Source organism: Lepidochelys olivacea (genome assembly GCF_965140295.1).
Source record: "Lepidochelys olivacea isolate rLepOli2 genome assembly, chromosome: 1".
NCBI classification, from domain to species: domain Eukaryota; kingdom Metazoa; phylum Chordata; order Testudines; family Cheloniidae; genus Lepidochelys; species Lepidochelys olivacea.
Window position 1 is genome coordinate 192,182,670 of NC_140411.1, and position 122,707 is coordinate 192,305,376.

The 122,707-nt window shown below is 42.1% G+C and overlaps 3 protein-coding genes across 10 annotated transcripts; 1 reads left to right on the top strand and 2 right to left on the bottom strand.

Annotated features, from left to right (window-relative positions):
- Positions 1–3,173: 3,173 nt before the first annotated feature.
- NSUN3 (NOP2/Sun RNA methyltransferase 3) lies at positions 3,174–31,739 on the bottom strand. Of its 2 annotated transcripts, XM_084628579.1 has the most exons (7): positions 31,594–31,739; positions 24,368–24,471; positions 21,552–21,895; positions 20,111–20,265; positions 19,351–19,472; positions 5,036–5,124; positions 3,174–4,499 (listed from the first exon to the last, which is right to left on the bottom strand). In XM_084628579.1, exons 1-7 carry the CDS (start codon positions 31,687–31,689, stop codon positions 4,300–4,302), a joined length of 1,110 nt encoding a protein of 369 aa, XP_084484705.1. In that variant the 5' UTR covers positions 31,690–31,739; the 3' UTR covers positions 3,174–4,299. The 2 variants fall into 2 exon arrangements, with proteins under 2 accessions (XP_084484705.1, XP_084484706.1); XM_084628580.1 differs by having other exon boundaries at positions 4,361–5,124.
- Positions 31,740–39,656: 7,917 nt separating this feature from the next.
- Positions 39,657–119,378, bottom strand: ARL13B (ARF like GTPase 13B). Of its 7 annotated transcripts, none has more exons than XM_084641945.1 (12): positions 119,055–119,376; positions 115,446–115,631; positions 113,289–113,359; positions 107,764–108,013; positions 71,447–71,552; positions 61,465–61,667; positions 59,602–59,716; positions 52,960–53,191; positions 52,299–52,416; positions 51,017–51,081; positions 49,914–49,954; positions 39,657–41,545 (listed from the first exon to the last, which is right to left on the bottom strand). In XM_084641945.1, exons 2-11 carry the CDS (start codon positions 115,502–115,504, stop codon positions 49,947–49,949), a joined length of 1,227 nt encoding a protein of 408 aa, XP_084498071.1. In that variant the 5' UTR covers positions 115,505–115,631; positions 119,055–119,376; the 3' UTR covers positions 39,657–41,545; positions 49,914–49,946. The 7 variants fall into 7 exon arrangements, with proteins under 7 accessions (XP_084498071.1, XP_084498069.1, XP_084498067.1 ...); XM_084641943.1 differs by having other exon boundaries at positions 51,017–51,085; positions 52,300–52,416; positions 119,055–119,375; XM_084641941.1 differs by lacking the exon at positions 49,914–49,954 and having other exon boundaries at positions 119,055–119,377.
- STX19 (syntaxin 19) lies at positions 81,758–96,133 on the top strand. The gene is made up of 2 exons (XM_084642026.1): positions 81,758–81,997; positions 94,607–96,133. The coding sequence occupies exon 2, from the start codon at positions 94,675–94,677 to the stop codon at positions 95,554–95,556; it is 882 nt and encodes a 293-aa protein (XP_084498152.1). The 5' UTR covers positions 81,758–81,997; positions 94,607–94,674; the 3' UTR covers positions 95,557–96,133.
- Positions 119,379–122,707: the final 3,329 nt, after the last annotated feature.

A 122,707-nucleotide genomic window follows, 5' to 3' on the forward strand; every position in this document is an offset into this window, starting at 1 on the left:
TCTAGAGAGTCTCTACAAAGAGGTCCAATGGTCAAGGAGACTGAACAGCAGTTTCTAGATGGTTGCCCTCAAGGCTAAGCTTAGAGGGTGTTGGCTTGGCAATGCAGGAGAAGTTTTTTTCTCTTAGTCTCCAATGGGGTGAGTTGATGTGCAGGAATGTGATTTCCCTCTAAAACGATAACTGAGAGCCCTGTGATTTAACACTTTCAAGGCATCTACAGTGCCACTGGGCGGGAACTGAACAGTATGCCTCGCATCATACTGCAATACTCCCATTCGCATCATGGCATCCCAGCTTACCTTCTTGGGGACCATGCTGGCACTGGAATGTTTTCCTTTATTGTGGTTTCCTCTATTTATTTTATTCCTCTCCCAAATCAGGGTGAAACTTGCCTTTTCCTATTCTCAGATGTTCCAGTAGGTTGCATTATAAGAATTGCACAGGTTTCTAGGTCTTGGAGTTCCAGTCCTTTTCTCTTCAAACTTCTCTTGCAAGACTTTCCCCATTGTATCCTTGGTCTTTTCCAGACCTTCTTGCAGTCCTCTTCCTCCTAGGCTTTCTTTGCTGGTGGTTCTTCTCTCATTCTTAACACATCTCCAGCCCACCTCAAATGTGGACTCCAACCTATCACGGAGAGTCCCAAGTTCATCTGCCCCTTAATTTCTTCCATATACATTGTGTACCCCCACTTGCCTGCCATTCTGCTTAGTCTATTTTCTACTACCTGTATCTTCTTTTCTTCCATCTCTGTCAGACACAATGTTTTTAAACCACAGAGCCTGCAGACACAAACACAAGCAGTGTACACTATTCCTTTCAGTCTGTTACTTAATGGCCAGTCTCACAGTACTCCCGCCGCCTTTTTCATGTCTGCCCATGCACGCTGGGTTCTACTTTTCAATGTTTCAGATCTCCCTCCAGTGGCACTAAGTGTATATCACAAATTCATTCTTCTGCGTCAGCTTCTCTGTTGGAACAACTCAGGTCAAACAACTCTTCTTCCATATTCCCGACTTCTATAACTTTTTTTTGTATCTAACTTCAATCCATGGTCTTCAAACACAGATGCCCACTGATACCATATTTACCAAATTCTTCTTTGCTGTCAGCCAAAAGTGCCAGATCAACTGCATACATTCACTTTCTCTGTCTCCCCACAGGCATGATTCTTCTACTACTAACTTCATAACTACTATGAAGAGAGACGGACTCAGCACCCTGCCTTGTCTCAATCCCACTGTCATCTGAAAACTCTCCAAAATTCCGTGTTTTGTTATCACCTTAGTTTAACAGGTGTCCTCTAATCAGTCTTTCTTAAAGTGTTATCAGTTCTTACTGAATGTTTGTAATGCTTGCATAATCCACTACCATAGAGGTACTTACAGCACTTGTCTGTGGGGGTGAAATGACATGTAGCGTGCAGGGAAGACAGGCGGTATGTTACTGAAGAACATAGGGACTTGGGATTTTGTTGGGGGTGGAGGCAATGATGTGTTTGATCACTGACTCTTCTTGTTCCGTGCTTGTTTGCTGTCTTGCTGGAGGTCATTCTTGTAGACTGTGCTGACTAGTAATTGGCACTAGCGTGCTGGAGATCTGTGCTCAATGCATCCTATGCATGCCTGTCTAGTGCGAAGACATTTTCACGCTCACATTACCTGCTCTTGATTCCACAATGTGCCAAGAATGTGCTGATACAAGACTTGATAACGGTAATATAATTAATGCAAATCAACATGGATTTATGGAAAATAGATCTTGACAAACTAACTTGTAATATCATAAAAAAGGTTATCCAGTTTGGTTGATAAAGGTAATAGGGTTGATGCAATATACTTAGACTTCGGTAAGGTGTTTGACTTGGTACCTCATGACATTCTGATTAAAAAACGAGAGAGAGATGTAAAATTAACATGGCACACATTAAATGGATTTAAAATTGGCTAATGGATAGATCTCAAAATGGGAATTGTCATTGAGCAGATGTATTTCCAGTGGGATCTGTTCTTTTCCCTACACTATTTCACATATTTATTGATCTTTTCCCCCAAACTATTTAACATATTTATTCATGACCTGGAAGTAAACATAAAATTATCACTGATAAAGTTTGCAGATGACACAAAACCTGGGGGGATGGTAAATAATGAAGAGCACAGCTGACTGATTCAGAGTGATCTGGATCGCTTTGTAAGCTGGGCGCAAGCAAACCATATGCATTTGACTATGGCTAAATGTAATTGTATACATCTAGGAACAAAGACTGCAGGCCATACTTACTGCATGGGGGACTCTATCCTGGCAAGCTGTGACTCTGAAAAAGATTTGGGAAGTGTGGTAGATAATCAAATGATCATGAACTCCCAATGTGACATTGTGGCCAAAACAGCTAATGTGATCCTTGGATGCATAAATTCTCGAGCAAGGGCAGAGAGGTTATTTTACCTCTTATATTTGGTGTGACAGCTGCTGGAATACTGTGTCCAGTTCTGGTGCCCAGAAGGTTATTGATAAAATTGGATAGAGTTCAGGAAGATCCATGAGAATAATTAAAGGATTAGAAAACATGCCTTATAGTAATAGACTCAAGCAGCTCAACCTAAAGGTTAAAGGGTGATTTGATTAGAGTCTGGAAGTATCTACCTGGGAAACAAATATTTAATAATGGGCTCTCCAATCTAGCAGAGAAAGGTATCAAATGATCCAATGGCTGGAAGTTGAAGGTAGCCAAATTCAGACTGGAAATAAGCTGCACATTTTTAACAGAGAGTAATTAGTCATTGGAAAAATTTACCAAGGGTCATTGTGGAGTCTCCATCACTGTCAAGGTTCCTTCCCCACTCTGAACGCTAGGGTACAGATGCGGGGACTTGCATGAAAACCTCCTAAGCTTACTTTTACCAGCTTAGGTTAAAACTTCCCCAAGGTACAAATTAATTTTACCCTTTGCCCTTGGATTTCCACTGCCACCACCAAACTTTATCTGGGTTCCTGAAAAAAAAAACGGAGTTTGGACACGTCTTTCCCCCCAAAATCCTCCCAACCCTTGCACCCCACTTCCTGGGGAAGGTTTGATAAAAATCCTCACCAATTTGCATAGGTGTCCATGGACCCAAACCCTTGGATCTTAAGAACAATGAAAAAGCATTCAGTTTTCTTACAAGACGACTTTTAATAGAAGTAAAGGAATCACCTCTGTAAAATCAGGATGGTAGATACCTTACAGGGTAATTAGATTCAAAACACAGAGAATCCCTCTAGGCAAAACCTTAAGTTACAAAAAAGACACACAGATAGGAATATTCATTCTATTCAGCACAGCAATTTTCTCAGCCATTTAAAGAAATCATAATCTAACACATACCTAGCTAGATTACTTACTAAGTTCTAAGACTCCAATTCCTGTTCTGTCTCCGGCAAAAGCATCACACAGACAGACCCAAACACTTTGTTTTTCTCCCTCCTCCCAGCTTTTGAAAGTATCTCGTCTCCTCATTGGTCATTTTGGTCAGGTGCCAGCAAGGTTACCTTTAGCTTCTTAACCCTTTACAGGTGAGAGGATTTTTCCTCTGGCCAGGAGGGATTTTAAAGGTGTTTACCCTTCCCTTTATATTTATGACAATCACTGACCAATTTTAAATCAGGATTGGATGCTGTTCAAAAAGTTATGCTCTAGGAATTATCTTGGGGAAGTTCTATGGCCTGCGTTATACAGGAGGTCAGACTTGATGAGCACAATGGCCCCTTCTGGCCTTGGAATCTATGAATAAGCATCTACTGGACCAGGGTCTCTCATCCTGTCCTATGGAGTGTAACATGTGACACCCTCATCTGCTTCCTTCATGCCCCAAGAGATCCAGTTTACCCTTGTTTACTCTCCATCATATTCTAGTGCAAGAAAACACTGGGGATAATTTTTCCTTTCTTCAGGGTTCTCTGACCCCTGAAACAGTTATTCATAAGCAAAAGGTTAAAGTTTCCTTTATAGAAAACAATATAAAATGTGTGCATTGTACTTCGACTGCTTCCCTGATGTACAAAATGTCTCTGTAGACTAAATCCTTACATTGTATATCTGTCTTCCTGTCAACAAATTTTCATTATGAAAGTATTCTAGGATTTTTTTTCTTTTTTTTAACAAAACAACTTGTGTTTCTTTTTTCATTAGCAGGAATGCAAGAGCATCAGGTTTGACATACTGACTCCCTGGGACCACTTCAAAGCCAGCAGAGGTGAAAGAACTCTGCATCCTCTTGTGAAAGAGTAGTTAAGTTCTGTGCAGGTTTATTTTGTGCAGGTCAGTCACATGAGACCATGGCGAAGGTCCTGTCCACCTCAGGCAGGCACCGAAGATCCTCAGGCATTACTTTGTGAGGATAGGGAATGTTGTGTCTGATGGCCTCTAGCCAAAATTTCCTCTCTTCTTCACCGTACAGCAAGGTCTGTGCGAGTTGGCTGCTGCCCTTCACCCCAAAAGCAGATGCATTTCTGCCATGTCGTTATATAGAAGGTTAAGTCCTTTTGGAATATTCAAGATGAAACAATATATAAATAAGATATTATGGAAGCTTCATGATCTGGAATACATTTGCCTCTGTAGACTTATACGTTAATGGGCTCCACATGGGTCCAGATGCCAGAGGTTTGTGCAAGCAGATATAACTGCAGGCTTGGGCCATACTGGATATTGTCCTAGTCACAAATTAAACCTCAAATTTAATGATCGTTTGACAGCGTCTGGTATACCAGTTCACAACTCTAAATCCAGGCTACTTGGACAAATATTTGGCACAGATGCATGAGTACAGTGTATTAAAAATAAATAAGAATTTGTCAATATGGCTTACAAATGCCACCTAGACTACGTTTTTTTTAATTTAGCTACATACATAGGCCCCCATGCTTTCCCCCTTGCTGGAAGTACTAAAAGTTCATGTGGCTGGACACCAGCAACCAGAGTGAACTCATCGGAAATGACATTGGCCAGTTCACTTATATCTACAGGCAGAACATTACTGCAGGAGTTTAGGATATGACTGATTACATCACTGTTTTCTGCCTTCGAGAGAGTGCACGTAGAATAGACCACAGATCCTCCAGGACACAAGGCTTTAATGGCAGACCTGTAAGTAACCAAAAAAACCCAAATTTAGATCTCTCAGAGTTATTAAACATAACCAAATGGGGGAGGAGGGGACCACCAAAAAAACCCCCAAAAACACCACACCTACAGGAAATAAACCTTCATCAAATTGTCATAACTGAGCATTTCATTGATAATCAGATAATTACCTGTGTTATGTTCTGCTCTCTCATTTAAGTGTGTATTTTCAAAGTACCCTATGATATTCTTAAAGGCATATAATAATTTACAAGTAGCATTTTAATATATGATTCCAAGCGTACTTCAGAATGATCATCTTACCAACGCTTAACCAGTACTCTTTGGACCTGATTTTCTAATGGGCATGCACAACTGCAAGTGTTGTGATTGTGCATACAAACTGGGTGACAGAACATACAAATGGCCAGCTAAATACCTAGCTGGCCATTTGCACATGCAGACACCAAAATGAACATGTAACTGGAGTAACAGCACAGAATTATTAGGCTTGCAGTTTGGCATGCATTTCTGCAAATCAGACTTCCTGCTTTACTTGAAAGGTACCCTACTACTGTATCATCTTACAATCTCCCTATGATGGGTCAATAACTCTGTTTAGTAACATATTTTGGGGCTGATCCAGAAGCTTTTCCATGTATTTAACAGCTGCAGGATTGGGTCCTTAATCAGCAAATGCTTTGTCTAATCAAATGTCTCTAATTGCATGAAAGCTAAACGTTAAAATGCACAATCGCTCTGTTGACAAAAATAAAACCATAGCAATTACATACAATCTCAATGTTACAAATGACATCTGTTATTTTTCTTCAACCTCCAAACACAAGAAAAAGAAACAGGGACCCTGTTTGCTTTCAATTAAAGCAGACATCTTATTAAGGGGGAGGAAAATACAACACAATAATTTCTTAAAACGCTGAAAGGAGATCTGTGAGGCACATTCAACTACCACAGAGTAAATGTTATGGGAGCAAGGGGAAAAAAGCCATGCTACAATACAACCTATTTTTTCCAATCCTGTAGCATTCTTCATACCTAGCATCCTTAAATGTTTAAGAGAGTGACTTTTGTTGGTAAAGCTGTTGTCCTACAACCATCTCTCTTCTAGCAATTTTCACCCGAAAGGATCCTAAGAATGATTTAGAAACGGATATGTAAACAGATCACTTCAGTCACTACTGGAATATGGCCACCTCTGGGTGAAAAGTGCCCACTTCAGTAGTTGGCAATACTAAACGCAAGTTTACTGAAGCATACCCTTCTCATTTGAAAAGGCAGCTGAATGCAATTACTCAACGTGGAACAAATCAACGTGGAACAAAGTCCTCAACATTTCCAGAGGGCTATGCAAATATTAATGCATTTGAGTGGTCAGGACGCAGTTTTATAGCTCCTCTGGAAGACTGCACCTGCAGAGACAGCACTTTCTAGGACCACGCTGGCCTACTGACTCAGTCGTGATCCAGTAGGAAGAACGCTGCCGCCGCCGCCGCCGCCACCACCTAATCCTGTGTAACACCATGGAGTTCCTTCCAGAGATCTTCTGCAAAACAGGCTTAACCAGACCGTGCTTCACTTTTGAGATCTGATGGGATAGGTCATATTAGAATATATATTTAATCCGCAGAAGATATTTTGAAAAAGTGGGAGTAAGCGATGTATGATGTCTCTAAGAAACAGTTATAACAACGTGGGGAAAAAGGGTTTCAACCATTTCTCTTTTAAAATACTGCTCTTGTAGTGTCATGGAAGAATAGAGTCATATTTTTGGTTTCCTGGCTTTTCATACAAAACATAATGATATTTATATCCTAGGAGCATACTTAAAACATTATTCAGCTAGATGCTTTGTTTGAAGAGGAAGTTAAAATGAGAGGTATAATTTCACTCTAGACCAATGGGGGGAGCTGTTCAGGGCAGCTCCTACTTGGCAGAAAAGTAATGCCACTTCGGAATGAGAACAGGTGGAGAAAGGAAACCGGACCTTGAAGAAAAGAACGGGCTTTCAACTTGATTGGGGGAGTTTCCCCCTTTATTGGTGAAACCTCAGTAAAGAGAAGCCCAATCCAAACCGGGTTCAGGATAAGTCAAGGGTTAGAGGAGCTCTGCAAGGAAAGGAAAGCCCTGCTCAAGGAAGCGAAGGAGGCACCAGAGAGAGCAACTCTTTCAGTGATTGTTATTACAGTAAAGTTCTGTTCAGCTTCCCAAGTGAGTGGGTGTTGCTGAGTATTCCTGCCAATCCTCCTTTCTGTTCAGAGTGCAATATTCACTCCCTTCCTCCCACAAATCCTATTTAGATTTGTTGCCAGAACAAACACATGGCTTCCTGTAGTTTAATCTAATGCAGTGCTAGCAAACCTGCCATTTCTGCACATCATTCTTAGCAGGAAAATAGGGACGTGAAGCGCCCGTGCTGGCGCCAAACACATTGCGACTTCTCTGTCCTTTCTCTCTCACCCCACCCATTTGCCTCTTCACCCTCCTCTTCTCTCTGCATCTGTCTCCATTCTCTCACCATCCTATTGTCTGTAAAAGAAATGGGGCAATGTTTAGGCCAGCCAAGCCACCAGAGTGCACCTGGACGAGTGGAGCACAGCTCACTGGAAAGCAGGGCAGGTAGCCAGCAACACACATTTGACTCCACAAATAAGCACGTTGAGGGGAGTGCTGTAAATTAAGTAATATTCTTTCCTGCTTAAGGACAAGTTAGACCAGGTGCTTTAGTGCCTCTGTTGGCTGCCTGTTCTGCTTTGTTTTCATTCTAGCATTTGCAATTTATCTTTCTGAAAGGAGTTAGTTAAGGCTCAGTTGGTAGGACTGTCTTCTAATCCAAAAGACTTTGTGGTAAAGTCTCTCCTCAGAATTCAGGCTAATGTCTGACACTACAGCACAGTATTTTGAGAGGAGGTAGCACTGCTCACAGAGAACTCAGTCACTAAAAATCAAGTCCTGTCAGATGCTCAGTGCCCTCATCTACTGATACAATCAATGGCTGATCAAAAATAAAAATAAAAAAAGATAAGGCAGCGAAGGCACTTGTCACCTGTCATGAGGTGCTCTGCACCTTTAAGAAACGGGCTCCAAATCTACAGACGTAATAGCATAGTTCACTTATACATCTACTACTTATTTCTAAAAATGTATGATTAAAATGGAAGCAATGTCTGGAGGGCCCTAAAAATACTTTGGTGAAAATGAAATTAAAGTACATTGCTTTAAAACAATCAGACTGCGATCATATTTGCTCCCAGCAATGCAGTTTCCTTTAATTATATTTCTTAAAACATCATAAGTCAACCTTTAGTAAAAACTTAACTATTAAAATATAAAACTAGTTACACTAATTGTGTTTTCAAAAATTTAAATCCAAGTTCATGTATTCACCATACCAGATTAAAAGTAGTATAAATTTGCACATAATTGAAATGGCTTGGAATTGAAGCTTTACTTCTTTATATTGAAGCCCTAGTTCAGTACAGGAGCAACTGCTACTTTAAGCCTTATTTTGACCTAAACTTTAAAGTAATCCAATATACATTCCTGTAAGACTATTTGTTTAAAAAGTCGTAAGACAGACACCTGTGACTGCTTATTAACAAGGACGGGCAATTGTTAACAGGAGACTCTGTAGTACTTTTGTTGCACGTAATATCCCCATTTTTGTTCTATAGACAAGAGAAACTGTTAATAGCACTAACATTTAAATGCCTACTAACAAATCACTGCTATCAAAAGATGACCTGCACAGCAGCCTGCAAAGGCAGCTTCCTAGTTTGCCAAGTAGGTGCCTAAAATAATTACACTACTTCGGAAGAGCCAGCTTTTTGGGGCTTCAGAGGCTAACAAGCCGTTGAGCATGGAAATGTACCTATATTTAGGATACTAAAGAAAGTAGCATGGTAAGTTGCTGAGGCTCAATTTTATCCTTTAACACGCTTCATTCACAATTTCCAGGCCTACTCAGAGATATCCTCTTCCAGGTAGCTACCACTTTCAGGTGAATAATGCACATCTGTAGGTGTATAGGAAGAGAAGCTGCAAAAGATGCCATTAGGTTTTATAACAGGAGGAGAACAAGCCGAGAAGGAAGGGAAGAGAGGCACTGAGGAAGAAAATAAAATGTTTAGAGGCAAAAATAAATCCTTCCCTGGGTGTCATATGTTACTTTACAAGATATCGGAATAGTACAATTTATGGGACCCACTGTGATATCAAATACTCACAACCATTTAATCATGTTTTCAATCACTAAAGGACTGGGACATGGCAAATTAGATTTGAGGGAGACTGGCAGATATGTCTGTGGAAGTTTGTGTGATGCTTGCCCACACTATGCATGGCTTAAATAGTGATATCAACATTGCTGGATAAATAAATTACAATATTTCCAAGACAGACATATGTAATAGTCAGGGCATAGCTGTATACCATTTTTCAGATGGATGTTTAGCAAACCCAGGTACAACTCTCATGCAATTAAGAGGAGTGTAAATTCCTCTATGGTAGAAATTATGCATTTACAAAGAATTCATTGTCACTCATTTTTTACTGAATATCTCTTTCGAGACAGATTTACTAACATGCATATTGAATTACAGCAGCCAGAGGTGGAAAAGACCTATTAAGGTCATCTAATCTGACCCCCTGCCAGTGCAGGGTTGATGGATGTGATTTTGAAAAACTACATCATATTCTAACACATACTTAATGTTTTCTTTGGTCGAAGTCTCAAGATTCACATTAAATGTAACAGGAGAGGAAACTGACACTTAAAAATTAAATTAGAAATAAAGAAAAACAGAGCAATAAGATTACTTCAGTATCTCAAAAAATAAAAAGATCTGTTGTAGAGACATGCGTTCAATGACTCTAATACTTAAATGTCACAAAAACTTTGGCGTTATCTAATGCCAAAAGGTGGGCATTTCACACTAAAAGTAAATTAAACAATGTGATAGGCTGCCATTTTATCCCTTTTTTTAAAAAATGGCATTACAAACCCAGCCTTTTATAAAACAGACATATAAGTGGATATCAAAACAATATAATATTTCGTATTACCAATCCCACGTCCCCAGATGGCTCTTTCTGTGCATGATTATATGTTCTACATCTTTTTGGAAGGGTCAGTATTAATATCACTAATTTAACCATTTTCAGTGTTAAAAGAAAGATTATATGGGTTTCAGGGCAAGTCACAAAAAATGTAACATTTCAACAGTGCCATCTTTTGGTCACTAAGCAGAAAATTGATTTTTCTGGTTTTGATCAGGAAAAAAAAAAGCAAGGAATCGCTTCTAAACCATTCATGCAGCAAAGAATCTGAAGTCACATTTAATTCATCCACACCCCTTCTCATTTGAGATAATCAGACCATGCATTCCCTTCCCCCATTTCTTTAAAAATCAAACTGAGCCCAGTCCTCCCCAGAGTCATGTCAGTTATATCCCATAGTTTTTCCAAAATCAAGCTGTCAAGGCCAGGGAAATTCCGTGTGTCTACAATACCTAATTCACAATATATTGTGATGACAGCAAGGCATGGGGATGGCGTGACATCAGTACAAGTATTCTCTCTGTGTCCCAAACATGATGCTTTCCTCTCTCCTCATTACAGTGAGCTTTGCTGCCATATAGAGACAATGCTGTTCCAAACAATAATTAAGATAAAAAAAGAAGTTATATCAAGTAATTTTTTTTAAAAAGGAAAATCTCACCTGTTTTGTTTTCCCCAGCAGCCTGAACACTTTGAAAGACAACAGGCCCCTATTATTCTGAGGCAAGCCTGGAGATGATCCTCTTGCTAACAGAGAGCTACTGTATGTCATTTATAACACCAGAAATACAGAAGCCCTGTAATAGAGGCCGACTACCTGTTTCCTTCTTGCTCGCATGCCGGTTTAACCATCAGAATTGTAACAATCAGCTGTGTAACATTCAGATATTTTATTTCCATATTAAATGTCACACCTGGTTTGCAAGTTCCCACTCTGGGTTTCCATGCTGCCATCATTACAAGTGGCAGTGCTATTTTTAGCAAGACAGCCCCTACCAGCAAGAGGCATTCCACATATGCCGCAGTCACAAAACTTAAATACTCTAGTCATGTAATCGTAATGGAAATGGCTTCTTCTCTTGCAAACTTTCAAATGCCTGAGCTGAATGAATGTTCTTTTTTATGCCAACAACTTAGTTCCCTAATTAAAAAACACCATGTTCGTTTACAGCCCAAGCAGCACTTCCTCAACAAGGGAAGGGAGAACAAAAGACTCACAAAATCTCCTAGGGACTTCATCCTGCAGCCCTAATTATTCCAGGCAGCACTACAGGTGGGATATTAAAAAGCCCCAAAGGGAGTTAGAGCTGGTCAGGAATTTTCTGACAAACAGATTTTCCTCAGAAAATGCCAATGTGTCAAACACAAAATGTTCAGTTTCAACAAAATTCCAATGAAACACATGCAGGGCTCTGTCACAAACTTGTCTGATTTCCTGCCAGCTTGCTCGGGGACCCTGGGCTTCCAGGGTCCACAGCTCTAAAGGAAATGGGTGACATGATGCATTACTGCAATAAGACACTCATATTTATGCTTCTAAGTCACATAGGGGCTTTTGAAAATCCCTCTCTATAATGATCAATGTCAGGATTTTCTATAAGAAAAATTCATATGTATCCACTTAGCTATGCAGTCAGTTTTCAAGTACAGTGAAACTTACAGTTTATAAGGATAAACTAGATTTTTCAGTCTTTTCATACTGAAAAACAAAGACGCTAACCTTCCATTCTTTTCTCTTTTTCTACTAAACTTAGGACAAGTGAAAAGCAGCAAACTGACACCCCAGGAGACTGAAAACTCCACGGTACAATCCTGCCCACGTGCTCTATCCATGCACTGAAACACCACCGCTGACACCCATGGGTATATCAACACAGCAATTAAAACCCCGCGGCTGGCACGTGCCGGCTGACTCAGGCTCCTGGGGCTCAAGCTCAGGGGCTGTTTAACTGTGGTGTAGATATTCAGACTTGAGCTGGAGCCCAGGCTCTAGAACCCCGCAAGGTGGGAGGGTTCCCAAGCTTTTAATTGCTGTGTAGATGTACCCCATACATTTTGTTCACCCTCCAGATGCGTTCAGTTCTTGGCCTCTCTGCTGAGACTAACAGTAGTGCCAAATTAATGCCAATTATGATATTTTTGTGACAAACACACACTTGTTCATTAGGAAATTAACCAATTCCTATTTAAACACATCACTGAACGGCCTTTAGACAGTAATACAGTAGCTTTGATGTCACTCCTGACTTCAGCTGGACTTGAATGGAAGGGCTAAAGGTGAAGAGCCCTGTATCCAACTGCTACTCTCTTGAGCTACTCAAACGACTGAGATACAGACCTTGTGAAATATATTTATTTTCTGGAGTAAATTCACTGCTGTTAATTGTCACTTATAGTAGTTTTACCCTGGCTACACTGGGGTTTGTGCTGGTGCAGATACACTGATGACAGTTCGCTGATGGCTAAAATAAGAGCAAATCCCCACTGGAGATAAGACCTTATCTTGTTAACTGAGTGAAAGATGACTTCAAGAGGACTACTCATTTGCTTAAAATTAAGGACATGCTTAAGTGGTTTACTGCATGAGGACCATAGCCATCATCTGATCAAAGAGGGACAACTAACTGTAAGGAAAGGCTGGTGTGAAACGGATACAGTAGAACCGCAGAGTTAATGAACACCAGAGCTACAAACTGACTGGTCAATCACACACCTAAAATGGAACCAGAAGTACATAATCAGGCAGCAGCAGAGACAAAAAAAAAAAAAGAGCAAATACAGTACAGTACTGTGTAAAACAAACTACTAAAAAAATAAAGGGAAAGTTTAAAAAAATATTTGACAAGCATATTTCTGTGCTTGTTTCATTTAAATTAAGATGGTTAAAAGCAGCATTTTTCTTTTGCGTGGTAAAGTTTCAAACCTGTATTAAGTGAATGTTCAGTTGTAAACTTTGGAAAGAACCATGTTTTGTTCAGAGTTATCAATATTTCAGAGTTACGAAGAGCCTCCATTCCCAAGGTGTTCGTAATTCTGAAGTTCTACTGTACATGTAATCAGAGAAATCGTGTGACCCTCTTTAGCAACATATGAAAGAAGAGTTCAATCTCTGTACAAAACACTAGAAGGCAGCAACAAATAGCAAGACTTTTTTTAAAAAACAAGAGGCTTACAAAAAATGTGAAAGTGAAAAAAAAACAGTTTTTCTCTTAAGTTTAAATAAAGCATCAGGTGAAATACTCACCTTAGTTAGGACCGGGTTTAGTGATCTGTGTACCTTGTACTGCCCAATGCAATTAAATGAGTGAGTTATAACTCCCAGAAAAAAAGATCAGAAATTAAAACAGTCAACCTTTTCTGCATTACTGGATGCTGCTCTAGTAAAATAAAGTATTTTACCTATTCACATAGAGACAGAAAATCCATCTCCCCTCTGTCTGAACAGAAAGCATGATAAAAAATGACAATGAGTGGAAAGCAGCACTGTAGTTTATTTCCAATCTTGTTAAGAAAATTCACCACCTCAATGGAAACGTGGAAATAACCTAGAAATTTTGAGGGGGGAAATATATCTGGTAATGTACAACATTTACTACATATTAAATGCCCTTTTTCATTAAAAATGAGTAAATTCTTCAGTGAGACCACATCACTATTTTTCAACTGCTGGAGAAAGCAGATAAACATATAATAGCTGTGTTTTGAAAAGCAGTAGTCTGCTCATTCTCTTTCAGAGGAAAGAACATTTTCAAAAGGCTGGACTCAAGGGGACAGTGCAGGTTAGGTGGTATATTAGGTTACCGTACTAGAGATTCACCTGGAGAACGGTGCTGAAAATCCTATCTTATGGCACATGGGCAAATGATGAACTCATCCTAGTCCACCCATTTGTGTAGATCTCTAAGCCATTATTTAGCAATCTCTGCTCAGGAGAAGCCTAAGACTGAAGCAGCAAGAGTAACACAGACCAGAAGCTTTGTGAGGAAGCTTGTGCAGCATTTACCTATTTGTACCTGCATTTACCTAATGCTATTAATTCCCTATTTTTCTGAATTCACTCTTTTAAGTGAAAGCATGTGTATGCAAACTTACAGAAACAAGAAGTACAAGTGGTTTTGGTAACCTCCTGGCTTCCAAAAAGAGAGGCTAACCGAAACCATTTAAAATACCATATGATTACCAACATTCCTACTAACATTGAAGTTATACACACACACAGGCACATACACAATACTGCACTACAGCACTTCCGTTGCACAACAGTAATACTAAAAATACATATTATGGAGTAGCTGTCACAGTTCCAGAGTTAAGGTTGAATAGTGCACTGCAATTCAAACACTTCATTACATACAAAGAATACAGCGTGTCCTCTCCAAAATTTCAGCTCTTATCCTGAATACAAGATGAATTTTCCAGAAGTTTACAAATAAATCAATGAGTGACTTAAAATTAAAATAAGACCTTTAAGAAATTTAGCATTCTCTGTCAAAACATTTTTCGAACAATCTGAATAAGACAGACTCTTCAAACTTCCAATATAGTTAAAATGCACTGAAATCCTGATCATTGGCTACATTTTTAAAAGGATTACCAATCAATTTTGGCCCAAACAACCTTAGCTCTGCTGTGCAATGACATCATAAAGCAAAAAGGGGTGGGGGGGGGGAGAAAATCATATTTGCCTTTAAAAATCAGTTCTCTCATCTGGGCCTGCAAACACTACTATACAGTAATCATAATTGTATGGTCATTACAAGTTGTTACTACAAGGAGGAGTTACAATTGTTTGGCTCTGCATTTCTATACCTTAATTTGAAAGTTGATTTAAAAAAAAATCACAAATTTTGGGCCAAATTTGATCTCACAGTATTAATTTATTTCATTTGCATTTCATCCATTTTATTATTATTCTCTTTCCTTCTATAGTTCATAATTACCGCTAAACAATGTAAATGCTCAGCCTTTACATAGAACTAATTAATCCTAATAAAATCTCTGAAGCAGGTAGGTATTTATCCCTGTTTTACAATTCGGGAAACTGAGGCAGACACTTTAAACAACTTGCTCAAGATCAATGGAAAAGTCTCTATGGAGACAGGATTTGAACTCAGTTCCACAATCTTAGTCACACACAAGCTGTCAGAACAAGTAATTGACAATGAGTAGACCAGTATTCTCTTATTATTGCTGCCACTGAATTGCTGACCCACCTTGCACAAGTCACTTAGCTTCTCCCTGACACTGTTTCATCCTTTTTCTTGATGGGGTGTTGTGAGAATTCATTAGTGTTTGTAAAGCATCCTGAGATAAAAGATACTATAGAAATCCAAAACATTATTAAACCATTTACTGAACTCACTGAGACTATGCACACGCTTAACTACCTTGCTGAATTAGGCTCTTAATCCTTGACATGCCCCTGACAACAGGAGCCTAATAAAAATGATTTACTCTCTAAATTCCAAAATCTAGACAAGTGAAAAATTACAGTGCATATGTTGTTGAATTTACAGTCTGATTGAGCCCATTGGAAGGAAAGATATATTAATATTTTTCTACTGGAAGTTACAGATCAAAAATATATTGTCCTCACAAATCCAAATGTTTGTTGCTGCTACTGTTTGAAGCTAGTTCACTGCACATTCAGCAGATGTGATGATTTTCTCTTCTGGATTTAGGGATAACTGTATTCAATATAATTGGGGGTGACAGGCACTTTTTTGGCTTGCTTTTAAAAACCAGGTTCCTGCTGTCAAGAGTTTTCTTCATCAGGATTATAATCCAGAATGATTTATACAAATTTGGAAAATTTCAGTGAATGATGTATGCTTCCTTTTGCTAGAAGTTCACAAATTAGATTTTACATGTCAAATATTGAAAAGAGAAAACCGAAGGAGGTCAGTGTTTCAAATGTGATTGATTTCTTCAAAGGAAATGGGTGACATGATGCATTACTGCAATAAGACACTCATATTTCTGTTATCAATCATAGGTTTCTGGAAGGCCTTTTTTCTCTGGAAGTCATGCAAAAGTATCTTACACTGTTCCTATGGAGCCTTCCATAAAAAAACACTCTTTAAAAAAAAAACGTTACTTTATTCCTCTCTCAATTTGCCTTGACAGCTGGATACTTCTGAAGTGAATCATTGTGCGCATTTAAAAGTTTAGTGTTTGATCAATAGCTATAAAACAATACACAGCTGCAGAAACTATTTTTTGGAAAGAAAAATAATTCTTCTTTAACCCAGCTCCAAAACATGTTCATTTTATTATACTGTATTGCATTATTTAATTGTTCGTTTAATCTTTTAAAAATTATTTTCTAACACACATATACAAGGACAACAGTTGTATTAATAGTAAACCAATAGGAAAAAATATTAATTTTCATGTGGTTAGAGGCAAAAACTAAATTGCTGCTAAAATAATGAACTTTCAGGACTATTCCTTTTTCAACAAAATATAGTCAAACCAAATCTGAAAGGTATTGTTAAGGCTGAATCCCCACTCTGTCACTCCGAGTGCAGAAAGTGGGGGCCCGCAAGGATTCTAAAAATTAACACTTGCCACTCCGGGTTTGTATTAAACTCCCAAGGTTACAGCTTTTCTCTGGCCTGGGCTTGGTAAACGCTGTCACCACCCAAATGCAAAAAAATCCCTTGGACTTAGGAAGGAGCATTTGGGAATTCCTCCCTGTGGGGTACCTTCAAGCCCTTTCACACACACACACACCTCTGGGGAAGAGCTGAGAAAGACAACAAAGGAAATTAGCTGTTACCACCAGCTAATCAAACAGCATATGCACAAATCTCTTAGGACACCAAAAATCCAATCCTGTTCCTAAAAAGGGTGAATTTTATTAAAAACAGAAAGAAAGAAAATACATCTGGAACTTTGGCTTTTGCTAGATTTTAAAAGAGCAATTCCAAAAGTCAAGCACCCAAAATAGCTTTCTTGGGGGTTCAGTTTAAAGGTTACAACCAAACAAAAGCATCTGGGGTTAGCACAGAGGAATCCACAAGCCAATAAGAAATAACCCTAATCGCATCTTTTTAGACATTTCCTAATTTTCCTTACATATCGGAGGCTCCAGCTAAGTAGGTTCCAGGTATAAATTGATAACCTATAACAGGGGCGGGCAAACTTTTTGGCCTGTGGGCCACATCAGGTTTCTGAAATTGTATGGAGGGCTGGTTAGGGGAGGCTGTGCCTCCCCAAACAGACAGGCATGGCCCAGCCCCTGCCCCCTACCCGACCCCCACGCTTCTCGCCCCCTGACAGCCCCCGGACTCCCCGCCTTAACTGCCCCCCACCACCCCATTCAACCCCCCCCTCCTTCCTGACTGCCCCCTCCTGGACCCCTGCCCCATACACACCCTCCACTCCCTGTCCCCTGACGGCCCCCCGCTGCCCCATCCAACCCCTCCTCTCCTTCTTGACTGCCTCCCCGGGACCCCTGCCCCCATTCAACTCCCGTTCCCCACCCTCTGAGTGCCCCAACCCCTATCCACGCCCCTGACCACCCCCTGCCCTCTATCCAACCCCCCCCCGTGCTGCTCCCTGCCCCCTTGCCACGCTGCCTGGAGCACCAGGACAGGCAGCCGCGCCATGCAGCACAGCGCATCGGTCAGGCTGGGCTCGGCAGCCCCCCTGCCCAGAGCATTGCACCGCAGGGCGGCATGGCTGCAGGGGAGGGGGGACAGTGGGGGAGAGGCTGGGGGCAAGCCTCCCAGGCCAGGAGTTCAGGGGCCGGGCAGGATGGTCCCGCAGGCCACATGTGACCCGCGGGCCGTAGTTTGCCCACCTCTGATCTATAATCATAACTGGCTTAAAGCTGCTTACAGCATTACTGCTCCATGTCCCTGAAGCCCAGAGAACAGCAAAGGGGAAGTTTCTTTCCCAATTTTAAAAAGTTCTACCTTCCCATTGGCTCTTTTGGTCAGGTGCCCACTACTTTTCTTTTACCTGTGGGCTTGTTAACCCTTTACAAGTAAAGCAAGCAGAGAACAGACCAAGAGGGATTTTACAGCTAACTGGCTGGCTGCGTGTCCATCAAAGGGAGCTACTCTCCACCCCATGTATCACAGGTATTGTGGGGAAGCTTGCATTGCTGTTTCTCATGCTCTGGATAAAGAAAGGGCTTCAGTTTTCTATACTGCTGGCCTATATAACCTTGTAGAGGAATGAAATTCCTTTTCAAGTAAAATGTATAGCAAGCCTGATTTCGATTAAATTGCAAATTTTTACATAAACACTACAATTTGTATTGCTGTTTAACCTCTTATTTATAGGCATGTGCCTCAAACCCTGCAAAGCTATAACAATTCCACAGCAGCAGCAGACAAGCTAAAAACTTATGGTTCAAGCCTACAAACACATGCGCTCACACGGGGTAAACCTACTGAGTTCGTGTATGTAAGCGTGGACAACACTGTGCCCTTATGCTCCTCCTGGAAACCGTCCAAACAACACAAACAGAGAGGCAGAACAATCAGAGATCTAGTGTGACAACTCTAGTGGTAACCATCACTGACTGGCATGTTCGTCATCAAATTAGCCTAAAAGTGAACTTCAAGTGATAATTCTGCTGAAAAGTAACAGAGAAAAATGCCTGATCAGAATTTCCACGATTGGACATGGATTCAGACCACTTCACTGAAAGTGGACATGGATTCTTGCCGGGTAAGCAGGCATTATAAAATGGTTTTTAAAAACAATTATAAACCATACTTAAACCTCTGCTTAAAACGGGGAATACGGCCAGAATCAAAAATACCTCTAAAGCCACAATGAACTTTTTAGGTGCTCCCTCTGTCTTTGTTTCTGTATCATAGCAGGGTGTTTTGAATCATTCTGCAAATGAGGCAAGTATTAAATGAAGATGCACTCTTAATGAAGTCAATAGAATGGCACGGACTGTACGTCAGTTGATAATTTGGACCCTGGTGTTTGTATTGCAGTTCTACATTTAAATGATTCTACATTAACTCTTATTGAACTTTAAAATTTAACAATATTACAGACTGTTGCACATTCTGCACTTACAGAGTAGGAGGAGTACTGTACATGAAACTTGGATTTGGTTGCTCCACATACCGAATCTTGCCACAATATTATTTAATTTAATCACAAGAAAGCTTCTTTAACAGCTTTTCTTTCCACTTCTCACCTTAATAGCTGAACCTGTAGAGCAGACAACTCCTTCCTTTGGATAAGTCTAAGTGTAGCCTGCTGAATATCAGAAGAGAATAACCAACTTCTGTCATTTGAACACGGAGCATCCAGCAGTACCTGTACAGCCAATGAGTAAAAGAATGAACAAAAGTATTACCTGTAAAGAAGTTAACTATCTGTGCAATGCATCCTATTCGAAAGTATTGGAATATAATTTCTGTAGAAAATTTACAGCATCATTTTTTGCATTTTAGAAGCGTGAAAAAACAACCAGTTTAAAACATTTTACTGTTTTTGTGCATTTCTGAGACCAACCACACCCTATTTACTGCACCATGAATATTATTATAATTATCACCTGAATAGCTCCCACCCTTGATCTCCCTTGCTTATTCACCTATTTAAATGTTACAGAGTACTAACTGCTGTGCATTATTCATAATTCAATGTGATGAGTCAATAAGCAACATCATGTAACATATGCTCACACACACATGCACGAAGTCTCAACAGTTCAAAGTTTAAGGTATGCAGAAAACATCTGGTCAACTCAGTAGACTCCTCCCAGACAAATCAGAAGGACCATCAAATGGAGAATAAGTTTTAACATTAAAATAAAAAGTTTCATCTTCCCTTCATGAGCATTTCACGGGACATGGTCAAACAGCTACAGATTACAGGTTACAGTAGGAAGGAACAGAACAATAAAAGTATCATTTTAATTCCATCAGCCTGTCAATACATAATGGTTCTACCTTGTCGTACAATTCAGGATAGAGATCTCCCATCTGTCTCCCATCCAGTTCAGAGAGAGTAATTAAATTCATCAGGGGCTCTGGGATGAAGGATTCTAGTGTCTGCTTCAGCCACCTTGATCTCAGACTATCATACTCATTACAGCGAAGATGACCTAAACACAAATTAACTAGAATCAGTGCTCTTAAATTTTTATCCATATTAGAAGTTACAATTACGGATGTTTCAGTATTTCCCTGGGATTGTCAGAGATTATAATGTGTGTGCTTATATTACTGCACATTCTACCACACTGACGGATTTTTATAAACTTTCAATATGCTCCTAAAAGGTGATCCATAAATATTTAGTAATAAATACCTACAGAGTGGAAAACTTTCACAGTAAAACAAACTTAAAACGGTAACCCATATTCAAAGAGCAGTGGTATGAGTATTTTTCTGAGATCTTTCTACTGCTATGAGGAGGATACATGTCATTTTTTTAATTCATCACAAGCTTGGTCCTCATCTTATGTTCCCAAACAAAGCATTTCAATTCCTCACCTACCAGAGGCTGGTAACCTACTTATACTGACATAAACACAGTTGCTTTTTTTATTTCTAGTCCTATAGCCATGACAATTACCCATTTAGATTAAACCTTGCTGTATATAGGCATTGCTCCAAGCAACAGAATCTCATTTTCCTCCTGCTCTTGCCCTTAGATACTCAATACTCCCATTCATTTTCCTTGCCTTTAGTCCCTCATGACACCACAAGAACCATAGCAGGCTGTGGATATGACCTATGTATACCATAACACGCACTCTCTTTCGGTTGAAATTGTCCTCCTAAAGCTTATTAATTACCTTTGCCAACAATCTGATCACCTTACAGCTAAGGTGTAGAACAACCCCCGGCACAAGTACTCCCTCCTCCAAAGATTCTCACTCTGCTAAATGAACTTGGGCCCATCCCTTTTATGCACCATCTACACACCCTGAGATTGCTTTATGTTCTTGTCCAGCCAACCCTGTGCAATTAACATACCGTATTATCACAAAGATGTAAAAATATTTGACACTTGGAAAAAGCTTGTTTTCCTGCACTAAGAACTCTGATTAACTTACAGTTACAGGAACATGCTTGGCAGCAGTACACGATACACAGAGTACATTCTAGACAGGAAGAAAAAGCAGCACCACTTGGTTTTTCAATCTGCATTAATATGAAGCCCATTTACATAGTCACATGTCCAAGTTTTTGTCCTCACTAATACTAGGACAAACTGACTTCACAATATTCTGATTTCAACAATCTGAATCTACTGAGTACAGCGTCCCTTTTAAACTAAATTTTAATCTCACAACATACACAAACATGCCTTCTAATAACTTTGATAACTGCTCCTGGAACCTGATTTCTGTATTTTAATTGGCACAACAATAAAATACATTACCTGGCCAGGCACACTGCAGCATAGCTATTGATTTACCGCCTGGAGCAGCACACATATCCAAAATCCTTTCCCCATCCTTTATTTCCAATGCCAGCACCGGCAGAAGTGAAGCAGCATTCAGCAGATAATATTCCTTGAGTTTACCAATCTGGTGTTTTTGTGCAGGGAATCTTCCAGGAGTTCTACTGATGTAACATTTTAATGATCCTGGGAGATAGGGTAAGGTTTCCTGAAAGAGACTACGATACCCCTTCAAACGCAAGTTGTTCTTCAGTTCAGAGGAAAAGCTGAATTTATTAAGCAGAACAGCATATTGCCAGCACAATGGTGATGTGAGCACCTCCCTGGAGGTTTAAAAAGGAAAAACAAAGCAGAGTTATATTTAATAAGTGGCAGGTTACAGTTAAGTTTCCATAACATAGCAAGCCCTTCATCTCAGGGAATTAGAGCAAACACCACAGCTAGGTTTTGTGCTCGCCCACAGTTATGGTATTTTAAGTGTGTTCCGGTGGTTTGAGCCTATTTCCATAGGTTAATTATGAATTATGTAATGAAGAATTTCCTTCTATAGTTTTAAATGTGTTACTTTTCAATTTCATGAAATATCCCTTTGTTCTCATGTCAAGAGAAAGGATAAATAGGGATACTTGGTTTACCTCCATTATTGTTATATACAGGAACTCAGGAGTGTACAAACATAGAGAAGCTGTGAACTCATTTGTAAAAAAGACAGAAACAAAAAACCCTAATGCTGCTCCCAATTAATCTTTCACCTTGCTTTTTTAAATCAACCCTTCATGTGTTCTTTAATAACCAATGTATAATACTGTGGCTCTCAGAAATAAAAGGTATTTTGCTCCATACTAAAACTTGTCACATAGTAAATGGTCTCTGCAAATAACGAAATTTTCATGTCTGAAATCGGGGGCTGGGGGAGGGAGGGGAGTTTAATGCATTTGGTTTTCACTGAAAAGGATAACAGTGTTTGCTGATTTGGAATCCTTTTTGCATTCTTTGAAAAAAATAAAACCAACAGGGCTTTGTTGGCATTTACATTTTGGGAGACATAAGTCAAACAATGGACTGATCTGACTGATACTGACTAGCTGAATCCATAAAACTAAAAAGTGACTCCAAGAGCAGATCAAATGGGCACTAAAATCAACACACTTCATCCAACATCCATTACAATCTTCTCTGAAGAAGTTTTCTGAAAATAAACAAGCAAACAAAACAAAAAATAAACATTACAGATGGTCTTTTAATACTAGGGAAAGTTACCAAATAAATCAAATGCAAATCTGTGTATATATTAGGCTCCCCAATCTTCTTTGAAAACTGTTAGAAAACAATTCGGAAGGATGTGGTTTAACAATGTGACTAGCCAATGAGGACAGAGACAAAAAGCATCTGATAAGCAGCTCTGACTTACTCTAAAATATTGGGCAGCACTATCCCATCGTGGCTTGGCCCTGTCCACATGGTACTAGAAAACTATCTAATGAGAACTATATTCTAATTATGTTTTGCCATCCTGCCAATTTAGAAAATAATGTTCTCCAACTCTACCTCTAAGGGGCAGATCTTCAGTTGTGTAATCTGTGAAAGCTCTGTTGAAATATCTTGGGGATGTCACATAATTTCTATGTGACTCCGTTTTGCAGTTTGTAACATAGGAATAATGATCTCACCACAGGATGTAGCAGGAGAAGAAGCTGAATAGTGAGAGAATGTTATTTTAATAAAGCAGAGCTCAGAAAAGTACCCAGGGAAATAAATATAATTAATGATAAATCAAGTTACTTTTCGTTCTGTAATTGGAGTGATTCCTCTTTTGTACCGGTGAATATTTCTGAAGTTCATTTATCTTTTTTTGGTCACCGTCTCTGATATAATTATTGTTTCCTCATTTTTCAGTAAATTGCTACCGAAATATAAAATATGAAACTCGCTGATGCATCTCCCCTCCTTTGAACACATAAAGGGTTTTCCGTAGGCCAAATCCTAGTGCTACTGGAGTCAAAGCAAAAATCCCATTGACTTCAGCCAGACCATAATTTGGCCCAAAGTATTGTGAGGAGGAAAGAGAAGGAAGAAAGAACAGAAAGAAAAAAGGAAATCAGGAGGGAGGAGGAGAAAAGGAAAAAATATATATTTGTTTCTCTTTACTTGTTATGGAACGTTACAGAGAGACGAAGGAATTGTTTATCTTATTTCTCTTAAAACTGGCTGTATTCACAATTGTTTTGCTTTTTTGACATTATTCAGACATGTTCAAGATAAAAATAATAAAAGCTATTTTGTTATGAAATAGTCCCTCATTTTAACTGTTTTCCAGTTTGTAAGTCTGTCTTGAAGGTCATCATGACACTCACTGATGAAGCAATTCAAGGCTATGACTAATACTTAGCTTTCAGCTCATACTATCGTCTCTTTTTCTTTCCACAACTAAGCGGAAACTAAGTGAGTTATGGTTATGGATAAGGCATCCAGCCTTTATATTTTCAATTCCTTGAGGGGATTTGTGCAAGTGGAATAATGTCCCATCAAGAATGAAAAGATAAGATTCCATATGTTAATAAAAGGGTCATGTCACCTAAACTGTATCTCTACATCAGGCGATGTGATCTTTCCTGCACATTCCCTCATTTCCCAGATGCTTGACTAGAATTATTAAAGACAAGTGCTCATCTATCATTCCATGCTGGTATCCTAGTTTCTCCATAAAATAATCAGAAGCACAATTTCCAGTTTGTATGAATTCTATATAGTTCTTTGCAGTTATTTTATGGGGTCATAAAAAGAGAAAAAATAACCTGACTGTGCTCCATGCCTCTCCCAGCTCCTTCATGTATTGCTTCTCAAAGTGATCCAGAACAACTTGGCAGATCTGCTTTTGAGGCTTCCCTTCTGATTTCAGCTTAGAGGGAGGGGGAAAAAGTCACCATGAAAAACTATAAGCCTAAGATTGCAGTACATCAGATTTTAAATACATCTGTTTGGATTAATAATGACATTAAGCTGCTCAGGTACCCCACTGATGGGCATGGTATACATATTTTCAGGGCTGGCAACAGGAATTTTGGAGCCCTCTGTAAAATATGATGTATGAATACCATCTCTCCCGACCTGTGAACAAATCATCCAAACTGTATGCTCAAGATGCTCCGTCCCTGTGATTGCCAAATAAATTACAAGGATCCTGGGGCGCCAACATACCAGGAGCAAAATAAACAAACCATCATTAAGGAGATTATATCCCTAGAAAATTAGCACCCCTGCCAAGGAACCCCTCTCAACGTATCTAACTAAAAGACAGATGTTAAAGTGCATCCTTGTGCAAGTCATATGGAATCCAATCCTGCTTTGAAGAGTTATAGTAACTGCTTTCTTCTAGGAGTGAATAAGAATGGTAGAATTAATTCAACTGTTCGTTTTGTTTGTTTTACTTACATACACAAAGAAAATTCCTAGCAATATTTAGGGACTCATTCTACAGAATTAATCCACTGAGGTAGCTATTTGGTCTTCTGTACCAGATTAAGCTATTTAAAGAAGTTCTGCAAAGGAAAACACTGGGTTTGTGCTCTTTTTTTGCTTTTTTCAGGAATTCTGTGCCAAAAATATAAAAATTCTGCGTATTTTATTCATAAAAAAATAAATGTGGAGACTCCAGCATGGCAGTGGGGAGGACAGGCCACCAGCTGCATGAAGGTGGGAGGCCACCCTGCAGCCCTCGCCCCAGGACACGGACTTGGTGGTGAGGCTGCACCTGACCCTGACACAGTGCAAGAGCCGGGCCTGCCCCAGAAGCACCCCGGGCCCTGTCCCCCTGCTCCAGATGCACCAAGATAGCAAGTGAGAGGGACAGACACTCACACATCCAGGTGTGGGGCAGGCAGGCTCAGCCTACGCAGGAGCCAAGTGTGGAGGGGCTTAGTGTGGGGGGATCCAGGTGTGGGGAGAGAGGATTCTGTGTGGGGCAATCTGGGTGTGGGTGGCTCAGTGGGGGGGGAATCTGGATTCACAGTAGAGGTGCCAACCCTCCAGGATTGTCCCGGTGTCTGCAGGAATTAAAGATTAATCTTTAATTAAAGATTATGTCATGTGTTGAAACTTCCTGGAATACAACCAACCAAAACTGGCAACCCTAATGCACAGGGACTAGTTGTGGGGTCCAGGTAAAGGTAGTTCGGGCTCAGCAGGGCAGGTCTGGGTGTTGGGAATGGGCTCAGTAGGGGGGTCCGGATACTGGGGGCTTAGTGGGGAGGTCTGGGTGCAGCTGGTTGGAGCTCAGTGGGGTGGGGGTCCAGGTGTGGGGTGCTTGTCAGGATGACCCAGGTGCAGGAGGGTGGGACTTGTCTGGGTGGGGGTTCAAGTTCGGAGGGCTCAGCGGAGAATAGTCTGGGTGCAGTGCTGAGGGGCTGGATGCAGGGGCTTGGGCTTAGCCGGGGGAGGGAGGGGAGTTCAGGTGCAGGGGGGGTCTGGGAGCTAGGGGTGAGGCTCAATGGGGTATGTGGCTGGGGGACTTGGTAGGGGGATTCTGGGTGTGAGGGGTTGAGGTTTGTTGTGGGGGGGTCTGGGTATGGGGGGGTCCAGATGCATCGGGGTTGGGCACATGGGGGAGCAGATCCCCATACAGTGACTCCTCTCCCTGCAGCTTAGGAGCGATTGGGGCAGGAAGTGCCGGGGGGGAGAGAGGGGTGGAAATACGGAGCTTCCTGCATTTCCTCAGCCACTCCTTGCAGGGGAAGAGGAAGTCCCGTCCGACCCAGCCCAGCCGGGACTAGCAGATGAGTGCTTCCCTGTAGTGATTTACCTCCACACGGGCTGGTCTGGGGGTGTGTGAAACTACATGCCCACACTGCTGTGGAGGGGTGCGTGACCGCTCTTGCAGCTTCCCTTTGCTTCCCCAGCATTTTTATGCGGGGAAGCAAAGAAATCTGCCAGGGACATGAATTCTGGTGCAGAATTCCACCCAAAGTATTCTTTAGGCCAGGGGTAGGCAACCTGTGGCATGCGAGCTGATTTTCAGTGGCACTCACACTGCCTGGGTCCTGGCCACAGGTCCGGGGGATCTCTGCATTTTAATTTAATTTTAAATGAAGCTTCTTAAACATTTTAAAATCCTTATTTACTTTACATACAACAACAGTTTAGTTATATATTATAGACTTATAGAAAGAGACCTTCTATAAACATTTAAATGTATTACTGGCACGCGAAACCTTAAATTAGAGTTACTAAATGAAGACTCGGCCCACCACTTCTGAAAGGTTGCCGATCCCTGCTTTAAACTATATAAAGAGGGGACTAAAAGGCTGGAAGGAAAAGTGCTTTTAAAAGAGGAAGGATTGGGGTGGTTTTTTTTTTTTTTTTTAAATAGAATTGAGGTCTTGTGTTCCATTTCCCTTGGAAGACTACGGATGACTGGAGAACTAGTTGGATTAGTAAATCAAACCTACTATGGCAGTGAAGCTTGAGCGATTGAGAGAAGAAGGGATTTTTAGACAGCCTGTTTACAATGTTGCTTTTGTTTGTGCGCATTCGTTAAGCATGTGCGTTAACAAAAACATCTAACACATAATTAGGAGGAAAAATCTCTTGGCTAAAGAGTCAATACTCCTGCACCTTCAATTAACAGATATGAAAACTTCTCTTTCCAGTTCTGTGGCTCAGCAAGGAGACCTCCAGCAAAAAGCAAGAAAGCAAAACTTGATAATTCTAAGGCATAAAAAAGCCAAGAAAATAAACTGAAGAAAAAAATTCATTTTTTTCAGGTCTTCTTCATATCTCATAAAGATACAAAAATAAAAACCAGCACCAACATATTCTTTCTCCTTCCTCCCCTCCCCCCCACACTTTGTAGATCACCTTTAAGCAGGAAAATTGACAGAATTATGGAACCAACATAACCAATTTGTGCAGATTATTATTATTTTACAGAGATGTGTAACGGGGCTGCATATGTGTATCTGAAAATATAATCTGAAATTAACAGGTATAGTTGAGAGCATAATTACACCAGCAGAATCTCTATCACTGGTGATAATACAAAAGAAAAGAGTTTGACTGTCAGGCTATTTATCTACACTAGAAAGGGTTGTACTTGTTTTCAGCAATGATGCAATTATATTTTTGCTGAAAACTGTTATAGATTTTTCTTCCTTAAAACATAAAGTACATATGTGGGGCTGGTATGTAGGGGGGGGAAATTTACTTGCATATTAAGTAAGTCTTATTTAAAATCAGAGTGGCACACTGCATATGGACCTCCACATCGTCATTTTAGAATGTCACTTTTCAGGGTAGAAATATACTTGTAAGTACCCAATAAAAAGCTAAGCATAGGAGCCCTGAAGTATATAAGGAGGAAAATAAAAACACAGTTATTTATAAAAACTGGCTACTGTTTACAAAAGCTCTGTAACGCAGTCAGTTGGTTTAGATTTTAGACGCAATAATTTAGGACCAAATTGCAGGCAGAGAGAAGTGGCCTGATACACAGGAGCTGGGATACACCTACATTTCTTAATCTGCTAGTTCTGTGATGTTAAAAGTTAAGGCCCCAGTCCTGCATGTGGGTGGACCTCTGGGCCTACGCAGAGCCCCTGAAGTCAATGTGGGTCTGTCCAAAGGGTACTCTATGCAGGAGTGGGACCCACAATATCTGAGCTGGTTGGAATATTTTTGACAGCACACAGAAGTGAAGACCACTTTTTCTATTTTCTGGCCCACTGAGCCCCAACCAGCTTCACCTGGACCCCCACCCAATCAAGCCCCACTCCCCCAGCATCCAGACACGCCCCCACTGAGCCCCATCTCCCCACACTCAGACCCCCCTGCTGAGCCCCAACCTCCTTCACCTGGATCCCCTGCAGAGTCCCATTGCCTCTGCACCCGGACCCCCCAAACAAGCCCCTGTGCAGCCAGATCCCCCACTGAGCCACCCACACCCAGACTGCCCCCCACACAGAAACCTCTCACCCCACACTTGGATCCCCCCACACTAAGTCCCTCCACACTTGGATCCTGCTGGGCTGAGCCTGCCCACCCACACCTGGCGCACCTGGCACAGAGGGGCAGGCCCAGCCCTTGCATTGTGTCCGGGTTGGGTGCAGCCTCACTGTTGAGTCCCTGTACCGGGGGAGGTGGGGGCTCCAGGGTGATCTCCCATCTCAATGCAGCCAGTTGGCCAGTGCTCCCTACTGTCATGCTGGAGCCTCCACATTTATGTATTGACAAATAAAATATTCAGAACTTTGCAGAATTTAAAAATATTGTGCGCATAATTTTTATTTTTTGGCACAGAACTCCTTCAGTAATAAAAAAATCAAAAGTCAGGGCCCTCCAAAACCATAAGACTGGCTTAAAAAAATCATGAACCACTAGTTTCAAGTAGCTTTTTCCTCCACCTCCTTTGTCAGGGCTTTTGTCAACACAGGGAAATTTGCCAGCATACCTATAATAATTATACCAGTATGACTTTGTGTGTGGACATTCTTATTCTGCAAGAAGACTATCCACTCAGGGAGCTACACTGGTAAATGGTGGATGCTGTATAACTTGAACTGCTTAACTGTGAATTCGGTGTAACTGTAGTCTTTAAGCCATGATTTGAGGATGCCTATAACTTAGCCAGAGGTCAGGGGTCTATTACAGGAGTGGATGGGTAAAGTTCTGTGTCCTGCATTGTGCAGGAGGTCAGACCAGATGATCATGATGGTCCCTTTTGACCTTAATGTCTATGAGTCTGTAACTATAGTAGAGGTTCTCAAACTGTGGGTTGGGACCCCATTTTAATGGGGTTGCCAGGGCCAGCATTAGACTTGCTGGGACCCAGGGCTGAATCCGAAGCCCAAGCTTCACCCGGCGCAGCAGGGCCGGGATCTACCCCCCAACCTCCTGGGTCATGCAGTAATCATGTTGTCAAAAGGGGGTCGGCGGCAAAATTAAGTTTGCGAACTCCTGAACTATAGAAATATCATCATACCAGTACAGGTAAGCCAATGACTTTCCCACGTAAATGAGCCCTTGCCCTCTCTCTACTGCACACAGGAAAACTCAGAAAAATCATGTGATGTTAAAGAAAGCTCCCTGTTACCCAGCTCTGCCGACATGCAGCATTCAAAAATCGTGAGTCAAACTCTAAAAATTCATCAGAGTGGCTTACCAAACCCACCACCATTTCAAACAACAAAGTTGGGGCTTTTTTTTCTTTGCTTTCCAAGGCCCCTACGCACATTTAGATCACAATATAAAAGCTTAATCCCACAATCAAGAATAAAAGGAGTACTTGTGGCACCTTAGAGACAAACAAATTTATTTGAGCATAAGCTTTTGTGAGCTATGAAGTGAGCTGTAGCTCACAAAAGCTTATGCCCAAATAAATTTGTTCGTCTCTAAGGTGCCACAAGTACTCCTTTTCTTTTTGCTAATACAGACTAACACGGCTGCTACTCTGAAAACAATCAAGAATAGGGCCCTACCAAAATCACCGTCCGTTTTGGTCAATTACACAGTCATCGAATTTTTAAAATAGTAAATTTCATGATTTCAGATATTTAAAACTGAAATTTCAGTGTCATAATTGCAGAGGTCCTGACCCAAAAAGGAGTTGGGGTGGGGGACAAGGGTGTATTATTGTAGGGGGGGCTCAAGGTACTTCCTTACTTCGGCGCTGCTGCCTTCAGAACTGGCCAGCTGGAGACCGGCGGCTGCCTGCTCTGAGCCCAGCGTCAGCCAGAGCGCAGAAGTAAGGATGGCATGTTATTGCCACCCTGACTTCTACAGTGCTGCCCTCAGAGCTGGGCCCTGAGTTGGCGGCCTGACAGTGGCAGCTGCCAAGTTCTGAAGGCAGCAGTGCAGAAGTAAGGGTGGCATAGCATAGGCGCCGACTCCGTGGGTGCTCTAGGGCTGGATCACCCATGGGGAAAAATTAGTGGATGCTACACACTCACTGGCAGCCAAGCTCCCCCTTCCTCGCCTCTTCCCCCCAGAGCGTGCTGCGTCCCCACTCCTCCCCAGCGCTCCCCCGCCCCCCTGCTGCTGCCACCTAACAGCTGTTTGGCAGCGCTTAGGACTTTCCGGAGGGACGCGGCACGCTTTTGGGAGGAGGTGGAGAAGAGGCGGGGCAGGGAACTGGGGGCAGGGGTGGGGCCAAGCACCCACGGGGCAGAGGGGAAGTTGGCACCTATGTGGCATGGTATGGTATTGACAAGAGCTGGGCGCCCCACCAACAGCCACCACTCTCCGGCCACCCTGCTCTGAAGTCAGTGCAGAAGTCAGGGTGGCAATACCATGATCCCTGTAAAATAAATTTGTGATCCCCCCCCCCCCCAACTCCCTTTTGGGTGAGGACCCCCATTTGAGAAACGCTGGTCTCCCATGAAATCTATACAGTATAGAGTAAAAAGCACACAAAAGACCAGATTTCACAGAGGGAAGACCAGTCTTCACGGTCCCCGACGCATTTTTCATGGCCGTGAATTTGGTAGGGCCCTAATCTTGAAGGCCCAGGGGGAAAAAAATGGAAATGAACACCAAGGTTGTCACAACCTCAGGAACTGGCGCTTTAAAAATAAAAAAAATAACATACTCCGCGCGAGTCTAGCCGTGGAGATGGCAACCCTGGGAGGGAGCGCTCACTGCAGCAGCCCTGGAGAAGAGAGGAGAGGTGGGGCGAGCCAAGGGGAGAGGAAGAAGCGGTGCTGAACCCTGCTGCCGCTCTCCTCCCTCGCCCCCCGCCTGCCCACTAACAGCTGGGGGGGGGGGGTTGCTCGGGTCGAGCGATTTCTCCCCCGCTCACCCCGCTTCACTCCGGACTCTTTGCAGAGCGGAGGCCGACTCCCCTCCGGCGCTCAGCGGCCCCGCCGGCCCGGCCCCAGCGCAAGCTTGGGGGCGCAGTGGGGCAGGAGGAAGGGCTCTTTCCCAAGGGCAAGGGGGCCCGAGTCCCTCCCCAATCTCCGGAGCTGGCTGTTGCCACCGCACACTGGCCCACCCCGCGCAGCAGCCTTCCCGAGGCCCGGCCCCCGCCTCTCACCCGCTCCTGGGCCAGGGAAGGGGCCCCCCGCGGCCCACAGGAGGCAGCGAGCTGGCGGCGCAGCCGGGCTGGGGCGCGCAGCAGCCGCCGCCGCATGGGGAAGAGGCGCCGGGCCCGGCGTGTGGGCCGCGCTCGGGGGAGGGGCCGCGTGGCCGGCTGCTGCGCGCCCTGGCGGGGGGGGGGTCGCAGAGCGGGCGGGGCTCAGCGCCAAACAGCGCCGCCCCCACAGAGAGGACGCAGGCCAGGCGAGGCGGGCCGGGCCGGGCCGGGCCGGGCGCTCAGCTGAGCTCGCTCAAGGGCTGCGGCGCCACCTCGCTGCTGCTGGAGCTGGGCCGGCCACGAGAAAGGCCGCTGCGGTGCGCTGCTGAGGCGGGAGCACCGAGCTGCCCAGGCGGATTGACAGGCCCTCTCACTGACCGCCTCCCCTCCTGGCGCCCTTGCACACGCAGCTGCCCGGTCGTGTGTCATCAGCCCGAGCCAAGCTGCTGCCCTTGCTCGCAGAAAGCGGCACCTCACAGCAACGCTCAGTCCTGCTCTCGAAATCTGCCACGCTCATTTTCACAGGGCAAACAGAAAAGGAGGACTGGGGGCACCGTAGAGACTAACCAATTTATTTGAGCATAAGCTTTCGTGAGCTACAGCTCACTTCATCGGATGAAGCTGTAGCTCTCGAAAGCTCATGCTCAAATAAATGTGTTAGTCTCTACGGTGCCACAAGTACTCCTTTTCTTTTTGCAACTACAGACTAACGCGGCTGTTACTCTGAAACCTGTCACAGGGCAGTTTCCCCTCTCCCTCCAAAGTCACATGAGGAGGAATTCCCCACCCGACAGGCAAAGACGCTCCCTCTCCACCACCTCAATCCATCAGTCGCGATTGCCAACTCCACAGAGCAGGAAATCACCAGACAAACCCTGAAAGGTCGCTAGATGTAGCTGTTGAAGCACTCAAAAAGAGTCAAAAATGTCACAGAAAAACTTCCAGAAAATTCAACAGAGAATGATATACACACACACACAGGTGAGTATAGTCACAAAATCATTCACAAGCAGCTCAACAGTGTTAATAACATCTATTCCATGCTCCTCTTACTACGTTGTGTTGCACACCAGAAGCAACAACAGTATGCATCCGATGAAGTGAGCTGTAGCTCACGAAAGCTTATGCTCAAATAAATTGGTTAGTCTCTAAGGTGCCACAAGTACTCCTTTTCTTTTCGTGGATACAGACTAACACTGCTGTTACTCTGAAACAGTAGGCTGTCATCACCAGGAGGGCGCCCTCTGCTCATGGTAAAGGGGCACATTGTACACTGCAGCGCTGGTTAATTTCAGCGGAGGCCAGGGTTGGTTAATTTCAGATGAGCCTCCCTTTCTTGCCAGCCTGGATTTGAGCAGACAGGTTAGTGAAAGGGAGGGCCCAGAACAAGGGGTAAGAGGACCTTCGCTCGGCCCTGCAGAAAGCCAAGAAAGTAGATTTAAAAACAAAAATCCGTTAGCTGGACCCCTTCCCCCCTGCTTCCAGGATTTCATTTCTCAGAACAGCTGGGCAGCTAACCCCCGGCCAAGCCAAGGGAAGGAGTAAAGGGGAACTGAAATCAGGCTAGCTTCACCTTTGATCCTGTAGTAAGGGCTTAATTCCTGGGGGCACAGTGTCCAGTCTCATCCCACCCCATCTTCCAGCCATGGGGCTCTCCTCACTGGCTAACCTGCCTCCCCCTCCCAGCCTGCTTCATTAGGCATCTTTCCCTGCATCACAGAGTGTACTATCTACTACAAAGAAAGAACACATTTGGGTAAAAACAAGCCCTAGCTAATGTGCTGCTGTCTCCAAAGTGCGTCTGGCTTTAGCAAAGTATTTAATTGGCCTCCACAAACTTCTTTTCCTCACCTGCAGATTATAGTGATATCAGCCCAAGGAGCCCTAGAATGTGCTTCCTTCCAAGGACATGCTCAAGTGAGCTGTAATGACAATGATGTAGTGTGCAACAGAATGTCGTAAGAGGAGCATGGAATGGATTTTATTAACACTATTGAGCTGCTTGTGAATGATTTTGTGACTATACATATTGGTGACTTCTTTCTCTGAGTGTCACTGTAATTGGCAGTAAAAGTCACTAGATTTGTCAGTGGTCACTTCAACACTTATTTTCTCACTAAGGAAACCAAACAGTCATTAAATCTAGTGACAAAGTCGGTAAGTTGGCAACACATCTCCCCACAATATGCAATCCTGCCTCCTCCACTATCCTCCTCCAAAAATACCTCTGGAACCTGGCTCTCACTCTGTGGTGTCTCCCTGAATAGCTTCATTTGTGTCTGCTTCTGTTGATTCCCTCAGTGGCACCAGATCCTCTTGGGAACAGAGGGCCCTTCAGCAGCAATCCTAGCGACTGGGGGATCATGGTGGCAACCTCAGCCCTATAACTTTAAAAGACCTGTCTCTTGCAAAAATAAGTGGCTACTAACATCCTACATTGACATGGTGCAAGTAGCGATGGCAAGGGAGCACACAGAATAATGTGAGGTTGAGGCCTTATCTCATGGCCAATCAGACCTAGGAAAGCTCCTAGCCCTTTGAAGTTTCTGGCCTCACATTGCCACAGCTCAGCTTCCATTTCTGGTGTTTCATGAGATAGTGTAGAGTAGAACCTCAGAGTTACAAACTGACCAGTCAACCACACATCTCATTTGGAACCGGAAGTATACCATGGGGCAGCAGGCAAAAATAAAAAAAGCAAGTACAGTACAGTACTGTGTTAAACGTAAACTACTTAAAAAAAAAGATAAAGCAGCACTTTTCTTCTGCATAGTAAAGTTTCAAAGCTGTATTAAGTCAATGTTCAGCTGTAAACTTTTGAAAGAACTATAACATCTTGTTCATAGAATACTAGAAGATTAGGGTTAGGAGAGACCTCAGGAGGTCATCTAGTCCAACCCTAGCTCAAAATTCAGAATTACAAACATGTTGGGAATGGAGATTGTTCGTAACTCTGAAATGTTCTCTGAGAGTAGAAGTCTGAGGTTCTACTGTACATTAAAATGAGTGCTGGTTACAGATACCAAGCCAAAAAAAAAAAAATACAACCCATTTACCAGAAAATCCAGGATGTTTTCAGTATGTTGATAATCCAGCCTCAGGGGAAAAAAAAAAAATCAACCAACAAGAACAAGCAAGATGGAAATACTAAATAGTATAGGTTAAACAAGTCCTCTTAAAATCAATCCTATCTATTTTTAAAGAGCTGAATTCGTCTGGTACAGTACTTGGCCTTCAAATTTATTACTTTCACAATGAATTCCTTTATTTTCATCTTTTTCATTAGTGAGGCTAGCTTTATAAAAAAACTAAGAGCATGCCTCCTACAAAATATTGTCACCAAATTTAGAAGCTTGTCTAAGATTAGTCAAACCAAGCCCCAGAGAAAGAGACAGAAGTCAAAATAAAGCTTTATATATACACTCTCAAATATCAACTGCAAAAGGTCTGGGGATTTTTTTTTTTAATTAAATGCCAACTTCTGTAAGATACTGAACGTGGATAAAAATACTCATGGTGAAACATACAGGGCCAAGTTCTTTGCATTGTAACTCCATTAAAGCCAATAATTGATGCCAGAACTGATCTCCTGTTTACCTTACTTATCAAACAAATACCATAAACATTTTGAAAGAACCATCCCACTCTAAACATTTACCAGTCCATTAGTGTGTGGTGCTGCTAATGTCACTCACTGTGGCAGAAACCAGGAAGTCTGCAGCACAGTTCTCAGGATGTTAGAAAGGCAATTTGGTTAAAATACATTACTTTTGCTTTATAAAAATAGACTTTTTGGAATCTTACTAATTAACTTTTTAGCAGAACCTTTGGTGGCCCATGGACTGCAGTGGAAGTTGAGCTCTGCAATTTTTGAAAAACCAAGCCACAGCTATTAATACTAACAGTTTCTACACCATAAACAGTACAGTAAGTTATCTGCAGAACTGATTAGGGGGGGTTACTTTGGATGAAAAGTTAAACAATGTCCCCTACAATGACTAGAAATCAAACTAGCTTCTTTCAAGATTCCGGGCTCCATTTCAGGGAAGCAGAAGCGAGGTGGACTAGCTCTCAAAAGCCTCTAGCATTTTCAGAAAGAGGGGCACAAGCCCAGATATCTTGGACTAGAGAGAGGTCAACATTCAAAAATACCAAAGGCAGTGCCACCCCTCCGTAACTGTGCACCTGAATCCTCAGAGAGTACTCCCATGCTCTCCAAAGAAGGCATGACATTGTGCCAGTGCAGATTTCTTTACCTCTGCACAGTCCAGCTGCAAGGGTTGTGGGGTTTCTCTTCTTCCCCCTGAAGCAAAGTAGAATGCTGGGACCTTGGTGTTTCTCCTTTACAAGCTAAGACACAGGCCTTCAATGTTAGGTATAACACCTGCAGGTGGGCATGGTCCTGGATGGTCAGATGAGGTTAGATTTAGCAAGAGTCCAGCAGATGTTACTGAAAGTCTGAATCATATCCAACATATCTTGATTGCAGCGGGTAGCAAATTTAAAGCTTTAGTTGAAAGCTATCCAAAATTTAAAATTACAAGATCATGTAAATAAATGCTATCCTCCTAGAGCCCGTGATGGGGAAGTTGCTGAAAGTTTCAAGATATTTCTTCCTCCCACTGAATAATGAATGTGTTGGGGCTAGATAAATTTTGAGATACTGCTTATGTGCAATAGTACACTGTATCCGGGGAAGGCCGATTAGGAAACAATTTCCAAGAAGCCTGCAAAATATGCCACATTCCAAGGAACAGGAAAATACAGAAATAGATGTGTAAAGCAGACGTTAGCGGTCAAGAGTGAGAGGCACCTCATTTTCTCAAGCATTACAGTATTTTTTGGCACAGAAAACTATTTGGCCATTCATACAAGAATGAATAAATCTGGCTCTAAACTGATAACTTTAATAAAATGTGAGCATTCATGCTCCAGTAGTGGGCCAGGCTGATAGATAAGTGACTCAACATTGTCTCCATAGGTGCTGACTCCGTGGGTGTTGTGGGGCTGGAGCACCGAAGGGGAAAAATTAGCAGGGGCTCTGCACCGCCGGCAGCCAAGCTCCCCTGCCCCCACCCCTCCATCTCTCCTGAGCGCACCGTGTCCCTGCTCCACTGCCTCCCAGAGCTTCCCACCCGCTGCCTAATGGCTGTTTGGCAGTGCTTAGGACTTTCCGGGAGGGAGGGGGAGGAGTGGGGATCCAGGGCGCTCGGAGGAGGAGGTGGTAAAGAGGCAGGGCAGGGGAAGGGACTTGGGGGAAGGGGGTGAAATTGAGGCAGGATGAGGGTGGTGCACGGGTGGGCAGAGCATCCATGGGGCAGAGGGGAAGTCGGTGCCTATGATTGTCTCTATACAGAATAAATGCTGAGCTGAAGCATGGATATTTATTTTAGAAATCTGGAGCACAAACATCCATTTCATATAAACACTTATGCCAAATTTTAAAAGTAATAGGACTTCTAACCCGAGCGTCTGGATTTCCACTTCTCAAGAAGAGAGGAAATTCAAAATAGAGGCCATACGGGACACTGCAGTCAACCAAGCACAAACAGTTTAGTTTATATAAACATCCTAGGTATGTGACTTTCAAAAGTGCCCAGCATCTGTCTAACTCTACTCAAGCTGAAGTCAATGTTAGGCCAATGCTGAGTGCTTTCGAAAATCTCACGCTACAGTTTCCCAGTTAGAGATCAATCCATTTTTATGACAGTTGGTGGGGGGTGTTACTGTGTGAAACAGTCACAATCCTATAATCTTTCCTCACAACCAGTGCAAGGGGAGTGAAGTCAGCACCATATTCACTGGGGAGCAGGCAGTGCTTTGCAGCTTGCCACAGTGCATTATTTTCCTAAAGGAGTTTGTTGTGGAGTACAGATCACCCTCTAGTAAGTGCCAATGTGATCTTAGGTAAGATAGCAAAGTGTATCCAAACAGCAGGGAAAAAAAAAAAAACTTGAACATGTCTCTGCCCTAATGGAAACTTTTATTATTAGCTTTCTAGTCACTTCTATGAATCTCATTAATGGCATTTCTATTGAAATAATTTAGGATGGTGTTTCCTTTTGAGGAAACAACAGTATCCTGAGCTGAATGAACTCCAAAGGTGGCAGCCAAGGAGACAGTTATCACAAAGTTAGCAACGAAGCACCCTGAAGTTATCATACTGAACATCATCGCTGTCTGAAGTGGCATCACTAGGCCAAGAAGCACGGCTTTCAGGCCAAAAAATATATATATATGTTTGTGATGGAGAGAGAGAAGAAAAACAAGTACAGAATAATCTCCAGCTGGTAAAGTTATCATTGTGTGTACCTTTCAATGGTAAGATTCTGTGCAGTGCCTCTAAGAAGCCCAGCACAGAACCACAGCCCAAGGGGGTGGGGGCTAAGATGGCTTTAAATCCTACAGGGCTGTCTAAGTTACCCCAAGCCTCCTCATGCTGTCTTATGGGGCAGAGTGCTGTTCAGAATCTCTGCAATGCTGCAGCCTTTGCAACTGACACCCCCAACATCCTCTTGATTTCACAACTATCTACAATTGCCTTTTGCAGTTCTCACCCTGTGTGAAATCTTCTGGGACCTCTGTAGATTTCTTTGTCCCCTTTAGCCACCATAAACGGCTGCAACAGGGTGAGGTGTCTAATGTTATGAGTATCCATTATTTCAGATCCAGTTTTCTCCTGCTCCCATGTTAAGTGTGGGGTTCTCTCACTTATTGTAAATGTACATGAAAAATGATAAATCAGAAAAATGTGGCTGTAGACAACGTGAAGCTTTAATGATTGCACTGCACTTTTAGAACACAAAGTTCTAAATATTATTTGCTTAATTTTTTTTAGTGTATTTCAGTAAACTTTGTGTCCTCCTCCCCTTCCCTTATTTGGAACAGGGTGAAAGGAGTTAAAGAAAAAGATTGATTTGCCTTTTGAATCATTAATTATATTTTAACATTAATCTAGCATTTGCAGCCACTATTTCCCATATGTTATGAAGCTATGTGGGGGTCTTCTCTCACCTATCTTTTCGCATGTCCCATAAAGAAGTTAAAATGTTACATAGATAGCGACTTTATCTAAGAGAACAGTTGCATGTGCAAATCATCCATATATTTAAGAGCAAGTGCTCTTAAGAGTTGAATACATTGATAAATGCACAAGGATAAAATCTCAAACACACAATTTAAGACAAATACAGAACTTCACTAGCCCAATTTTATAGTTTGCTCAAATCTGGTAGTACCTCCTACTGACTCAAAGATTAATAGTTAAGTGCACTAGTGAGGCCTCAAGAAGTATTTAAAATAGTATTTTTTTATAATATACGACAAATATAAATATAAATCTATAACTGTCAAAATACATGAAGTACTTATTGTGGCTGGGTTTTTTTTTTGTTTGTTTTTTAATTTGTTCACTCTCTCACTAATTCATGGTATTTAGCAATGCAAATTGCAAAATGGTTCCCACAGTCATTAATAAGAATTCATGAGGTTCTTCTGTACTTGCCCCCCAAAAGTATTTAATATATAATAAAGAAAACACTTAGATGCTGTACATTAGTTTTATTCTATACACAGTGACCGTCAACAAATAAAAAGCTGATGTAGTATAAAATAATGAGAAAAACAATGCTGTCAATTACAGTACACTTTCATATATAAAACTGTATGAAAAATATTTCTAGTAATTTGGTCTCATAACAATATAAATTTAACAGTAGAAACAAATTTTGAATATGAGAAATATCATTGTTTTAAGTTTCAGTTTCTCATTTAATTTCCATGCCAGCTTTCTTTTTAGTTGCACTTTAAAAAGAGAAACAAAGACTTTCATTAATTTAATTTGTTTTGCATATAGATAAAGAAAAAACTCAAAGGTCAAGATGAAACTGAAAAAAGTGTCAAACTACAGTACATAGACCCCTCAAACCAAAGGAATGTGTATGACAAGGTAACTAATTACATGTATGTGTATGACATGGTAAGATTAATGGGATTATGCGTGTAAACTTTTAAGGAAAGAATGCTAAATATTAAGACATGTTTATTGAAAGCAAGCCAAAGTACATCACAATAGTATCATTATTTACTCAAAACAGAACCCTGTCTCCATACCAGACCCTGTTACCACTACCAGGGAAGTATTCTCCTGCTATTTCCAGTCACATTCAAATGGTTTTATACATACCCATTACTCACTGAATTTGAGTTCTCTCTCTTCCCAATGCAATACACATCCTTAATGTTAGTGACGGTTTTGCTTTAGTTAAAACAAACTAATATTTTAAACCATTAAGTAAGGGTTACATTTCAAAAGAATTGTGTGGGGTTTTAGCTGTCACTCCCATTGACTTTAACAAGAGTCATGTGGCTAAAACCTCATGCAATGCTTTCAAATGTTAAGGTAGCTGATGAATATATTTCACTGCATTATCACGGCCTAGTGTTTTTTGCTAGTATGAGATGATGGGAAGCTGGTAGCGTAATAGAAAGTCACCATTGCCTGCCTATTCCAAAAACCTTTGATTTAGGACCTGTGCTTTTTTCACAAATGCTTTCAACCTCACTATAACGTTGTAGGGAAGGTTTTCCAGTCACCAGCAACTAAGTAGTAAAATTATACGTACACATATGGTATAGAAATTATTCTCCCAAATGTAACAGAATACAAACTTATATCAAAACATTTGAAGTACAGTAAATCCAATTCTCTCCTCCAACACACCACTCCCTTTTAAAAAAATAAATATGAGAGGGGCACATTAATTGGAAGGTTAGAATTAGGCTCATTACATTGGCTTAAAAATCTCTGCTTTTTACATTTTCAATATGACATTTTTAGTGTTTTATAGAACACATTAAACAGACATGTATGCTAACTGATTTGATTTTTCACCAGAATTCTTAGTTGAAATGAGTTCAAAATTTCAATTGTGTGCGATTCTATCTTATAGCACATAATATAATATTCAATTAAGATATTTGAAAACATATTTACTATGCATATCAACTCCCATTTAACAAAAAAATGATCCATAAGAAGAAAACTTTTAGACAGTCCATTCAAATACCATAATTATGTGTAAAATCCGTTTATCTTAAAAACCCCAGAGACTGGGAGAAGGGCAATATATGAATAATTAGGGCAACTGGTGACATAAATCCCAACCAAAATGTATTGCTATTATAAAGTAAACATAAAAGTCAATATATTCATATGGGTAAAGCTATCAACAAATTTTTAACACTTTCTAGACACCATTTTGATGGCGAGTAACAGGCATTAATGTTAAATCAAATTCCCAAATAAAATATTAGAAAAAATTATAAAAATATAGTTAACGTTTGTAGCATATAATTCTCTATATTCACTCCAACATGCACACATCTTACAAAATGCCTTAAAATTATTAGCTGTAGAGATATGGATTACTACACAACATATGAATGACAGTCTTGATGTGCACACCCAATCCATTTGCATTTGGTCTTGAAGGTGTTTTTCTTCAGGGTTATAGCTATATAGTCTGGCAAGTAAACCCCAATATGAAACCCAACAGTACTAACCTGATCCCAAATTCCACGTGCCTGCAAGTGCTCTCAAACATTTCTGTTCTCCATGTCCCTGTTAACCCCTGAAGAAGAGCTGGTGAGAATGTGAACAGTAACTAATAAGCCAAGTAGAAAATCTCATCAATCCAGTCCAGTAGAACTAACCCGTGGCAGAAAAGAAAATGGGTTCTTATTGTCTCATCTCACAGCAACTCTTTAAACAGTATCCAAGTAGGAAAAATTGTTATAATTTTGTGATTAAGTTAAAAATGTAGAATGTGATCTGGTTAAGAAATGACATCATGGGTGTCGCTGTTAGGTCTCTGCCGTATAGTCAATGGAGGTAGCGGCTTTCCATAGAAATCTACATAAACAACATACCAGAAAAAAACATGTTAGAATCGAATTTACATCATCTTTTTCAAAAGGACAGATTAATTCTGTTGAATTCTTGCTGCTTTAAAAACCAGGCAGACCACAATTTTAGGGCCAGATCCTGCAAACAATTACTACCCTGTGTAGCATTTACTAATGCTAGTAGTACTATTGATTTAAATGGGGTTAATCACATTATTAAGCATTATACCCGATAAAAAGTGTTTGTAGGACCAACCATTTAGAAAAACATCCAAACACAGCACTGTTGAATACTGCAGGCATATACAGGCCTGACTAAGTCTAGCAATTATGCAACTGCAAAATCAGGGACAGGGACCCCTCTTCTAGTAAAGAAAATTAGGCCTAATTTTTCAAAAATGACCAGTGATTCTGGGCACTTGACTTCACACACCTTAACAGGGCCGGATTTTCAGAAAGTACTGAATGGCCACTCTCTGAAAATCCAGTGTTCTAGTGGTGTCTCAATTTGGGCAGCCAGACATTAAGGTATCCGAAATCACTAATTACTTTGGAAAATGTAGACCCCAATCTTTAATTTTGACACTACAGCGTGCGTGTGTATTTCTGCTTTCTTGGTCTAAACATCACCAATAAAAATAACTTCATAAACATGTGCTGCTATTACCAAGTTCATTTTTCATTTTCTGACCATATTGACATAGGATCACAACTCACATAGACATGCTCGAATGATCGAATGACTTGATTGGGTGACCTAAAATTATGGCAAATTACAGGTATGCCATGTTGCTCTGGTAAGATATAAATATTTCATATGAATTAAAAATGGCAGTTATTTTATGCTTGATTATTATGTTTCCTTGCTCATATAACTTCTATTATAGGGTAATCATGTTTACAGTGTCCAGGTTAAAAATCACTCATCTTGGTGGTTGTTTTGCTCAAAATCTCCAAGTCATTGAACAATACATATTAAGAAATCAGTACTTTGGAGTAAGCCTACTAATGGATTGTAAGAGTAACTTGGAAACAATAACTAAAAAAAAAATCAATATATGGTGGTTAGATTACATGGCTAGGCTTTATTTTGTTTCTCTTTCCTTGGAGGAACTGCTCAGTTCCTTCAGGAAGATGCATAGACCAGATCTTCTGGTCTCAGCTATGTAAAGTCCTGGAAACATGCTGAACACTGCACATTCTGAAGAAGACAGAACTGAATAGATAACACCACTTAAAATAATAATAAAAATTAATAATAATTCATAGGTGACAGAAATTGGCAAGTGCTACCCAGACCTTGCAAGAAGAAGGTATAAAAATTAGAATTGCTGGTGTGGTCAAAATGGCATTGCTCCTCAATGTTTGTAGTTTTCAACTGTGCCGTTTAATGAATTACATACATAAAATTTGATAGAATTTGACTGAAAACTCTTCTTTTATTCTCCTCTAAGTGAGTATGTGTCCAAAAATCTGAAACCACTTATATTTTAGTTCTTATAATAATCATGCTAGCCCTCTGAATCGGATATTGTAATCATTTTTAGCCATCAGTGCAATGCGTTTGCTGCCAGCAATGGGTTTTCAGGTGTGAAAATTTGCTTTCCAGCACCAAGTTACAAGCATGACAAAACAAGGAAAGAGATCCTGCCTTACATAAACAGTTATTTTTACAAACTTGCATGCGAATTAGTATATGCAAAATATTAAAAATAAAATAAAGTGTCAAGAATGGTTGGTAACAAGAAACAGGTGGAAAACAGGAAAATGTACAAGCAACTTTTTGAACCCTTTGAATCTCAATTTCAGTAGTATTGACAATGGAACTGTAAATCTTAAACCAATTATAGCTTGCCATTGCAAATTTTCAAATTTTTTTTAAACTCACAACATTGAATATATATTCCAATTCACATTAAAAAGATATGCCTTTACAAGAGTTTTTATCTATAAATATAATGACCTGTGGTGAAGCAGTTTTTAGGATCTAGAACTAACAAAGGCAAGTAAATTCAGGTCTTACTCCTTAAGTACATGTATACATGTTAGCAAGATCAGGGTTTTATTTTTCCCCATTGTACTTAGGATAAGATCGGTTACTGAAGACTAGTTTTACACTGATGTAAATTCATTGAGTTACTACCATTTTACAGCAGTGGTGAGAAGAGAATCAGGAGCACAACATTGACAGAACCATTTTGAATCCTAACAGGGTAAATGAAAGCTTTTGAGAGGCTTCTGTTATAGTCAGCCTCTCACTAAGTGTAACTAAAAAGGAATTTTAAGAAGATTGGGTTTGGAAGGCAATTTAAGCTCCTGCAGATAAAATAGGAGATGATTTATGCAAATACATCCTTCATCAGGAATAATGTGACATTCATTTACAAGTGTTGTGCTACAGTAACTTGCATAGTTGGCAAAGTTTCAAACTTTAGTTAAAATAATTGCTTAATTAAAGTTTCATATAACTGGCTATACTGCCTGTTGGCTCTGCCTAAACATCCTTCATACAACTCTCCACAAAGAACGATGGAAGAATGATAAGATTCAGATCCTAAATAACCTGATCATCATGTTTACTGTATGTTACTATAGTAAGTCAACAGCGGTAAGTAAAAATTTTATTCTCTGATAACACTCAAACAGCATTATAACCAGAGCCTTGCAGGTTTCTTTTACTGCATAGTACACAGTACTGATTTTTAGATCTCTCTATATTGCCATCACTGTACTATGTGTCTACTACACATCTAGAAATAGTCCAACATTTTTAAAAAGATAGATACAAATACTTCAAATTACTCTCCTACTCTTACTAACATAGATTCACACAAAAGTGAATAGGAATACTAAGGGAGCACTTGTGGTATTTCATGAGCATAGACAGAAACTAAAGCCACAGAAGTCACATTTAAGGGGATGGAGGCTTTAGATTCCCATATGATGTGCTTGCTTTATTGACCTATCAAAAATTTTTATAATACATTCTTTACAAGTGACTTGGGTAAAAAAACATGTTATAAAGTTATGACTGTGCATGAGTACGAGATGCTGTTTGAAGTTTAACAAATTGGTTATTTTCAGTGGATTTTTCTTGGCTAAAAGGCCCCAGAACTACTCTAAGGGCTTGTCTACATTACCAGGAGGATTGACTGGCAGCGATCGATCCAGCGGGGGGTCGATTTATCGTATCTAGTCTAAATGTGATAAATCGACCGCCGAGCGCTCTCCCATTGACTCTGGTACTCCACCAGAGTGAGAGGCGCAGGCGGAGTCAACGGGGGAGCATCAGCTGTTGACCAACCACAGCGGTAAGTAGATCTAAGTACATAGACTTCAGCTACGTTCTTCACGTAGGTGAAGTTGCGTAACTTAGATCAAACCCCCCACCACCACCCCAGTGCAGACCAGGCCTGAGTAGAGCACCCGCAAAAAGAATTCTCTCATCCTACAGTAATTGTGGTTCTTTGAGATATTGCAGTTTGTGTGGATCCCACTGTAGGTGTGCATGTACCTCATGTGCATGAGATGGGATTATTTGAAAAGCAGTGTCCATTGCCTCCTTGTACTCTTATGAGAGGACATAAAGGGTGCAGCACCTGCAACTCTCCCCAGTTCCCTTGCAATTCAAAGCCTGGGCTAGCTCAAGACTGTGAAAAACAGGGATGGAGAGCAGGTTGTGAGATCCACACTGACTACCTCATCTTAAAGGAACTTGCAGTAACTGTCTGTTAAGTAACCTTTCTTCTTTGAGTTTGTCAGTGCAGATCACACTGCAGGTGACTGGCATGCTGTATCCCCTTAGGATGGTGGAGATGAAGAGTTTCAACTGTATCAGTCCAACAGCGACTGTAGAACTGCTCTCCCGACCTTTCCACCTGATCTAGCTGCTGACTACAAGGCACCGTGTTTGACAAAGGAGGTTACTTGTTGCTGCCGTACAGATCTCCGATATTGGCATACTTGTGAAGCAAGTGGTGGACTGCTGCTTATGCTCCGGTTTAGCATGCTTTGCAGTTTGTTGGAAGAGGTACAACATCCAACTGGGAACACAGCTACATTGCTATATCCTTCATTACCTGCAACATGGCCTTTAGAAAACCCTGGCTGTGACTAGATATAGACAGGGTGACCGTCTGAACAGCTCAGTCCTCGAAACATAATAAAGTAAACTCCTGAATACCTCTAGTGTATGTAATTTCTTTTCTCACAGTTCAGTATGGCTTTGGGAAGAAAACTGGAATGCTGATTGCTTAAGGCAGTCTCAGAATTTCAACTAAGGAAGCAACTTATGGGGGGAGGGCAGGGGTATCAGCACCACCTTTTCGCTACGGAATGTTGTATGGATAGAATCAGCCATATGTGTTTGAAGCTCCCTCACTCATCTAGGTGAAGTGAGAACACTAGGAAGACAGTATTCAGAGCAAAGTGATGCAAGAGCATTCTGAGAGAGAATAAAATGGAAACTCTATGAGCCTCGGGGGGACTATACTGAGTTCCCAGGCAGGGGGTAGGTTTTCTGACCTATGAGTAAGTATGTAATAACACTTTGAGAAACTTCAGTACTGAAGATGGATGAGAAAGGGAAATAGGTAGGGGGGAAGATATGGAAATGAATGGGATAGCCATGGGCAATGATGTTCAACACCCACTTGTCTGAAGCGATATCAGACCAAGCCCGATGGAACAGGCAATGTGGCTTCTTAAGATGGCTGCTGTCTCCTGATCATTTCTGAGGTGGTTCCTGACATTCCTGTCAAATCTGCTGTTTAGCTGCTAGGGTGATGGGGGCGATGGAGGAGGCAAATGATCTCAAGTATTGCAATGGTTTCTGCGGTGGGTAGACCCGATATCTACCCTAAAAACAGGGGTGAGCCTCCTGTCTCTCTGTTCAGGCTGATATTTGTAGGGCTTCCTAGAGGGGGTAGTGTATAAATCCCTAGTGACCCCAGGGTGGCCCTTAAATTTTTCAATTACTGGAGTGCTTTGTCCGTTCTTTTGCTGAAGAGCTCATTCCCTCGAGCAGGTGGTCCTATATGGTGTCTTGGATCTCCTTTGGTATTTCAGATATCAAGAGCCATGGTCACAACTGTGGCCATACCAGAGGCATCTATGGCTGCCCACAGAGCTGTTCTAGAAACTGTTTTTGCATGTCAGGAAATTACATCTGGCAAACAACTCGTCTTAGTTTGCCACACAGACTTGCAGTCAGGCAGATGAGTAGACTTTGCACCCATAAAAGTCCAGTTTTTGGGGGTGTTTGTTCTTGGGCTTGCCTTTGTTGAGTTTTGACTTTTCTACCTCTGATGTTGGTGGTCTGGGTAGTGATGTCACAAGGGAGCCTGTAGTCCTCCTCTTCCTGGAGGTACAAGAGGGAAAGCTGCTGTGAGACACCTGAGATGGCAGCCCCCATTCAGGCCAGCGTGGCCAGGGCGACGTGTTATACAGGTACTGGCCAGTTGCAGCTGTTGGCCCAATGCCACTCATACCTCCTTTGCAGCAGTGCCCTGAGAGAGGGATCTCTGGTACAAGCTGTAGGGTTGGCTCTCAGAAAGTAGAGAACCATCTCTGCTCAACACCATGGAGCAGGCGTAAACCAGAGATGGTGAAGAGTAAGACCCTTCAAATGACAGTGCCATGGAGTAAGGGCTCAGATCCAGTTCTGGTGCTGGGTACTACCCTGATACAAATGATGTCCCCAGAGGGGATCTCAACAGTTGAGAAAGCATACATAGGGCTTGTAATTGGCAGGGTGGTTGGTGCTGGTGCCTTCATTGATACTAGTTTACTGCATTTTGCTCCTTCCTCAGACTCTTTGACCTTGGAGGAGTGAAGATGCTTCTCCTCCCTATGGGATGGTGTCTCCTGATGCTCAGAGCTGTGTTTGAGCTCCACTTTCTTTTGGTCTCACCGCTCTGTTGGTGCACCAGTGCTGGCTCCAATGATGACACTGTCTGAGCCAGAGGCGCCGCTGCCAAAGATGGGGTTGTCAACACTGGCATCAATGCAGTGGTGACCGGTACTGAAGGACTTGGTCAATGTCAATATAACCAGTGCCAATTTTGGCATCATCTTTCCTGCCATTCTTTCATTACTGGACTTTGTGATATTACTCCTGAGGGCATTCTGCGCCAAAAAAATTAAAATTCTGCATACAATATTTTAAAATTCTGCAAACTTCTACACATTTTATGTGTCAAATAAACGTGGAGGCTCCAGCATGGCACTGAGGAGCACAAGCCACTGGCTGCACCGAGATGGGCGATCACTCTGCAGCTCTTCCACTGCCCTTCCCTCTCCCCCCAGGCCATGGACTCAGCAGTAAGGCTGCACCCAACCCTGACACAGCACAAGGACCGGGCCTGCCTCAGAACCACCCCAAGGCCCTGCCCCTCTGTCCCAGGTGCGCGAGGTGTGGGCAGGCAGGCTCGGCCCGACAGGATCCAAGTGTGGAAGGACTTAGTGTAGGGGCATTCAGGTGTGGGTGAAGAGGGTTCAGTATGGGGCAATCTGGGTGCAGGCAGCTCAGAGATGGATCCGGGTGCAGGACGGGATCTGGATGCACTGGGGTTTGTTGGGGGGTTCTGGGTGCAAGGGTAATGCGACTCTGCAGGGGAGTCCAGGTGAAGGTGGTTGGAGCTCAGTGAGTGTCTAGGGGTGGGGGAGATAGAGTTTGGCAGGGGGTCTGAGTGTGGGGGTTCAGATACTGTGGGGAGTGGGGCTCACAGGTGGGGAATCCAGGTGCAGCTAGCTGGGGCTCGGTGGGGTGGAGATCTGGGTCCGGGTGACTTGGCAGGTTGGTCCAGGTGCAGGGGGAGTGGGGCTCAGCATGGGGGGTTCTGGACAGTGATCCTTCCCCCTGCAGCTGAGGAGCGACGGGTGCAAGAAGCAGGGGCAGTTGCAGAGCTTCCTGCAGCCTGGGGAGAAATCTAGGGGTGGGTCTGACCAACTCTGAATGCTGCTCAGGGGAAGAGGAAGTTCTGTCCAGCCCAGCTGGGACTACCAACTGAGCCCAGCGCAGGGCAGGAGACACCAGCCAGGTCTTTCCCAGTCCAGCCTCCTGCCTCACAGTGATTTACCATTCTGCTGGCTGCCCTGGGCACCCAGAACATACTGCTGGAGAGGGTTGCATGACCACTCTTGTGGCTTCCCTTTGCTTCACCATCAGAAAGTCATTTTTCTGCAGGGAAGCAAAGAAATCTGCAGGGGACATGAATTCTGTGCATGTGCAGTGGTGCAAAATTCCCCCAGGAGTATGATATGGTGTCTGCTCAACAGAGCACTACCTAATGATAACTCTTTCAGTTGCTCTTTGGAGGTGGTCATCTCCTCTGCCTCATGGATTGCTCAAGTAGGTGTAGCTTCAGTCATGCATCCCTAGACTTGAGAGTCCCTGGGGAGAAGCATTTGGATACTGAACACCTATTAGGAATATGGTTCTCCCTCAGACAGAATAGACATCAACTATACCTATCAAAACAGGGATGAATCCGTCACAGGTTGGGAAGGGATTAAACTGTGAAGGTTTGGAGTCTGCCATGAGAGTACTTTGTTAGTGCAAAGTACAGAGGAGAGGGCTAGATGGTAGCTTTTTAAAAAAATGTTCAATGACGGGAGCATGAAAGTAAAGATTTCTTCACAAAGTTGGTTGAAAAGAAATGATTTAAAAGTGGGTTGAACATTCACCAGGTTCCGTCTTGCTGCCATAGGCAAAAAGAAGGAACTGAAGGACGGTCACAGCCGTTCCGCCCTTTATGCCCTAGCATGGGAGCATGAGGCAGCACAGGGACCATGGTAGCCCCAACAGACACTGTTAACCATGTGATCTCATGCACCAGAATGCCTAAAGTGGGAGTCACACTAACATACCCGAAGAAGAACTTCAATTTTTAAACTTCAGCAAATATTATGTATAGCTGGGGACAAAAGGACCTGAAATCACAAAACAAAATGGATTTCATTGCTCTAGGATTTAAGAAGTTGTTTCACAGAGTTAGTTACTGGGAAAATTTTGCACTAGTTAAATAAATCCCTGAGAACAAGGGTAAACAATGTTTTTGCCCTTGCTTAGATCCAAACTCCCATAATCTTCAATGGATACCTCCAGTCAATAGGAGTTCCTCTCAAAGCATCTTTCATTCAAGGATCTCAAAGTGCTTTTAAAGTATTATCACAATTTTACAGATGGTAAAACTGAGGAATACAGAGGTTAGGTGACTTGTCAAAGGTCACACACAACTAGTGGCAGAGCTGGGAATAGAGCTTCGGTCTCGATTTCCAGTCCCGTGCTCTAGCCACAAACCAGAAAGTCTCACTTATGAGCAAATCAGATGTAAGCAAAGAATATGACCCCTTCCCTTCCCTCCCCTCCCTACCTCTTTTCTGGCTTTTCTTTCTCTTTCTTCTCTTTAAACTCCTTAAAAGAAGAGTAAGATTGTTTTATGATAAGATTTGATTAATATAAACTACAGATTACTTCTTTTATTGCACGTAACAGTGTCTCCTGTAGAAAGTAATTTTTTTCTTTTAAAATCTCATTTCACTTATATCCATTTGATCAGAATTTGAAAAAACACTAACATGTAAGAAAAATAACGTACGTTATAAAAGCCTCTGTATGGCACTGGGAACAAGCTGTAATACCAGACAATATAGAAAACATCTCTTGCAGGGTCTGCCATAAAAGGAGATGTTTTATGCAAACAAAGAATACTGAAATTATTTCTGCCCTAAATAAATATTTAAATTGTTATTAGAATTAAGAGAAATAATAATTCAGCTCAAGGAGGAAAAGTTAAAACCAGGAATCTCCTACATTTTAATACAAGTTACTAAGCTTAATCCTCCCAGCATTTGCAGTTTACAGGGACTTTTCCTATTACAGTGTAAGCTATCTAATTCAAAGGTGCACAGATGCCTTTAATTTTCATTCTGGCAATAAAATGTATCCAGATCTATGCCACAGTACACATGGATGATGCCCATAACAAGTTACCTTTTTTTTTTTTTTTTTAAATTAAATGCAGTTTTGTTTTAAAATATTTTGGAACTGTCAAATTATAGTTCCTCACATTCAGGATGTTGCCAATACATATGGAAAACTGAAATGTATACTTGATTTACTTCTAAGTTTTAAAAAAGTTTTAGACTACTATGAAGTAAAAAAAAGTGTTTGATTTTGAAATGTTTAGGGATGGGCCCTGTTACTGCAGTATTATATGGTATATCATAAGAGGTAGGTGTATGCTATTGTACAAACATCCTCAAATGATTTATGACACAACATGCTTTGAACTCCTATTGGGGGAAAAGGAAATAAAGAGAACACACATTAAAAAAAAGAACTTAAAATCTAAAAGATGCTTTCAACAAGCAAAGGGTTAGTTTTTGGTTGAAGGTATTAAAGAAATAAAAAGGTGAAGAATGGAACGAATGTATAAGAGAACAACGAATAGTGCTCTTTTTTTAAAAAAATTACCAGTATGACGGGTTTCACCAAGAGGTTCAAGTTTTCGAAGTCTATTAACTTTGGGGGTTCCCCAGCCAACTAAAGAAAAACAAACACATTAAAAAAAGTACCACTGTCAAAATATTTGGCTCTGAAGAAAAGCTGGGAGGGAGGGGGAATCTTTCTCCTCAGGAGACAAGAAAGTATTAGGAGGTGGGGGAAGGAATACTTTATATATGGTGTATTAGTGAATCCACTGAAAACAAAATATTATTTAAAATGCAACGTAAAGCAGCAGTGAAAAATATCTTAATATTTTAGAGAGTTGCACTTACTGAATTTTCTTGAACTTTTGTTAATGCAACAGACAAAACACTTTCCCTGTTTCCCCAGTTTTACACTTTCAATCTAATACTAACTGCATACACTGTAAGAGATTCCATCAATAGATGTAGTTACTGAAAAAGTTACCCAAATTAAAAGCTGGAAGAACAGTGTACTTCAATCAGATAGGAGAAGCAGATCATCCTGAAAATCAGGACACTAGCCATTTGTAAGACAAGATATCTAAATCATCTCTGAAATATTTTTGTACCTGCCTGTTAATTGCTGTAGGTACCATCATTTTTTTTTTTCCTGTCATAGAAGTAATGTTCAAGTTATACCAAGGTGCATGATTTCCAAGATCTGTGAGGAGTTCAAAAGATTAAGTTTTCTACTGGCAGCTTTACATATTAATAATCAGATTTTTCTTACTCAGCACATTATGAGCTTTCTTGGAAGGATGTCACTGGGCCTTCTTTTGGCTTTCTGGAAAGCAAGTGATTGTGCGTTTTCTCCAGCTGTTCCTATTAAAGAAGCTCACAATATGACGAGCAAGAAATCAGAATGGTCACACGTTACATTTAAGTAATATTAACAATTTATAAAGGGTTATTATTGATATATGTAGTTATACCAAATAAATTACATCTAAATGGGGAATTATTGAAGCATAGTATATATTACTCTTCTACAGCCATGCTGGTCAATTTTCCCAACCCCTAACTAGGAACTGAGCAAATATACCCTGCAGGTTAGCTTGCCCTTGTGAGTTGAGAGACTTAGGCAAAGCCTACTGACAGAATGATAGTGCTCAACAGCCTCATAAAAGTGGGGATCTACATGGGCAATTCTCAAAAGAAACTAATCAAACTATGATGGCATAATCCTGGGTGAAAACGGTTTTTCTCTGCATGTTTAAAAAGCCAAGTCTTTTAAGGGCCCAGCTTTCATGAACTGGCACACTTATTACCACAAGGTATTTAACTCACCTGGTGGAAGAGGTGGAGGTGGGGTCGGATTTTTGGGAACAGCTTCCTCTGCATTGACTGGTTCCACCCTGTGACTCCTTTTTAACTTCAGTTTCTTTGTTTTCTTTTTACTGGTATCTACAACAAATGGAAAGACAATAGTTCATGGACCACACATTTACTGTTAAGAATGAACTCTACTATACTATACAGATGTGTCCTTTTGATGACTATAAGCATTGGGATGGACTGCTCTACGTATTTTCATTCTGTATGCAATGAACAGCAGTCCTGACATGATATATAACACACACAACTGACTTTTAAACCTTATTACTGTAAATAATCATGTATGTACATGTAAGATCCAAAGTTTGTCTTTAGATAGGTGAGTACAACTCATTGATATTAATGCAAGGTGTGGTATGGATTTGAAGGTACTGGTAAAAATGGGTCGATTGTAACTGGATAAGACTGATGAATACACTAATTCTTGGTTGAATTATGACATTCCTCTGTACAGTAACATAATTGTGCATTTGTATCTTTCAGTTATTTGTGTTGTGGCATGCACAAAGTCATACAGACACAGGGAAGAGTTGGGTGAAAAATAAGAATCAAATTAAATATAACAATGGTAGTTAAGACAGTAAGTGGCTATATTCAAATTGGAGTTATCACCTGAATCAAGGCATTCTGAGGTTTGTTGGTCACCCTCTTCTTCATGCTCCAATTGCTGTGCGAGTGCAGATTTGTATGTTTCTATCAGTCTATAATCATTTGTTTTTTGGCTACAGCTACTGGTCAGGCTCTGTGTGTCCATTTGTTCCTGCTCTGCTTTAGGTTTCAAGGCAATGGCATCTTTTTCAATCTCCATCCTCTGCCTCTTCTCTTGTTCAATTCTTTTTTCATTCTAGCAAAAGTAATACAAGACATCATCTTAATATTTAGTGTCAGAGACTGCTCTAAAAAGATAGGAATAGGATCCTAAACACAGGGGGGTAAGACACAGAGACCATTTTTAAAAAAAAATTTCATGTGTAGCATAATTAACAAGTTTCAAGAATGTGCAAAAGAGGAAATAAAACCCCAAGGTTCACAAGATGCTGCTCAAGATTTAACCTAGAAAAATGAACAACTAAAAGCTCTAGAAGTGATTTTAGATTTCTGAGCGGTAACCAGTTTAGGGAGGAATGGCTGCATACAGCTTCATGACCAAAATGTGTTTTCATTCTTTTTACTTTTTTTAAATGCCATGCGAGAAAAAGATAAAAGTACAAATAGCGTCAATACCCCAAGCCAGAGAATTAAAAACTTTTACTAACTTCAATTTCTATTCGTTTATTTTGTTTTGAAAAACACACACCTTTTGAAATACCTTGCAAATCACCATTTTGTCTTGGTGGAACACTGATTACGTAATGCAGACTTGATAGAGTATCTGCTCTATAAGTTTCACATAATCAGCAGCTCTGCAGCACTTGTAGCACTCTTCTTCTCCCCCCGCCCCACAGATGTGCAGTACTGTAGGATCCTGTGAAATCTGTCATTGTGCACATAGCTGACTTTACACGATATGATCGTGTGGATGCTTGTACTGGAGAGTAGGACCAAGCCTTGATTATTTACATTTATCAGAGCTCACTATTTTTTCTATAAGCACAATATCTTAAATTAAAAAAGAAAAATATGGTACACCAAATATGAATCTGATGACTATTTGAATTAAAAGGATGTGTCTGAAGAAAACTATTTATACAGTTTTCATGTTTCATAACTAACACACCATTCCAACAGCTCTAAACCAACCAAAAATACTGTATTATGCCGCAAGTCTGTACGGTTAAGTAAGGGATGGACCCTATATGACCGGGGCACATGGTTGAAACAGCTCCCATAAAGCCAAAATAAAACCCCACTTTTGCAACAAAAATTAAAAAAAAAAAAAAAAAGAGTGAATGAAGCTGATTCCAATTAAATGGGAAACCGAAAATGGCTTCTTCTGAACACTGCAACAGTTTATTCTGAAAATTCTGCAGTAAACTGCATGGCAAACAAAATATTTTTCTTAAACCGGTACTAAGATATTTCTTTATTGTTAGATTACTGATACAACTTCACAGCACACAAAAAACACTTACTAACCTTTTGCAACTTGTTCTGAGTTGTGTTGCTCTTGCCCATTCCAGGTTAGATGACTCCCAAGCAGTACCCCAGGAGGTGGGCTCAGAGTTCATGGACACTCTTCTGTAACTGCCTTGGGCAATGCTGTAGTGGGATGCGAAGGTATGCACCAACCACCAGGTTGCGACTCTGTAGATGTCCTGAATTTGGACCTGCGTGAGACATGCTGCCGATGAAGCCTGGGCTTGTGTGGAGTGAGCGGTTAAGAAGGACGGAGGCAGGACATTCGCCTGCTCATAGCAGGCCCAAATACAGGCAGTTATCCAGGACAAGATCCTCTGGTTGGACACAGGAAGCCCTCTCATCCTTTCCGCTATTGCTACAAAGAGTTGTGTGGACTTGCAGAAGGGTTTTGTCCTTCTCAATATAAAAAGCAAGGGCAAGCCTAACGTCCGAGTGAAGCCGCCATTCCTCAGAGTTCTTGTGATGTTTCTGGAAGAGACTGGTAGGAAAATGGCTTGCTTGTTATGGAATTGTGATACCACCATTGGTAGGAAAGCCAAATTGGGGCACAGTTGGACCTTAAAGAACACAGTATAGTAAGGCAGTTCTGACATAAAGACCTGGATTTCAGAGACCCTTCTGGCTGAGGTGATCACCACTAGGAAGGCAACCTTCCAAGAGAGAAGTAGCAGGGGGCACGATGCTAACTGCTTAAAGGGGAGACCTGTGAGTCTTGACAGAACCAGGTTTAAGTTCCATGGGGAGGTCGGCTCACGGACCTGAGAACACAGCCTCTCCAGCCCCTTGAGAAACCGTATGGTCATCGCCTGGAAAAAAAACCAAACCTGCTGTTCACTGGAGGGTGGAATGCTGAGATGGCTGCTAAGAGTACCTTGATAGATATGAGAGCCAGGCCCTGCTGCTTTAAGTGAAGGAAACAGACCAAGATAGACTGGAGGGAAGATTGAGATGGAGAGAGAGTGGATTGAGAAGCTCAAATCAGGAAATGCTTCTACTTGCCCAGGTAGGTAGCCTTGGTGGAAGCCTGTCTACTACCTAGAAAGATCTGCTGGACCTGTTCCGAGCAAGCCTGTTCTTCTGGGTTCAGCCATGCAAAATCCACGCAGTTGGGTGCAAGGAGACGAGGTTTGGGGAAGCAACCAGCTACGGTCTTGTGAAATTAGATCTGGATCGAGTGGGAGTGAGAGAGAGTGGGGTTGCCGCTCTCCAAGAGCATGCCAAACTAGTGTTGATATGGCCATGCCAGGGCTATCAGAATAACTCTCACCTTGTCCCGTTTGATTTTTAGGAGGACCTTGTGAACCAAGGGGATCGGGGGAAAGGCATAGAATAGGAGATCTGTCCATGGGTGGAGGAAAGCATTGGAGGGGGAGACTGGGCTGTGCCTGCGCAGCAAACAAAACTGATGGCACTTCCTGTTTTGCCTGGTAGTAACCAGGTCCACCTGGGGAGGCCCCCACCTTTGGAAGATGAACCTGATGACCAAAGGTGAAAGGAACACTCGTGGTGAGAGAAAAGGGAACTGCTGAGCTTATCAGCCAATACATTCTGCGCTCCCGGGAGATGGGACACCTCAAGATGAACGGAGTGCTTTGCACAGAAGTCCCACAGATGGATGGCTTCCTGACACGGGGCCAGAGATCAAGCCCCACCCTGCTTGTTGATGTAAAACATGGCCACAGTATTGTCTCTCAGAACTTGCACCACCTCGCCTGAGATCTGGGGAAGGAACACTTGGCATGCTAAGCGTACTGCCCTGAGCTCCCTGACATTTATGTGCAGGGAGAGTTCCTCTTGGGACCAGAGGCCCTGAGTTCTGAGTTCGACTCCCCACTCTAAGTCTGACACATCCGAGATTGAAGTATATGCTGCCATGTGCCTCAATAGCTTGAAGCAAACCTGAGCTGTCGTGATTGGGTGGACCTTGACACTGGATATCAGGTCTGACATGGGCTTGAATCAGGCCTCCAGCAGAAAGGCTCTGGCTTAGGTTGAGTCGAGCACCGCCCCAATAAATGTTATTCTCTGAACTGAGAAAAGAGTGACTTCTGCTCGTTTACCAACAGACCCAGCGATCGGAAGGTGGCTCGGACCATGCTGATACTGTTCTGTACTTAAGCCTGCTACCAACCTGTGATCAGCCAGTCAAGGTACGAGTAGAGCTGGACACCTCACCGTCTGACGAAGGCTGCTACTATCGCCATACATTTTGTGAAAACTTGGGGGGCTGCCAATAGGCCAAAGGGAACAGCAGTGAATTGGTAATGGTATTGACCAACTATAAAGCTGAGAAATCTTCTGTGGCCAAAGACGACAGAAATGTTAAAGTATGCGTCCTTTAAGTCGAGGGTGGCGTACCAGTCTCCTGGATCCAGGGAGGGAATGATGGAAGCCAGGGAGACCATGCGGAACCTCAGTTTCTGTTGAGGTGATGCAGGTCCAAGATGGGCCAGAGGCCTCCTTTGGGATTAGAAAATACCAGGAATAAAACCCCCTCCCTCTCAAGTCTTGTGGAACCTCCTCCACAACCCCCATCTGTAGGACAGATTGAACCTCCTGGACGAGGAGTTGCTCATGAGATGGGTGCCTGAAGAGCGATGGGAGGGAGAGGTGGATAAAAACTCATGGGTATACCTGACTGTCCCTGTACTTGGGACCCAATGGGTTGATGTTATGTATGACCATGCTGGGCTGAATAGGGACAGACAGTCCAAAACAAAAAGGGGAGTCAGATCCGAAATGGTGACTGGCACAGTGCCCTCTGACACACCTTTAAAAAGCCTTCTTAGGCCCCCCAGAGTACCTCTGAGAGCCCGACGGGAGTGGTTGGTGCCATTTATAACCTCTCCCTTTACTCTTGTAGAAGCTGATGGAGTGTAAACGCCTAAAGACCATGGGGTGGCTCTCGAGTCCTTTAGGCCATGAAGTCTCGCGTCTGTCTGCTCCGAAAAAAGAGAGGAGTCTTCAAAGGGGAGGCTCTGGATGGACCGTTGGACCCTGTGAGGAAGCCCGGAGGACTGGAGCCAAGAATAACGCCTCATGGTGACAGTGAAGGCCATTATCCTAGCTGCTGAGTCGGCAGCATCCAGACCCTCCAGGAGAGAGGTCCTGGCCACATTCCTACTCTGCTCCATGAGGGCAGCAAACTCCTGCCTTGAATCTTGGGGTAAGGAATCCTAAAATTAGCCAAGGAGTCTGATAGATTATAATCGTATTTCTCCATCAAAGCTTGCTGGTTGGAGAGATGCAGTTGAAGGGTACCCGTTGAATAAACCTTTCTTCCAGAAAGGTCCAGTCTCTTAGTGTCCTTTTGTTTGGGGGTTGCACTCGACTGGCCCTGCCTGTCCCTATTTGCTGCAGGCACCACCAGGGACCCTGAGGAGGAAAGGGTGTGAGTACATGTATTTGAACCATGGGCATAATACTTCTTCTCTGCCCTCTCTGAGGTGGGGGACAGAGAAGGAGCTTGCCACAGGGACTTGACTGGTCCCATTACTGCCTCATTGATGGGTAAGGCCACTTTGGAGGGAGCTGCTGCCACCAGGATATCAATAAGGCTGTGTGATGCCTCTGAGCTACTCAAATTTCGAGACCCAGGTCCACAGCCACCTGATTCAGAAGGTCTGATGGGCCCTGAAGTCATCCTATGGAAGCAGGCTACTGGGTCCCGGGACAGCCTCGTCTAGGGAGGATGAGGAGGTAGCTTGCATCAGAGGGGCTCCTTCCTCTTCCTCAAGTATGTTCACCTGAGCCAACTCCTGAACATTGGTATCGGGGTCGGTATCGCAGTCGGGGTCTGGTGCCAAGTGGGAAGGAGCAGTAGCCCATCTCTTGGAAACCACCAAGTAGGAGCGATGGGAGGTAGGACCTGGTACTGGGGAAAACCCTCAGGGATTCCAGTAAGGCTATGGCATAGGCCAGTGGCCCATTGGTCAGGTGCCGGCAGGGGGACTGGAACTGAAGTCCAGTGGCAGATAGGCTGGGTACTGGTGAAGGGCTTTAGGTTGCACATAAGGTCATCTTGACACCGGGATCAGGGATGGCTTTTCCTTAGAGAGTGCCAGGGGGCCAAGTGCTGGGAAGAATCCTGACGCTCCTTGTTCCCTCCTACTTCCGGTCACTGGAACTGACAGATGTCCCATTGAAAAGCCCCCAGGGTCTATGGATCGGTCAGACCACTGGTACCACAGTGGCTTCCAGGTGTCAGAGGAGGGTCCCACACTGGACTCAATGCTTTACATGGAGTCGACGGTGCCATCACAGGACCAGGAGAGGAAGAGTAGCCTGGCATGGGTCTCACTGTGCTGCCTTCCTCCGCTTGCCTTTTTTCTGCACCAGTGAGCACTTTCTGTCGGTGAATTGCCTTTTCTGCTTCTTCCTTGGCACTGGAGATGGTGAATGGTACTGGGAAGAGCTCAGTGCCAGAGTGCTTCACGCTGACGCCAGTGTGCTTGGTGCTGAATCCATGAGGGCGGCTTCCATTTGGATAGCTGTCAGACTAATGTCCCTGTCTTTTTTAGTGCAGGATCTGAAGTTCTGACACATCTGGCACTTGTCTTTCAAGTGAGTCTCCTGCAAGCACTTCAAGCAGCTGGAACGTGGGTCACTCACAGGCACAGGTTTGCCACAGAAGGTACAAGGCTTGAAGCCTGGGCACCAGGGCATGCCCAGGCCTTGGGGTGAAGGAGTCCCAGGAACTACATATTTACACTATGTACACTAACACTAATTACAAAAACTATATACACTGAACTATGATAACTAAGAATGAAGTTAGAGTCCAAAAACCACTGACAAGAAAGCCTTGCCAGAGCAAGTGGGGTCGTTCCAGCAACTGTCATGAGCGGTAAAAAGTAAATGAGAGGGTACGTGGCTGGCAGTGCCCCTTATAGCGACACATAAGCACGCAGCTGCAGAGGGTGCTAGAGCCGGCCTGACAGATACCACTGAGGGTAAAATCTCCAGCAACAGTGCATGTGGCATGTTACACAGGTAACATGGAATGGACAAGAACAAACACTCAAAAGAAACCAAGATTCTCATGATGAAAGCTATCACAATGTGTATGCAACTTTATAGATGAACAAAACTCTCAAGAGCCCAGATTTGTATAATTGCTCAGATACCTCTGTTAACTGTAGGTCCAATATGATTGACATTTCTAAATATTCCTACCTCAGTGATTACAGTAGATATTGGCTGGAAGGGGTTGCTAGAAATTGGCTCAGAGTCAACCTCCTTAGGTACATTTCTTCCTTCACATTCAGTTTCTTTTCTCTCCCTTTGTTCTCTATTTTTTTGGTTAAAAAACAGAAGAATCTTGAAGCAATAGAATCAGAAATATTAGAACACTTATTAGGTCAACTAATTCATCCCCCAACTCATGCTAGATTGTTTTTTTTACAGTTGTCTTTGTGTTTTGAATACTGTACTCCAAACTGATGGAGTTTTAAGCTAACCTAAAAAAAGAAAGATTGAAAACTAACTCCATAAAATCAATTATTTAGCTCTAAATGGCCTGGGACCAGGCTACCTGAAACTGCCTCCCTCCTCACAACATGCTGCCACAGTTATGATCAGCAGAGCTACAGGCTGATTCCCCCTCTACAAGCTACAGACAGGGCTGCTAGCAGGATGTTCTGAATAATGGCTCTGGAATGTCTTCTGATCCCTGCTGTGCTTTAGCCCATATTTGTCCATTTTCACTGCATCCTTTCTACAGGGCCCACTTGTTTCACCTGGGCTTTGACATGAGTTCAGGAAGAATGAAGTATTGGCCAGTACATTGGGGTGTTATCTGTATTTAGAGCAGATGCTTGGTAGAAAGGGCCTGTACTACATTAAATCCTTGCAATTTATCTAGCACGGCTTTTCCTTGGATTAATACTAAGGTAAACGCGGGACTGCTGATAGCTCAGCATTGGTACTACAGCACTACATTTCACAGAAGTCCTTTATGGGTAATTCTAACTGGCTAATTAAAGCCTTGCATGAGAACTTTGGTTGTTTACTTAAATTTATAATCACTTGAACAGCGCACACCCAAGGCAATGCCTGGGAACAGGTGTAGTGCTGATTAAAACTGATGTGAATAAATTCTCTGGCTGATGCATTCTGAAGTAACTGCACTTAGAGGGAACTCTTGGGGAGACCTGTCTGAATGGAATTGCAGTAACCAATCTGGGAAGTTATTAAAGTATAGATTGAAACAGAATTCCACCTGAGTTATTAATACATACAAATATCTCATGACAAGAGATTTACCTGATGCAAATAGCCAAATGAAAGTTCCATGATAACTGTTAAATCTGAACCCCCAATTGCTGTCAGAAATAACAAAGTCTACAGCTGGGAGGATGACTCACCATCCCTGCCCATCCTGGCTAATAACCATTGATGGACCTATCCTCCATGAACTTCTCTAGTTCTTTTTTGAACCCTGTTACAGTCTTGGCCTTCACAACACCCTCTGGCAAGGAGTTCGACAGGTTGACTATGCGTTGTGTGAAGAATTACTTCCTTTTGTTTTAAACCTGCTGCCTATTAATTTCATATGGTGGCCCCTAGTTCTTGTGTTATGAGAAGTAAACAACACTTCCTTATTTACTTTCTCCACACCAGTCATGATTTTATAGACCTCCAGCACATCCCCCCTTAGTCATCTCTTTTCCAAGCTAAAAAGTCCCAGTCTTATTACTCTCTCCTCATATGGCAGCTGTTCCATACCCCTTATTTTTGTTGCCCTTTTCTGAACCCTTTCCAATTACAATATATCTTTTTTGAGATGGGGCAACCACATCTGCATGCAGTATTCAAGATGTAATCGAACCATGGATTTATATAGAGGCAAGATGATATTTTCTGTCTTATTATCTCTCTCTTTCTTAATGATTCCCAACGTTCTGTTAACTTTTTTGACTGCTGCTGAACACTGAGTGGATGTTTTCAGAGAATTCTCCACAACGAATCGTTAACATGACGGTTTTATTCATGGAACCCCTTCATGTGGAGGAAAGAAAGCCAAGGAAGGTAGAATACCTTTCTTCTCGTATCTTCCTTACTCGTTCAGCTCTTTCTCGCTTCTCTTGTTCCTCATATGCTTTTTGCTCTGTTGTGTCTTTTTGTACGCGCTCATTTAAGGCATCAAAATCTTTTGCTATAGTATGTAGCAGCCAATACAGACCTTTTCTTATAGATTTGTCAATTTTTTTCCCATAGCCCATGACAGCTGAGCAAGGCTCCTGTAAATTTAATAGAGAAAGTAAAGGGGAAAAAGAATAAATTATATCTCTGATCACATTCCTAAATTATAAACAATGAAGTCTTAGCAAATGGTTAGTATGTATTCAAAATATTGTTTCAGCTAAAGCACTACACATTTAAAATATCTTGTAAATTTAAGAGTTTTTTGCCAACATGTAAATCATGAGTTTCATCCAAATTCCTTATTTCCAGTCCCACTCCAGTAACAGTAGAATTCTCTAGAGTCAATAAAGATGGGCACACAATTCCTCTGTCCCACTCACAAGTACCATGAGAATCCAACCATATTCTTCTCACAATAGCACTGCTTTATGAGTAGTCTAAATTATGCATTCCATCTTTTCCTTGCAAATCCAAATATAGCAACTTCAGAAGTCGATCCATTCTCTAATGACTGATTGACCCCTTAAGCCTTCCTCTGCATAACAGCTAAACTGTTCATGCTACTTTAAAAATGAAAGAAAAAAGTTTTCCATTAATTGTTTTCAGAATAAAGTAGTTTATTCTCCCGCGATTATATCACCAACCAAATGTTCATGCCTTTGATCACTATTTTTTTAATTATACATAAAGCACCAAAACTGTGCATGGAGTTTATAAACAACTTACAGAAGAAAACAATATTACCTGCTAAGGACCTACTACACCACAATCCCAGTTTGGCTCTATCATTATATGCTCCTGCACTCTAGAGAGCTGTGTTCACCTTCCTAGGTTTAAATCAGCATGTTGTTTACCAGTGAAAGCTGCAGCATCTGATGGTAGAGCCAAATCACTGAGAAGATCAACAGGTAGCACCATCATATCCTCTGACTTGGTTTCCCTCATTAGCTGTTTACAGGGCTTTCTGCAGCATGGCAGTAACTAACTCCAAAGTCTCACAGAGACTATATCTGGATATAGGAAGTGACAGTATTTTCAAATTAATAGATACTATAATGGTAAATACATTAAATGTAATTGGGGGTTACAAATCACTTGCTTGTTGGTAGGATATCTGCAAGTTTCATTGTGAGTTTTCTTTAAATCATTTTTTTTCTGCATAATAAAATGAATGATGTTGGAAACTGTCAACACTCTGAGCTAAGGGGAAAACACTGTGCCCCAAGACTAGCATGACTTTTATAAGGGATGAAGATGCTCTTGACTGACCATATCAAGTTGCACAGAAGTCAATCTTTTCTGTCTAGGAAGTGAAAACGACTATGTAGTGTGTTTTGTAAAAAAGACAAATAAGACCTACCACACTTAGCTTCCATAATACATTCTTTGACACACGAAGGGCCAATACAGTCCTTACAAGTACGTCAGTGTTCTCAGTTTGTAAATTTCTTTGATCTAACAAGACAGAGCTGACAGCTCTGTGCATTTTGAGAAAAAAACCTCTTTGGAAAAGTTTATTGAGAAAACACTTCTTAATTCCTATCTTGGCATGGCATATATTAGAAAACTAGGGCATGTCTTTCACAGAAACTTGTGACATACTACTAAAGTTGAGCAAGAGGAAACAAGTTAGCTTCCTGGTTCTGTTAGAGATAATGGAATGTAGGAGGAGACATTTCCCTGTAGGAATCCATAATCTTAAATACTTTAGCAAGAGTTTTAAATGGAGACATTAAGGGCCTGATTTTCAGAAATACTGAACACCTGCAGCTCTTGCTGACGTCAGTGCTATGGGCCCTCAGTACTTCTGAAAAAACAGGCACTGTATCGTTTCAGGATATCATGCGCCCAGCCCCCGCTCTCAGTGGCTCCTGACCGCAGCTCTGGGTGGAGGGCACAGACAAGTTCCATTGCGGGCAAGGGGCTAAGTTCCCTCTAAGCTGCACAGCTGGCTATAAAGGGCCGCGCAGGTGGGGAGCGGAGCCCCTCCCCTGGCCTTGCCAAGCACAGCCCCACCAGAGCTGCTGTGGCTGCAGAGAGGTGCCTATCACCTGGCTTCAAGTTGCTGTGGCAAGAAAGGGCTTCGGGGGAGTCCTCTCTCCCTGCCGCAGCCCCAGGGGGCCTACATCCCAAACCCCTCATCCCCAGCCCCACCCCAGAGCTTGCACCCCCAGCCAGAGCCTTCACCCCGCCCCCTGCACTAGAACCCTCTCCCTCAGCCCTGACCCCCCCCCCACACACACACTCCCAACCCCTGGGCCCCACCCCCACCACACATCACCTCCATATTGGTGCACATAACAAAATTCATTCCACACATGGACCTAAAAAATTAGAGGGAACACTGGTAAGGGGCAAGGACAACAGAAAAAGTTGGGGGCCACTGGCTTAGACCACTTCAGAGTTTTGAGAAAGAGGTTACAGTAGTTTTTCAGATCTTTACAAAACATTCTGTTAACGCTTTTAGAGAAAGTGTCCTTGTTATAGGTATTCCTCCAGAAATTGTCTCTAACGTGTACAGACTTGTGAACAGTCAAGGCTTGTGCGGTCTTAGAAGTTTCCTAAAGACCCTGTTTTTCTTTGCTTTCTTATGCTCCAAATATAGAGTGCAAACCACCTATATCAGGGGTAGGTAAACTATGGCCCATCAGGTCTTTGGATCCAGCCAGCGGGATTGCCACCCCCATGGTGCTGCAGGGCCCGCGCCACTTCCTTTGGCCGGGAACAGGGAACTGCAGCCAATGGGAGCTTCGGGGTAGGGAACTGCAGTCGAGGGGAGCACATGGAGGCCTCTGCCCCCCCGTCCTCCCCCAAGGGGCTGCAGGAACATGGTGCTGTCTGCTTCTGAGAGGGGCGCAGGGCCAGGGAGCCTGCCTAAGCCCCACTGCATGCCGCTGCCACCCTGGAGCCGCTCAAGGTAAGCAGTGCCGCACTCGGCCAGAGCCCACACCCCAAATCCTCCTGCACCCTGAACCCTGAGCCCCTGCCCTGAGCCCCCAGCTACACACCTCCTGCACCTCAACCCCCTGCCGCATCCCGGACCCCTCCTGCACCCCAACCCCCTGCCCTGAGCCCCCTCGTACACCCTACATCCCTCCTCCGCCCCAACCCCTTGCCCTGAGCCCCTTCCTGCACACCGCACTCCCTCCTACACCCCAACCCCCTGCCCCTGCCCCAGCCCTACATTCATGGCCCCTCATGCAATTCCCCCACCCAGATGTGGCCCTCGGACCAAAAAGTTTGCCCACCCCTGACCTATATAGTAAGATATACTGTCAAAGTTCTACAAATGAAAAAGCCTGCACCAGACAGAACGGTGAGAGTCTACACTCATTTCATGACTCTGGAGAGCAGCCAAATTAAAACAGGCATTTTACATTTAATCATAGATTTCACAGTCATCACCTCTAACTGAAAGGAGTAAGGGACTAGGATGGACTGCAGGTCTGATCCAGTATGGCAATTCTTATGTTGCTAGGAAACAAAGCTTTTTTTAATCTAGTCATACACTCTATCCAACCTTTACTGAATTAATTTTGGAGACAGGTTGGTTGTTTGGGAATTATCCTTTGAGCGACGGGAAAGCCCTTCTGAGCCAAGATAAAACATCTAGGCTAAGTCTCAGACTTCCTAGAGACAAAGGGAGAAAAATCCCAACTTCCGGTTCTTCAGGATACGCAGTGAGTTCTCTGCATTTGCGTGTCTTGCTACATAAGCCATTCAAGTGCAACTGTATTTGGCAAAATTAGTGGGGGGGGGGTTGTCTTTGCACTCTTTACTAATTTTTGTTATCAGAATTTTCTCTGGAGAGCATGTCTACATTACAAAATTAAGTCGACTTAAGTCAACGTACAACCACTGCAGCAATTAATTTGATATTTAATGTCCACATTATGCTCCTTCTGATGGCAGTGCGCGTCCTCACCAGGAGAACTTGCACCAATTTAACTGACAGCCTGGGGCATTGTGGAGCATTTGCGGCCCAGGGCTGACCGCCTGAGCCCTGCCGCCCAGGCTTTGGCTCTCCTCCCTCACTAGGAGGCAGCAGCAGGACTCCAGCTGTCAGCCTCAGGCAGCAATAGACAATGTAAGCAACACTGTCTATATGGACACTGCGTCGACCTAACTACATCAACTTAACATTATACCTCTTGTGGAGATGGAGTTAAGTCAGAATAGTGAGCAACTTACATTGGCGGGAGCGACATTTTAGTGTGGAGCCTTACAGAGTTAGCTCAATGTAAGCTGCCTTATGTCAACCTAACTCTGTAGTGTAGACCAGTTAGATTCTTGAAGAACATGGTGAAGCGGCCTGCTGTAGATCAAAGCTGCAGCATGGATAGAACTGCTTTACGTGACAGTACCAAATATATAAACTAGACGATAAACTGAAGGATGAACAATCTAGAGAGAAAAGTGAATAGGATGGAAGATCTCATTCTTGGAGAGATTATAGCAGTGCAATGAGTCACTTGAAAGTATCTTCCCTACAAATATTTCCTTATGTGAAAAAGACTTCACACTATCAAAGCTAGTGTTATAAAGTCAAATCCTCGTTACATCAAGTGATCTTGATGCTAAATCCAAAAAAAATATGCCGTCATTCACTGCAACTTCTTGTAACAATATGTAACTCATTAATAATCTGACTGCCATTAGCTTTAAAACTAAGGTAATTTTACTTTATAATGCTTTTGTTTCCACTTTAAAAACTGATGATACAATTTGGCAATGTAGGTGGGTGGGTGCAGGGGGAAGAGCAGGAAATCAACTCAACTACAGGTTATACTACTCTGATTCAAAATGGATCACTGAAAGAAAACATATAACTAGGTAGGCCTACATGGCTCAGGGGATTGGTAGTGGAATTCAAACCAGTGGCCCTTGATGTTTTTGTGTCAGTTACACTAGGTAGCGACCAAGATTTGCTAGCCCATGTTCAATGGTTATCTGTTCAGCTTTTGAAGCACTGTTTTGAAAACACACAGTTTGAGCCCCAATGTGGACACATGGTAAATTTGAGACCCTAATTATGTCTGAGATAGCCATAGCCTTGGCTGTGATTATTTTCTTTGTGAACACTTCTTTACTGGCAAATTGGACTAAGACCAACCCGTCCCCAATTTTTTTCACAAAAAGATCCAGTTTGTGGTAACTCCGTTTAAAGAAGGTTAGGTGAGAGCACAAATATGGGGCCAAAATCTTATTTGAAAAAACTGTGTTTAAAACCTAATAAGAATCCAAGGTTAGAACCCAGTTTCCTCTTCTGTTTTTAACAAGGTTTGGATCTAACAATACTGGCTGACCAAACAATCTTTAAACCAAGTTAGTATGAGAAGATAGGTTTCAGAGTAACAGCCGTGTTAGTCTGTATTCGCAAAAAGAAAAGGAGTACTTGTGGCACCTTAGAGACTAACCAATTTATTAGAGCATAAGCTTTTGAGAGCTACAGCTCACTTCATCAGATGCATATCGTGGAAACTGCCACTGCATCTGATGAAGTGAGCTGTAGCTCACGAAAGCTTATGCTCTAATAAATTGGTTAGTCTCTAAGGTGCCACAAGTACTCCTTTTCTTCATGAGAAGATAGTTACCTTTTCCATAACTGGTGCTCGAGATGTGTTGCTCATGTCTACTCCACAATCGGTGTGCATGCTTGCCACGTGCACTGGTACCGGAAGTTTTTCCCCTTAGCAATACCCATAGGGGAGCGCCCCTAGCGACCCCTGGAGTGGCGCCTCCATGGAGTGGTATAAGGGGCGCTGCGTGCTCCCCCCACCCTCAGTTCCTTCTTGCCAGACAACTTCGACAGAAGGGAAGGAGGGCGGGATGTGGAATACACAGGAGCAACACATCTCGAAGAACACTAGTTACGGAAAAGGTAACTATCTTTTCTTCTTCCAGTGATTGCTCACGTGTATTCCACAATAGGTGATTCCAAGCTATTTCTGTTGGAGGTGGGTAGGAGTTCACAGACTCTCGGGATGGAGTACGGCCCTGCCAAACACGGCGTCTTCCCTGGTTTGGGAGACTATCGCGTAGTGCTAGGTGAACGTGTGAACTAAAGACCACGTGGCAGCCCTACAAATGTCCTGAATGGGGGCATGGGCCAAAAAGGCAGCTGATGAGGCCTACGCCCTAGTTGAGTGTGCCCTCACAACTGGTGGTGGAGGGATTCCCACCAGGTCATAACATGTACAGCTGCACGAGGTGATCCAGTTAGAGAGCAGCTGAGTGGAGATCGGCTGACCTTTCATGCGTTCGGCCGAGGCGATGAAGAGCTGCGAGGACTTCCTAAACAGCTTAGCCCGCTCCAGGTAAAAAGCCAGAGCCTGTCTCACATCCAGCGTGTGGAGGTGGCGTTCCTTACTGGACATATGGGCCTTGGGGCAGAGGATCGGGAAAAATGTCCTGACCCATGTGATTGACGGAGACCACCTTCGGGAGGAACGAGGAGTGTAGACGGAGCTGGACCTTATCTTTATGAAACACCAATTACGGGGGCTCGGAGGTCAGGGCCCTGAGTTCCGAGACCCGCCTAGCTGACGTGATCACTACCAGGAAGGCTACTTTCCACAAGAGGTGCGACCAGGAGCATGTAGCTAGCAGCTCAAATGGGGAACCTGTGAAGCAGGCCAACAGCAGGTTCAGATCCCACTGTGGGACTGGGGGCCGAATGTATGGGAAGAGACTATCCAATCCCGTAAGGGATCAGCCGGTCATAGCATGGGAGAATAACATGTGGCCCTGCACCGGCAGATGGTAGGCCAATATGGCCACCAGGTGCACCTTCACTGACGAGGGCACCAGGCCCCGGGCTCTAAGGTGAAGGAGGTAGTCCAGAATAAGCTGGCCACTGGGAGACTCCCCACTTGTCCGCCCATCTGGAAAACCAAGACCACTTTGCCAAGTAGGCTCATCGCGTGGAGGGCCACCTGCTTTCGAGCACGTCCTTTCCTCCTTACCTAACCATTGAGCAGCCACACCATGAGGTTTGAATGTCGCTAGGTTGGGATGGAGGAGGCGGCCCTGGTCCTGGGATAGCAGGTCTGGGAGGGCCGGCAATGGCCATGGCGGGGCAACCGCCAGGCCCGTGAGGGTCCCGTACCAATGCTGCCTGGGCCATGCCAAGGCAATCAGGAGGACCCAGGCCTTGTCCATCTTTATCTTTTCCAGGACACTGCCAATCAGTGGGAACAGGGGGAAGGCATACAGAAACTTGCCTGACCAGGACAGGAGGAAGGCATCTGAGACAGCTCCCCGTCCCAGCCCCCTCCAGAGCAAAACCGGGGACAGCAATGGTTCTGCCAAGATGCGAACGGGTCCACCTGAGGAGTTCCCCACACTTGGAAAAGTCTGTGCACCACCTCTGGGTCGAGAGACCACTCGTGCTGAGAAGTAGTCGTCCATGCTCAAACAATCCGCCCTCACGTTCCGAGCGCCCAGCAGATGGAAGGCCTGTAGGCAGATGTCGTGGGCTATACAAAAGTGCCTCAGCCTGAGGGCTACGCAGCAGAGGGCAGAGGATCTGGCCCCGACCTGCCTGTTGATGTAGAACATCGAGGCGGTGTTGTCCGTGAGGACCCTGACCACCCAGCCCTCCAGGTGCAAGCGGAAGGCCATGCATGCCAGCCATACCGCCCTGAGCTCCTTGACATTTATGTGTAGGGTCAAATCCTGAGCCGACCACAGACCTTGGGTCTAAACGCTCCCCATGTGGGGCCCCCCCAATCGCAGGTCCGACGCGTCAGACACCAGTTCCAGTGACGTGGCCCTGCCCCTGAACGTATTTCTCGGGGAGGACCACCTCTTTAGGGAGGTGAGCACTTTGTCCATCCTGTCCCTGGCCTGGGAGAACTCTGAGGCCAACCAAAGCTGGACAGGCTAAATGGGAGGACAGTAAATTGGCAGTGTTCCCGCCCCACAATGAAACGGAGAAAGCATCTGTGCCCCTCAAATGTATGAATATGGAAGTACACGTCCAGCAGATCAAGGGCGGCGTACCAGTCCCCGGGATCCAGGGAGGGGATGATGGAGGTTAGGAAGACCATGCGGAACTTGAGCTTCACCATGTACTGGTTCAGGCCTCGCAGGTCCAAGATGGGCCTGAGCTGCCCCTTTGGCCTTCGGGATAAGAAAATAGTGGGAGTAGTATCCCACGCCTTTGAACTCCTCCGGCACTGCTTCCTAGGCCCAGGAGCTGCCCCACCTCCTATTTAAGCAGAGCCTCGTGCGAGGGGTGAGTTGGGTGGGGAAGAAGTAAACTGGAGAGTGTAGTCCCGGGAGATGGTGTTGAGGACCCATAGGTCCGAGGTTAGCCGCGACCACTCCGGGAGGAAAGCACACAACCGATTGGAGAAGGGAAGCTTTACTGAGGGTGGATCCCAGATGAGAACTGTCAGGGCGCCCCCTGGCATCCCATCAAAACTGCCTTTTCCCTGCCTGCTTGCCCTTGGAGGACCCAGGCTGAGGGGCAGGCCAAGATGGCCTCTGCGGGCACCTCTTATAGTCCTGAGACTTCTTATAAGCAGACTCGGAACTTTGGCGTCGTCTGCCTCGGTCCCGCCGGTATTCGCTCCTCGAGGTGGAGTGGTGCAGAGAGTCCCGATCGGACGGAACCCAGACAGCCAGCCTGGGGGGCGTCGAGGGCTGTCCACATGGACTTTGCTCTCAACAGTTGCTGGGTGGCAAACGGCGTCAGGAATGTTCCCTCGACCGGGACCGAGCCGGGGGTGACTGCAGAGATCCCAGCGGCAGCTTGCCTCTGGAGAGCATGGCCGACATCAGCAGTGCTCCTGGTACCAGCTTGGATGTAACATCCCGGGCCGCTTACAGGGCCTCCGGTGTGGAGGGCATCCGGACATCTGGGGAAGCCTGCTCCGAATGGGCCGCGCTACTCCGCTCGACTTGAGTCGGAGGCCTACGGGCCAGTTAAGATTGACCATGCCTGACATGGGTCTAGCCTCTGTCCCAGATTTACTCCTGTGTTGCGGCAAAGGCGGCCTCTTCCTAGGCTTCTTGGTGCGTTCCACAGACGAGAAGCGGTGCCATCTAGTTGATGGCGCTGAAGGGTCACCGTGCACCGACACCGCAGTGCCCGGTGCCGACTTGGAGTGGCGCTCCAGAGCCGGGGTCAGCACCAACTCCATCAGAATAGCCTGGAGCCTAATGTCCCTTTCTCTCTCGGTCTGAGGCTTAAAGGACTTGCAAATCTCGCAGCAATCGCTGAGATGGGTTTCCCCCAAACAGCATAAACAGTCTGCGTGCGGATCACTCATTGGCATGGATCGCCTACAAGTGTTGCATGACTTAAAACCCGGGGCGCAGGGCATGCCCCAGCCCAGGCGCTTTGGCTGAATTGAACTAAACTAACCAACTACAGGTACCAACACTGAATGAACAAGCAGTTCTGGGGACAAGCTACAGCAAAGCTGGAGCAGAGCAGTTCCGTCGCACTTTCAATGGCAGCAAGAAGGAAGTGAGGGTGGGGGGAGCGCACAGCGCCCCTTATACTGTACCATGGAGGCACCACTCCAGGGGTCGCTCCCCTACGGGTACTGTCAGGGCAAAACCTTCTGGCACCAGTTCACGTGGCGAGCACGCACACCTATTGTGGAATACACATGAGCAATCACTCAAAGAAGAATAATTTTAATATGATTTCAAACTGGTTCAGCCTGAGCTCATGTACAGATGGGGCCCTAGAAAGGATTCCTTCTGGACAGGCAAGGGGCACAAAGGCAGGGTGAGACCTGGAACTGTTTGTACTGCAGACCAACATGCTGTATCTTTGCTGGGATTACAGGACCACATTATCACCTCTCCTAAGCATTACATTTATACGAATAAATCAAGTACAGTAAGATATACTTACAATCTGACACAGACATTTATGCTCATTGACAAGCTTTTCCAGCGATAAGCACTCAATTACATCTGCTTCTGCCAACGCTCCTTCTCGGTCCTGCTTATTTGCCAGCCTAAAGAAAAGATGACCAAAAGTGAGAAGGCAAGTAAAGGCACTTACCACTCTGATCCACAACCAGAGTCAAGCAGGTTAGAGGCCAGTTCAGAAAACAAACTCCATATATATATTTCAGACTAATTTGGGATGGATGGGAGCAGGAGAGAGGGAAAGTAGCGAAAACTAGCTTGTTACTCGTTTAAAAATTATGGTTCTGGTGTCCTTATCTACTCAATAAAAAAGCAACTATTAATCCATACATTTTAAACTTTCAAAGAACTACACAAATATCAGTCCACATAATGCACCCATGAATTAGGCAAGTACGTTTTACAAACGGGTAAACAGGCTGAGGGATGAAGTGATTTATTCTGACGGACGAAGTGATTTATTCAAGGCCACATAGTAAAATCTGTGGCAGTCTCTGTACTAGAACTCAGGACTCCGACTTCTACTCCCGTCCTCATTCCTCTAGATCAGTGCTTCTCAAGCTCTCTGATGTGGGGTCTGGCAATTTTTTCCCCCCAATGTGAGCACAGACTGGCAGCCAATGGCTAACGGACTGGCACCAGTCCACAGACAACCACTTTGAGTAACTCTGCTCTAGATCAATGTTTGTCAACCTTTTTGATACCAAGGACTGGCTTGCTGCCTTCCTAAACTGTGTCAGAGAGATCTCAGGGACCAGCGCTGGTCCACAGACTGGTCATTGAGAAACACTGCTCTAGATCATGCTTGAGACCATTCCAGGTCCTCCTATACTCCAGTGTTCCACCTACTGAAGGCCCATGACTTGAAATCTAGATGATTGCAGTCAGTCAGGGATAGCTCCAACTCTTACTTCCTCAGTGGAAGAAAACTAATAAGACTCTAGAGATTCATAACTATCAATAGGAATTATAGTTGTATTACAGCAGTACCCAGCTACTCTCATCTGGACTGGGGTCCTATTGTGCTAGAAGCTGTACAAAGGAAGGCAGTCCTTTCTCCAAAGAGAGCGTACAATCTAAGTCTCAATCCTGCAAGCTGCTCCGCATGGACAGAATCTTGTGTCTGCATGAAGGTGTCCATAGAATCTGGGGCCCAAAATACATGCAACACCCAAAGTGTGGGGGGCGGGGGGAGGCATACAATCAAAAGCATACAACTGACAAAGCACCTACTACTCTCAATAAGGTGCCATCAAATTGGCCTATTTCTTATACACATTGCAGCAAAGAGACGTAAAGGAGAAGGTATATAGGAATCATCATACTGGATCAGACATGATCCATATAATCCAATATCCTGTTTTTAAGAATGGCCAACACCAGATGCTGCAGAGAAGATGCAAGAAACCCCATACTAAGCAGAGGCAAGATAATGAGCCCACATGTAGGTCTCTGTCTTTTCTCTAATAGAGATTGGCGCTACAACCTGAAAATGATGTTTTATCTCCATTCTAATTCTCTTTTTGTTACCAGTCACTGTTATAATTCTGAATAATCTTGTTCTATATATAAACACCCACTCCCACTTTGAATCTTGCTCAGTCATTGTCACAGGATGTTGTTGCATGGAGTTCAGCAGTCTAATCAGAGGTGTGGGAAAAAGTATTTCCTTATAGTAGATTTGAATTTGCCACCTCTTAGTTTAATCGAAGGTCCCTTTGTTCTTATGTTACAAGACAGGGAAAAGACATACTTCATGTAAGGCCTTAAGGATCAACTCAAGGAGGATGTCCTAGGTATACAGGGCAGCAGAGAGGAAGATACAAATATATTTGCATAGGAAGATGATGGCCACCGCACTGAAAGACCAAATCCTGTTCAGGAATCACTATTCATGCAGCTTTAGTCAAGGCCCCTTTTACAACCAAAAGCACTTGTAATAATTTTCATAAGCAGAACCTTTTGGAAAATACTGCAAAATCTGCTGGGGAAGACCACAGAAACCAACTAACTAACAGACTCTGCATGTCCCAAATTTGGGACACTCTCAGAGGCCAAACACTCTTTTGGAAGTATTTCACTTCTCTTGAAATCAGCTTGTGTGACCACAGACTACAAGTATCTGCTTTACCAGCCTATACCTATCATCTTTCTCCAAAAGCTTGGTTTAGTTTTACCCCATTACCCACCATTTTCTTCCATTAAATGCGCCATCATTACATGTCAATGTGTGTCCATCTTCCCAATACACAAATACTAAAACCTCTTGAAAATTGTAATACTATATAACAGGGATAGGCAACCTTTGTCATGCGGCCCGCCAGGGTAAGCGCCTTGGCGGGCCGGGCCCATTTGTTTACCTGCCATGTCTGCAGGTTCGGCAGATTGCAGCTCCCACTGGCTGGGGTTCGCCACTCCAAGCCAATGGGAGCTGTGGGAAGCAGTGGCCAGCACATCCCTCAGCCCGCGCCATTTCCTGCAGCCCCCATTGGTTTGGAGCAGCGAAACCCGCCCAGTGGGCGCTGCGATCAGCCGGACCTGCAGACGTGGCAGGTAAACAAACCAGCCCGGCCCACCAGGGGGCTTACCCTGGCGAGCCGCGTGCCAAAGGTTGCTGATCCCTGCTATATAATGTGATGTACTTTTCTCAATTTTACCATAATTGTATCTGAGTGAAACAGTATGCAGAGAAGCACGCGAGAACACTTTGAGCTTTGCAAATAATCCTAACTTTAAATGTTTCAGAAAAAGCATTTATTGAAGAGAGACCTTTTTCTTAGTCGTCTTTTTCCAGATCCATAACTAAGATAAACATGCAATCAGCTGTTTGACAGTTTTCTGAGGCACCTACAGTCACACAAATAGATTATTGCTTACTAAAAAAACAAATGCAGAGACACAGATGTAATCCAAACTATCTTCTGTAAAACTAGACAACAAGAAACAACGCAAGTCACACAAATTCACTGATTCATTTTAAAATTTTAATGTTGGAAGATTTCCTAGGTTATTTAGTGGGACTTTAACATGTTAAATTGGCAAATTTTTAAAAAAAACCACCACTTATTTAGCTTTTCTTGAATGCCTCTGGTTCCAAAAGGATTGAACAAATAGTCTGATGACATCAGTACAACGAATAATAGTTCTCTGAGCAACCACATTGCTATTAAAAGATCGGTGGCAACACAATATGGCATTTTCCCTCCCTTTACCTGTTTTAATTAAAAACTAATAATTCTTGAAACCTTCCACCATGGCAATACTGCTCCTTGGCAAATCTTTCAACTGTGAGATTGCCATTTAGCAATATATTTCCCTGGCGTTATTTTCCTCCTCCTGAAAGCGACAGTAACTATCTACTGTGCTTGTAGATGATGCAGAACATTTTGGGATACAAGCATAAATCAAAGTAATGTTATTTTGAACTTTCTGTAACTGCTATGATTCTATACTAAATAGAAAACCAGCAACAGCAAAGAACACTGCATAGCAGCAAGAAGTCTGAAAATTACACCCCCCTCTCCTTAATATATTTCATTAAAAGTAATTATATTTTGAAATGAGCACCATCAAAAAGTCTTTCACAATCCTCCCATTGCGATGAAACTTGTATATGAATTTTTGAAAAAAAAAACCCAACAACTGTCACCTCCACAAAGGCAAGACACTACATTTGTTTGTTGTTACATTTGAGGAGCCAAATACCATATCTCCATAGCCAATACCATAGCCTGTGCTTTGGACCCATTTCATTCCTGACTGGAGAAAGCCAGTGCTTAAGAACTGGTTCAACTGTTGGCAGAAACTGTCAGCACCTCTTTAAGGGCAGGTTGCCAGCTTTTGTTAATCTACGTACTTTAGTTACAGAACTATTCATGTTACTGGTGCTGCACTAGACAGAATTGGCAGATCACCTGGTGAGGGATTAAGAGCAATACGGCTACAGATAGACTCAGCTGCCTTCAATACCATTGATTATAGGGTGTAGCTGGCTTGTCTGCAAACCCACAGAAAAGACAGATGGAGCTGCAATTTGGCAATTTAATTCCCATCAGGGAAATGCCAGAGGCAACAGAAAAGCAATAACTTAGAACTACCCACTGCTCTCATATGAGAGTTTCTACAGGGCTCCATTTTGCTCCCACATCTTGTTCAATTGGTGCATAGAGCCAACAATGTTTTCAGCATGCTCAAATGACCCCCAGCTCTATTCCTCTCTTATCCAATCTAGCCAGTGCTATTAAATGCCTTACTCAAGATATGGTGAAGACTGGGAAATGAATGAGAAGCTGAAGTTAAATCCAAGAGAAAATTGCGATGATGCTGGAAGGTTGGGGAAAGTAACCAGGAAATAAGGTGACAATTACAACTGCTTCCTTAACTGAGGGTGTACTTCTACAGTTTGTTACAAGAATTCAGTCTGGAAGTACTGTTGGATCCACAGCATCTCCCACCCATGCCTGGGCCAGAAACTGTGATATGTTTAGACACAGATCTTGCTGCCATGATTCACCAATTGTCACTCTGAGATTAGATTACTGCAGTGTGCTCTTGATTACTGCATCTTAATTCAAAGTGCACTGAACCTGGTACAGAATGTGACAGCCCTCTTGGACTATGGCTACATTACGATATGGCTATGCCCCTACAGCCTTGACACTAAAAAGCATGCAGCGTAGCTGCTGTTCGTCGGCAGGAGAACGCTCTCCTGCCGACAAACAACTTACACCCCGCACAAGCGGCAGCAGCTTTGTCGGCAGAAGCGCTCTCCTTCCAACGAAGTGCTGTTCAGACCGGCACATTTGTTGTTCGGGGGCGTGTGTGTGGGTTTTTTTAAACACCCCTGAATGACAAAAGTTTTGCCAATGAAGTGCCAGTGTAGACTAACCCTTGGTGAGCATGCACCATTTTGTATGACACCTGTGCTTTATGATTTGCACTGGTTTCCAGGTGGAGTTTTAACATGACACCCAAAATGACAGACCAATTCTCGCCTCTCACCACACTATTCTAATTGTGGTTGGTGGAGGCATTCAGACAGGATCCCACTGAAAGAAAGGAAATTGTTGGCTGGGTATGTATTCTCCATTAGCAGACCTCAGCTGCGAAGGGCACTCTTTCCTTTCCTTCAAAATAACCCAAATCTGTTGATGTTCAGAGCATGCAAAGTCTATCTTCATACACAAAATTTTGTCATGCAATAAGGACCATTTCTAGCTGGGATTCGGGGGGAGGGGTATACTTATTGGTCATTTTCTAATTGAGTGGCTACTCCTCTTTCTGTTGTAGGTGTGTAGAGACCTTTCATTATACATTAACAAATCTTTAAAACGGTAAATTTTAAATTTGGTTTCCTGTTAATTTTTTCCTTCATTGTGACCGAACATTCGTTTGCTCATAAACAAGAAAGAAATCTCCTTGTAAAGATGAGTGTCAATATCTTAGACAGAGATTAAGAAAAATATTTAAAGGAACACTAAGCTTCCAATGAAAACAGTTTTTAAACAAATCAACATTCCCCTGATATGCTTGAAACACAGCAGCATTAAAAACCTAAAAGTACAACTGACTTGACTTTCATTGTTCAAGTGCGAGAAGCATAAAAAAAAGTAAACAAAGAGCATAAATGGTGACACGGAACGTTGAGTGCATAGGTACAACAATACTTACAACATATGATTTTTAAATTGAAAGTGCACCCTTTAAATTAAGACCTTTTTAAATTATGTGAAAGTCACCCACTGACTTACTGAATTCTGTCTTAGCCCAGGTTTACACTGGGTTTACATAAAAGGTTTTCCGTATAGAGCTATACAGCAAACCCTCCTAGCATAGATGCAACTTATATCAACACCAGCACGCCTTTGCTGGTTTGGCAAACAAAATGAGCTCTACTTGCACATGCACGGTTATGCCAGTATAACTGCATCTACACTAGGGCTTTCGCCCGTATAAAAAAGGCTGCCAAAAAAAAAACCAAAAAAAAAAAAAAAAAATCACCCCCTGCCCCCCCCCCCCCCACCCGACATTACTGTATCAGCACAGCGTTTAGTATAATGTGATGCTTTCTCAGGACACCCAGGACTGAGAGTCACCTTGTTATCCTGCACTCATGAAAGAGTCTTTCTTGTGGTAGCTGGTTGTCAGCACCTGTACTCCAATTGCCTTTCACCCACTAAGACAAGGTGGGTGAAGTAATATCTTTTATTGGACCAACAATAAAAAATTACCTCACCCATCTTGTCTCTCTAGTACCCTGGGACCGACACAGCAACAAGTGCACTGCTTTCACTCAACCTCTCCCCTCAGGACTCTGCCAGTCCTACTTTACTTTGCAGTTTAACAATAGGTGCATCCAACACCCGAAACCCCAGGGATAGCTCAGTGGTTTGCGCATTGGCCTACTAAACCCAGGGTTGTGAGTTCAATCCTTGAGGGGGCCATTTAGGGAAAATGGGGCAAAAACTGGGGATTGGTCCTGCTTTGAGCAGGGGGTTGGACTAGATGACCTCCTGAGGTCTCTTCCAACCCTGATATTCTATGAAGACTTTTCCCTGTAGTATCTAGCCCAGGGGTGGGCAAACTACGGCCCGCGGGCCGCATCTGGCCTGTCAGATGTTTTAATCTGACCCTCGAGCTCCCGCAGGGGAGCAAGGTCTGGGGCTTGCCCTGCTCCAGCACTCCACCCGGAGAATGGGGTCGGGGGCTGGCCCCAGTCTGCGCATGCCATGGCACCGCATGGCTCCCGGAAGCAGTGGCATGTCCCCCCGAGGCTCCTATGTAGGGGCAGCCAGGGGGCTTCGCACACTGCCCCCACTCCAAGCACTGCCACCACAGGCAATGGGAGCTGCAGGGGTGGCATCTGTGGATGGAGAAGCATGCAGAGCTGGCTGGCAATGCCTACACCAGTGGGGAGACACGCTGCTACTTCTGGGAACTGCTTGAGGTAAGCGCCACCTGGAGCCTGTACCCCTGACCTCCTCCCAAGCTCCAACCCCCTGTCCCAGCCCTGATCCCCCTCCCACCCTCCGAACCCTCTGTCCCAGCACAGAGCACCCTTCTGTGCCCCAACCTCCTCATCTCCAGCCCCACCCCAGAGCCCACACCCCTAGCAGGAGCCCTCCCACACTCCAACCCCCAATTTCGTGAGCATTCTATGGCTCACCATACAATTTCCATATCCAGAGGTGTCCCTCAGGCCAAAAAGTTTGCCCATCCCTGGTCTAGCCCCTCTGACTAGAACTCACAGTAATTACAAGGTTCACTACTGCAAAGGGAATAGCATACATACAAAAGCTTGTTTGATTCAACGGAGTATCAGCTCTCACGTAACGCAGAACTTCAATCAATTTAAAGTGAAAACAAGTATATTAACGAAGTTTAAGATTTAAGAGACAGTGAGCAAGGCTAATAAGAACAACAGGTTACAAATAAAACAAATGTAGAACATGATTTCTAGAGACTACAACTCAGCGGCTGCAATCCTTGTCTGAAGCAGTCTTATCTCACCTAAGCCTTTTCTGCAGTGTTTCAACCCAGGTTGGTTGAGATCCTGTTTTCATGAATGTAATAAACTGCCAAGTTACCCACTCACGTGCAGAATAAAAGAAGGGTCCTGGTTCCTTCCTTTTATGACCCCAAAGTCCATTGTTTTTGTCCCCAGAGTCAGGATGACTCCTTGTGATTTCCTTACTGGGGTGCTGGCTCCAAGGTGTCTTCCATACTCTGGTTTGTTTCACATTCTCCGCTGACCTGTTTTTCCTGTTGACTTTCACATGTAAATAGGACTCTGTGTTGACCTTATGCTCAAATAAATTGGTTAGTCTCTAAGGTGCCACAAGTACTCCTTTTCTTTTTGCGAATACAGACTAACACGGCTGTTACCCTGAAACCTGTGTTGACCTTACAATATTTAATTTACACTGGAGACAGGGATAGTTGAATACACATGATCTGGTCTGGCAGAAGACCTGTTTGTCAACTCTCCCTTGTTATAGACTTTTAAAACATTATGTCAGTATAAATACACACAGTTCTTTACATACTGTCAGTACATTCCACCATATTAACGATCAGCATGTCCTCGGCTTTCACTTGCTAGCTCACATGATATTCTTTACAGATAAATACTGTGAAAGCAGTGTGTTGGTACAGTGAGTGTGTCAGGGCTGAGAACAGTTACTGTTACAAAACATGGAACCCTTTGCCAGTTGGATTCTTGGGAACACATATAGACATGACCTTAAAACTAGACTATAAACTATTCAGTGTATCTCCTTATGTGTTTGTGTAGCTCCAAGCACAAGAGACCCATGATCCATGACCCCAAAGCACTACCATACGTACAAGCTAGGAGCTAAACTTTTGCCTAGAGACTGTAGCTCAAGGTGTATTTGCACACATGGCTTCTAAACAAGACAGTGTATGGGGCATTTTGCACAAAAGATATTCTTCAATTGAATGTAAATTGAAAATGGAGGGGTGGGGGAGAGGGAGCGAATAGCATGTGGGAATGACAATCTTGTGAGTGCCACCCTGGGTATGGTAAACAGCTATTACACAACACTACAATGTCCCAAAAGCTGGCAGGAGATGATCTGGTTGCAGGACACCATCTAGAATATTTAGAAAGCAGAGGACGAACAAATGTAAACATTCTTTTATAGTAATAGAGAAATAAAATTCTAGCTTCAATGTTAAAGTAGGTCCCGTCCTCATTGACAACCCCTTGAGGAGTATCTAAAAGGTAGCTTCACAGAAATACTATTCTTATACCTAAGGTCAGCCCAGTCAACCAAGGACATCAAATATGAAGCGAAACTTATTTTCCCACACACACTGACATAAGCCTAGCCATGACAACTAAAAGGAAGGAGATTGCTGAGGACAAGATTTCTTTTAAAAATGGGTACCTAAGTTTAGGCTTCTAAGTCTGTCATTTTGCACCTGAACATCCGGTCTCATTTTCAGAAATGTTGGCCACCCAGCATTTCCCAGTGCACTTCACTTGGAGCTGCTGGATGCTCAGAGCTTTTGTAAACCAGGCCACTGAATCAAGTGCATAATAGACAAGGGACCCTAACCTTAGGAATCCTCACTATTTTCCACCTCTTTTCCCACCTCTGCAGCATGGGGAGCAGGTCACTTGTTTTGATCAAGTGAGATATACCCACATAATACTTTCCCTGCCATTGCAAGGGCCTTGAGCATTGATACACCTCAGCACCTCCACCTATTCTCTGCCTCTGGAACACGTTGTATCACACTGTAATACTTTGGTCTAAATGGGTTGTTGGATTTAGTGTGCAGCTGCTGGGTGGTGTTGGTGACCTGTGACATGGAAGAAGTCAGACTAGATGATCTGATGGTCCCTTCTGGCCTTAAACTCTGAATATTTGGACAAAGTATTGAGGCTTCTATACCTGGCATAAGTAACAATTACATAAGAAGTGAAATAACTAAGTATTTACCTCTGTTGGACAAGGTAAAGATCCAGAGAAGAGGACAACTGGTGAAGAGAACTGATTAAGATGATACAACCTACAAATGCTTGGAGGGAATAGATTTTTACTGGTAAAGGTTGGCAAACATTGATTTCATCATACACAAATCGAAGAAAAAATATTTCCATTAATGATAATCAAAACTTACAGATGGGCAAAGTAAGAAAAATGCTGCTTGAGAATTTAGTTTGAAGCATATTTACTTTGTACACTTTGACATGTGATGCTGACAATTTGGGTTTTAAATGGGTATAAGCTTTAACTTTTTTAATTCGTCATTAAATAATTATCTGACCCCCATAATTTCCCACAGCTGTGAAAATTTAAAATTGATAAAAAGAAAAAAAAATCTTATAAACAAACACTGATATTATCCATTGAAATAAAAAATAAATGAAAATTGAATTCTGACAAGCCTAAACATGTTCCTGTGTTATCTTTGGACTCAATTTATGAACTGAGTTAAAGACTTAAAATACTCACTGTTGGGGGGCCTACGCTTCCAAACTAGTTTTGCGAATAGGTCAGTGAGCCTTCCTCCCCCGCTTCAATGTAGAACTTCAATTCCTGTTCAAGGAGGTTTTTGGTTTTTATTTTGTTTTAAATGAATATTGTACTTCCAGCCTACAAATAATGTGTCTAAGAAGCTAGTCACAGGAACTTTCTGCTATTGGTCAATTATAATAAAATGAACCTCCTCTAACGCAAGGCTGAGTCTCCAACTGGCAGAACCAGATTCCTCAAGAGTAAAGTAACCAGTTTGCTCTTCTACTGTAGTACTACTTGCAAGGAGTCAGCTTTTCATACCACAGCTCTCTGAGATGCACCCTCCAGACCATTATTTAAGCACCAGGAGGAGCAGGCATGCAGAAACTGTTTAACAGAAAGGCACTCAAGACACATTACTTAAGCAAATGGTCAAAGTCATACTTTTCAGGATACACTGAATTTCACCCTTAGAAGTAGGATTCCAGCACCGAAGAACAAAACAAAACAAAAGACGACTGCCACCAGCACAGCATTATAAGGTAAACAGTTGGTTTTATTTTGCATTAACAGTTGCAAATATTACAGAAACAGTTTGCAGTACAGTTTAAAATGAAATAACTAAGTGTGAAGATACACAAATAGAGGCTGTCTCCCCTGCTCAGAATTTGACAGTGCTACTAGTAAATATGCTCTCAACAATTCTACTGCTCATGTATATGGATGCTAATTTGTGAGACAAGTTTTAATGCATAAATGTATTTTTCTGGAAGTCTGCCAGAATTACCTTAAAGGAAAGGACTTGCTTGTAATGTTTCAAGTCAGTAGAATCGTTAATTAGGAAGGTTCATGTTTTAAAACTGCGAGAGGCATACATGAAAACATACCTGAAGTGATAAACCAGCAGAGTGCTTCACTCAGTTTGTCAAATTAAGTTTACCAAGTGAAAAACTGCATACACAGAAGAGCACGCTTATTTTATTTTAATTTTATATTAAGATACTTGGGTTTCTTTTAAGATTGCATATTAACATTTACTTCTGCATATGTTAAAGTCAAAGCACTAAAACTTTTAGATCAATTAGGATTTTTATGATGACTAGAGCTTTTGAACTTTATTTGAAGAGTCATGGGAAAGGGCGTGTTTGTGCACATTTAGTAGTACTGACATCATGCATCTGGCATTTAAGAAAAGTATTGCTGATACACAGACGAGCATTCAGTAAAAAGTTCTGTTCACCTATAGGCAAAATCTGAATGTCTCATAATAATACAAAATAACTTACTCCTTGATTTGCCTATTTCTAAAATTTAAGACACCTGAGCCACAGAAACATGAATGCTACATGTTTCTGAAATCCAACAGATGGTTTAGTGGATTAATCCAAATATGGAAAGAGGACACTTTCACATTAATGTCATGTTGCACATTTCTGTATTTATATCTGAAGTTCCATCATACATGAAAGAATTTTACAAAACCAGTTTTACTTTTCTCTCTTTTTTTGCCCGTCTCTCAGCTTGGCTCAAGATCCAGTGATTTTCATGCATAAGTACAATGCTGAAATGTAAATACTGAAGGGGTTTATTGACTCCTATCTTGCCAATGGATTTTCTTTAAGTAGTATCTTAAAAACATTTCTATGTGGAATAATTTTTGTAAAAGCCTGTGACTACAGAACCTAAAATTTTGGACCCAATTTGACCTCACAAGATAAATCATGTATTGCCTTCAAATGTGATTCTCTCTAATTGATTCTAAAGCCTTTGTACTTCCCAAAATTCTAAAATACTGCCCATCAAAAACCACAAACAGTGAAGGGTACCACAAATTCAGAAAATGTACAGTATCAGAAATGCTAGCAATAGCAGAAGTAAATCAATAGGAATGGCTTTCCATGAGCAACAGTGGTTTCATTTACAGATCACGGATACTGGTCTCTCTCTCCCCTCCGCCAAGGCAGTGTATTAACCAAGATTCTTACCATATGTAATGGGAAAAACAAAGGAGAGGTACGTGCATGTGTATGCACAGAGGAGATCTGATCATAACAGTGATCTGCAAAGGAAAAGCAAGTCGGTTATGCTTTTCTGCACTTCATGGTATATAGAGGCAGCCTGAATTTATTACTTGTATTAATAATTCATAATTAAAATAAATGCATTTATGTATTTATTTTTAAAAAGGTGTTCAATTTGGTTTTGTTGTTGTTTATAACGTTAGAAATTCTGGTCTTCTCTACCTTGTTCTTCCTGCAAGGCCATATGGACAACAAATAGAATGACTTACTCCTACTAATACCAAGAAAGTGAAACCTCAGCAATTAAGACAGGAAAGGATTTTTATTTCCTGTTTACACTGTGTTTTTCATTTATGCCTATTTAACTCAAACACCCAGCCTAGAGTTGAGAGAAAAGATTTCTTTAGATTCCACATCCCTTCCCCTTCAACTAAGGGCTTAGTAAGTTCCCCTGCAATTTTTTAGTCTTCCAATGAAATCTCTGGCAAGGTCATAGAAGACAAGACTATATTGATGGTATTTCTAACATATAAAACAAACATACAAAAACTCACACTTTCAGTCCTCCTTATATATTATGACAGAACGAGAAAGCAAGCCTCTTTTGATTCCCATCTCCTCTCTTTGCAGAACACCTTTAACAGATATTAACCAAGTAAAATATTACAAAATTAAACTAGCTAATCTAAAACTGATTTTTAGCTATAAGTAGTCTCCTACCTTCTATTTCCAAAACAACAGACTCAGTTTACAGTATGTTCTGGATTTGCTGAGAAGTGTGACAGCCACATAATCCACCAGTGCTTTTTTTGTACTTACCAATAAATTGGCACTGGTATTTCTTTCTCAAATACAGTGAATTATACTACTTTACCTATCAAACTGGGCCTTCTGTACCTTCACTTTTAAAGCAGAACTCCGCTTTTAAAATAGTGAGTTATCCTGAAAAACGTGTTAGTCTGTATTTGCTAAAAGAAAAGGAGTACTTGTGGCACCTTAGAGACTAACCAATTTATTTGAGCATAAGCTTTCGTCAGCTACAGCTCACTTCATCAGATGCATACCTGATGAAAAACTGGTGGCATGATATGCCTTGAAGTAAGGTGCTGCAGTACCATCCACCTGCTATGGGGATGGAATGAAGAGTTTGTATACATGCATTTGGAAGGAGATTAAAGAGAATCAACTTTATCCAATTCAAGATTCCCCCCGCCAACTCCACCACCTCTAAGTATAGGATATACTTAGAAATATAATAATAATCTTTCTATGTCTTAGTTTTATTTGTAGCCATTTCTAGTGCAGCTCCTCTCTTAGGCTACCACTTGAAGTAATCATGCTAATGACAATTCTAACTCTTTTCAGAGTTAATAGCCGTGTTAGTCTGTATTCGCAAAAAGAAAAGGAGTACTTGTGGCACCTTAGAGACTAACCAATTTATTTGAGCATAAGCTTTCGTGAGCTACAGCTCACTTCATCTGATGCATACTGTGGAAAGTGTAGAAGATCTTTTTATATACACACAAAGCATGAAAAAATACCGCCTCCCACTCCACTCTCCTGCTGGTAATAGCTTCTCTAAAGTGATCACTCTCCTTACAATGTGTATGATAATCAAGGTGGGCCATTTCCAGCACAAATTTAGGGTTTAACAAGAGCGTCGGGGGGGGGGGGTGTAGGAAAAAACAAGGGGAAATAGGTTACCTTGCATAATGACTTAGCCACTCCCAGTCTCTATTCAAGCCTAAGTTCATTGTATCCAATTTGCAAATGAATTCCAATTCAACAGTTTCTCTTTGGAGTCTGGATTTGAATTTTTTTTGTTGTAATATCACAACTTGTCTGTAATCGCGTGACCAGAGAGATTGACGTATTCTCCAACTGGTTTATGAATGTTATAATTCTTGGCATCTGATTTGTGTCCATTTATTCTTTTACGTAGAGACTGTCCAGTTTGACCAATGTACATGGCAGAGGGGCATTGCTGGCACATGATGGCATATATCACATTGGTGGATGTGCAGGTGAACGAGCCTCTGATAGTGTGGCTGATGTTATTAGGCCCTGTGATGGTGTCCCCTGAATAGATATGTGGGCACAGTTGGTAACGGGCTTTGTTGCAAGGATAGGTTCCTGGGTTAGTGGTTCTGTTGTGTGGTATGTGGTTGCTGGTGAGTATTTGCTTCAGGTTGGGGGGCTGTCTGTAGGCAAGGACTGGCCTGTCTCCCAAGATCTGTGAGAGTGTTGGGTCATCCTTTAGGATAGGTTGTAGATCCTTAATGATGCGTTGGAGGGGTTTTAGTTGGGGGCTGAAGGTGACGGCTAGTGGCGGTCTGTTATTTTCTTTGTTAGGCCTGTCCTCTAGTAGGAGACTTCTGGGAACTCTTCTGGCTCTATCAATCTGTTTCTTCACTTCCGCAGGTGGGTATTGTAGTTGTAAGAATGCTTGATAGAGATCTGGTACGTGTCATCGTCCGGACCCATGGAAAAGAAGCCCTTCAGGAATTCCACCATGATTTCAACAATTTCCATCCCACCATCAACCTCAGCCTGGTCCAGTCCACACAAGAGATCCACTTCCTGGACACTACAGTGCTAATAAACGATGGTCACATAAACACCACCCTATACTGGAAACCTACTGACCGCTATTCCTACCTACATGCCTCCTGCTTTCACCCTGACCACACCACACGATCCATCGTCTATAGCCAAGCTCTGCGATACAACCGCATTTGCTCCAACCCCTCAGACAGAGACAAACACCTACAAGATCTCTGTCAAGCTTTCTTACAACTACAATACCCACCTGCGGAAGTCAATCTCTCTGGTCACGCGATTACAGACAAGTTGTGATATTACAACAAAAAAAATTCAAATCCAGACTCCAAAGAGAAACTGTTGAATTGGAATTCATTTGCAAATTGGACACAATTAACTTAGGCTTGAATAGAGACTGGGAGTGGCTAAGTCATTATGCAAGGTAACCTATTTCCCCTTGTTTTTTCCTACACCCCCCCCCCCCCGACGTTCTTGTTAAACCCTGGATTTGTGCTGGAAATGGCCCACCTTGATTATCATACACATTGTAAGGAGAGTGATCACTTTAGAGAAGCTATTACCAGCAGGAGAGTGGGGTGGGAGGAGGTATTTTTTTCATGCTGTGTGTGTATATAGAAAGATCTTCTACACTTTCCACAGTATGCATCCGATGAAGTGAGCTGTAGCTCACGAAAGCTTATGCTCAAATAAATTGGTTAGTCTCTAAGGTGCCACAAGTACTCCTTTTCTTTTTGCGAATTCTAACTCGTTTCACTTAGAACAACTTACCCTGTGAATCATTCCTGCCTCACTTCTGAATCCTATTCCTATTTACTGGGAGTGTTTTCTCAAAGCTCTCCACCCTGTACTATTTGAATCATGACTCATGACTTTGAAACAAACAGGCTCTATCCAGAGAGAACTCTGAGTTCAACACAAGGATTCCAAACTTCAGGCTGAAGGGTGGGCAGACAGACAGACAATAGATTGTAACTGGTATTTTCCTATGTCTATGCACAGGATTTAAACTATATGTAAACACGTTATAAAGGAGAAGGAACTGGAAACCTTCCACAGACAAAAGACTGAAGACTTAATAATCCAGCTCTAGCCTTGTAGAAATTGGGTAATGGGATATAAAGCCTTTCACCTGTAGCTCATTGGATTCTATTTGACCCAGATCATACCAAGAGCTAGTTGGGTGGCCAATGTAAAGAGAATTGGTGGGTTTAGTCTACTTCCTCATATAACTGTGTCCATAAAAACAAAAAACTTGTCAGCTTTGTTAGCAGTAGCATCTCAGGGGCCATGGGTTGGTTCATCATGAAGGTTTAAGATCTCTCTCACCCGCAAAGGCAGAGCAGTACAGAAAGTTACACTACTACTGCCTCTGCTATACTGCACTTGCATAGAGAACTTCATTGTGGAGTCAGCATACAGTTGATGTGTGCTCTTTGCACCGTGCCATTCTTTTGATAAAAATACTGAAAGTTGTCTGGAAAGCTCTCTCACATGACAGTAAAGCTCTGTTTCATGGTTACAATGTCAGCATTCTGGTCTGGCAGCTGTGAAATGGGACCAAGCACTAGTTGGCAATCTACAGAGTAAATTTTTAGTCTCCAGTTGTATAAGTCAGAAGAGCAAGCCTTGAATGGTCTAGGTAGCTACCAGATGCTACAGAAATTAAATGCATTGATTTCACCCATCTCCCATGCTACCCGGTTTTATTGCCCTCGAAGTATAGCAGTGGCTGAGCTTCCAAAATAGTCACCACTGCAGCGGAGGTTTGCCTAATTTTCATTGGGGGAGTTTTGTGATTTGCAGTTGTGGTATTATATTTGCAACAATCAAGTAAAGGTGCAACTACTCCATTTTGTAGCCACAAATGAACTGAAAAAAGGTCAGCATCTCCATTACTCATTTTGAAAACCCTGTCAGTTTTTTTTAAAAGAGGCACTGACAACATTAAGACATTTTTAAAGTTAGGATATTAGTTATGGTAAAAGCCACGTTAGAAACTTTAAAAAGCTCCATTCTGGTTTCTAATTAAGTTTATCCACTCCCATTACACAGCTTGCCTGTTTCGGCAGTTAGTAAAAGAGTGGTTTGTCAGTCTGGACTTCCAGGTGCAGTGTTCATTTAACAGCAAGAGGCCATCTCCAGGCTGTTAGTGTTGAGTTCTGGAAGTCCATACTGCATGCACTTCTCACTTTCCATTACCCAAAGAAACAGTGAGATACAGCACAAATGCTATCTTTATGCGTGGGAATTGTGATTGTTATTATTATTATGGCAATGTTTAAAATAAAGGATCCAGAACTTGCAGGTTCTAATCCAAATCCTGGTTTTGCCAATGACTCAATGTGTACAAGATACTTCACTTCTTATCTCAGTTTCCCCAACTGCAAATAGAGGCAATAAGATGTTTACGTCACAGGAACATGTAGAGAATCAGCTGTTATAGAGCACTTTGAAGGCATAAAAGCTTACACAGACTATAACTCACAACAGCCACCATTTCTTCCCATTCCACTAATGTTAGAGCTTCAGCCCATTCTCAACCCTGTACTATCTCAGCTGCTCACAATCACCTCCTCCACCCAACATCTCAAGGCTAGCAATCTACAGTAATTCTCATGCTTCCCAGAACACAATGGCTTCACAAAATTCTGCAGTTCCCTCTCCTGGAGTTTACCAGTCCCTCAGAAATCCTAAAATCCTTACCATTATGTCCAAAGAAATCACTTTTTTCCCTGTATGTCACATCCAGAACCACCCAAACCCCCTCAAACAACCCCCTCATTAATACCACTAGTCCTTCCAGCTCTTAAAGCTTGTTCCTTGTTTTCCCCTCAAACCTGTCCTCTACTCCGACTCCCAGTTTGACACACTGCACCCAATACCATCACTTTTCCTCAAAACCTACTCATGCTAATTGCCAAGTATCTAAATACACCCCTCTCTGCTTACAGCAGAGTCCTGTTCCAGGCACCCTCTATCAACAACCCTATAAGGAGTCAGTGGCAAAGCCTACCTGCAGCAAGCTAGGACAGCTGTATGGACAAATAGCCCCCAAAGCACTCGCTCTAGTATGATCCCAATTCCTTTGTGCCAGTTGGACATCACATTCTTAACGTAAGCCTCAAGCATCAGCATTTTTAACGTAAGCATTATTGCCTGCTACTGGTTACTTTTTCAACACAATGGACAACGATGTTGCACTATAAATATGCAGTGCAGTTTAACACACTATAGCAACCTTCAGTATATAAAGCTTGTCATAGCGAGTATGTTTTTTCAGGCTGAACAACCTTCACAGAGTCCCTCTGTTTGCTACATTCCTTTTATTGCACAACATATAACACACACAGAGAGAGATACCCAGAGTGTTTATCGTGAATAATTCATTTTTTACAATATGCACAAATGCAGCGTTTTAAAAATAGAAGCTGGTCTAACTGGACTGAATTTGGCATAGAAACAGAAAATGTGACCCGTTCCAATACAATTTAAGAATAGCTATTTTTCCATGAACATCAGCTCGTTTAACATTTTAAAGCAGTGACTTTTTTTTAATAGAGTAAAGATTCATCAAGCCTGCTTACCATTTTATAAACAAAAAAATTAGCTTGAAAATCCCGTAAGCAAGGTGTTTTAAATTAAAAAAAGAAAACCTATGCCTGCACTTAATTTTTCTTCTGTATCTACTTTAATGCAGCATTTGGGATAACGTCACTGGAAGATTTTACAGAAAAATGTTGAAAGCATAACAATTTTTTCTCCAATTCTGTGAGAAAATACACAAGCAAAGCTGCTGAACAAACTGAAAATTCAGATCTAATATAATTTTTCCCATGTGGAGCAAAAAGTATTTTAACTATAGGCATTTCAAATGTTGCACATCTCACTGAACCTATTCTTGCACTTCTAATATGAGACACCTAAGAATGACGACTTGGACTCTAGACCACACTACACTCTTAAAACTTTGCTCCCAGTCACTGTGCTCAAAAGTGACTGTCATGCAGGGTTCTTCTCTCTCATATAGTCTATAGCGTTGTTTCTGAACACAGTTGTAATATAGCTTGGAACCATGTTAGAAATGGATACCAACTGTGTTTACAGCCATTTAAAGCTGCACTGTTTGACTGAAAATACTGAGCACTTACACCGCTTGTTTTGAGCCACAGCATAAATGAGACTACCAGCAATTACACAATCTGCCTATCCCCCACTTCAACTTGTCAACTGTATTTACCTGAAACTTCTGACTCTGCATTTTTCTTAGTTGCCAACACACTGACAAGCTTAATTGGCAAGCAGTGTTTGCAGGCAGGGACTAGGCTGTTAGGATGTAAGATATGGAACTAAGTTTCAATTCCATTCCCACTAAGACTGTAAAGTAAAAGCACAAAGTCGTCCAATTATTAACAGCTATTTAAAGTGTTTTCCTCTTAACTCTGTGAGTTTAATATTTGAACACTAATTGCTCAGTCTGTGAGTGCATGGGGAAAGATAGGAGACTGGTATTCTGAATATTCCAGTACACAGTCCCAGGACATTCATACACTATCACTACATTTTCCTATAAAGAAGTGTGCGTTCACCAATTTGAAGATAATGTCACTCAAATACTTGGAAACTAAGTAGACAGTTGTTTAAAGATATATAAAACACATACAAAATCCAAAAACAGTGTTTTTCTGCTATTGCATGTTTACACTAACAGAGTTGGCAGCCAACTTTTAATATGGTTATAACTGGTTTTGAAGAGGTAACATGGTGACTGCTTGTTTTAAAGTTTTCCAACAATTAACTGCAAATCATTCAGCTTCACAAAAGCTCTATCTTGCCACCCCATTACCACCAATGGTGTGCCCTTATAACTTGCCTTTTAATTATAGGCTTCTTAAATCATACTAAATTAACACGGGTCAACAGACGTGTTAGGTTATGCTAAAACAGATTTTCAGGTCACTTCTCTGAAGTTTTATTCAGCACTCCTGATTACTTTCACATGCCCCAATCTGAACTTTCCCTGGAGCAGTCTAAATGGTGCCAAGCAATTCTGAAACATTTCAAAAGAATGTTATCTCTAACAAATCACGTCTTCTACTATGGGCAGATGTACAGTAAGTTTAGCAATGCTAAGGAATTATTGTAACATGAATACATCATGCAAGGGCTTCTTTGCTTTGAGCAAAATAATGTTTTCCAGTAGATTAACAGGCTTGCCTGAACTTAAGTCTCTGTACATTACCAAAACACTGACACTGGTGGATTTGTTGGCTCTTAGAAAATTATTACATTGTATCACAAAAAACTATAAGATAGCAGCAAAAACCAAGAAAAAACAAGGAGAGCAGGGGAAGATTACCAATGCAAGGATACAGTATCTATCTCTTCTCCAATTACTTATGGCCCGCAGCAAAAAGTCTTAACACAGTTTACATTTATGGTTGGGTTTGATTTCCTGTTAAATCTTCCTGTGGACAGGCATATTTAAGTTTGTTGGAAATATATTCCCAAGCGTTTAGTTTCATAACTTTTCATTATGCAAAAATGTATTTAGGGACCTTAAGTGTAGACTAGGGATCAGAGAAACTACAACTGTACTATTATTTAAGGTGTTCACACTACTGTGTAAATATGTACAAAAGGTATGTTGCATCCTGACAATTTATAAGAATCACTCCTTCACTGTCATTACGTGTGTCACTGCTTCGATGATATATAAACACACTGAACTTGATTGTTAAAGATCTTCACTTTTTTTAAAAACATCAGTATATTAAAAAGTTATCCTATCACCACCAAAAAAACAGCCAAAATGGCACTACATTCCACTAGTTTACACTTACTAACTGTGGAGGCAACTCTTTATGCAGTAACTCTAAGCAATTTTGAATTATTTGAAGGTTATAGAGTTGAATCTTGGCAGTATGATGGTGAACTCTGATAACGTTTTTAAAGCCCTTCTGTAACGTAACTTGCTTCATATATTCTAATGTGTTCTGATCTAATTGGTGAAGTTCATCTGAAGATTAACCTTGTGCAAAATGTAGACTTCAATTAAGAGCGGTGGGAAATTTTCAAGATAGGATGCAGTTGAACTCCCCCTATTAAGTCCATAGGAAGGGAGATGTTGTGTCCCAGTCTGCACAAATCCTCCATTTTTGCCACTAGTGAGAAGTTTATCCTAAAGGTAAAGGTAACAGAGAGTAAACCTACCAAAATGCTAACTGTTAGAACATTTGGATCATCTCTGTAGACGCAATGAAAAGGATTTCAGAGCCAAACAACAAACCATGACTGTAGTCATGGTAATGTGTATAATTATGTAAGGACCAGTGAACAATTTACAATAAGTTTTCATCATTTATCCTTTGTCACAGCAGGCAGTAATGACCTCTATAGCTAAGGACGCACAGAAGTTGATTTTACAACCCCATTATCACATGCTCCTCTCTTCCTTCAGTCTTTACCTCTTACTTTGAAATTTTCCATTCTTGCTTTTTGCCAAATGGTAAGTTTTTTGGAAAATTTGAGCAAAACATTAGTTATTTTTGAGTTCAAGGAGAGTGGGGGAGTGTTGTGTTTTTCTTCAGTGCACATGATGAGAAATTTCTACTAGCCAAACTTTAATAAAAACAGTACTACAGCACTAGTTGGTTGATATCTGAGTTGACATTCCAAATGTACATACCTGTTTTGCTGACTAGACCTATGGTTCCTGATCATTCACAGAAAAGATTATAAACATAATTTAATCCAGAAGTGATCTACCCTTGGTAATTTGTTGCTCTGTTACATCTAATGTAGACGTATTACATTGACAACTCGTTATCCTGATAGACAAAGCAGCAGTTTGGAATCAACATGAACAAATTTAGACATTAAAGAAAATCCTAACTTTGTTTAGATTAGATATAAACAATTTATTTTCCATTTTATATGTAGAATATATTTCCCATTCAACATATAAAGAATCTGTTAAAGAAAGCACTGAAAAGTCACTAACTTCACATTTAATGATGCTTGTGTAATTTACACTCCCAAGTGTAGTTATCTTCGGTTTATAATTTTAATATATTCCTCCTGTCTCAGACCTAGTATAATCAATGTTTAATTCCAGAAGAGTTTCAGAGTCATGTTGTAGATGTCCTCTGGAAAAATGTTTGGGCTGACTAAAGCTTTGAGACATTAAAATGAATTTTACACTAGTAGCTCCAAATATAAGGTCATCAGGTACTATACAACTTTCTCGTATTATGCTGTACTTGCACAAAAATCCTGAACTAGACAGTTACCCCAAGTCCTATTCCAGAGCAGTAGCTGGGAACGGAGATTCTACTGCAAAAACAATCCCATCAATTATTTTCTCCTTTGATGGGGGGGTGAGGGGTAGGAAGAGGAGAAGAAGGCTTAACAGCAGTAGCTCTGAAACAGCCACAAAAATGTCAATTCCACATTTGAGATACCAGCCCATACAAGGTTTTTCACCACCCTGTTTAAGACTACCACTATTTGAAAGCCCCCATGAGTCTGTGAGCCAGCAATAAGCACAAGCAACACAAGCAGCCATCTGGGGCTCTGCTCCATGTAATGACCCGTACAGTATAACATTTAACTAAATACTTTAAAACTATTGCACACCAAAGACAGTGTAAGCTAAACATTCAAAGAAAGCTTCACTCCAAGAGTGCTGTTTTGTTAAAGTTGCGTCGTCAGACATTGGTTTCATTCCCTTTCAAAATCCTGTGTTCGTAACTCTGAGGTTCTACTGTAATTCTAATAAAGGCAGAGAAAATCTTCCAACTACACTACCATGAATGCTGTATGCACCAAATACAACTTACAGAACAATAAAGGAATTTTAAAAGTAGCTACCCTTAGTTTAACTATACAGGCCTTGGAGGAGGGGTTGGGGGGGGGGGCAGAGATTTCTAAACCATGTTAAACAAAAGGCCTAAAATAGCTTTTCCAAACAAAAATGTTTCACTTTTAAAGGTCTAGCCTATAACATCCCAGGACTAGAAATTAAGGGCTGTGATGCCCATTGGGAAGCTGAGAATGGTATAAAACTCCTGTTCTAATCCTGCAAATTCAGAGCTATGCTAGTAGGAATTTCACCTCACACTCCAAGAATTCATATTAAAACGTAAATTTAATAATTTTTTTCAAACAATTTTTTTCCCAAACATGCCCTACCTTCATTTTCTAATCAATTTTAATTTCTAGATACCAAATAATAAAACTACTGCTGTCCCAGGACTGAACAGCCCATCTTGGACTTCAGGCCAGTGTACATTTAGGGAGTAAATTCTGCACTGAAAACACTGGGATATGCTCTTAACTGGCACCTGTTTGATTCAAGTCAAAGGCTTGTGGTTTTATGTTAACTGCAATTTATCAAACAGCTGTAATCACCAGATACAAGGTTTATTTAGTCAGATGCTCATATTCTCCCATTTGCTGCTTTTTTGACATCTTATCTCTGTGCACAGGAACAGCTCTCTGCCATCTGCATAGCCAGTTTGTGTGCAGATAATTGCTAAACAGGGATGTTGTTGTTGTTGTTACATTTAGGATTACAGTGACTTCAACTCCTAAGGAAAGACAAAGTTAGCCTGCTGTTCCTTGCATGACGGAAAAAAATGAAAGATCGCCTTCAAGAACTTAAACTGCGAGCAAAAGAACTGCAGCTAGCTGAAGAGAACAGCTGTGTGCCTGGGGTGAAGGAAGACTACCAAGTAGAGTTTGAACAGCAAGCTATTATTTATGAGAAAGAGCCCATAACTGAGAGGCACCTAAATGAAATCCAGAGACTTCAGGACGAGATTAGTAACTTGGCAGAAGATGTTCAAAAGTTTGGTCAGCAGCAGAAAAACCTCATGTCCTCAATGAGAAGGTTTAGTGTTATTAAAAAGGAGTCCAACATTACAAGAGAAATAAAAATTCAAGCAGAGCATGTAAGTAAATGCTTGGATGAACTGTCAAAAACAGTGAAGAAGTCTGAAAGCGAACACGGGCCATCTTCCGCTGTTGCAAGAATCCTTACATCTCAGCATGCATTCCTTTTCCTGCGTTTCCAAAACACCATGCTTTCATACAATGATGCTATAACAGCCAAGCAGGAGAAATGCAAGACATTCATTGTCCGCCAGCTTGACGTGGTTGGGAAAGAGGTCTCCGAGGAAGAAGTGAACGATATGCTTCAACAAGGAAAATGGGAGATTTTCAATGAAAATCTGCTTACTGAAGTCAAAATCACTAAAGCTCAACTATCAGAGATTGAACAAAGACACAAAGAATTGGTCAATCTGGAGAACCATATCAAAGACTTGAAGGAATTTTTTATTCAGATCTCGCTTCTGGTGGAGGAACAAGGAGAAATCATCAACAACATTGAAATGGGTGTAAACAATACTCAAGATTATGTTCAAACATCAAGAGAGAAGTTTAGACTCGCAGCCAGGTATAGAAAGAGAAACCTTTGTAAAACAATATGTTGCTGGTGTTGTCCACGCTGCAGATAACAAAAAGGGATGATTCTCAAATTTCGCAGGCTACCATTTTGCCAGTAGAACTTTTGGAGCAGCTCTGTGGGTTCCATTTACACTTCAGTTTGTTTCTGCTTACTCTCCCCACCTCGAGGGCTCTTTCCTTTTACCTCTGTGCATCTCACACTAAAAAAAAAAAAAATATCCTCTCTGTGCCCCTGCAAGTGGCTCTTCCTGGCAGAACTAGAGAAGTAGTACCTAGGGATTCTCAGCAGTTTTTCTGCTTCTGTTAGGCTGTGGTAGAAGTGTTACACTGGAAACACAGATGAAGTGGAAAGATCACCTTTTCTGATCCTACCAACCCAGAGTAATCCTGCTTTACAAGAGGTTGTCCAGTGGAGCTGGTGGGTTATCACAGTGACCAGTGTGATATAAAGGCAAGGTCATAGGAGGTTCCGCCAGTGGTGCTGGGAAGTATTAACAGTATTGCTAACACCAAACATTCAGAAGTCATGTGTCGGGCCCCAAAAACCCTGAGAGTGGCTTAGTTATGTTTTTTAAAAACAAAATAAGTTTAAGGTTATTTTTATTTGCCTTCTGGTTTTTGAGCCTTCAGCTTGCATCTGAGTCATGTTTTTAGGCTTTTCTCAACAACTATGAGGGCAAGCAATTTTTTTTTTTTTTTTTTTTTTAATTTGCAAGCTGAGATATCTATTTAATCACTTTTCTCCAGGAACTGAGGCTTTAAATTAAAACATCATATACAGCTAGAATCGTGGTAAAAATCAAAAGTGTTACCAACTGGAGAGGGGAACCACGCACATTTCTCCATTTATAAAATGTATGAATTATATTTCTGTCCAGAGTGAATGTGTGTGTCTATGATGTGTAATTAATGTGTCTATATCTTAATTATTTAAATATAAGGACTGAACCAAACAAAAGTTCAAGAAACCCTGCCTAAAATATTATTCTCATGAAGTGCACATTTTAACAACCACCACCTGTTTCCACAAGATCCCATGTGTTATAGATGTACATATTGCATTCTTATCTGTGAAAGAAATGTGTTATCAGTCCAGCTCTTCCTGCTAACACTGTAGGGATGTTTAATAAAACACTGTTTACTTCAAAGGAAAAAACGCTTCTATTTTTTAATATGGAATAAAGCCCAGGTTTTCAACAAGCTATGAAAATAATTTTCCATCTAGGAGGAACTAAATAGTGAAAGAATTTTGTTTCTGCTGTCCGTATTAGAACACAATAAGACAAATATATAATATATTGCCAAGGTTTTGAGAGGAAAGAAAAAAAACAGGCACAGGGCTCAAAATGTGTAAAGATCCCTTGTCATATTTTGTCAAGCAAAGGCTGCTATTAATTGATGAAAGTAGAACGTATATAGACATTGTGAGACTTTGATGTGGATCGTTTATGTTGGTTAGCCAAGGTGCTTGAAGTATATGTGCACAACTAATAAAAACACAAGATCTTGTTAGGGCAGTTTACTAGAACATAAAATGGGCTTTCTATAGCCGCAGAGTTATACAGAAACGCTAACAGACAAGGAAAATACATTTTGGTTAGAAAAGTGCGTTAGACAGTCATGATTGTGTTATGCAACTATTTGATACATTAGCAGCTACAGTCCCTCATTAACAAAATAGATCGCAGAAAAGAAAAATAACTTTCTGCCTTGAAAATACAACATTTCCCCTTGCCCTACCCAGCAATCTATTATAAGTCTCAAGGGCTATCACTGACATTTTTATGAAATTTACTCTCATTGCCATGCTTTCAAGCACTTAGAGAGAGAAGATCATTTTTAATAATGCCAGCAGGCTGGATATTTGTCTACATAATATGAGATCTAGACCCTCCCTCCCAATTAGAGCATAGGGGAATTTATGCACAAAAGAAGAAAAACCATTAGCATTAGAGATCTGTTTAAACTGCTACGACATCGATGAGAGAACTGACCCATATGAATCACATGAACACAAGTCTTACTTTCTATTACTCTAACTTATTTTCCACTGCTATTCACTGCATATAAAATATTGATTAGCCATTTAAGTGTTCCAACACTCTTACAAGACCTACGTTAGCAAAACAAGCTTAGCAAATTAAGCAGTAGTGTTGTATGGCAAAGAAAATGTAGTAGGTCAATGTCTTTAGATACTACTTCTAGCTATGGATAAAATAAAAAGCAGATGCCAACAGGATCTAGAGAGAGATGTCTTAAAAGGACATTAAACTCCAAGACATAATTATTACTGATAACCACATTCTGACGGGTTCCCCCTGGAGTGCCACTTGGAACTGGTGTAACACTGAGCCAGCCTGTGCTCTGCTGTGACAAGCTGCAGACCCGCTCTCGGTCTCACATTTTCACCAGCAGACATACACGTAGGGACACACCCAGCTGTTGTAACATGCAAAAAGGCTTTCTGACTACCCCATGCATGGGAAGGCTTCAGCAAAGGAACTACCCAGATACTCAAGTGCACACCCCCCTCTGGAGTGCAAACTGAAAATTACACCGTCTTACACTGCACAGAGAACTGTACAGCGTAAGCTCATGAAATTCACTCCTTCCCTCAATGTGGGGACACATATGCAACAGGTTTTTGCCCCCCAGTTATGAATTCCACACACTGGGTTATGACCAAAACAAAACAAGTTTATCAACAACAAAAGGTAGATTTTAAATTTATTGTAAGGGATAGTAAACAGATCAAAGCAGATTACCTAGTAAATGAAACAAACATGCAAGCTAAGCTCAATATCCTAAAGAAATTGGTTATAACTAGGAAATTCTCACTTAAATGTTGTTTTAGGCAGATTGCAGAGGTTCTTGAAGGCAAGCTGCTCTTGCTTGCAGCTTAAAACTCTAGGTATTTCTTTCATAGGCCGGACACCTTTCCAGCCTGGGCTCAGCTCTTCTCTCCCCAGTCTTTTTCTTAGATGTTTCCAGCAGTCATCTTGGGCGGGGAGACAGTGAAGAATGACCCACATTGAGGTCACTCCCCTGCCTCAAATAGTTTTTGCATATGGCGGGAAGCCTTTGTTTCCAAACTTAGTTCCCATGCCCGTCAGTGGAAAAACACTGATATTCCAAGATGGATTCCAGTAACAGGTAACTTGATCACATGACCCTACAGCCATAACTCAAAGACTAATTGTAAGGTCCTCAGGAAGCCTTTCCAGGAAGGGAGGAGTTTAGCTTCTTCAAAGACCTATTGTTCTGTCTAATGGCTCTTCCTCACAGCGAGCCATCTAGACAGACTGCATTCTGTCTTGTGGGCTTTCCCCTGGTGTAAACCCACTGGTAATTGATGCAGTCAATATTCCTAACTTCGGATACAGAAGTGATACATGCAAACAAATAGGATAATTATATTCAGTAAATCACAACCTTTTCAATGATACCTCACTTGACCCATCTTGCATAAAATACATCTTAGTTATGCCATAATCACATCATAATATCTCTATGAAGAATATGGGGCATAATGTCTCACACACCTTACAAAACTAAGGTGACATGAAACAGATCCAGAAAATATTTTCACTTTTGTATAGAGCCTTTCAGCAAAGTTGCTCAAAATATTTTCATTTAAACGTTGACAAAAAATGGCTTTTCAGTCAAAATGGAAATTTTCACTCACACCTCTCAGTTTGGTTGAGATTCTGTTTTTTCAACAAAAATTTAAAAAAAACTGATTAAAAGTTTGTGTGTGAAAACCAAAAAGATTTTTTAAAAAAAAAAAACCCCAAACACTAACCATTTTTTGGTACTGTCAAAAAGTGAAAGGTTTTCAGAGCAAATTGAAAAACACTCTTTAAAAATTACAATGAAAACCCCCCCACCATTTTTCAACTCATGCTCTTTCCACCTGAAGGATCCTACAGTACTGCACGAGGTGTCAGCAGCCAACATATCTGCAGATTTTATGAAAGACATGATGTCCCATGGATCAGTCTTTCATATGCTGCTCTCAGTATGCACTTCTAATACATACAGCTATGTCTAGGAAACATATGAATGAGGCTCACAGAATTTACAATGTGTCTCATTCATATTTCTCTCTCTCTCCCCTAATTTAGCTACTAATCTGAATGATTTCACATTGATGGTCATCTTCAGGTAGAATGTAACTGAGCCATTCTATAGCTCCATTACCTGGGAAATATCTGCCCAAAGATCTTGCATTGTGCTTTTTAAGTGGGGAAAAATAGACTAAGCCCTATTTCCACTAGAATGGGATTATAGTTTAGGGCCTTTAACTGAAAGCGCCCAATGGAACATCAATTGCCTTGTAGCTGCAGGTTGTGGGGGGAGCTTGTAAATTGTTTACTGCTACAATGATGCTCATATATAAACACTAGCAACTTCAAAGTTAACCACTGCACAAAGCAGTGGGCCAAAATGTCAGCACATAACAGCTTAAAAGAACCTTGAATATAGTTTTATTTAGACACTTAACGGAAATCTATCAGGTCTCACAAACTATATCCCAGAGATATGAACAGCATGATTTTTTTATGCTAAAACAAAAGCCAATTACACTAAATCAAAAATACACTGCAGTCATGGTTTCTTAAAGTACAGCTCAAGTAAAAAAAAAAATTATATCTAAAAATAACAAAGGAACCATTTAATCCAGAAGGTCTGTTCCCTGTGTGTATTCAGTTATATTTGTTAATGGTAATAGAGGAAAAGAGATACACAATTTTTACTGCTTTTTACTTATTAGCCCTGCTCAATTTTACAGGAACCAGATTCTACTTATTCTTGTGCATCAACACAATTACTGACCTACCGCCTTTCCAAAAGTGTTCACCGACTGTGCAACTTTGAATTTCTGTACACTCAACTTGACACACCCAGGTTTTGATTTTCAGAAAAACTGAGTGCCCACAGCTATAGTGATAAAATGGAGGACACACTTCAATTGGCATTTATTTTACCTGACATGGACTGGAATTGTATTTGGACAAGCTCTTATAGAAGTTCAGACATATCAGTTAATGCAAAGGGAGATGGCAGATCTAGAAACTCTATCCAGCTGTATTAAATAGACATCAGTGGTGTCCTCTCATCTGGAATACCCTATACTTCATACAGAACTGGTTATCCTGTCTCAAAAAGATATTGCAGCAATCAAGGAGGGGCTCAGAGAATGGTGACAAGAACGATTACAGGCATGGGAAAATCCTCATATGCAGAGTTTAAAAAATTGGGATTGCTTATTTTAGGAAATGAATAAAATAAAAGGGGATATGATATAAGCATATAAAATAATAAGTGGTAGAGAGAAGAGTGGTCGGGGACTTGTGCTCTCCCTGTCTCATATCACAAAACAAAGGGGACAATGAAATTAGAAGGTGGCAAATCAAAACTGATAAAAGTTAGAATAAGAAACTCAATTACACCTGAATTAACTAAAGCCAAGAATTTAGCAACATTCAAAAAGGGAGTGGACATGTATATGCATAACAAGAATATTCAGAATTATCATAATTAATGATAAAAATTCTGGAAGGGATATAAACCCTCGTGTTTCAGGGCATATCCTAGCTCCAGTTCTTAGAGAGAGTTTTGAGACCCTGTGTATGGGGCTAATTATCACGTTTCTGCCTTCTTACTGCACCTCTCTCTGCAGTATCAGGAACTAACTGCTGTTGGAGATAGGATTCCGGACTAGATGGACCTATGGACTGCTACAGCATGGCAATTTTATGGACATGAAACTGACCCCCTCTTTGGAAGGACACATTTTAATTTTAGTCGTAATCTATCATCCAGTTGCACTTACCAATATCAACATATGTTTGGGAACAGGGCTGCTCTGGGGCAGCCGCAAAGATGGAATTCTTTGTGAAAAAAAAACTATTCCTGCATTGATTGTAATCAACACCTTCTATCAGAGAGTCTAATTGCGCTTAACAAACATTAATTTACTCTCGGCATCACCCTTCTAAGTGAGGTGCTATCATCATGTCACAGATGAGCAAACTGGAGGAAGAAACATTTAAGAGCCTGATTTTCAAACCACCATATGATTATGCATATATAAGCCAGGCATCTTCATGCACCCATGACCAGTTAGGTGCATAACTCACCATGTAACTACAAATACTGTGTGTATACAATTGCGGTATTTGAATACATATAATTGCACCGGTTCTATTAAAAAGAAAAAGAAGATCAGGCACTACACTGACTTGTTGAAGGTGACAAGAGGTTTGTGGCAGAGCTGAGACCAGAACCTGAGCTGAGTTCCATTTCTGTGCCTTTACCACCATCATTCCTTCCCCATGCAATTTTTATTCGACACTGATGGAACTGGAGCTGCTCTCTAATAATTTATGAATGCTCTACGTTAACATGGTTACTGGGATATTTACTGTATGACTATATTGGTTTTGTTTAACTGGGGGCTATAAACAAAATAATGCAGGAAACAAAAGCAAGGCTCAAAATAAGCCACCTTTCAGCAAACACTTGAAGGTTATTAAGGACTGTTAGTTTTAAAGAGTCTACCTCCTCCTTAGCCAGTCTGCAAATCCAATTTTGTCTAGAAGGGCCACAAGCCAACCTAGGCAGAAGAACAAATGAGTACAGCAGGTCAGAAAGTCTCTCTGAAGAGAGGGGGGTAGTTGCTCAGGGGAACCAAGTGGAGACACGCAGAAGTGAGGCCTAATTAGGTTAGCATCAGGGATGACAAGCCTTAGGTATGACTGACATGCATGTAGACATTTAAAATCCTCTCTCTAAATGCTTTCTTCCTATTCCTACAGTACTTTGTTTTAAGAAGGGGATACGGTCACTATATTCACTACTGTCAGATTCCTGAAAGGAAGAACTACAAGTGTCAGAGCTCAGGCAGACAGTCTAGATAAGCATGGTTGATTAAACAGGGTGCTATATCCCAGGGCCCAATCTAAGAGTGGGAGAATTGTGGAATTCCACTCCAGGAGAGGATAAGGCACAAGGCCTAAGACATGAGAGGGAACACAGAATGCAGAGGTGCAGCTAGACTTGCAACCAGGACAGCCAAAATGAGTGATTGCCTGATTAAAAAAGGGATACAGCTTCCTTGGAAGAGGGATGGTTTTCTATGGCCTTGCATACAATAATTGATAAGCAGATTCCTTATTAAACAGATTACGGACATGCAATAAGACTTACTTGCTGTACAGAAAATCAGAGACGGTCCTATGTACGTTCTAATACTTCAACGTATGAACAACACAAGCATTTGCTTTTGTATGAGTGAATAATCTTACGTAGTACATGATAATTTAGGAAAGACAGATCAAAACAGTGCTAGCCATGTTAGAATGATGGCACTTAGCTCAATCTCCAATAGGTATTTCATGCTTAAAAAGAAACATTAATATCTATTTTTTCTATTCAGTGATCAGATCTCAACCACTCTCATCACTCTTCAGCACACATATGCTGAAAATGAAGTGGAATTGAGCTGTGACTCCAGAGACTGGTTCCTTCCATTTAGTTATGTCATCATTCACCTGATACTTTGTTTTTCGTGTGTGTGTAGCTTTTTCTCTTAATTTCAATAGAGTAGAAAAAAAATTAAACACATTTTCTTAACAGTTAAACATACTGTACTAGAGCCATAAAGTTCTACTTTCTAGAACTTTATCTTTAAAAGTCAGTGCATCATTTACTAAATCTTAGTACAAGAAAAGAACAGAGAAAGAGAACATATTGCACGAATCCTGGAAAAAGGTCCACCGACTCATGTGGGGTCATGGGGCTGTGCATGGGTGAATCCCTTTTTAGGACTAGGATTTATGGACAACATGAATTTTGGCAGCGTGCCACAAATCCTGTACTGTCAATCAGCTAAAAAGCAACAACTTCAACAAACTTGAAGATTGAGTTAGCCCACTGCATGATGATTATGGTGCTGACCCTGCAATTAGATCCATGCAGGTAGGACCATATGCCTTTGTCAAGTCCACTGAAGTCACAGGGGCTCTGTATGGGCACAAAAACCCCACCTTTCCCAACTACAGGATCAGCACCTAGAGATTTTATAACGGAAAGCTGAACAATTTTTATTCATTTAGGGAGATTACACAGTCATCAACTGTCACAATTTCATTTTTAAAAACACTGTTGGTTAAAATATTTTTAGAAATAGATTTATTGTCTTCCTGGTACCACTAACACCATCATAGATAATAAAGATGACAAGTAAAAAACCCAATTTACTTTTCAACATTTATGCTGTTTGCTTTCTGTACTTCACTTAACTTGATCAAGACAGACTAGTCAGTTTCACTTTTGGAGTCTCATACACTAGCACCTTCCCAGCACTTAAGCTTTAAAGCAAAGAGCTTCCCCTCCAAATTATATGCATGGTAACCTTGTAGATAACATTTGTTATGTAAGGCTAAACTGATACACTGTATATATATGGTATTATAAAATCCCATCTTGTGCCTGCCACACATGGGTTTTGTCCTAGTTTACCATTTGTGACTTCCAAGTTTCTTTTGACAGAGCTGTTGTACAGTACTATTTTTGCACAATTATTCTAAAAATAGAATTAGTAAAGTTTGTTATTTCTGGTGTTATTCAAATATTTGTTTTTAACAAAAAACTCTAGAAGAAGTAGAATTTTAGAAGTCAATCATATTCAAACAAAATGTAATGTTCTTATCGTTGCTAGACCTTCTGAAACCCTCAACTTTTTTTTAAAATTAAGCATAGGCACCAAAGCAAAAACAAATCCCAACTGCTATTAAAGTAAGCTCTCTCTAATTAGATTTTTCTGATCATGTACCAGTAGCACCACCTTGTGTTAGATACGCACAACTTATGAATGCTTAAATTTACTGGTAATTAGAGCTGGGCAAATAACTTTTTTTTTTTTATTCAATGGCAGTTGTAAAAAAAAAAATTGAAGAGATTCAGTTTGGACTGAATGCACTGTTTTGCATTTGGCATTTTTTTTTAAAAGCAAATAAAATGAAAGGCTAGATTCACAAATGAAGAGGCAGCGGTACCCCTTATAACCAACAGCCCGGTGGTTAGGGCACTCACCTCTGGAACAGGGACTGGAACCCAGGTATGCTCCCTAACCCCTGAATATAGAGTCACACTATCTTCTCCTCACCCCGGCCCAATGGCTATTCAAATATTTTATACTAAGAGAAAAGCTTCAACAGAATGAGAGTGTCCCACTCCAGAATACCCCATAGCCTGGTGGTTGGGATACTCACTGGGATGCAACAGATCCGATCCAGAGAAGGAATTTGAACCCAGGGCTCCCCCATCCCAGTTGAGTGCCTAGCAACTGGACAATTGTGCATATGGGTGGAGGAGGTATGTTGTGATTACTGGGCCTAGAAGTTTATCCTAACAGTGAGCTCAACTGTAGAAAATGAAAGTGTGACGTTCGTAAGAAATCTCAATAAGCACCTGTAAAAAGGTGCAGAAGAAACAAAAAGATTAGTTAAAAACAAAAAAGCCTATGGTATAACTCAAGGACTGTGTTAAGATCATGCTTGATAAACAAGAACTAACACTGGAATATCACAAATTAGGTCTAGTTGATGGACAACATAGTGAAGAGATAGGCTGTTCTGCCCATCACTCCCTTTTGGGGTTCTCAAAGTGTCTTTTTGTAAGCAGAAAATTAGCAGAGAAAAAGCTGGCTAATGTGATGCTGACTGACAAATATAAGAGAAGGGGAAGGAGTGAGCTGCCATCCCTACTGTCTCCTAGGACCCTGGACCTGCTTCATCCTAACCATGAATGAGGTCCCAACCAAAAAAGGTCAGAGAGAGGGAACCAGATAACACTGCCACCTCCACTGGTGGTACAAGTTTCCCAATGGTCAAAATGGCTGATAACACTATGTACTGTGCCTGTGTTTCTCCAGCAGTGAGGTTGCAAGTGAAAGTCAACATCAGAGACAGAAGCTGCATTTTTTCATCTTTGCTGTTCTTTTCTCTCTCCTTTTGTGTGTGCTTGTCTTGTTTTCTTCTCTAGGAAATGGAATCCAACTTTAACAAGAACAGCAACAACAGCTCCAACCCAGCTCAACTAACTATCCTTTTTTTGGAGAAAAGGATTTATCACCATCTTTAATACCATCAAAGACTGTCAGAAAAGGGTTTTTCCTCTTTTTAGAAACGTCTGCAGTTTAGGAGAAAGGAAACAAAGGATGTTTTTAAAATGCAATTCTTACTTAATACTTTACATTTCAAATGCTTTCCCTGTTTCTTCTTCATTTTCTATATCTTTAATAAAAGGTTAAAAAGGGATTTTTAATTCTGTGCTGTAATGGTATTAAATAGGCTAAGGTTTCTGTGTACCAAACCCTGAATCATGTTTGACCCTATCTAATGTTGGGCAGTGGCTGGGTTATATTAACACCTTTGACTCTTTAGTCCCCTTTATTCCTTCTAAATTAACTCAATAGGCAGCACCACCATCACTACCTCCTCTTCCAGTGGTTTTGTGAATGATGCCTAAATCCCCTTATGAATCTAACCACAAAAAATCAAAGTGTTTCACTAGGATAGTGTCAAAACGAACCATTTTTTGTTTCAGCCAAAACAATTCACTGAAGTGAATCCAAAATGTGCAGATTTTGGAGAAAAATTCACCTGAAAAACTATGCCCAGCACTACTGGTAATATAAAATATAAAGAGCCATTTATAAAAATAATGTTATCACTGCATAAGCCTGTACTGATGTTTTCACACAATATACCACACCAAACTGCCTTGAAACTACTGTATCGATGGAAACACTACCGAAGTATTAAGTACAAAAATATTATGTTATTTGTTAAACTTCTCTACTTTTACTGAAACAAACGTGAATAAACTGCACTTACAACGGACTAAATATAAGAGGATCAAATGCCACAAATGTAATTAGAGTATTCATGACACTCAGTTCAAGATGAAAGATCAATGTTCTGAATAAGCTCAAAAAAAGAATTAGCCCCCTAACACCACGATGCTTAGACTGATGTGTAAAAATACGTCAGTAACACCACAATACAGTACAGCAACTGTAATACCGTGTAGGCAGTCATGGGCTAAGGAGGAAGGTCCTCTCATGCATCAGTAACTAGTTAAAAGGCAGGAAACACTGTTAGTTTTCACAGTGGAGAGATGCAAATGGCAAGGTCCCTCAGGGCTCTGTAACACGACCAGTGCTGTTCAACATACTCATAAATGAATTGGAAAAAGGGGTAAACAGTCAGGTAGCAAAATCTGGAGACAACAGAAAAAAAATCAACCAAGATAGTCCAAAGCAGACTGTGAAGAGTTACAAAGATCTCACAAAATTGAGTGAGTGGGCAACAAAATGGCAGATGAAATTCAATATTGATAAATGCATATGGGAAAACATTCCCAGCTATACCTACAAAGTGATGGAGTCTAAATTAACTGATACCACTCAAGAAAGATCTTGGGGTCATTTTGAATAGTGCTCGGGAAACATCTGCTCAATGCGCAACGGTTATCAAAAAACCCCGAACAGAATATTAGGAACCATTAAAACAAAATTGACTGGGGTGGAAAATAGCTTCCATATAAGAAGAAATTAAAAAGACTGACTGTTCATCTTAGAAACGGTTAAAGGGGTTATGATGGAAGTCTATAAAATCATGAATTGTATGGAGAAAGTGAATAAGGAAGTGTTATTTACTCCTTCGCATAACTCAAGAACCAGGGTTTTCCAATGAAATTAATAGGAAGCAGGGTAAAAACAAACATAAGGAAGTACTACTTCACACAATGCATAGTCATCCATGGAACTCCTTGCCCAGGGATCTTGTGAAGGCCAAAAGTATAACTGGGATAAAAAAAGAATTAGGTGAGTTCATGGAAGATAGCTCCATCAATGAGTATGAGCCAAGATGGTCAGGGATGCAACTCCATGTTCTGGGTGTCCCTAAACCTCTGACTATCAGAAGCTGAGACTAGATGACAGGGGATGGATCACTCAATAAACTGCCCTGTTCTGTTCATTCCCTCTGAAGCATCTAGCCCGTGAGAAGACAGGATCCTGAGCTAGAAGGAACACTGGTCTGACCAAATGCAGCCATTATTTTGTTCTTATGTAACGATACTAAAAGAGGTAAGGCCGAGGGGGAAGAATTATCGTACTAATCTGAATACATACAACATTTAATAAATTATAGATTAGTAGTAAAACATTTATTCGTGTTACTTACACTAATATAGGCTTCCCAGATATCCTAGGATGCCTTAGAACTTCAGTCACGATCTCTTTCGTCTCTTCCATTCTCTCTGTGTCACTGGAATCCACAACAAATATTATCCCATATGCCTCAGCATAGTAATTCTTCCAGATGCCTCGTATTCGTTTTCCACCTCCTAAGTCAAAGATAGTGACTTCAAACCTTCCCTGTTTAAGGTCAATTTTAGAAAATCCCACTGTTGGAGCTACATCTTCAGGAGACTCTGCCAAATCATAAAGAAAACATTTGCTGAAAGATTCGTTTAGCTATAACAATTTCATTTATTTTATGATTTGTATGTCAAAATTCAGAGTCTAAGCCCATACAATTAAAATGGCCAATACACTTCTAATTACATGTTTTAGGTTACATTTCCCCCTCTCCCCAGGAAAACAAGTTTGAAACGTTAATTCCAGAAGAACATGGGCTTCTGTATGAGAATTATCTTGTCTTTAAAAAAAGAAAACAAAAACAAACAAAAAACCACCTATACAAGGAGCAGGTGAAAAACAGTGTAAGAATACCTGTGACTGACTCACATTTATTATGGATTTCTATAAGATGTAAGTACAAGTCTAATCATCTGTGCACTATTTATGTGGTGTTAAACTAACTTTAAAATAAAAAACAGAGCACAACAAATTAATGGGTTATGAGCAGGCCCTGATGTGTTCCACCAAATTTAATCCTTGCCACAGAATTGTGTTCATGAACCTCAGATTTCATTACAAAAACTTAGCCCTTAGGGTTGCTGAGACAGCGTTGGGGAAAAAAAAAAAAGAACCAAGCCTAAAGAGATGTACCAAATGTCTGCCCAACTCTACAGAAGAGTGTGAAACAATAGCAGTATGAGATGTGAATTACCCCATTAGTCTCAAACAAGGCTTTGTGGAAGTTTTTGCAGCAGTGGAATTTGGTATTTTTCCAGGATGTCATAGATTTTGCCATTTTGCTGTAGTCACATGCTCAGAATGTGTTGCCTGCCCTGCTAGGACCAGCCTGCAGCTGTGTCAAGGCTGATTCCCCAATCTGGCACTTCAAGTGCAGAAGGTGGGGGTCCGCAAGGATTCTAAAAATTAATACTGGCCACTCCAAGCTTGTATTAAACTCCCAAGGTTACAGCTTCTCTCTGACCTTGGATGGCTAGACGCTGCCACCACCCAAGTGAAGAGAAACAAAAAAAAAAACCTTTAGACCCAGGAAGGCACTCTTGGGAATTCCTACCTGTTGGGTACCCTCAAACCCTTTCACCACCACCCCCTGGGGAAGAGCTGAGAAAGAAAACAAAGGAAATCAGCTTTTGCCACCAGCTAATTAAACAACATATGCACAAACCTCTTAGGACCCAAAAATCCTAACTGGTTCTTAAAAAAGGTAAATTTTATTAAAAACAAAAAGAAAACATACATCTGGAACATATTAACTATTGTTAGATTTAAGAAGAGCAAATATAATAATTAAGCATCAAGAATGGTCTTCTTGAGGTCCAGCTTAATGGTTACAAGCAAAACAAAAGCTTTTAGGAATTAACACAGAGTCGTCCACAAGCCATAAAGAAAAAAAAGAGATAAACCTAATTGCGTCTTCCTAGACATTTCCTGATCTACTTACATATCTGGGGTTTCAAATGAGTAGTTTCTAGGTACGATGTAATGATTTTTCATACCTGGAGCAAGCTTTTACAGCATAGTCCAGTCCTGTCCCTGCTGTCTGGGAGAACAACCACAGATACACAAAAAAGGAGTCTTGTTTCAATTTTTAAAATTTCTAGCCTTCCCATTGGCTGTTTTGGCCAGGTGCCCACTCATTTCCTTTTACCTATGTATGCAGTCAGACTTTTTAACCCTTTACAGGAAAAGCAAGTAGAGAACAGCTACCAAGAGGGATTTTATAGTTAACTGGCTGGCTGGATGTCCATAAAAGGGAGCTACCCCCCACTTCATTTATCACAGCCTTCTTCTCACTTTCCAGCTCCTCCCTTGGAGGGAGCGAATTAGATTTCTGTGCGCTGTTACATAGAACCAGGCAACAGAGGATTACGGAGTGACAGCTGGAGTCCTGCTCGCAGAAAGAAAGCAGGAAGAGTCAGAAGCAGGAGCCTGAAGAACTTTGCAGCAGCTGAGGCTTGTGAAACTGGAAAGATGAACCACTGGAACGGGTACAAGCACTCTCCCTCACTGACACACCAGGGAATGGCAATTCTGAGCCAGACCACATAGACAAAATCATAGGAGCCAAGACCCAGGCTGCACTGCCAGGATATATGGAAAAATGTATAGTATAGTGAAAAAATGCCATCTTCAAAAATAAGACATTTTATGCTGAGTATTTTCAACTATAAGCCATAATTGTGTGTGTTTGTGGGGGAGGCACAGTGAGAGCTAAGGGTATTTTTCATGGTTGCAGAACATGTTAATGTTGTTGCAGAATTTTAGAGGCTGCCACTGCAGAATTTAGTCCCATTGTACCGTGAAGTACAGAGGGCCCAGACTACGATGGACAGTCTTTTCTGTGAAACTTTCCTGGCTGCAGATGCCTCATAGCAAGTCTTTGCCCACTGTGCTGGCTGGTCCAGGTCTTGTGAGTTCTGAGAGTCGAAATACATTAAGGTGCATATATTTGGAATACGTGTGCATTACAACAATGCACTCAATTAAAACTATGTTCACCATCCAATAGTATTAATGACCCCCAAGCATAACTAAACAAAACTAATCGAATGCACTCTCCTCCATGAGGTCAGTTGAGAAAAACAAATGTGACATTTCTAGGTCAAGCTGTTTTCACAACAAAGTATTAAGAAACTTTCAACAGAGTCAGAGTCTCTTAATATGGAACCCCATATTGGAAATATCTAGTCCACTTTTGGTTCCATCTTTCTAGAAGAAGTTTATCCTGGAAGAGGACTTTTCGGTCAAATTAGTTTGTTTTGCTGATGGAGGTGTTAGTATCAGTGCTGAAATAATTGCAGATTAAATATCAACTATGGATTCATGGTCTTTAAAAAAAAAAAAAAAGATCCAGAAGGACAGAGTTGGGGGGGAAGTCTTCATAACTTCATTTACACCTGATAAATCCATTGATTTACTGACCTGCAACTAGCATTTGGGGCAGAGTTTGCCTTCATACCTGTCAGTATATTGCATAGCACATCCTAGATGCTAAATTAAATGTACACAGCTGGAAAAACCTTCCATCTCCTCAAACACAAAGTTACACCAAACATTTGTCTTTAAAAGCACCAGTTTTATCCGATTCCAATTATGGCCTGCATGCATGTGCATTAGTCAGTGGAGAGGGGAAAGAGAAAATTCTCTCCAAAGCCAAATGAGCTCTTGCTGTAGAAAATGTCTAGGAAGTTGCTGGTGCTTTCCTGGTTATAAATGAGGATATAAAAATGTATCATTAGAACCATCTTTTAAGTTATATACACACCATTTCCTTCTTCAGATTCCTTTCCTAATTATACCGACAGTCAATATCATAAAACAGGTTATACTTAAAACATTGACTTTACATAAAGTTTACTGATGTATGCACATTGCAGTATATTTCATCAGAAAGCAATTTCTGTACAAAGAAATCAGATCTATTGATTTCTCTAACCTATGCTAATAAGTGAAATGTCTCATTAACCAGAAGAAACACTTTATATCCTTGCAATAATTCAAACAAAATTATGAGACAGAATTTCAGTCCTAAAAGAACTCTGGATAATTTTTCTCTCTCTTTCTGTAAAAAAGCTAGCAATTTATAGTCAGCTCCTTCTCTAACAGAAACAGCATCTTACCCTATCAGGAAAAATATATATTGCATGTGCCAGAAAATGAACTACTGAAAAACTACCCATATTCTAAGAGACATGCATGGCCATCAAACATGAGCATGCACCCTCACCCAGAGCAGATGCACACATGAATTGTGCATACATAGCTACACAAACCCCAGATGCAGGTGCACACAGATGAACAGGGTGCACGCACCTAGGTTCTCACCTCTTTGAAAATTTAGGCTTAGAATTTTAAAAAAGCCCAAGGTAATTATGTGCTAAATTTCCACTGAATTTAAATGGGAACTGGGGGCCTAATTCCTTTCAGATCCCTTGACTCACTGGACTAAGACTGGGGTTTTTACAATGGATTCATCTGCAGGATTGGGGCCTATATTATCAAAGCAAGAGGCCCAAATAAAAGTCATTTTTATAAGGGACACCACAAACTCAGGTGGGTAGAATGAAGGGGGAATTCACTTCTGTCTCAAAGTGTTGTACATCATGTAATTACAAGTGACACTTATAGTTCAGGGCAACTGCACCCACATTCCACTCTATGGCCCAGCAGGAGCACCAACAGGCCAGGCTCCTCAGCTATAACCTCTCGAGTGGATTCACATTTCCCTCCCTCTTGATGGGGGAACTTCGAGGCTGTACAGTTCCCTGACTGTGCTGTGATATTCAGCCTAGAGAGGCCTGTTTTGCCATTTTTTCCAAAGATAAATACACAATAAAATTGCCACAGTTCTAAGTTACCACACAGCCCTTTATAAGCAAGCATATTTATTCTTAAGGTGAAAGCATTACAGAGAAAAACATTAAAAACAATAAAAGAACCGACACGCATGCTAATGAGCTTACCAAGGATCACTCCCTCACTCCAAAAAGGGTTCTGTTTGGTTATTAGTCCTCCTAACCCAACACAGGGGTTTTTCCTGTGGTCACAAGTTCATCACAGCTTCAGCTCACAACCAGCTGATGTCTTATGGGACCTCAAGGGGCCAAAGATACACTTGCTACCTTTCCTTAAGGCCTGGGAGCCACATCTGGATTAGAGGCCCTTTCTGTTTGCTGAATCAGAAAGAAGGCCCTGAGTCAGTTTTAACTCAGGCTATTTATCCAAAATTCCTCTGACTGTTGGTTCCTGGAGAATTCAGTTTGAACAAGCACAGCTTCCACCACTGGAAAGAGGCTTGCCTATCTGGAGGAGGTGTGCCCTGAGTGAGTGTGCCAAAGCACCTCCCTACCTCCCCCGTTTTTAGTTCCTGGGGGGCTGTGGTCTCCCCTCCCCCATGTAAATACACACAATCCCTCAATAGGACATTGACATTTTCATTTTTAATAAAATCAACTCCTAAAATATTTAAACTTAATTCAATAAAGTTTGTCCAGGACATTGTCATAGCTGCCACAACACCTAAGAATACTAAAACTGAAAGAAGATCTTTTCCCCACAGTGTGTGTCTCTCTGCTTTTGACAGCAATTTTGTGTCATTTGTTTCACTCTTTTCTTTGTACAGTCAGTTTTACCCTGTTTGGAATATCCATTTAAACAGAGGAGCATAAAAACCCTTTCTAAATCCTTTTAAAGAGATGTAAGAATTGAGGTCATATCATTTAGGATTTTTTTTTAAGTTGGTCATTTTAAAAAGAGGTTTTGAGTTGACCAGCATATTTAGTCTTAAAATGCTTAGTTCAGAACTTCATATAAAGATTTACTGCTTACCTCCTTGGATTCCTTTCACTGTAGCAGTTTTACCAGCATTATCAAGTCCCACCATCACCAGTGTCACCTTCCTTCAGAAGGGCGGAAAAAAAAAAAAAGGTATTTCAAGGCTTTTTTTCCTAGTTGAACATTGTGTTGGACTTTTACAAGTATTTGAATGCATAAATAACAAAGTTACCACAAGCTGTAAAACCAATAGGCTTCAAAATATCCAGTACCAGAGAGACTTATGCTTGTTTATTTGGTGTTTAACATACAACCAGCTGATCAGAGAGTGCAGTAATAAAGAGATAAGCTTAATACTGGATGATAATATAACTTGAAGAGATACATATAAGACTTAATGATTTTGCCTTTAATTTGTATTTGTCTTTTGGAAATTGAATCCCAGGTTCCATCTATTTGAATTCCATATTTTTGGCATGGTTATATTCTCTTTAACTACCACCATAACTTCCATTTCCCCCGTTTCCTTCAACACAAACTAAAACTAAAGCCCTATCCACACTGAGGATTTGATCATACTGCAACCATCAGTGTAGCTGCACCATTGAAATACTCCACTGCAGACAAGGAAAGTTATCCCAGTTGCAAGCAGAGTAACTTACGCTCTACAGGTGCGAACAGCAGCATTGCCTGTGTACGCTATGTGTTCATATTGGTATAGCTATATCAATGTCTAACCAAGGCAAATCCCCAAGGCCACAATGAAGGTATTAGTTCCTACTGATGAGCAATACAACAAATACGTCACTTGTGCTGTAGCCCTTTTAAAGTCACATACACCCCTCTCTCTCCAAGGTTAGGATTATTTAAAATACAGCAATAAGGAAATATACTTTCATTACTTTCTCAATAATTCAAGTGAGCTTGAAGGGATTTGTGAAACAGAAGACAAAAAAGAGAAGCTTTTGAAACCAACACCTTCTCTAATCTCATTTTAAAAATAGGTAAAACTGATACTTTGGGTGGCAAGTCCCCAAATTCCACTAATTAAGGGGACACTAAATAAAACATGGTTATTTCCAATCTCCTTCAGAATATGGTAGCATTTTGTGACAGGCTAAGTTTGTGAGCTGCACACCAATTTCTTCAGGGCTTCCAGAAGAACAAGAGGAGGTAGTGCAAGAGGTGGAGAGCAGGATCACAATGAATTCCAGTGGTGGCAATAAGCAGCAACCAAAAGAATCAAGTGAAATAAGTAGAAAAGTCTGCAAGTGTTTGTCAGATAAGTGGGTGAGGTTTGTGACACCACTAAACATACTCATGTGGCCCATTTGACAAGCTTGGATTCTGCAGAATCCACATTTTTAAAATTAAGTTTCTAGCTCTCAAGGCTGTCAAGAAATTCTTCCAAGGTACACCAAACATAAACAAATGTATTGTTCTCCTGAGTCTAGAAACTGACAATCCAAAACAATGGCTCTGGGAGGTGTCAGCAATTCCGTCCAGAGAAAGGGGAGAAAAAAAACAGGAAGGAAGATGTGGAAGGAAAAGAAACCGAGAGGAGAAACAACAGTGGTTCCAAATGTGAGACTACTCTACCAGACTGCAACAATAGGACAGCTAAATAATGATAATTAAAACTAAAATTTCATAAAGGCCATATTCTACCCTTGATCTTGTTCAAAACTCTCAATGATATAACATCTGATGTAGATAAAGGGTAGTATATCTACCCTTAAATGTATATCCCTACCAACAGACAATAATTAAAAACAAAATCCAGAATGAGTTTGACAGCCATACATTAGACATTTTAAGTCACTGCTCTTCTCTGTCCCAATTCCCAACGTAAGTCCACACAAAAGAGAAAGGTAAATATGTTGAACTTCACGAATTCTTTCAGTCAGAAACAAATTACCTGAGTAACTGATCATTGGTTTGTGTTTTCTTTTTTATAACTCAAAAAAGATGTCTGATTTTCTCTCAAAGAAAAAACAATTATGCAACTTAGGTTCTGGTCTTTGATGTAAAAAAAAAAAAATAAAATAAAAAATCAGGTTTTATCAAAGGGTAGCTAAGAAGAAAAGTAAGACAGACAAAATGGTAGTACAGAGTAACCCTGGACATATAGTACAATACATAGAGATCTTTGAGATTCTTTGGGATGAAAGCCACTGTAGAAACAGAATACTCTCATTTGCTTAATCTTACCTGACAGGCTCCTGCCACCCTTTTAACCAGTTACAGCAATTGGCCATCAGACTAAACATCCCTCTTTGCCAGCCATTCAACGCCAAGGAAGCTACTGAAATCGTGTGTAGACAGGTCAGAGAACTCCAGTGAGAGAGACAAGGTGGTGGAGGAGCAGAGAGCACCAGCTCAGGTGCAGTCTCGTCACTAGTAGCAATGAGGAAAACAAAACAAAGAACACAGTCAGTCCCCAAGCGTAACCAAAGCCAACTTTCTTTCCCTTATTGGAAAGGGCCATCCCCCTTATAACCGTCCCTATCCTAAGGCTCTGTTTACCCTAGGCATTATTTCAGTCATCTGTGCAGTGCTAAATTACTGTAGATGAGGAAATCTGCAACTTGCACCAGTAGGATTTACCCAGTTTTCAAGCAGAGACAAACCCCACGGAACAAATTGCAGCTTTCTTGGATGACCCATCACACAGCTATGCTGGTGGCTGAAATCAGTGATAATTCCAAGTGTAGTCAAGATCTAAAATCCTCATGGGAGGAGCATCAGCACATAGGCCTTGGGAAAAGGAGATGGAGCTATTTTTAAATGTAAACTTTCAAATTGGTCAGGCTTCTGATTGCTTATCTACCCAGATTTGGAGACTTAAGAGTAGTCTCAGATGCTTCCTCTTCCCCATATGCTTTGCCAGTGCCAATTTTTGTAGGATTTACAATCCCATTTCCCTGTTTGTTTTCTGGAGTGATGGGGAAATATTTCTCTCTCCTCTGTTGCTATGTAAAACACCCAAACGAAGGCCACTGATTATACCTAAAGCTTATGCCCAAATAAATTTGTTAGTCTCCAAGGTGCCACAAGGACTCCTCATTGTTTTTGCTGATACAGACTAACAGGGCTACCACTATGAAACTTGATTATACACAATGAGCAGTCAAATGCAAAGTAAACAAAAAATTAAAAATGGTCTCATTTCAAGGTAGAATGACCTTAGGTGTTATAAACAACAGTAGGAGACAAGTGTGATTTTTAAATTAAGTGTCCCTTCAAGTTTATGCTGCTGGGACAGAAAAAGCATACCACAACTAATAATTAACCATAGTAGCTTTCCTATTATCTAGTGGTTGATATGGAAGGGTATGGGAACCACCCTTCCTAACACCACCATTCCTCTCTCCACTAGACTCAGCAGCAGCAAAGAAGCCCATATCTCCATTGCCAGCTTCTGGGAAGCACAAGTATGCTGGGATTGCTACCAGGAAACTGTCCTCAGAATCTACTCAGAGATATTGGTTCTAATGCCAGCCTCTGACTAATGAGGCTTCAAAATTTATCAGCAGCTTATCTGGCAGCTTGGAGACAGATTTCTCACCACGAACATTCCAAAGCTTTCCAGGGGTGGAACGAGTGCCTCTACAACCACACTCCTTTCCTAGCCTCTTGGTTGCTGGTGGAAGGAAGTCTTCAGTAAAATAGTCATCTCAGAGTCTCTCTCCTCCTCCCCCATCAATAACTACATCACCTATTTTTGCTACTGCTTATGGCTTTCCCAGAGAGTACCATGAAACCAGTAGTTCAGGGGCTCTCAAACGGGGGATCGTGACTCCTCAGGGGGTCGAAAGGTTATTATCTGGGGGGGACACGAGCTATCAGCCTCTACCCCAAACCCCATTTAGCCTCCAGAATTGATAAGTGTTAATTATTTTAAAAAATTAATTTATGAGGGGGGTATCACACTTGAGGCTTACTGTGTGAAAGGGGTCACCAATACAAACATTTGAGAACCACTGCAGTAGTTCTTGATGGCTTCTCTGCTGCCTACAGGGTTTGAATGTCAAGGACAAAACAGAGCAGAATCTTGTTAATTTCACTCTGCTGTTGCTGCTCAGCAAAGCTAGGAGCAATCACAAAGGTCTGGAACCCAAATATGCGGTTCTTTCTTTCACTTTCAGGGACAAAGCCTATGAGATATAAATGTAGGCAAACCATTATCAGGAAAAAATACTATATCTATGAACAAAGTCACACAGTGGAACAAAACTAAAACACATGTTTTTGTATCTTCACAGTGTAGGGCAAAACTGTTTCTAGGTAAACCACCATCATATCTTAGATTACCAGACAATTTTTGACTTTGCTGTGGTGATGTAAGCTGAGGGTGCGGAATTTTCATCCAAGACAACAGTCTGATGACTCACTTATAAACTAATTAAAAAAAAAAAAAGCTTTTAAGACTACCTCTCCCCAAGAAGTGTTTTAATTTAATCACATTTGGCTGTATATTTATCACATACCTGCCTGACTTGTCTTTAAATTTGAATTTTAGAAGAGGGGATGGGATTATTTTAGCTGTATTTTATTTTGAACAAAAATTCAAGGCGGTTTCAACAGTAAAAGCTTTTTGGCAAAAAATTTAATACTCTTCCTACCAGCGAAAACTAACTTAACAGATGTACAGAATAAGAAGGAACACTACTATGCTATAAGAAAAGGAGTACTTGTGGCACCTTTGAGACTAACCAATTTATTTGAGCATAAGCTTTCGTGAGCTACAGCTCACTATGCATCCGATGAAGTGAGCTGTAGCTCACGAAAGCTTATGCTCAAATAAATTGGTTAGTCTCTAAGGTGCCACAAGTACTCCTTTTCTTTTTGCGAATACAGACTAACACGGCTGTTACTCTGAAACCTGTTACTATGCTATGAGACAGTAACAGACAGAGCTACTACGAAGGATAGTTGAACCACTAAAAGTTGTTCTTCTGTAATGCAAAGTTACTGCACAAACATATCCATGCATCCTTGTTGCAGTGTCCAGCCACTACCCTGCAGACAGGTCTAGTGTACTGGTCTCTTCCACCCTGGGAAGAGATGGTCTTCCGGGTGATACCAAAGATCCACTCTACTCTGTCGAGAGAGTTCATATATTGTTTGCACTGTTGTCCCGGCCAGGTTAGTTTCAGACTATTAGAGAGACAAGGTAGGGAAGATATATTTTCTTTTATTGGACCTACTTCTGTTGGTGAGAGAGAGACAAGCTTTGGAGCCACACTGAGCTCATCCCCCCCAAACACACACACCTGTGAGAAAAGCAATGCCTAGCTCCAAAGCTTGTCTCTCTCTCTCTCTCCCCAAGAGAAGTAAGGTCCAATACAAGATGTTACCTCACCCACCTTGTCTCACTGCAGACTTAACCGTCTGCCCAACGTTTTGCCCACAAACTTCTCTTCCAGGACTGGAGCCACCCGCCCTTGGCCAGGAAGACAGGCCGGCTGCCCCCACCACCCCGGGGGGAATGAGGCGCCGCAACGCCCAGCCCCGGCATGACGCTCCCGGCAGCAGCCCCCAGGGTCTAGGGCCAAGCTCCCCCCGTCCCCCCGCGCGTGAAGCCGGGACGCGGCTCCGGCGCCTGTCCGGTGGGAAAGCGCCCCCGAGGGGCTGGCGGGGGGGGGGGGGGCAAGCAGGGCCCGCGGTCACCACGAACCAGCCCAGACAGCCCCGGCCGGGACAGCAACGGCGGCGCGCAGGCGCGAGGGGAGCCGGGGCAGGCGCCGGGCGGGGAAGGGGGGGTGGGGGGGGGCGCGTTGAGAGGCTCAAGCCGGGCGCGCGCGGCCGCCCCGTTACCTGGCGCTCAGCGGCGGGGCGAGGCGACGAAGCCGCGCAGGCGCCTGTAGCCCCGCCCGCCGGCTGCTGCTGCTGCTGCTGCTGCCCCGGCGCCGCGCCCTGCCCTGCCCCCGCCATGAGGGCCCCGGAAGCGGGGAGTCCGCGTTCGGGTCGGTAGCTCCGCTCAGAACCGGCTCCTCCGGGCCCAACGCGGCCGCTGGGGTGGCACGTGACCGGATCTCCCCCCACCCCCCCCTTCCCTGCGCTCGCCCATTGGCTGGGGTCGGGGCCACACGGAGACCGGTACAAGCGAGGCAGAAGGGGCACGTAACTAGGATGGTCACCCCTGGTGACCGGGAAGGGGCGGGGCCACCATGGTAGCCAAACGAGGGGGCGGAACTGCGGGAGAGCCAATCGGGAGCCGGGGGGGGGATTTTTGTTGCTCGAGGAGAAAGGGCAACCAATTGTGTCACGGGGGCGGGGATAGAACTCTTGGGGCGGTTGAGAGACTCCAGCTTCCAGCCCCCGGCGCGGGGGCACGCACGCGCACATATACAGAGTGCTGGGGGGGGGCAGGGCTCGCTCCATCCCTGGAGAAGGACCCCGGTGTCCTCGGCGTGTAAATTACGTGGCTCCCAGCTACGCTGGAGGAGTGCTATAGCCACCCACCCTTGAATTACACCGCGTGACAACGCCAGCAAATTCCCAGTCCCAGACTTTCCCCCAGCAATGTGTGTCTTGTACTGCCCAGCTACCCCCTGGACAGCACAAGCTCATAGAAAGTCTGTCATTTCATGCATAGAAAATGATGTGCACAACCCATGTTATCCCAAATGCTTCAATCCAAACACACTGCTTTAGATAAAACAATAAAACAAGTTTATTAACTACAGGATAGGTTTTAAGTGATTACAAGTAATGAAGCATAACTGTAACTGTTTGTTGGTTACAAGAAAATAAAACACACAATGCCTAAATTAAACTAAATTAGTTCAAACTCTCACCCATTGTTCGAACAGTCTTACCGGCTGAATTTATTTCAATGCCTCAGTTCAATGCTGCTTCCTTTGTACTTCAGGTGTTGCGGATGCCATAGGCAAAGAGAAAGGGCTTAATTTGGGATGTCTGCTTTCCCTTCTTTTAGTGCTGTCTTTTCTTCAAGAAGCAGCTCCAGGGGAGGTTTAGGAGACAGAAAGTGTGTGTGGACAGAAACCCCAAGCTGTTGTTTCTTTGACCAGATGTAGATTTTTCACCCACACCCTCTGTCCTGCCAAAAAATGGCTACTTAACCCAGTGATGGTGCATTTGATTTTGTTGACACCCGACTAAGGTGTCAGCTCGACTTCTGTCTCTGGGCAACTTGTCTGTGACCGCTCCCCAGACTTTGAAGTTCAGGAACATGTCTTAGTTATATCATACACAGGAATCTTATAACTTTGCATAAAAGGTTGCCACACATATTTTACCAGGACACTGATAATCAACAAATTATGTGTTTTCAAATGATACACCACAAGGCATACCTTATATAAAATGACAGGTTTCAGAGTAACAGCCGTGTTAGTCTGTATTCGCAAAAAGAAAAGGAGTACTTGTGGCACCTTAGAGACTAACCAATTTATTTGAGCATAAGCTTTCGTGAGCTACAGCTCACTTCATCGGATGCATACCGTGGAAAATACAGAAGATGTTTTTATACACACAGACCATGAAAAAATGGGTGTTTATCACTACAAAAAGTTTTCTCTCCCCCCACCCCACTCTCCTGTTGGTAATAGCTTATCTAAAGTGATCACTCTCCTTACAATGTGTATGATAATCAAGGTGGGCCATTTCCAGCACAAATCCAGGTTTTCTCCCCACCCCACCCCCCAAAATACAACACATACTTTGCTTCTCTACAAAAGAAAAAAGATACTAAACTTTCTAAACTACTATATGCCGCAAGGGGCCACAGCAATGGTTCCCTCAACCCACCCAGCAATATTGTTAATCTATCCAACTATACTCTTAGCCCAGCAGAAGCAGCTGTCCTATCTCGGGACCTCTCCTTCTGCCCCTCCACCCCCCACGAACATGATACAGTTCTGTGGTGACCTAGAATCCTATTTTCGACTTCTCCGACTCAAAGAATATTTCCAACACACCTCTGAACAACATCCTAATCCACAGAGACCTCCCTACCAACACTACAAAAAGAAGGATTTTGGGTGGACTCCTCCTGAAGGTCAAGACAGCAGACTGGACTTCTACATAGAGTGCTTCCGCCGTCGTGCACGGGCTGAAATTGTGGAAAAGCAGCATCACTTGCCCCACAACCTCAGCCGTGCAGAACACAATGCCATCCACAGCCTTAGAAACAACTCTGACATCATAATCAAAAAGGCTGACAAAGGAGGTGCTGTTGTCATCATGAATAGTCGGAATATGAACAAGAGCAGCTCTCCAACACCACTTTCTACAAGCCATTACCCTCTGATCCCACTGAGAGTTACCAAAAGAAACTACAGCATTTACTGAAGAAACTCCCGAAAAAGAAAAAGCACAAGATCAAATCCGCACAGACACACCCCTGGAACCCCGACCTGGGATATTCTATCTACTACCCAAGATCCATAAACCTGGAAATCCTGGGCGCCCCATCATCTCAGGCATTGGCACCCTGACAGCAGGATTGTCTGGCTATGTAGACTCCCTCCTCAGGCCCTACGCTACCAGCACTCCCAGCTACCTTCGAGACACCACTGACTTCCTGAGGAAACTACAATCCATCGGTGATCTTCCTGATAACACCATCCTGGCCACTATGGATGTAAAAGCCCTCTACACCAACATTCCACACAAAGATGGATTACAAGCCATCAAGAACGCTATCCCCGATAATGTCACGGCTAACCTGGTGGCTGAACTTTGTGACTTTGTCCTTACCCATAACTATTTCACATTTGGGACAATGTATACCTTCAAATCAGCGGCACTGCTATGGGTACCCGCATGGCCCAACAGTATGCCAACATTTTTATGGCTGACTTAGAACAACGCTTCCCCAGCTCTCATCCCCTAATGCCCCTACTCTACTTGCGCTATATTGATGACATCTTTATCATCTGGACCATGGAAAAGAAGCCCTTGAGGAATTCCACCGTGATTTCAACAATTTCCATCCCACCATCAACCTCAGTCTGGTCCAGTGCACACAAGAGATCCACTTCCTGGACACTACAGTGCTAATAAACGATGGTCACATAAACACCACCCTATACCAGAAACCTACTGACCGCTATGCCTACCTACATGCCTCCAGCTTTCACCCTGACCACACCACACGATCCATTGTCTACAGCCAAGCTCTGCGATACAACCGCATTTGCTCCAACCCCTCAGACAGAGACAAACACCTACAAGATCTCTATCAAGCATTCTTACAACTACAGTACCCACCTGCAGAAGTGAAGAAGATTGATAGAGCCAGAAGAGTTCCCAGAAGTCACCTACTACAGGACAGGCCCAACAAAGAAAATAACAGAACACCACGAGCCGTCACTTTCAGCCCCCAACTAAAACCCCTCCAACGCATTATCAAGGATCTACAACCAATCTGAAGGACGACCCAACACTCTCACAAATCTTGGGAGACAGGCCAGTCCTTGCCTACAGACAGCCCCCCAACCTGA

Bases quoted from the DNA above. Each gene is read 5' to 3' on its own strand.
- NSUN3 (XM_084628579.1), bottom strand. From the start codon at position 31,689: ATGCGGCGGCGGCTGCTGCGCGCCCCAGCCCGGCTGCGCCGCCAGCTC. The intron at 24,472-31,593 runs GTGAGAGGCGGG...CCTCCCTCTAAG, and splicing joins CTTCCCTGGCCCAGGAGCGG to CTGAAATCAGAAGGGAAGCC. The intron at 20,266-21,551 runs GTAATGTATTTT...ATTTGTGTTTAG, and splicing joins GCTGCAGTGTGCCTGGCCAG to GTCATCTTCGCTGTAATGAG.
- STX19 (XM_084642026.1), top strand. From the start codon at position 94,675: ATGAAAGATCGCCTTCAAGAACTTAAACTGCGAGCAAAAGAACTGCAG.
- ARL13B (XM_084641939.1), bottom strand. From the start codon at position 115,504: ATGTTTAGTCTGATGGCCAATTGCTGTAACTGGTTAAAAGGGTGGCAG. The intron at 61,668-71,446 runs GTAAGTATATCT...TTAAATTTACAG, and splicing joins ATAAATGTCTGTGTCAGATT to GAGCCTTGCTCAGCTGTCAT. The intron at 53,192-59,601 runs GTAGGAATATTT...TACTTTTGCTAG, and splicing joins TATCTACTGTAATCACTGAG to AATGAAAAAAGAATTGAACA.